This window comes from Pogoniulus pusillus, chromosome 8, assembly GCF_015220805.1.
Source record: "Pogoniulus pusillus isolate bPogPus1 chromosome 8, bPogPus1.pri, whole genome shotgun sequence".
NCBI classification, from domain to species: Eukaryota; Metazoa; Chordata; class Aves; order Piciformes; family Lybiidae; genus Pogoniulus; species Pogoniulus pusillus.
This window is the reverse complement of record NC_087271.1, coordinates 40,798,624-40,920,519: the sequence shown is the minus strand read 5'-3', so window position 1 is coordinate 40,920,519 and position 121,896 is coordinate 40,798,624. Positions and strand designations below refer to the sequence as shown.

At 51.2% G+C, this 121,896-nt stretch overlaps 6 protein-coding genes across 21 annotated transcripts; 4 read left to right on the top strand and 2 right to left on the bottom strand.

The window, feature by feature from the left end:
- Positions 1–1,541: 1,541 nt before the first annotated feature.
- On the top strand, positions 1,542–20,560 carry UCK2 (uridine-cytidine kinase 2). Of its 2 annotated transcripts, none has more exons than XM_064148226.1 (7): positions 1,542–1,866; positions 11,596–11,731; positions 12,679–12,775; positions 13,623–13,765; positions 17,444–17,541; positions 19,266–19,314; positions 20,136–20,560. In XM_064148226.1, the coding sequence occupies exons 1-7, from the start codon at positions 1,768–1,770 to the stop codon at positions 20,273–20,275; spliced, it is 762 nt and encodes a 253-aa protein (XP_064004296.1). In that variant the 5' UTR covers positions 1,542–1,767; the 3' UTR covers positions 20,276–20,560. The 2 variants fall into 2 exon arrangements, with proteins under 2 accessions (XP_064004296.1, XP_064004295.1); XM_064148225.1 differs by having other exon boundaries at positions 1,544–1,866; positions 11,596–11,755.
- Positions 20,561–24,722: 4,162 nt separating this feature from the next.
- On the bottom strand, positions 24,723–27,581 carry LOC135177764 (uncharacterized). Its single transcript, XM_064148223.1, has 3 exons — positions 26,078–27,581; positions 25,533–25,713; positions 24,723–24,888 (listed from the first exon to the last, which is right to left on the bottom strand). Exons 1-3 carry the CDS (start codon positions 26,894–26,896, stop codon positions 24,866–24,868), a joined length of 1,023 nt encoding a protein of 340 aa, XP_064004293.1. The 5' UTR covers positions 26,897–27,581; the 3' UTR covers positions 24,723–24,865.
- Positions 27,379–55,379, top strand: KLHL20 (kelch like family member 20). 6 transcript variants are annotated; one of them, XM_064148212.1, is made up of 13 exons: positions 27,379–27,547; positions 29,884–29,944; positions 38,788–39,361; positions 43,457–43,615; positions 44,896–44,990; positions 46,217–46,332; positions 46,658–46,841; positions 47,992–48,135; positions 48,590–48,723; positions 49,311–49,519; positions 51,372–51,478; positions 53,461–53,541; positions 53,624–55,379. In XM_064148212.1, exons 1-13 carry the CDS (start codon positions 27,409–27,411, stop codon positions 53,652–53,654), a joined length of 2,034 nt encoding a protein of 677 aa, XP_064004282.1. In that variant the 5' UTR covers positions 27,379–27,408; the 3' UTR covers positions 53,655–55,379. The 6 variants fall into 6 exon arrangements, with proteins under 6 accessions (XP_064004282.1, XP_064004284.1, XP_064004285.1 ...); XM_064148214.1 differs by having other exon boundaries at positions 27,380–27,547; positions 54,276–55,379; XM_064148217.1 differs by lacking the exon at positions 27,379–27,547 and adding an exon at positions 27,660–27,759.
- A 1,006-nt stretch (positions 55,380–56,385) lies between these two features.
- On the bottom strand, positions 56,386–61,124 carry CENPL (centromere protein L). The gene is made up of 4 exons (XM_064148224.1): positions 60,949–61,124; positions 60,410–60,661; positions 58,638–59,180; positions 56,386–57,335 (listed from the first exon to the last, which is right to left on the bottom strand). Exons 1-4 carry the CDS (start codon positions 61,078–61,080, stop codon positions 57,264–57,266), a joined length of 999 nt encoding a protein of 332 aa, XP_064004294.1. The 5' UTR covers positions 61,081–61,124; the 3' UTR covers positions 56,386–57,263.
- Positions 61,125–61,658: 534 nt separating this feature from the next.
- On the top strand, positions 61,659–77,262 carry DARS2 (aspartyl-tRNA synthetase 2, mitochondrial). Of its 4 annotated transcripts, none has more exons than XM_064148220.1 (17): positions 61,659–62,024; positions 63,007–63,106; positions 64,444–64,510; positions 65,450–65,551; positions 66,758–66,853; positions 68,022–68,145; positions 68,792–68,838; positions 69,527–69,633; positions 70,441–70,510; positions 71,017–71,196; positions 71,629–71,736; positions 72,896–72,958; positions 73,131–73,283; positions 74,268–74,486; positions 74,942–75,052; positions 75,255–75,330; positions 76,373–77,262. In XM_064148220.1, exons 1-17 carry the CDS (start codon positions 61,739–61,741, stop codon positions 76,558–76,560), a joined length of 2,097 nt encoding a protein of 698 aa, XP_064004290.1. In that variant the 5' UTR covers positions 61,659–61,738; the 3' UTR covers positions 76,561–77,262. The 4 variants fall into 4 exon arrangements, with proteins under 4 accessions (XP_064004290.1, XP_064004289.1, XP_064004291.1 ...); XM_064148219.1 differs by having other exon boundaries at positions 71,017–71,202; XM_064148221.1 differs by lacking the exon at positions 71,017–71,196.
- A 15,699-nt stretch (positions 77,263–92,961) lies between these two features.
- LOC135177761 (regulator of G-protein signaling 8) lies at positions 92,962–120,375 on the top strand. Of its 7 annotated transcripts, none has more exons than XM_064148208.1 (7): positions 101,260–101,289; positions 101,544–101,602; positions 103,113–103,285; positions 105,518–105,619; positions 106,511–106,575; positions 117,395–117,561; positions 119,185–120,375. In XM_064148208.1, exons 3-7 carry the CDS (start codon positions 103,248–103,250, stop codon positions 119,365–119,367), a joined length of 555 nt encoding a protein of 184 aa, XP_064004278.1. In that variant the 5' UTR covers positions 101,260–101,289; positions 101,544–101,602; positions 103,113–103,247; the 3' UTR covers positions 119,368–120,375. The 7 variants fall into 7 exon arrangements, with proteins under 7 accessions (XP_064004281.1, XP_064004276.1, XP_064004277.1 ...); XM_064148209.1 differs by having other exon boundaries at positions 103,113–103,629; XM_064148211.1 differs by lacking the exons at positions 101,260–101,289; positions 103,113–103,285 and adding an exon at positions 92,962–94,120.
- The last annotated feature ends 1,521 nt before the right edge of the window (positions 120,376–121,896 follow it).

The window sequence follows — 121,896 nt, the reverse complement described above, 5'->3', positions numbered from 1 at the left end:
AGGCCTCATCCAGCCTGGCCTTGAACACCTCCAACACCTCCTGGACAGCCTGTTCCAGTTGTCTCACCACTCTCACTGTAAAGAATTTCTTCCTAATATCCAGTCTGAATCTGCTCTCCTCAAGCTTCAGTCCATTCTCTCTCAACCCACTGCTACGAGCTCTTGTCAGAAGTCCCTCCCCAGCTTTCTTGTAGGCCCCCTTCAGGTACTGGAAGGCAGCAAGAAGGTCCCTCTGGAGCCTTCTCCGGGCTGACAGCCCCAACTCAGCCTGTCCCCATCATTTGTAGCCCTCCTCCATTCCTGCCCCAACAGCTGGATGTCCTTGTGCTGTGAGCACCAGGACTGGACGCAGGACTCCTGGTGGGATCTCAGGAGAGCAGAGTAGAGGGGGAGAACACTTCACTTGTCCTGCTGGTTTGCAACAGCTGTTTGTGTATTTGGAAATGGCCCTCATGTGTCCCATCTTTTCCCCAGGCTAATCCCACAGGATTCTGGAACCCCTCTACACAGCCAGATCCCAGGCTGTTCTCCAGACCTGAGTCTCTTTATCGGGCCTCACTTTCCTTGCAACAAGGTACCTGGTGGGGCTGGTACCCAGCGGGTGCTTGCCTACCACATCCTGCCTACATTTGGGAATCCCAGTGGGGTGTTTGTTTTTTTCAGGGCAGCAGAGCCTCAGTTCTCTGATTCACTCTGCTGCTGGATCTTTAGCTGTACCAGGGCTGGCTGGCCAGCAGGTTCCCAACTTGTATTTTCACGGGCAATTACCCCAACCAAGTATGGTAACTGGCACCTACCCCCATGGACTTTCACCCTGCATTTTGCCAAGTCTTTTTCCATTTTGAGTCCTGGCCTCCAGAGTGCTCATGGGTCCCATTTGCCACAGATGTAAGCATCGTTTTTATTTCTGGTTTTGTCTCACTAGTGATGGTCACAAGAACCATCAGAGGGCTGGAACACCTCTCCTGCAAAGAAAGGCTAAGAGTTGGGGCAGTTCAGCCTGGAGGAGGCTCTAGGGAGACCTTATTGTGGCCTTGCAGTACTGAGGATAGAGTTTCTAGTAGAGCCTGTTATGACAGAAAAAGGGATGATGAGTTTAAGCTAAAAGAGGGAGATTCAGATTGAATAGGAGGGTGGTGAGACACTGGCCCAGGTTGTCCAGAGAGGTGGTACACGCCCCATCCCTGTAAACGTTCCAGATCAGGTTGGACAGGGCTCTGAGTAACCTGGTGTAGTTGGAGATGTCCCTGCATCGTGCCTACATGACCTCTAAAGGTCCTTTCCAACGCAAACCAGTCTGTGATTCCTAAGTGCTCACAGGACCAGGGCTCGGGTGGGGGACGTGTAGTGGGGGTCCTTTTGGGGAGATCACCTTCGTGTAGTGCCAGCGCTTACTGAAGGTTCTTGGCGAGCGGTCGGCGGGATTGATGCGGGCCAGCCAAGCCGGAGGGAGGAGGGCGCGAGTGCCGCTGCAGCAAGCGGCCGCATCGCCTTTGTCCCCAGAAGCTGGGAGGCGGGGGAAGGGCAGGCGGCGAGGTGCGGGCGCATGTGGCCGCCGTGCCGTGCAGTGCCGTGCCAGGTTGGGCCGGAGCATGTGCAGCTGCAGCAGGCACCTGGCAGAGAGCCGCAGCGCCGGGGATGTGAACTAGGAGGGGAGAAAGGCCCTTGACTCATCAGATAAATCCAGCCCCGCACGGCGAGCGAAGGCGGAGGAGGCGGCGGCGCTGCTGCTGCTGCGGCTGCTGCGAGCAGGGGAGGAGGAGTAGGATGGCGGGGGATAGCGAGCAGCGCCTGGAGGAGCACGGGCAGCCCAGCGGCGGCGAGCCCTTCCTCATCGGGGTCAGCGGCGGCACGGCGAGCGGCAAGGTGCGGGGGGCCCGGTAGCAGGGAGAGCCCCGTTGGGGTTGGGTGAGGACGGAGCGGGGGGTGGCGGCCACATGGCAGCCGGCGGGGCCGAGCGGCCGCCACGCCACGTGCACTGCCCCGCCGGGCCGGGCCGAGCCGAGCCGTGCAGAGCCGGGCCGAGCCGGGCCGAGCCGTGCCTTACCGAACTGAACCGAAGCGAGCCGGGGGATGCAGCGGCGGGGCTAGGCGGGATCGCTTCCTCGCTGCCCCGGCCGGTGCACTCTGCGGCCCGGGGAAGGACGAGTCGATGGAGAGAGAGTGGCCGCCGGGGCCTCTGCCCGGAGACTCGGGGGCACGTGGAGGGCTGTGTGGGATGGGTGCAGCTTTTACCCCTCCTTCCTTTACCGGGACCCTGCACCCCTCCGCTTCGCCGAGCTGGAGAGGTGCCGGAGGACAGCGACCGGGGCTGTGCTCTTTGCGGGGCGTGGGAGCCGATCATCCACGCTACCTTTTTTGCCTCCACAAATTCCTCCCTCCCGTGGCTTTATCGAGCGGTGTGTCCCCCGCCACTCTCTCGCAATGTCCCCTTTGGGCGCGATGCGGTTATTTAATGGCTTTTTAAACGGCGGCGAGCGTGCAGTTAGGGTGGAGGTGAGGGGTGCCCTTTTCTGGCCAACTTTGGGGTGCCAGGAGCGGAGAACCCGCAGTAAATGCTGACTCACAGCGGCACAACGACCTCTGTGCTGCGCCCGGCGGGGGATGGCCCTTGGCAGCGGCGGGGCTGGGGGCAGCAGCCCCGGCCCCGGGGTTAATGCGGGTTTTCTTCGGAGGGTTGCTACACCCAAACTGCAGCGCAGGGCAGCTCCAGCGGCGGCACGGCGTTCCTCTTCAGCTGTTCATGCAGCGGGGTTTGCTTTATTTACTTAACCGGTGCTAGGTTCTTTCCTATCCTCATACGACAAAAAAAACCAACTTTTTTTTCCCCCCGTATCTTATTTAAGAGCAGTAAATCAAATCCACAGCTCAGCAGCCCTCCTTTGCAAGGCAGCACAGACATTCTACCTGCATTTTGAAGAGGGCATGAATAGATCTGGAAGTAGGAATGGCATTTAAATATTTCTTGCAAAGGGAACTGGATGTGGACTGTGACAGGAAGAAGATACAGCCTTGTATCTGGGTTGGTTCTTTTTTGGAGAGGGGCCCTTTTCGCTCTTGAAGGATGGCATAACCCAACTGCTGTGCCTCAGACCAGAACTGTTCCAAGTATGTCTCCAAATGCCCTATTGATTCTTGGACTGCTGTTGCTACTGCAAGGGGGAAAAATCCAGATACAACAGGGGAGGGATGGTGAGAGAGAATACAGTCTCCTCCACTGGGAACCGAAGCTGGATTGTTCCTGCAGTAGAGCTGCTGGTGACTCAAACACACTGGGTTTTTCTGCTCCCTGGTGCGTGGGCCTGCCTCTCTCTAGCTGTCCCAGTAACATCGCGTCTGGCGCTGCTGAACTGTTACGTCTCTGGACGCGGTGTCGCTGGCCCACAAGGTAAAAGCGATTACAGTGCACTGCGCCACAGTTGGTCTCGACTTCAAAGGGAGAATGCTCAAGGAACAGCAGGCTGCCTTGGGAAAAAAAAATAAGGAAATGGTTCTTTCTAGCGAGGGAGATGTACGAGCTGACTTTTCCTGTCTCTCAGCTTTGATTTCCCCCCCCCTAGTGATTGCTGGCTGCTAAAAGCCTTTGTGCACTGCTGCCTGGTGAAGGGAATCCTGCAGATCAGTACAAAGTTTGTGGGAAAAGTCTGCAAGGAACATGCTGGCAAAAAAAATAAAAGGAAAGGAAAAACTCAAGAAGTTAGAGGATGAAAGGTCCTAAGACTTGTGCACACAGACCCTCAAATTCCCAGTTGATGCAGCTGCAAGGCAGGGGCTGTTCTCCATCTGATCAGTGAAGATCATCTGTGCCCCGTGCCAGGTGATGCTGAAGTCCAGCCCAGAGGCTGCTGTGCTGGCGCTGGGTGAAAACACAATGTTTCTAGAGGGAAGGTGAGGCAGGCACCTTTCCCACTGGGAAAGTGGCAAATCCATCCAATTGGCCTTCACACCAACTGAGGGTTATTGTCGTAACACGCCCCTTTGGCAGGACACAGCTTGGAGATAACGGAGGGCATTTGCTTTCCAAGGCCCCCCAGCTCCTCCCACTGCTGCTTTTGAGTCTAAGATGGGAAAAGAGGCTCCATAGTTGCCTGCCCACCCTCCCCACCCCATTCTTCTTGATGTACCCAGCACAGTCAGGCTATGGAAGGAAGGGATTCTGTCTGTAGCTTGCCACAACTTGTTGTGTTGTGTGGTGCCTTGGGAAAGCTGCCATCCAAAGCAGCCAGCCTTCCCGAAGAGCACTGGGGAGTGTTTGGCTGGTGTTCCTTACAGGGAGAGTGGTCAGAAGTCAAATTCAAGGGCTAAGTGTTGTTCCCTAGTTTGCTCCCTAGAGCAAAAGAGGCTGGAGCAACTTTCAGTGCTCAAAGAGGAGGTAGAAACCCAAGCGCTTTTCTGGTTTGGCTCTTCAAAGTCTGGACTGTGCTGGGAGTACAGCTAGGGAGCTGCAGAGGTCCTTGGCAGGCAATGATGCTGCAGCTGCTGTTGAGGGCAGTGCCAGCTGCATGGTGGCTGTTTCTTACCAGCCCAGCTGGGACAGGGTCATCACAAAAGCTTGCTAGGAGGCAGCATGTCTCCTACTGTCCCCTGAAATCCAAGCACTGTGCATCCTGGGCAAAGCCTGCTGCAGCCTCCCACTGTGCCGATGACATGGCATTAAGACCCCATCGTGTACCAAAGCTGGGAGAGGACTGCAACTGCCTCACTCCCTCAGAGGGATTCCCAAAACTGCTTGTACCATTTTCTTTCATCCTTTATGCTTTCAAGTGCTTTGCTGAAATTCTTGTGTTCTTATACCCATGATCTTTGTGCTAACAGCTTCTTCCCTTCCTCCCACAAGAAGACTACCAAGGACTGCAGCATGCAAGGCAGGCAGCCAGGCTGCAGGAATATTCAGCAAACCAACTACTGAGATGAGCTGGAAAGTGTTGGAATACCTTCTTAGGCTCTTCACATGCCCTTGCTTCAACTTAGCTCCTGGGACCTTGCAGCTCTGCTGGCAGCACTCAGTGGCTCACTCCCAAGAGCAGTGGAAGCATCTGGTGCTGGAGTGGCTGCAGGGGTGGGAAGAGCTCTTCCAACTTGGACTGATTGCCACCTTCCATCAGGAGCTTGTAACACAAGACAGATTTACAAAGGGCTGAACATTTTAGTTGGCTGTCTGGCCCTCAAACTAGTGAGGTCTGAACCTGGGTGCCAACGTGGCCCCGCGGCTGCATCATTTGGATCTTGAGGTGGCACATAAAGTAGGAAATCCCTGTTTGAACAAGCAGCTTGGGAGCTTCCAGAGTGTAGAGCGCTGAAATTGCAGTGTGTGTCTAGCTAGGTGCAGTCTTCAATGTTAATCCATTTGGTGCATTTGCTTTAAACACAAAAAACACCATCTGAGGCCGAGCTGGTTGCCTAGGAAAGTTCTCTAGGAGGCTGGAGAAGACTGGTGTCAACCCAGTTAGAGTGGGACAGCCAGCATGTTGGTCCCCAAGGAAGCAGTGGCCCCAGCTACAACATGTCTCCACATAAAGCAGTTCCCTCTCCATGGGGCTCAGCCTACATGGAGCTCGGTCTCCTACACTAGCAAAGGCTAAGACCCACCCCTGCAGGTCACAACCACCATGTCACTACCTGGATATCAGGCAGAGAAGCCCATGGAAGACCCTGCAGTGACCCAGGAGGGAACCACAGGAGAGGAGTAGCAAAGATTGTGGCAGTCTGGTGTTGGTTCCGCACCATTTCCTGGTGCCACTCGCTCTGTGGCTGGCAGAAGCCCTGAATCACAAGGTCTGACTTGCTAAACACTGGTGGCAACGTGTGCTAGAGACTCATCAAACTTTCTAGTAGAGCACTGTTGTGTGCCAGCCCCGATCAGTGATGTGCAGGACATTTTGATGGGTCAGCCCTTTCCTGTTCTGATTGACTCTGTGCAAGTGCGTTATGGAGCCTGCTTACCATAATACTGTGGGCTCAGCCAGCTCCAGGCTATGGAGTCTGCAGCAGGGGCACAAGAGAAATGCCCTGGGTCTAAACCCAGTGGATTGAGAGGGATTGTGTTAGGGTGCTTGTTTTCCTCCCCACACGTAATCTGTGCTCAGCTTCTGGCTGTTTGTGTGTGCCTGTTTGTGCTGCAGCTCAGGACTGCTGATGACAGGCTCCACGTTCCGGGGTGAGTGAACAGAAACTTGGCTATCCCAGTGCTGGACTGGTTGGCCAGGGAAAGGCAGGAATGGTGAACCTGCCTAGGAGAGCTCTGGGCAGAGGCCTGGGCTTTTGGTATGAGAACAGCAAGTTTACAGTCCCAGTGCTGCCACATGAATGTGCTCTGTTAGGACTGGAAAGGATTGCATGGGTCATGAATGAGCTCTCAGCAGTCACAGGCAGATACTTAATAGATGTTTTGGGGCCCTTCCCAATTTGATGTCTGTTCTGTGTCACCCTAGTCCACCCTTGTCCACCTTCCTGATACTCCATAATTAACCTTACAAGAAGAGACCAAAATCCATAACCAGTGTGCTGGAGGAGATAAGCTGGAGAGAAGAGCAGCATTGCCAAAGCTCCTGATTTCAGGAACCCAGCAGAGTAGAAGTACTCTGTGATGCCTGAAAAGGGAACCACGTTATAGGGGACATCAGAGGAGTGCAGCAAGCAATCCCAGTGGGCCCTGATGGTGTAAGTTTAGAGAAAATCCAGCCAGATCCCAAAAGAGATTGCTTCATCCACAAGCATGTGACAGGGACACCCCAATGAGGTTCCCGCACATGCAGAGCCATAGACAACCCCTGCCAAGCCTACTCCCATCCAGATCCTACAGAAAGGGTTAGTGTTAGTGGTGCTCCTAGACATAACCTCTGGACTTCTCTCTGGTGCGAGCAGGGGCAGGGCTGTTTGAGTCTGTCCTTGCTGCTGCCTGTAGCATTTGTTGTGGGCCAAGGGCATCGATCTGCTGAGGACTTTCCTCATGGTGAGCACTTGGCTCAGGACGAGCAGCCTGCAATGATAGGAGGAGTCGGTGCCTCTTCCTTCCACACTGGAGTCCAACAGGTGCCTCCTGCTAAGTCTTGCTCTTGGCACAGCCCTAGTTCCTTTATCTGCTTCTGAGGTGACTGGCAGCTTCAGTGTCTCTTTAGAGCTGGAGTATGCCACTCCTGCTTGGTATCTAGTCTAGACCTTGGAAAGATGGGAGGTCCTCCCTGCTGTTCTGTAGGGAGCCAAGCAAGCAGTTCAGTGGAGACATCCCTCTGCAGTGCCATGCTCCACTGGGATGTCTCACTGAACTGAAGGGATGGCCTGCTCTTGAGTCAGTGGCTTTTAGCATATCCAACAAGGTTTATATATTGCTCTTAGCCCAAGACAGGACTTAATTGGCCGAGGCAGAAGTGCTCATAACTGCCCCTCTCTGCTGCAGCAAACATGAGGCTGAAAACATCAGGTGTGTCCTGCCTGATACCTTCAGACTGTTCTTCAGCTTTCTCTCTAATACTCATCTGAAGTTCTGACTCACAGACTGTAGCACTGTTCTTCAGCTTTCTCTCTAATACTCATCTGAAGTTCTAACTCACAGACTGTAGCACTGTTCTTCAGCTTTCTCTCTAATACTCATCTGAAGTTCTAACTCACAGCCTGATCAGAGCTGCCCAAGAAGGACTGTGTGATAAACTGCATAATAATATTGGGGAATTACTAAATTCCTGAAGAATATCTGAGCAGCTGTCTCTAGGCCATGAGTGAATGTGAATTAAATATGTAATGTAATTAACACTTTTAAATCCAAGGCTCCAAACACCAGTCTGTTGAGTTTCTTCCCCTTTGCACCACCTCTCTCCACGCAGGAAAATAGGCAGGAGTTCTTGCCAGGTGCCCTCTGCAGCATCTTCTTCCAGCAGAATAAAGCTGTGTTTTTTTCTCCTTAAAAAGTGGTTACTTGTGTGCTTGGTTCAGAGGAGGAGTCCTACAAGGGAAGCTGCAGCTGCTTCTGTTTAGGAATAGCATCTCTGAGCTTGCTTCTTGCTCAGTGATGTGCAGATAGCTTCCTCAACGGTCTGCATGTGGTTGTGGGTTGGTTTGCAGAGCTTTCCCAGGGAGCAGCTGCAGTGTAAAGTCTGGGGGAGTGCAATTCAATAGGCTGCAACCACTTTGCTCAAGCCTGGAGCTGAGTTCCTCTTGCTGCCTCGTGTAGAAAGTCATGAACGATGTCAGAGGGGCAAGGGCTTGGAAAGTCCTGCATTGGTTTCAGGTGGTTAACGTGGGAAAGGTCTGCTTGGTAACCATGGAGGCTCAGGTTGCTGTGTCCTGTCTATATTTAGTTTTAACCAGTCTCTGGAGGAGAGAAAGGCTTTTGCTTGAGAAAAGATCCTGCTGCTGGAGTGTGCTGTGGCTGAATTGCCATCAGTGTTCACTTTGGGTCAAGGTGAGGTGTGCATGGACAGTGTAAATCTGGGGAAGGGCTGAGCGGAGGCAAGGAGCCTCTTCGTGCAGCTGGGATGTGTCACCTAGGGATGGGGCTCAGATCTCAGGGTTTATGCACTGAGATTCATCATGCCACCTTCCCTGCCACCCTCTTTGCCTCTTCAAGTCCTTCTCAAAGGACTTGGAGGGGCTCCTAGGAATTGGCAAAGAAAGGAATCTGAGCCCAGGCTGTTCCTTCAAGTGGGTGCTGAGTGCATGTGTCAGCACCACATGTCCCCTGGGTTACTGTCCATCCAGGCTGGTTGCGCCTCAGTTTCATACTTAAAAGTCATACTTTGGTCTTGGTCTTTCTGGGCACCTGCAGGGCTCCCCAGAACCTGACTGCTGACATCTCCAGTTAGCAGTGGCTTTGTCACACTTCTGATGAACATCGGTCACACGTATGAATGCAGTGCTGGTCTGGGAGAGGGGGGCTGAAGTGGGGGACAGGCATCATTCATGCGAAGGGACACTTCCTGAGGCTGGAACTTGCAGTTCCCACTGCGTAGGGGAATTTATAACCTCTGTGTTTCTGATTTTTCTTCCTCCTTGATGTAGGGAATGTTTACCAACCAAGGGGAAAAACTGCTTCTCCAGCTGTGGGAGGCATTCATGCTGGCATCAGGGGATGCCCCTCAGGAGCCATTCTTGGTTCCATTACAAAGGGTGCAGCTAGCATGTTGCTTTCACTGATGGAAAGGAGCCCTGCTGCCTCCCGTGGGCTGGGAGGAGCAGTTTCTGGTGCAGATCCGTGTGGAGGCTGCTGATCTACAGGCTGGGGGTGTGGGTGACAGTACTGGAAGGTGCTTTATTCCTAGTTGCAAAGGTCCTGGGAAGTTTGATGTCCTTGGCAGCTGTGGCCAAGCCTGAGCCCTGCTGCGCTGTGCCTCCTCGCTGCCTGGGCAGCAGGGCACGGTGGCAGCGTCCAGGAGAGAGAGTGGGGAGGGAAAGTGGAGGAGAGGCACTGTGCACACCCTGGTTTTGTGAAACCTATGGGAGAGAGCTGGAAAAGCAGTAGGGCTGAGAAGCTTGTGGGGAGTGGGAAAGCAGAGGAAACAGAGAACAGGCTCCGGCTTTGTGTCTGCTCCAGCTGAAGGGCGAGTGATCGGCACTGACTGGCGGTGCTTTGTTCTAGGTGATAGCAGCTTGCTGGAGGGCAGGGGCTGCCCCAACAACACGCCAGCTGTGAGAGGCGGGAGGAGGAGGGATGCTCAGAGAGAACCCATCTCTGACCCCCACCCTGAACTTGTGCCCAGGGCCACAAGGAGTGCTGTCGGGCAGCCCGAGCCAGTTCACTCTGCGGCAGGGCTGTGTGCAGAGGCTCCCCAACCGGGCTGGGGCTGACTCACAGCGCAGCGGTCACAGCCAAGTCAGGTCAGCCTGGCCTGGAGGGAGAGAGACAGTCTCTGGGAGTGGGAATGCCGTCAAATCTTCCAGCTTCTCAGGCAAACAGACTTGCCCTCTGCCTGCTGGCGTGATCGCCTCTGCCAGGCATGCATTCCTCCTCCCTGTTCCCTCTCACCACTGCTTCCTTCAGCTCCACATCTGGAGGTTGCCAGCCAGGTATGGAGCAGATGGTGGAGCCAGCCAGGAGATGGGATCATGGAAAGAGCCACGGGCAGGCTGAGGGAGACAGGCTGGGGCAAGCAAACCTCCCTTTGCAAAGCAAGAGCACTCAGTGGGGAGAGTACTCGTGGTAACCAAGCCCAGGAGTGGCTTATCTTGGCATCTGCTGCAAGTGTAGTTGTAGCAGGTCAGCTTGGCACCAGGAGCACCTGCTTCTCCCGGAGCCATGGGGCTGATGGGCAGGGCAGCAGAGCACTGCTCCACCAGCCTGACCTTGGCTCTTGCTGGCTGGGGCAGGCATGTGGGCTGCCAGTTAGTGATGCAGTTAGCACTGCTGAGCTGCACAGTGGCCAAGGACTTGTATGACTAAGGGGAAAAGAAGCAGGCTTTGGGATTTGTCCCCCAAGCTGTGCTCTGATGAAGGGAGGCTGTAGCCAGGTGGGATTGGTCTCTTCTCCCAGACAACCAGCAACAGAACAAGGGGACACAGTCTGAAGTTGTGTCGGGGGAAGTCTAGGCTGGATGTTAGGAGGAAGTTGTTGGCAGAGAGAGTGATTGGCATTGGAATGGGCTGCCCAGGGAGGTGGTGGAGTTGCTGTCCCTGGAGGTGTTGAAGCCAAGCCTGGCTGGGGCACTTAGTGCCATGGTCTGGTTGATTGGCCAGGGCTGGGTGCTAGGTTGGGCTGTCTGAGCTTGGAGCTCTCTTCCAGCCTGGTTGATTCTATGATTCTATGTCGCAGTGGTGAGGTCTGGTGTGACCCTCGGCCATCCAGGCAGTGCCTGCTGCAGTGCCTGCTGCAGTGCCAGCAGAGAGTGGATGCCAGCCTCTGGCACCCAGCCTGCTCTATGTGGTGTGCACGGTGTGGGTCCCTGTGCCAGCAGTGCTCATGGGGATCTCGCACCAGCAGTCAGTGCCACGTGGCTCTTCAGACACTGGCTCCACGGTGCCCTTAGCCTCCCTGTGCCAAGAGGCGCCAGGATATGCTCACAGCTGTGAGCAGAGGTCTCTGATACAGTCCCAGAGGCCTCTTCCTGGTATCTTTTCATCCTGGGCTTTGTTGAGGGTGTGAAAACAATCTGTCTGTCCTTCTCTGAGGATTTTCTCTCCCAGCCTGTGCTGTGGTGGGATTTCTGTGCTAGACCAGGGCTGGGGGAACCAAGGCACTGAAGCTGCCTCCCACGGAGGAGGCTCAGCCATAGTGTCACATGCAGCTCTCTTCCCTGGGGAACTGCTGGGCAAGCTGGATCTGGCTGCAGGTAACCCAGAGGTGCAGCTGAACCTAGGCAGCAAACAACTAATTTCCTGCTGCCATTTGTGCCTGGAACAGGAATTGGGGGCAGAACATAGAGAGAGAGGAGAGTGATACAAGAAGCAACTTTGGTGCTGCTTTCACACTGAAGGGCCCCGTGGTGATGCCTCTGGAACACTTTTCCCTTAGTGGCTCTGGGTTGTGCTTTTGAGGAGACGACAAACTCGTGGCTGGAGGTCCAGCAAGCAGTGCTCCAGGAATGGCTGTTACCTGGGGACCATCTCCTTGCATAGCTCAAATGCTCTTAGCCAGTGACTTTCTTCTTTTGCTTTTCCTTTCCCAGTCTTCAGTATGCTCCAAGATCGTCCAGCTGCTGGGCCAGAATGAGGTGGACTACCGCCAGAAGCAGGTGGTGATTGTGAGCCAAGACAGCTTCTACCGGGTCCTCACCTCAGAGCAGAAGTCCAAAGCACTCAAAGGCCAGTTCAATTTTGACCACCCAGGTGAATGGAGAACAGCACTGGGATTCTGCCATGTGGTGGGGGGCAAGAGCAGGACCCCTCACTCCAGCAGCAAAGAGCCTTGCATGGACACTGGGACTCAGGACCTACATGGGGCAGGAGCGGGTGGCTTAGTTAAGCTCCTGTGGTCACACCTCTGACAAGGTGGCTGGTGGCCACTTGTGTGCCCCACAGTACAACCTCTGTCTATCCTGGGAAAGAAACTGCCTCTAGGATGGAAGATTTGGGATGAAAAAGGGCAGGCTGTGAACCTTCAAACTCCTTAAGACATTCCTTTTTTTCCAATAAGCCCATCCTCCAGTTTGAAAACCTATCACTGGGTTGGGACCAGGTAGATCTGACCTGACAGTGCCCTGGAGCCAGCAACTCTGTGTCCCTCCTCCAAGGAGGTAACCGTCTTATGCAGCTGCTCTGCAAATGCCTCCACTGAGGAGGCCTTGCCCTGTTACTACAGCAGGGACTCTTTGAACTATCTCCAGGCTGGGTGGGGAAATTCCAGAACCACTGTCACTTTGTCCTCATGAGGGCAGTGGCTAGAGGCAGCAGGCACTGAGCAAACAGAGCCCTGTCTGTTCAGCAACTTGAGGCCGAAGCACTGCTCCAGTCTCCCTGAGGGATAGAGCCCTGGTGGAGAGGCCTTCCCAAGTTTGGGCTGTCAGTGCTACCATGGCTGCATTGATCTCTGGGGGCCAGATCCCAGACTGCTGCGAAGCAGCAGAGCCCTGGGAGCCCTGGGGGATCTGGTCCTTGCTACAGCCGTGGCGATGCGCAGGGGTCTGCTCGCAGCTCTGCGCAGCAGCCTGTTGCCAGTGCAGGCTGCCAGCACCCCGGCTGGGCTCGGCGCCGTGCCTGGTGGGCAGGAGGGGCTGCGGGGCTGCCGCAGGTGACATTTGCTCTCTCCTCAGATGCCTTTGACAACGAGCTGATCGTCAAAACGCTCAGAGAGATCACGGAAGGGAAGACGGTCCAGATTCCTGTCTATGACTTTGTCTCCCACTCCAGGTCTAACAGCCACTCCTGCTGTGCCCCCTACTGCCCTGCGCTGCTGTCCTGCCAGCCCAGACCGCCTGCCCCTCCGCCTGTGCCCGCTCTTGGGCACATAACTTGCCAACTGACAGTTTCCATCCTGACTGCTCCAGACCCCTTGCCTTAGAGGATCCAGGGCAGATAGAGGCAGGCTGAGGCTCTGGAAAGCTGCACAGCCAAGCAGTGGCGTCCAGCAGCATAGAGGCGTCAAGAGTGGAGAGGGAGTTGTGGTCCCCATTTCTTCCCTCACCCACGCTTCCCCTTCCCATAAACTCTGTGTCTGCAGCTTTAACAAGCGTAAACACCCTGGAACTGCTAGGAAAGGAGGAGGACAACAGTCCCTGCTGCTCTAACTCTTAGATTGCATGTGTTCAGCCTGGTTTTGCATGCCTGTGTTGGTCGTGGGTGGAGTGACCCTGCTCCACTTCCTGCAAACGCACCGCGGTGCCAGAGGGGTGCCACCTGGCTCCTAGGCAAGCAGGGCTGGCCCTTGCAGGCTCACAGGGGTCAAGCCCCATGCGTAGGCTTTCTGGGCTTTACAGCTTGGCACATAGGACACTTGCAAGCAGCAGCTGGTTGAGGCGTGGGGAGGAGGGCTGCTCTGCTGCCTGCTCTGCCATTTGTCCTTCCAGGAAGTGTACATATGCCATGGATTCCCTTCACCAGAGCGGGGTAGGTCTGCCCTCTTCTTGGTCACCTTTCTGGTGCCCCAGGGATGTCCCAGGGTGGGAGCAGTGCCTAGGAGCAGTGCTGTTCCCCAACACCTCCTCTCTTGGCTTGTTTCCCACCAGTAGCATGTTTTGACTCTGCTTTCCTCTGCTAGGAAAGAGGAGACGGTGACTGTGTACCCTGCTGACGTGGTGCTCTTTGAAGGCATCCTGGCCTTCTACAGCCAGGAGGTGCGGGACCTCTTCCGCATGAAGCTCTTCGTGGACACGGATGCAGACACGCGGCTGTCCCGCAGAGGTGAGTGACAGAAATGTCACTCAGTTAATCTGGGCTGGTCACAGGGGCAGGTGACAGTGACCAGAGCAGAGCTGGGGCTGGCACAAAGCTGTGCTGCTGCTAGCAGAGACAGGGAACGTTTCCTCCCCAGTGCAGAATGTCACACAGGGCAGCTCATGGCAGTGGAGAGCACCTTGCTCTGTGTCTCTTAGGATTCCAGGGGGATTTTGCTGCCTTGTCTGGGATTCCTCCTTTGATGCACGCAGCAGTGTGACTACTGAGCTTGCTGTGTCCTCACGTGGCTCTGAGGCAGCAGCCCTGTGCCGTCAGCTGAATGGCAGCTACTGCTGGTCAGCTGGTACCAGCAGAGAAGGGTGCAACGAGCAGGGCAAAACCATCTTGAGAGTTAACCGGAAGGTGCTGTCTGATGGCTCTGCTCAGGGCTGAGGATAGCACTTGGGTGTGAGGGCATCCATCAGTGCTGATGCAGATAGGCAGTCTGGTTGTACATCTAGGTCTGTGCAAACACAACCAGCACAGCATGCAGCCTCTTTGACGCTGAAGGGATGGCTTTGGGGCATAGCCCTAGAAAGCAGAGTACCCCTGCCTAGTAATCCTGGTGTCCAGCTGCCTTGGCTGTGGGTTGCCAGCCATCCCTTGGCTGTGGGTTGTAAGAGAGACTCCAACTCTGTAGGGTCTCCAAGGCTTGAGAGGCTGTTCGTTTCAGAACAGCCTTTAGAAGTGGGATCAGTGATACAGCACTGGTCTCTTGGATGACTAGGAAAGCATCTCAGGACTCTGGGAGCAGAATGTAGTTCTCTCTGAATTATCCTCCCCCTGCTTAGCTCCAACAGCCTCGACAGGGTATATAGGGATCCAGAAGATGACTTAGAGGAGCAGTCCTGTCCGGATCTCTGTGCTGTGATGTCAGGAGCGCGTCTCAGTGCGTCAGCCTGGGACTGCTTGTGTGCACAGAACTGTTCCACCCTGCAGTGGAACTGGTCTTGCCTGTCTTCCTGCTGCCAGACGGCTACACAGCCTCCTCTGCTGCTGGGATGTCATCAGTGCTGATTAAAAGCTCTTCTTTACACATCCTTCTTGACCCTGCCCACTGTTCTTGCACGACTCATCCAGGGAGGTGACAGCACAGTCACCGAAGGGAGAGGCTTTAGCAGGTCACAGATAGACACTTGTGAGATCCTGCAGTGTGAGCCTCATCCCTTAAGCACTCTGCTGTGCAGCAGCTTGTGTTCGCACCCAGCCATGGGGTAGCACAAGTTTGGCGGTGCCCTGGATAAAGTCTCTGAAGGTCAGGTGCTGCCCCATGCACTTTCAGGGTCACATGATTGTGTCTGCACCTCCTTCATACTCTGGAGTGTGTGCTTTGGTCACTTGAGACTTGGTACAGAACTGGGAGCTCAGGGCTTGAAAAGTATTCGAGAACTAAAACCACAAAACAGAGCTAAACCTTTGTTGGGCTGCAGCTTTTTAATAGGGTCCTGAGCTACCTGGGCCCAGGCCCAGGGGCTATTTCTGGCCACCATCAGTCACCAAAAGCCTTGGGAAGGGGCAGCTGGGCTGGTTGAGGTGCTGGTCTCTGCTAGCTAGGGTGACTCACTGGCCTCCAGACAGAGAATTGACCATTTGGCAGTCTCCTTCCTGGTTTGCCATCAGCAGTTGGCAGGACCTCTGCAGCAGCCGATCTGTTTACTGTATGTTTCCCTGGCATTTCTGGAAAAGGAGAGTGTGTCTGGGAGGTGCTGGAGGGCTGTAGTCACAGCCCTGGAACGTAGCTGGAGGCAGCTTGTAGCAAAAGTCAAGCTCCTGCACTGCGACGTGGCCCTGAGCCATCTTGCTTTGCCAGAAGCCCTCAAGAGTTGCAGCAGTGAGCTTTCCAGCTGCACACCAGCAGGAGCTGCAGCTGGCAGCTCAGTTCATCCATAGTGCTGGGGTCCAGTAGGTGCAGCTCACTGTCCCCACCTCTGCACCTCTCACAAGAAAACACTGCTGGCAGAGCACAAGGGCCAACGTCTGTCAGGTGCCTCAAATGGCCTGAGCCATGCAAAGTGATTTTGGCTGAGGTACCTCACTGCCTTGGCGACAAAACAAAGACCAAGTCAGGTGTCACATGCATGTGTGAGGCCTGATTTGAGTGATCACTGCCTGCTGGCTCTAGACAGGTTCTGATTCATCCCTGGGACCTTGGCCTGCCTTGCAAATAGAGGGAAATACCTCCAGGTAGGTTGTGTGGTCTTAGCCTGGTTTGCTGGGACCTGCTGCTTTGGGACTAGGTACAAGGCAGTGGGTGCTTGACTGGTGTTTGTGTAAGGGGTGATTGCCCTGCTGTGGTCTGCCTGGAAGTGGGCAGGAGGGCTTTGCCCTGTCAGGACCAACCCCTGCAGCCTGGACACTTGCCCTGTGCAGCTCATGGGCCTCCTGCCCACTGCCCCAGGCTGGCTGTGCTGTAAATGCACCCTCTCTCTGCTCCTTCCCTGCCCCAAGGCTGCCAGCAAACAGGGTGTGGGGCCTGGGAAACAAAAGTCTCTCTGTTTTACTTCCCTTGCCTTTTTCAAATGTGTTGTTTGAGCTGGGGCTTGCTCCTGCTCTCTGGAGAAGGCAAGGAGCAGCCCGAGCAGGGCTGGGCCATTCCCTGAGCAGGCAGGGAGCTGGTACGTGTCCTGCTGCCAGCCCTTTCTTCCCTTCATCACCTCCCCTGTGTGGGACTGTGAAAGGGCATGCTGTGTAGTTGCTGGCTGAGGGCAAACAGAGCCACTGGGAGGATGCCAAAACAGCACTGGGAAAACAGTGCTGTGCTAGCCCTTAAAGCACACGGGCAGTGGCTGCTGAGCTGGTCACGCAGGCTGGCAGTGCCATGGCTTGGCTGTGCTTGGCACGTGGAGAAGGCTCACTCTGAACCCAGTGCCAGGTGCTAGCACGCTGGGAAGAAGCCAGCCAGCCCCCTGGGGAGAGCCAAGAGCTGTCTGCTCAGCCACTGGGCTGGTTTGGCTCCTGCTTGAGGATTGGATAGCTGATGAACTGGGGCACTTGCCCACACTGAAGTGGCTTCAGACTAGGGATGGCAATGGCCCAAAAAGGGTGTAAAGCTCAAAGAGCAGAGCAAGCAGGAGGCCAGCTTGCTCTCCTGCCTCCTGGCTTCCTGGTGAGCTTGATCTCCTCAGCCCCTCGGGATCTTCCCATCCTACTCAGCTGGGGACAGCACAAGGAGCTTGGCAGAGCTGGCTGCCTCCCTGGGTAGGAGGATGGGTTTTATTTCCTGAGTAGAACTGCACCTTGGTGCATTTCTGCTGAGCCCCACTGCTTCGCTGGTCTTTGGGAGCCTCTGCAGGGGGATAATGGAGAGGATGCTGCATCCTTAGGCCAAGGGCAGGGAAATTGACAGGACGGATGCATCAGCTGAGGCTGGGAGCACTCAAGACCGGGGTGACACTGGTTACAGCTGTAACAGGCTTGCAGGGACAGGAAGGGAAGGAGGCCAGCCTTTGGCTCCCAGGGAGGCTTGGAGTTGGGTTAAATGTGTGTAGCTGGGCTAGGGTATGCTTGGACATGTGGGCAGCAGCTTCCAGGAATAGAGACCTCAGACAAACCACTTGGGTGGCTGGCCAAGGGCTGTGCTGAAGGGAAGGGGGATGGAGCAATTCCTGTGTCACCTCCCAGCTGTGCCCTACATCTTCCCCGCAGTGCTACGAGACATCAGCGAGCGAGGCAGGGACCTGGAGCAGATCTTGTCTCAGTACATCACCTTTGTCAAGCCTGCCTTTGAGGAGTTCTGTTTGCCAGTAAGTAAGGGGAGCAACACCCATGGGAGACTAGCAAAAGTGCTTCATACACCACCCAGCTCCTCAGGCAAGTATTTTGTGCCCCACAGCTCAGTCAGCCTGCCCTACCTTGCTCCCTGCCAGAAGGCACTGGCAAAAACGGGAAGGTGGGGTTGTCAGTGCTGCCAGGACAAGGTTAGATGGGGACTATTAATACAGCCCCTGCCACTCTGGTGGGATCACCATCCCCTTCTGGAAGGTTGATATGGCAAAGAGAAACCCTTCCCTGTGCAGGGTCTGACAAACCAACATCAGGCAGCTCAGCAGATGCCAGTCTGGGAGGATAGATCTTCAGCTGCATCTAGCTGGGGAAGGGGAGATTCTTCCCCACAGACAGTGTCCACTGTGTCTGCCTCCTGTTTTGGGCTGTCCTGCAGTGCTGCTGGCTGCAGAACTTGCAGGTGGAATAGATGTTTGCAGGAGTAGCCATTGCATGCCTCTCCTGGCTGTGCCTTGGTTCTCAAGGCTTTTCAAATAGATGTGGTAGTTCCACGAGGAGCTTCTTACTCTGGAGGAACTGATTGCAGTTCTGCAGCCTGGGAACTGCTGGCCAGCACCACAGCCAGGCGCTGAACCTGCTCCTGCAGGCTCAGGAGCATCTCTGTGCCGGTCTATGTGGCCAGCTCTGCCAGAGGGGCTGATTCTTTGCTACAGGATCCTTCCTTGGCTCCTCAGCAGCAGCCTTTTCTTTGTCTTAGTTGTGGCTCTGGGCACCAGAGCCCAATGTCAGAAAAGCTCTTCCTGTCAGTCAGGTCCAGCTTGGTGCCTTCCCTCCTTGCGAGGCCCCAGCAAGGTAAATCCACAGGTTTGCAAAGCAGTGTATGCTGCATCAGCCTCTTTCTGCTGAGGAGTCTGTAGGAGCGAAATGTGAAACAAACAGAGTAGAAAATAACTTCTTTATCCCTACCCACCAGCTTTGCTGTGGTCTGGTCCCACTTCCAACCTGGTGGTGGGCTCAGCTGCAGAACAATTGCATGGAGAAGGTTCAGCACCTATGGCTGCTGTTACTCGACTCCTAATCCAATTCTGGGCCGGGTGGTCCAGCACTGAAATGGTCCAGCACGTCCTGGTGATTTTTGACATGGCTGGAAGCACCTCGAGGTGTTAGATGACATCCTTCACTCAGCTGCCAGGCTTGTTTGCTGGAGGTAGAGCCTAGCTGTCAGGAAGCTGATTGTCTGCAAAAGCTGGTGCAAACAGAGCAGGAAACTGAGAGTGGCACCTGCAGGTGAAAATTGGTCAGGACTGGTGTCCCAGATCCAACCTTTTGGGCAAGCAGTGCTGGTAGAAAATTATCTTCCCATCCCAGGCAGATCATATGGCTGTGCCTTGCATGTCCACAGAGCCCAGGCATGCCAACTCTTCCTCTTGTGGCAAGTCTGACCGGATTCAGGGGGAGATTCTTCCCAGAAGCATCAGCTGCTGGAGTCTTGTGATTGTTTGGTAGGGTACCTCTTACTGGAATCTGCATGAGCTCATGGCAGAGGAGTTAAGGCATAAAGCATGACCCTCAAAACACACAGCAGAAGGCAAATAAGAGCAAAACATTATCAGCAACAGCATACCTCCCATTGGGTTGGAGGCTGGCAAGGGGAGGGAAGGGACATGCTCCAGGAAGCAGGGACAGTGCCCCAGGCTGGTGGCTCTGCGCTTTCGCCGTAACGCAGTGCTCTCTCTCCTCCCAGACCAAGAAGTACGCTGATGTGATCATTCCCAGGGGAGCAGATAATGAAGGTGAGCGGACCCAGACCCTGCCATTACATCCTCACAGCCATCTCTGGGCTGTTGCTATTACAGCAGAGTTAAGTAGGAGGTAGCAGGACCTGCTGCCGAGATGACTTGGGCCACTGCCACCCAAGATGGTGCTGTTACTGCACAGGTGCTCAGACATCACAGGACAAGGGGTAATGTCTTCAAACTGGAAGAAACTCGATTTAGATGAGACACTGGGGATAAATTCTTCCCCATTAGGGTGGTGAAGCACGGGAACAGGCTGTCCAGAGAAGCTGTGGAGGCTCCAAACCTGGAGTATTCCAGGCCAGGTTGGATGGGACATGGCAACAACCTGGTCTAGTGTGAGGTGTCCCTGCCCGTGGCAGGAGGTTTGGAACTAGATGCTCTTTTAAGGTCCCTTCAACCCAAACCATTCTATGCTTCTGTGAGCCTCTCCCTTTTGCTGTTTTCTGGAGTGACTGGGAGTTTGTGCTGCTGTGATCAGGCCTGGGGAGCCTTCTATGTGCAGTGCCTCCCAGCAGACTCCTGGCTCATCCCACACGAAAGGAAATGTGCTTCTGCAAGGCCAGAGAGGCAGATGTGCTTCTGTGAGGTCAGGTGTGCAGCTGGAACAGCCAGGTCTGGAGTCAGCCTGACCATACTTGAGTGCTGGGCTCAGCTGAGCGCTGGGGGTGAAGTCCCAGCGGTGCAGCTTCTTCTCCCTGTGAGGTTGCAGTTCCCTACACATGACAGACGGGGCTGGGAGCCAGGGAGCCAGCGCCTCTGTCTGCAGCGATGCTAATGCGACCTCTTCCCCGTCTCTTTCCCCGCTTTCCTCACAGTGGCCATAAACCTGATAGTGCAGCACATCCAGGACATTCTCAACGGAGGGCTCAGCAAACGCCAGAGCAACGGCTACCTGAACGGCTACACCCCTCCGCGCCAGCGGCAGCCCTCAGAGTCCAGCAGCCGGCCCCACTGACCCGGGCGGCGCCAGGCGGGCGGCGGCGCTGCCGCTGCCCCTCTGTACATACTGTCCGTTCATTCCCCTTCTCTATTTAAGAAACCCAGACGGAGACGAATGCCTTTACTTTTGTATGTTGGAAATGCCGAAGGAAGCAGCCGGCTGCTCGGGAGCCCGGACCGCCCGCGGCGCCCGGCCTCGCTCCGTACCCGCTCCAGCACGGAACCGGCCATAAACCTCTCTAAATACAGAGCTGCTCTATTTTTGTGTACATGCAGAATAACGTAAAGTTCATTGCCACAAGGTGTTGGCCAGGCTTGGTGTTGCTGGGAGGCAGCCGGGAAGAGGGTCCTGGGAACTGCTAGTGGCAGGAGCCTCACCTCGCACCCTCGCCTCTGCTAAGGAGAGAAGAGCATCCAGCAGCTGCTTTCCTATCAGTGCTCTCTATCCTGGGGAATGGGTGGCTTGGTGGTGGAGGTGGCACCTTGAGCATGACATGCATTTTGTGTCTCTGATGAGGTTGCCTCCTCCTACTGTTGCTGTTTAGGTGTGAGCAGCCTGGTTTTGGTTGGCATATGCCACTGGGAGATGGGAGAATGCTCTGTAATACCTCCCCTGTCTCTGCATCTCCAGATGGGATCCATCCTAGGATGCTGAGAGAGCTGGCAGCTGAGCTGGCCAAGCCACTCTCCATCATTTATAAACAGTCCTGGCTCACTGGAGAGGTCCCCAAAGACTTGAAGCTGCCAATGTGATGCCATCCATAAGAAGAGCCAGAGGGAGGAACTAGAAAACTACAGCCTGACCTCAGTGCCAGGCAAGGGCAGGGAACAGGTCATCTTGAGTGCCATCACACAGCACCTGCAGGATGGCCAAGGGCTCAGGCCCAGCCAGCATGGGTTTAGGAAGGGCAGGTCCTGCCTGACTAACCTGAGCTTTTGTGATCAGGTTCCTGCCTGGTGCATGTGGGGCAGGCTGTGCATGGAGTCTGCCTAGACTACAGCAAGGCCTTTGGCACCATCTGCCACAAGCAGCTCCTGGCTTGGACAGATTCACTCTGGTATGGGTCAAGAAGTGGCTGGAAGGCTGGGCCCAGAGAGTGGTGGTGAATGGTGCCACATCCAGCTGGCAGCTGGCACTAGTCGTGTGCCCCAGGGATCAGTGCTGGGCACAGTCCTGATCAGTATCTCTAATGATGATCTGGACCAGGGGATTGAGTCCAGCATCAGTGAGTTTGCAGATGACACCAAGCTAGAAGCAGGTGTGGAGCTGTTGGAGGGCAGGAGAGCCCTGCAGAGGGACCTGGCCAGGCTGCATGGGTGGGCAGAGGCCAAGGGAATGAGATTGAACAAGGCCAAGTGCAGGGTTCTACACTTTGGCCACAACAACCCCAAGCAGCACTACAGGCTGGGGCCAGAGTGGCTGAGAGCAGCCTGGCAGAGAGGGAGCTGGGGGTGCTGGGAGAGAGGAGCTGAAGATGAGGCAGCAGTGCCCAGGTGGGCAGCAGAGCCAATGGCATCCTGGGCTGGCTCAGGAGCAGTGTGGGCAGCAGGACAAGGGAGGTTCTTGTGCCCCTGTGCTCATCACTGCTCAGGCCACTCTTTGAGTGCTGTGTCCAGTTCTGGGCTCCTCCATTCAAGAGAGATGCTGAGGTGCTGGAAGGTGCCCAGAGAAGGGCAGCAAGGCTGGGGAGGGGCCTGGAGCACAGCCCTGTGAGGAGAGGCTGAGGGAGCTGGGGGTGTGCAGCCTGCAGCAGAGGAGGCTCAGGGCAGAGCTCATTGCTGTCTGCAGCTCCCTGAAGGGCTCTGCTGCCAGGCAGCCAGCAACAGAAGAAGGGGACACAGTCTGAAGCTATGTCAGGAGAGGTCTAGGCTGGATGTTAGGAGGAAGTTGTTGGCAAAGAGAGTGATTGGCATTGGAATGGGCTACCCAGGCAGGTGGTGGAGTCACTGTGCCTGGAGGTGTTGAAGCCAAGCCTGGCTGGGGCACTTAGTGCCATGGTCTGGTTGGTTGGCCAGGGCTGGGTGCTGAATTGGGCTGGATGAGCTTGGGGATCTCTTCCAATCTGGCTGATTCTGTGATTCTATGATCTCAGTCTTACAGCAGCATCCCCTTCTGTGTCTGATGCCCCTTTCCACCACAGGTGTGGGTCTGCTGTCGCACCTCCAGCAAAGTCCCTGGTAGGTGGTGCTGGGTATGTCTTGCTTCCTGGCCTAAGCTGGGACAGTATGTGGATCCTTTCAGCCTCTCTGGAGCTTTATGGCCATCTGCGTGGTAGGACTCCTAGCCATGCCCTTGTGTCAACCCTCAGGCTAGATGCTGGCTTATGGAAGGCAGGGTTGTGTCTGTCATTCCTCACTTGGAACGAGTTTGCTCTTGGAAGATTTTGGGTCTCTAAGATACAAGTAGGGAGAAGCAGCTTCTTCTGAAAGAAAGGAGCAATAGATGATGAAAGGCAGCTGCTGAGCAGCCTGTCTGAAGAGGGGCAGCAGGGTGTAGGCATCCTTAGGCTGCTCAGCATGTCCCATACCCCTGTGTGGGACATGCACAGGTCCTAGGTGGGTAACTTGAAACTGGGTAATCAAGAGTTCTCCCATTGCCTTTTCAGAGCATGCACTAGAGTGGCCTGTGTCCCTTTCATTGCACCCTGGTGGAGAGCAGTGTCCCTGCAGCATTTCATCCCCAGGGCTGTCCAGGGAGTGTTCTCCCATGCCCAGCGTGAGAATCAGTTTCCTTTAATATAGTAGTTCTGCAGCAGCCGTGTCACAGGAGAGTCTTGTAGGGTTGTACTGCAAGAGTGGAGGTATCTGGAGAGCAAGGTGTGGTAGGTGTGCTGGAGCAGGGGCTTGGTGTGTGCCAGGAAGCAGAGGTGGTGGGATGGCAGCCAGGAAAGGTCCTTTGGCCCATGCTGCTGGGACCGACTTGCCCCAGTGAAAACAGTTTGATAGGATTGCAGGAATTCTGGAGCAGGGGTGCTTTGTGGCACCCTTCTGTGCGCTCAGGACTGCAGTAGACAAGTTCATCCCCTCCTGTCAGTCTCCTGGGCAGATGAGAGTAAGGTGAATTTTACCAGAAGAGCTGGCAGGCAGCAGGCTCATGCAGACCCTGCCCCATGGCTGGGGCTGCCAAAGGCCGTAGCACACTGCCCATTCTGAGAAGTGCTCCTCGGGCTGGCGCCAGGTCAGCTCTGCCTGCCGCCTTCACGGGGCCAGCAATCGGCCGCGGCAGCACCGAGGGGCGGGTGGGAAGGGGGACCCTCCCCAGAAGTTTGCCAAATGCCCGCTGGTTGTAGTGCCAGGTGGGGTGGAGTCAGGCGACCCCTTATGGCATGGGCACCCTTTGGCTGTGGCCCCCCTGCAGGCACGCCGCCCGCTGAGTTATCCTGGCCTCCAGCCACCAGGGGAGATGGTGCTCAGTGAAGGTGGTCTCAAGCCCAGGAGCCTTCGGTGGGCTGAGGCCTGGCCTGGCCCAGCAGCCGGCTGTGACCCTGAAGAAAATTCTCTGCTGGCTGGATCAAAGTGCTGCAGTTGGAACTGTTACCCACTCACTTTCACCCACACCTGCCCCTTCTCCTGCTGCACTGCTTGCCCTCCCACCAGCTTTGGAGGTCCCAAGGCCCCAGGAACCCACTGGATTGTGGACAGGCACTGGCCACTGCCACCTGGCAGGGATGTGGGGAGCAATCCCTGCAAACCTCAGTGGGACATGGCAGGCACCAAGCAGCTCAGCAGGACGTCAGCACTCACCGGGCACCTCACAGGGATGTGGTCACCCTGGCAGGACGTGGGCCCCTTCTCTCGGGCTGTGGGCACCCAAGGGGCATCTCATTGCCATGGATGCCTTTTCTGTACCGCCCCGAGGTTAGCACCCTCCCTGCGCAGCAGCAGTCGCTTGTACCACTCTGATACCAATCCGCCAGGTACACATTCTAGCTGGAGTTGTAAGGGCAGCAAGAGAAGGCTCTCCTCGCCCTTCCTTGCTTTTGCTCCTTCTTGCAGTACTGGTGCCAGAGCTCTGTCAGGCAGAGGCAGGAGACGTGACTGTGGCACCTGGCCGTGCTGGCCTCCACACAGCACAGCAACTTGTCATGACTGCCTCTGCCCTTGTGCTTTCTCCTCACGGCAGAGGATTGCGTTTGTCTCCTTCTCTGGAAAGAACAGAACCAGGGGCACAGTGAAGGGGGCAGGGGCTCGAGGGGACAAGCTGCATCCTGCTGGGCTTGGCTTCCTCTGGGGGAACTCCAGCCTTTCAGGCCTGTTCTGCGCAACACCTTGGGACAAGGAAACCTGTGTCTGGCCCCACGTTGTGCTGGGGGTTCCCAGAGGGTTCAGCCATGTGGCCTGATGTGTCCCTGGAGAACAGAAAGAGGGCCTGACCTCTGCAAGGCCACACACAGCAGCCTGTCTCCCGGCACTGCCTTTCATGTTGCCAGTTGCAGGTTCCCCTCATAGCGAAATGCCACGAGTCAGAGGAGTGATGAACTTTATTGATGGGAACAATGCTGGAAGATGGAAGAGTTTAGCTGAGGTTTCCAGGCATCTCTGCATCTGTCTTACTCTGGCTGTCCTCTTCAGTGAAAGGGAGTCTTCAGGAGGCTGAGGTCAACCTCTACTCAGCAGCTGGCTGTGACCCTGAATAGATTTCATGGTTAGGTGGACCAAAGTGCTGCATTTGCAGTTGTTATCAACCCACTTCTACCCACACCACCCGCCCCTCCTCCTGGTGCAGTGCCTTCTCTCGCAGCAGCCCTGGAGGTCCAAGGGCCTCAGGAACCTCTGGCAGCAGCTGGACATTGCCAGCTTAGGGGATGTGGGGAGCACCTGCCACAAAGCTCACTGGGACATGGTGAGGCACAGAACCTCAGCGGGATGTGGGCTCCTTGCTGGACCCTCACGGGGATGTGGGCACCCTGACGGGATGTGGGCCTCTCCTCCTGGGACCTGGGCACCCGTGGGGCCCATCACGGCCGCGGGGGGCTGTTCTCTCTTGCCCCAGCTTGTGCCCCGCCTGGAGAGCAACCAGGCCTGTTGGCACCCCACGGGGCACACTCTCTGTGTGGAGTTGCACGGTGTCCTGGAGTCCGGTATACCCCAAAGCCCCTCTCCCCCCGTGGTCTGAATGGGAGAGGAGAGGCGCTGAAAGCCTGTTTGCCCCCTGCCCTGCGGGCGTGAGGCGGGGCGCGAAGGGCCCTTCCTGCAGGTGCCCGCGCTGGGATCGGGCTGGGGATCGGCTGTGCTCTTCGCAGGGCAGCTGGCGAAAGCTCTGCTCTCCTCACCTGGTTCCTGCGCTGCCTTCCCGTAGTGGCGGTGCCGGAGCTCTCGCAGGCAGAGGCGACGGACAAGGCTGTCCCAAGCGGCCATGCGGTGCTCCACCCGGCGCAGCTGCTCGTAACGACTCTGGCTGTCCTTTTTCCTGCACTCTGCCCTCACGGCAGACGATTCTGTCGCACTGCTTCCCTGGAAATGACAGGGCCGGGGTCACAGTGCAGCAGCTGGGGGCCTGGGGGGCCAAGCGGTGTTCTGCTAGGCTTGGCTTCCTCTGGAGGAACTCCAGCCTTGCAGGGCGGCTCTGTGCACTGCCTTGGGCCGAGGAAACCTCCAGCAGGTCGCTGTGGTGCTGGGGGCTTGCAAAGGGATTCAGCCCTGCGGCTTGGCATGCCCCTGGGGTAGAGGAGTTAGAGGAGCTCTCGGGTCCCGATGGGGCTTTCTTGCCCCGTCAGGGTTTTGTTTGCTCACTGCCAGCCACCTTGGCCAGCTCTGTTGGGTTTCCCTGCTCCATACAACCCAGCCCCGTGCTGTGGGACCGATCTCAGTGACTTACTGGGGTGCAGGGTCTCTCTGCATTTGTCCAAAGGCCAAGTGCAATCCAGACCATGCACAACAGCCACGAGGTTTGACAGGCCCAGTAAAGCGGGCAGGTCACGTCTGCCTGGGCACTGTGTTCCCAAAGCTGGCCCAGAAGGAAGGGCAGGTCAGAGGCCCAGAGCTGGAGTCTCCGAAGGCCAGAGCTTCCAGGCCACTTTGAGAACACGCTCTCCTGGCCAGCATCTGGATTCTTCTGGCTTTCAGGACAGACACCAGTGGTCCTGAACCTGACCCAATTCTCAGGTCTCTGGAAGCCAAAGCTTCCTGGCCATTCCGAGAATGGGCTCTCAGCATCAGCACTTGGTTGTTTCTCACTCTCAGGCAGAACGCCTGCCCTGAAGCAGACCCACTTTTGGAGTCTGCAAAGGGCAAAGCTTCCTGGCCAGTCTGAGAACGTGTTCTTGGGGTCCTTGTCCGCTCGGTTCTCATCCTCAAGCAGCGAGCTCATCCAGACCCTGCCCCATTGCTGGAGCTGCCGAAGGTTATAGCATCCCGGCCATTCCGAGGAGGTGCTCCTCGGGCTGGCGTCAGGCTGCTTTGCCTTTTCAGGAAGAACGCCCCTCCAGCACCTGTGGGGCTTGCAAAAGCCATAGCCGCGCTGGCATCTGGAAGCCATGCTCTCAGCATCACCAGGCTGCGTCTTCGGTTCTCCAGGAAGCTCTTGGGTCCTGGATTCAAGAAGCCAGCTGGAGATGCCAAGCGTAGGGCCATGGGGCACCAGACACAGCAGGCAGAGAGCCACTGTGAGGGAGAGAACCAGGCTGAGCCATGTCATGCTGTCTGCCAGGAGGAGCTCTCAGCGTGCGAGCTGACTCGGGCTGTCACCCTGAGCAGAGTTCACGCAGTGAGGACCACCCCCGGCAAGCCTGCCCCTCTGTGCCTGCAAGTTCTGCTTAGAAAGCCAGTCAGGGCCTGATGTCACACAGGGTATTGGGACGTCACATTGCCTGTTGCTGCCCACTGGCAGGGAGTGCAGCCGGAGATGGAGGTGCGGAGGGCGTGTCCAGGTGGATTTTGAAGCCTGCTGCTCCCACAGCTGCGTCCCGAGCAGAGCCCAAGCCCAGCAAGGGAGCGAGACTGTGTCCCGTGGAATGTGGGCCGTGCCCAGAGCACCTTCCGAGCTGCACCCAGTGCTGTGTCCCAGCGGTGCAGCCCCGCCATGGCTCCACTGCAAATCCTCCTGCGGGCAAAGCGGCAGCCCACGTTAGGAGGGCGGACATAAAGTCTCTTCCGGAGCACAAGCCGTGCAAGCCCACATCTACCATCCTGACTGCTCTGGACGGTGTCATGCGCATCCTGCGGTCCCTTCCGCCTGACGGGAACGCGTGCACCCGGTCACCCCGGAGCGCCAGGCTGCCTTGGACGCGCCGCGGCGATCTCTTCGGGCAGGCCAGGAGCACGCCAGGCGCTGCCTGCCGCCGGGCCGGTGCGATCCGGGAGCCGCCGGCCGCTGCCGCCGGCACGGGGCAGGGCGGGCGGGGGCGGAAGGGGCGGGCGCGCTGCAGCCCGCGGCGGCGGCGGTTGGTAGGAGCGCTGAGCGGGCCGGATCGCTTCCTGCCGCTGAGGAGGGGCCCGGCGGGGTGGGCTCGGTTCGGCTGGGTCTGCCGCGGGACGGTGGCATTGGATCCCGCGCCTAGCGTGAGTGCATAAGTGACCGAGCGATGAAGCGCGGCGGCAGGGAAGGGGGCGGCTTCCCGGTTCTGGGTCAGCCCTCTGCCTCCTCGTTGCTTCGCGGAGTCCCCGCTTTGCCGTCCGTCTCCTGCGTTCTCCGCTGGCGCTCGCTGCCTTGGCCGGGCGTCTCCGTGCTGGCGGTTTGGGGCAGTAGTGGCTCGTGTCTCGCCGTCCCTGGAGGCCTCTGGGGCGCGGCGCGGCGCCCACCGCGGCCTTCGTACATCCCGTCCCTGGGCCGGTGCTTAAGCCGCCGTAGCACGGGGGAGCGTGTCCCCGTCTATGGTTCGTGTCTCTCTGGTTCTGCGGGCCGTGCCCCTGCCTCCCTTGTCCTGTGCTCCGCGGGCTGCTGGCATTGGATATTTGAGGCGGAACGTTCCTGGGTGAGCAGCCGGACGCCTCGGAGAACCTGCTCGTACCTGCCGGTGCTCCGCAGCTAGGGCCGTGTTTTGCCGAGGAAACTCTTATTTTTACCTCGCTGCTGCCCCGCGAAGAACGCTAAGTCGGGGATTCTGGACCAGAGTGTTTTGTTGCTTTTTCCTTTTTGTTTTTTTCTTCATCACTTTAATGCGGATTTAAGGGGATAAAATCTGGTGCAATCAGGGTCCAAGAATAGCATCGTCCACGTTTCCTCGCTTGTGCCGAGTGCTCAGAACGGCTTTCGCATGTGCTCCTGTACACGGGCGGGTCTGGAGATGCCACTTTTCAGGGTGGGCAGCAGGTGTTCCCCGCGGCGGCGGGTGTCGAGGCTCTTCCCGTAACCGCTTCGAAGCCGGAGACAGGAGATAGGCGAGTCTGACTGGGCACAGGCTGGGCAGTGGTAGCTCCGATTTAGATTGGTAGGCACTGAGTGCCCTAACCGGGAGGAGCTGGATTTCTTAAGTTGCAGGAAAGTGAGAACCTGAGTGGTTTGCAGTTGTGGAAGACAGCAAGTCTGAGCTCCCTTTGTGTTTGCCTGGTAATGTACCTAGAGAATGTTGCATGTAAAGTCAAGTGCTTCTTCATGCAGCTAAGTAAAGCTGTGACCAGTTAGTAGTTTAATTTGAATTGTGCCAGAAATATTTTGTTAATGTTAGATGCAAGGCTTCAGCCTGATAATCTCACTTTTCTGAAATTCTTCTTAAATTCAAGTTCTTCTATTTTAAATGCTACTTCTGTTTATTTTAAGAGTCATTCAGTCTCCTTCTGTCAGTGCTTTTCCTGTAGCTTCACTGGTTTCTCGCTTCACACTGTTTCTGGATGGGAAGAAGTCTGTGAGTGTCAGTGTGGGAATAACATCCTTCTGTTCCTTTAAAACGTGACCAAAAGTTAGGCTTACGGGTTTAAACAGTTGCATTAAATTTATCCTTGCTGAGTGGTCATTAGCAAACTGGAATTGAGTGATGCCCTTGCCAAAAGGGTTAATCTGCATGAGAGTTAGAAGTCCTTGGTTGAATACTGAAGGCCTGTGCAGTTTTCAACTGTTGCTCCTCTCAGAAAATGAGTATTTGGAGTGGAATTGTAGTGAGCATCAGGCAGCATCGTTAATCTCTACAGCTGTAGTGCCATTGCTAGCATCCTTCTTACCTCTGGGGCACGCGGCTATCTTCAATTTCCAGGCACAAGTTTTATCTTCTATCCAATCCTGGCTCTGCAGTGTGGCTGCTGAGCAGTGCTGTGCTGCTTATTAGCTGCCAGCCTGCTTTAGATCCCTGGTGAATGTATGAGGGAGAGATGCCTCCTGGCTCAGAGCAAGGAGCCGGAATTACTTGAGGTATTTTTTCCTTCGGTAGAACAGCGTTAAGGATTCAGGGAGACAGGCAGTTTATTGACTTTATGATGTGTGTGCTCCATTTACCTAAAGGACCATTATGCAACTGTGGGGAAATTACTTTTAATGATGTTTTTTTCCTTCTGCTTTATTCTCTGCAGTCCAGATGTCGTTTATCTAGGCTGTGAATTTTATAGCCAGCTTAGAGCCTGAAGGCGTATTAGTGTGTGGATGTGGTCAGTTCTGTTGTCCCGGAGCTGGCCTGAAGAGAGGAAGAAAGGTTCTCTTTCTTCAGAATATCACTGGATGCTTTCTTTTTTTTCTGTTTTTTTCTTCGTGATCAGGTCTTGAATCCCAGGGTGAAGGTTTCTCTCCACGGTGCATGGACGGAAAGCCAATGCGCAGGTAAGATATGGAAAAGAATTGTCCTTCTCTTACACAAATATGCTATGGTTTCATAAGTGCCTAGACCATAAAGTGTTGGGTTTGCTTTTCTTTAAAGGCCTGGCTAGGAGAATTAGAATATGAAGCGTTCATCTTTTGCCCTTAAATGTGTTTAGTTTTCAGTATTTACAAGACAGATGTCTTTACGTGAGCATGCTGCTAGGAAGACTACAGAAGACAAGTTAGAATTCTCCGTCCACTCTTCCTGCTTCCCTCATTTACTATCATATTTAAAATCCAATATTTAATTAGCTAAGGATTCAAATTACGTAAAATAAACTGCCAGGAAATAAATTTGAACTTAATCTCTAAGGAGCATTATTTTTCCCTTAACTGAAGGAGTTTAGTCTCTTTGATGCAATGAGGTCTTGGGTGAAAAGGAGATTTCTTTTTCTAGTTTTGGATGTCATCTGCCTCAGCTCTAGTGAGGTAACGATGCAGCTGAAGTTTAATTCAGGGAAGTTCTTGCTGTGGTTCTGTCAGAAACATCTATTATATAGAGGGAAAAGCTTGTCACAGTAAATCAGCACGTTGACAGGTTGGCAAACAGAATTGTCTGCAAATTCTAGTTGCTTTTCGCAGTCTGATGGTAATCCCATGGCAAAACTTAGCAGCAAATATATTTCTCTAGGTGGTACAGGCTGTGTGGCAGCAAAGTTTCCTGAAGCCCTGTGCCTCTAAATGAAGTGTAGAGAACTCCTGTGAGCTCGGGCTTAGTCTCTCTGCTTTCTTTAGGATGTTGAAAGTAGGAAGACTTTATTATGGATAATTCTGCAAACACTCATGTAAGAAAAGGCAAGGAATTTCAACTGCACAGTAGTTTGTAGAGTTTTTCTAGCTACAGTATTTGCAGCAGCCATTAGCCTGGGTTCTGGTTTGTGGAAGGAGGTAAGAAGTAAATAGTTATTTAACCCCCTGAGGAGTGACACTATGTTATTTAATTAAACGAGCTCCTCAAGCACACACAAAAGACTGTGCTGTTGCTTCAGTGCTTCAGCTCAGCTAGGGAGTAAACCTTGGGACATGATATGGGCATCACTGGCACTATGTATTGTTCAAAAATGTGGTTTAGACAATGAGGAGCTGAATGTGACTTTTACTGTGGGTTGCTTTTTCTCCAAGATGGATTAAGTAGCAGAGAAGCTCTCCTCCATTTTAGTCTTCTGCAACAGAGACTGTTTAAATCTGAAGTGATGCAAACCCGCAGCTTTGCAGGTTCTTGTCTTGCACCCCATTTACCAGACTGCTTTTACAGAATGACATGGATTTGGTGATTAGCTTGGCATCCCTTCTTGTTTTCTGTTTTTTGTATTCCTAATGGAAAAATTGAGGCTGTAAATTTGTCTGCTGCTCTCTGTACCTTGCATTGAGGCAGAGAATGAGAGTGCTGAAGTTCATTTGCCTTTTGTGGGTTTTGGGCCTTGGCATTGCTGTCGCTGAAGTTATGTCTGCCACTCAGACTGGTGAGCTGAAGAAGCAGAGATTTTCTCTGTGGTGCTGATCCTGGCACTTGAGGCTTTTTTTTTCCTTTGGTATTTTTATTTGGATGATGGATGCAGATCAGACCTTTCATCTGGGATAGAGCATGGATGAAACATATCTGACATATTTTCATGGCTTTCGTTCTGGACTAACCATTGAACTGATGTCCATGCCTGGATGCATTGTGTTGCTGCAGTCTAGCCTGATAAGCATGGCTCTGTTGTGAGCTGCGGACTTGAGGTTTTGGCTGTGCTTGTGTGTTTTAAGGGCTTCTGTGTTGATTTTAAACATTATTCCTACTGCATGTCTTAGCAGAGAATGATAAGAAGTTCATGATTGGATTTCAGATCAGATTGGATTCACAGATCTTCTTATGAAGCCCAGCTAAGCAGATGGCAGAGCACTTCCTTTTATCCTTTTCCTCAGAGCTCTGCAGCCATTTAGCATCATACATGAGAGTCCTGTTAGCTATTGCGGGAAGAGGGGACAGAGACTTGGTCTGTACTGAATTAGTAAATGTGATGAGTTGGTATCAAATGTGTGCAGTACAATTTGAACACAAAAAGCAGTGCAGCTATTCTGTGAAGGTTGTAGTAGAGAAAAGGTATTGATGTTCACGCAGGGTTTAACTCGTGTTAGAGATGAAGCACTAGTTGGGGGCAGCCTGTTCTTTCTCACTGCCAGGGAGCAGCAAGAGAACATTCTTTTGCTGAAGGTAAAAGCAAGGCAGAGAGGGCCTCTCTAAGGAAGTGCATAGTCCCACATTACCTGAGCAAGGAGAGCAGAGTATATCTGATGATCAGGGTCAGTCAGGAGTCTGGTACTCATCAGGCAAGTGTGTAATGATGAGGAGGGGCTGAGGTCAAGCCAGGAAGCCAACTTAGAAGGTTAGCATCAGCGGGATACAACGTCAAGTGCAGAAGCGCCTTTAACATATAGCTCAGGCCAGGCATGCAGGCTTGAGCAGTTCCCAAGCCAAGTGGGGAGGCCCTCCCAACTCTTTCTCGCCCACCTGTTTTTCCTGACAGCCTGATCCCAGGTTACAGCAGTGTGGTATCAGAGCTGGCTCAATCACAGGTGGCTTGGACCCCACTGAGGAGCAGATGCTGTGGATTCTGAAGGGGATGTGCTTGGGGCACTTGCCTGCATACAGGAAGTTAACCAATTGCTTGAACAAGTTCTTGCCCAAAACAAACTACAGAAGACTTAGGAAGGTTTGGAAGACTCCAGTAATGACCTCATCTTGTAGAGCAGGGATATCTTCATTCTTGATGAAACAGTTTTCTGGACTTGCTTGGTCAGTGAGAGTCAAACTGAAAAATGTGAGTAGTGACACAGACACCAGATCCTTCTTCTTTTGAGTTGTGTAAAACAATATAATAGTCAGATGTACCTGCTTGTCTGCATAACTTGGCCACAATGAGAACACACAACTAAGCCTTACTGGCTAGATAAGGAAAGGAATCAGTGGCATTTCTACTAATATTCAGACTTTAAGCTGACTAATTCTTAGGGCATTGGTTGCCGCAATGACGCATTTCTGTTCACTTAGTTGGCAGTGTTACAGTGGTCACTTGTGTTGCTGAAGGTGCCAAGATATTTGTTCCAACAGTTTAGTAATGAGTATTGGAAATATTTATTTTTGTTCAATTCAAGGAAAGGCATTGACAGAAATCTGTCTCTTTGATATTTTCATTTGCTGCTGAAATCCATGAATTCCACGTATGACTTTGGGTTTCAGTCAGGGTTTTAATCTCAGTCTTGTTCTCTTTTATGGTCCTTAGGTCAGCCTGTTGTTTTCTGTTGAATGCTGTTAAAGCTTGAGTGTAATCTCATGCTGAAACGTATATTATCTTTAAAAAAGGCAAGCCACTCTGACATGAAAGCTATGGAGCCTCTGTGGCAGTATCACAGAGATTGTGAGCTTTGGAAGAAGCTGCTGCAAGCTCTAAAGATGGGTGTCTCATAGATGCCTGTGTTAGCGAATGAAGTTTTGGGAACTGGCACAGACAAATAAAATGGAGGCAGCACAGCCTATTTTTTTAGCTGACTGTTGATGTTGCAGACTGCCTGCCTGTGTTCCTGTTTGTACTTTTCAGCAGTGTGCTACAAAAGCTGATCCTTTGTCAGCCCTTTCTTAATCCTGTTGTATTTGCTGATTTCCCCAGCCCTGCGTTTGGATGGAAGCTAATCCCAGCATATCTGCATAGCTGAGTGTGAATCTTTTATCCTTGTGTACACATTTCCTCTCTGATCCTCAGCCCTTCTTAATCACCCTGAGTATTCAGGAGCGGCTCTTAGCTTTGTGAGTGGAGGTGGGGGGGGAGGCAGTTAGCCTGCCATGGGAGAATCAAGTGCTGCCTTCTGTCTTTCACACCTCGAAGCTACTGACTCATCATTTTGTTCTCTGTGCATATATATGCATAATGCACACACAATGCAGTTAAACTATCCTCTTCGTGGAGACACATGCCATCAGACAGTATTCTTCTATTTCACTCTTCTGTGCCAGAGTGTAGCAGCAGCCCACAGTGTATCAAGCATCTGGTTTGATGCACTGTGGAAATTCGTGAGCCCAGTGATCACTGCCTTCTGCCTTACCTAGAGGTGAATCAAGAGTGCTAGTTTGATTATCGCTCTTGTTCCTATCCATTCAGTTCTCCTTAATCATTAACCAGCACTTTCTCTCCAGGAGGAAGGAGACAGTGCAGTGCAGGCACTCAGATGTGTGCTGATGGGAACAATGCAGGAATGTCTGCAGCTTGTACTGAACAGGCTTCACAGGATGTTAGAGGTTGGAAGGGACCTCCACAGATCAAGTCCAACTGTGCGGGCTGATAAAGACATGTTCAGCAGAGTCTCGTTTGGATAGAAAGATCCTGTTCTGTTCTGGCTGGGAAGGACTGGAACTACTGCCTAAATCTGGCCTACATCATGTGGCATAGGATGGTTCATCCCATCACTCTGTGTCAGCAGACTCTGGATTTGTGGGATTGACAAGGTACTCTGTCTTCCTTAACCTAGTACTTTTGTACTTGGAATCTGTGCCAGTCTAAAAAGCAATTTGAGCTCTGCTTTAGGCCTGGTTTTAGTGTGGGTTGTCTTTGAGGAAAGCCTACAGGTGTAACAGAGAGGTTCTACTTGGGATGACGTTCAATAGCTTGAAGTGCAGGGTGCTGCACTTTGGCCACAACAACCCCATGCAGAGATACAGGCTGGGGTCGGAGTGGCTGGAGAGCAGCCAGACAGAGAGGGATCTGGGGGTGCTGATTGATACCCACCTGAACATGAGCCAGCAGTGTGCCCAGGTGGCCAAGAGAGCCAATGGCATCCTGGCCTGCATCAGGAATGGTGTGGTCAGCAGGAGCAGGGAGGTCATTCTCCCCCTGTACTCTGCACTGGTTAGACCACACCTTGAGTACTGTGTTCAGTTCTGGGCCCCCCAGTTTAGAAGGGACATTGAGATGCTTGAGTGTGTCCAGAGAAGGGCAACGAGGCTGGGGAGAGGCCTTGAGCACAGCCCTACGAGGAGAGGCTGAGGGAGCTGGGATTGTTTAGCCTGGAGAAGAGGAGGCTCAGGGGACACCTTATTGCTGTCTGCAACTACCTGAGGGGAGGTTGTGGCCAGGGGGAGGTTGCTCTCTTCTCTCAGGTGGCCAGCACCAGAACGAGAGGACACAGCCTCAGGCTGCGCCAGGGGAAATTTAGGCTGGAGGTGAGGAGAAAGTTCTTCACTGAGAGAGTCATTGGACACTGGAATGGGCTGCCCGGGGAGGTGGTGGAGTCGCCGTCCCTGGAGCTGTTCAAGGCAGGATTGGACGTGGCACTTGGTGCCATGGTCTGGCCTTGAGCTCTGTGGTAAAGGGTTGGACTTGATGATCTATGAGGTCTCTTCCAACCCTGATGATGATACTGTGATACTTTCCAAGGGGAGGCCCTGTCCTGGCCATAGGCTGTCTCTTCTGAGCTGTAGTTATGTAAAATGAATTTTTTATTTCAAGAGTATTTGCTCTGTTCTTAAAGGCTTTGACTGACAGCCCAGTCAAGACAAACTGTCCAAAATTATTACGGAGGTATGTGTCTTAATAGGGCTTTTTTCCCCCTTTTTTTCTCCTGAGGTAGGTTTGACATGGCTTGAAATCCCTAATGCACAATAAAATCCATTTGGCTTGCTTAGAAAGAGCCAGACTCTACAGGGGGATTTTTGTCACCACCTTTCTCCATCTCTTGGTAGAGGGATTAAATTGCCTACCCTCTGGTCTTAGCTGCTAGGGACTATGGAAGTAAGCCAATTAGGTAAATTAATCCTCAGCCAAGGCTTCTGGGTTTTTTTCTGGGGGTACCATTAAACCTGGCTTGTGTATGCTGCTGTGAGGAGAGCTTAGCTGCATTGTACAGGAGGAACTTGGCAGAGCTTTGAAAATGGTTGTCAAACCCCGCAGGGTGAATTTGGGTTGTGAGGGACAAGAGTGGGTGGAGGAGAGTGAGAAGCAGTGTAACAGCAGAAGGATTTGTCAGAGGTGTCAGAAAAGGAGATTGGTGATGGATGTAAGAAAGATGGAATAGGCATTATAAAAGAAAAAAGGCAGCACTGAAGGTGCAGAGGCTGGACAGGAGCAAGTGGCAAAACCCAGAGGGGAGACCCAGCTGGATGTGTGTAACTAAGATAAGAAGAGGTAATGGTCTGAAACGTCTGAATATGATGATCAGGGAGAGGCTGTGGAAGGAATGGGAAAACAGGCTGAGACGCAAGCGAATGGTCCCGACTGCTCCAAGGAGACAGGTTTCCCTGTGGTTAGAAAGTGCATTGCACATAATAATGAGAGGCAAAGATGGAGTTAGGTTGGGCTTGTGTTTAATTCTTTCCTTCAAATGTGCTTCAAAATACATTGATCAGCAGCAAGGCAGAGTCAGATTTATTTTTAAATCCTCATATGAACAACGTGAGGTAGTGACAGGTCACAAATATCAGTGGCCAGAGAAGCTGAGCTGGTTGTGGATCTTTATCAGTGTTGTGGATGAGAGGATTGAGTGTACCCTCAGTAAGTTTGCAGATGACACAAAGCTAGGAGGGATTGTTGATCTTCTTGAGGGTAGGGAGGCTTTACAGAGAGACCTGAGTAGATCGAATCAATGTGCTGAGGCCCATTGTATGTGATTCAACAAGGCCATGTGCCAGGTCTTGCACCTGGGTCACAACAACCCCATGAACACTCCTGGGTTGGGGAAGAGTGGCTGGAAAGCTGCCCATCAGAGAAAGACCTGATTGTGTTGATCAACAGCTGGCTGAGGATGAGCCAGCAATGTGCCAGGGTGGCTAAGAAAGCAAACAGCATCCTGGCCTGTATCAGCAGCAGTGTGACTAGCAGAACCAGGGCAGTGATTGTGCCCCTGCACTCAGCACTGGTGAGGCCACAGGTTGAGTATTGGGTTTATTTTTGGGCCCCTCACTACAAGAAAGACATTGAGGTGCTGGAATGGGTCCAGAGAAAAGCAATGAAGCTTGTGAAGGGTCTAGGGGACAGGTTTTGTGAAGAGTGGCTGAGGGAATTGGGGTTGCTTAGTCTGGAGAAAAGGAGGCTGAGAGGAGACCCTGAAAGGAGCTCATAGCGAGGTGGGAGTTGGTCTCTTCTCCCAGGTAACAGTTGACACGATAAGAAGTGGCCTTAGGTTGTCAGGGGTGGTTTAGGTTGGGTATCAGAAGATCTTTTTCACTGCAAGGGTTCTCAAACACTGGATTAGGCCTCCCAGGAGGTGTTTAAAAGCCATGCAGATGTGGTGCTGATGGATATGGCTTAGCACCAGACTTGGCAGATGCAGGGAATGGTTGGACTCAATGATCTTATAGTTCTTTTCCAGCCAAAATGATTCTGTATGTTGAGTCTTTCAGTTCACCTCCAGCAGCCAGTGCACTCATGGGTGATTTGTAACCATCAGTATACTTGCTCAGTAGACTTTCATTGCTCCAACTGATGGTTTTCCTTTGGGCTGGGAAGAGGAAGTATTTTCCTGTATTCTCTTTGTTTTCATGGTAGTTGCTATGTCACTGCTGATGTCTTCTCTAATAATTGTGCACATGAGATGTGGCAGAAATTCACATATGCTGGTGGCATGCAGAGTGTTGTCTCAGTTTTGCATGCTTCATCTGCTTATTTAGGCTGCTTGTTGTAAAAGGAGTTGGAATTAATTCTTGTGTAGCACTGAGTCCAGTCATAACATGATAGTGAAGCTTGGAGTGTAAGCAGATGTCTCTGAAGTGAGATAGGAGATCTTGGTTCATCCCTGCAGAAGGGCTTGTTGCAATGCTGTGTTGCTGTTCTCTCAGTTAGTAGCATACATGGGGGTGAAGTGGTGTTCAGCTGCTGTGCAGAGGCATGATGCACTTCAGCTGTGACAGAGCTGACATCTGCTCAGAGATGGGAGGGATCAGGGAGAAGTATCTGAGGTTTGTAAAGAATGACAGCAGATGGCTAGAGCATTGCCCGTGGAGCTGGGTAATTAGTATGGTTTTCCTACTCTGGCAGAAACTTGGTTTATATTCTCAAGTTATTCCTCATCTTTAATCTTATTTTCTTCCTTTTTTAGCCGTCTGATAGTCATGGACTTGTTCCTGATTGCTCTGATAACCCCACCTGTCCCCTGCAGTGCTTAGTCTGCCCTTCTTGGAAGAGAGTAACCTTCTCTGAGTAGGAAGCCTGTCGTTAAAATAACAGAGGAGGTGCTGCTGAGAAGTACATTTTGTGAACCTGAAAGATACCCATGGTGTGCTGCAGGCCATTTGAGGTTACTGGGCTCTGTGTGACAGTTCAGTGTGTTCAGATGTCACAGTGATGAGCGACCCTATCGCAAGTGTACGTAAAATAACAGAGAGGCTTGGTCAAATCATGCAGCTCGGAACTCTGTGCGGGGCAGATCCACCTCTGGCTCCATCAGAGAAAACTCAGGTGACAACGGGCAAGGCAGCTCAGCTCTCTGCTTTTGAGTCACTCTCTGTGAGATGGGGATAATGCTTCTGGAGCACACAGGGCAGTTAATAGAGGTGTATGTGCAGCTGGCTATTAGAGTGGTGTGTCACAGAAAGCATATAAACCCGGGTATAAATACAAGCCTCCTGCAGGTTAGCATTCGTTTACTTCTGGGTAGGCTTTGGTGTGAGGCCAATTCTTCCTGCACGTGAGCCTGTGCTGGTTTCCACCTTCCAGCACGGAGCTGTGGGCACTGCTGGCTTTGCACTCCTAACGGTGTGAGCCCCAGAGCCCTGCCTGGCAGCTGCTGGTAGATAACTTGATGATGGTCCTGTCTTATGGCTTCCTGCGCTGCAGGTGTACCAGTACTCGACCAGGAGAGACCGGAATGGACGTGACCAGCCGCTGCACACTGGGAGATCCTAACAAGCTGCCAGAGGGGGTGCCGCAGCCCGCTCGCATGCCCTACATCTCTGACAAGCACCCTCGACAAACTTTGGAGGTCATCAACCTCCTGCGGAAGCACCGTGAGCTCTGCGATGTGGTGCTGGTAGTGGGTGCGAAGAAGATCTACGCCCACAGGGTGATTCTGTCTGCCTGCAGCCCTTACTTCCGAGCCATGTTCACGGGGGAGCTGGCAGAGTCTCGGCAGACAGAAGTAGTGATCAGAGACATTGATGAAAGGGCCATGGAACTGCTGATTGACTTTGCGTACACCTCTCAGATCACTGTGGAAGAGGGAAACGTCCAGACCTTGCTGCCAGCTGCTTGCCTCCTCCAGCTGGCTGAGATCCAGGAGGCCTGCTGTGAGTTCCTTAAAAGACAGTTGGACCCTTCCAATTGCCTGGGAATCCGAGCTTTTGCTGACACTCACTCATGCCGTGAGCTGCTGAGGATTGCTGACAAGTTCACACAGCATAACTTCCAGGAGGTAAGATGCTAACGTGCCAGAGTCACGGTGTGAAATGTGCTTTGGGCAGCACTCAGTTGGAGCTTCTTTCCAAATCCTGCCTTTACACCCAAAGTGTGCCTAATAGTGATGGGTGCCAGCAGTAAGGTGGGGAGGGAAGAGGTGCTTATGGGACAGTGTTGGTTTGTGCTGTGTTCCACAGCATAGCCGTGTAGTGAGTGGTACCTGGAAGCAAGGTCGCAGGTGTGGTCGGAGTCTGGCATTGAATCTGACCTGGCTACGCAGTGGTGTGACAGCCCAGTTCCCTTTCAGAAACGTGGTAGATTCTACGTGATTGGAGGGGAGGCAGGTGTTAAAATAAGGACAGTGCATCAGTAGAAACAAAAACATTGGTGGGGAGTTTAAGGATGGGAAGAATGAGTGTCTGAATAAGCATAAAGGCTTCAGTGGAATCTTCAACTGCCTTGCTGTGGCAGTACTAGGATTTGCTTCTATTATTCATCAACAGTTGTTTGAAAATAATTAAAATGTATAATTTTGTAGCTGACCTTTTCTATTAATTCTGCCCAAGTGATCTTTTTTTGGGGAAAAAAAGTGTCAGCACTGGTTCAGGGAATGATCAGCATAGTCGTTAAGGATTCTGCTAGCAGTAGTCTGAGTAGGTCTTAACTGTTAATGCCCAGGTGCAAGGAGGAGGCCAGCACTTCAGTGGGGTCTTTTCCTGAGCTCTTGTGGGAAGGGCAAGAATTTGTGCGTTGGAAAGCAGCTGGTTTTTAGGAGTGCACTTGGTGTGGAAGTCTGTGCCCCTCCTAGAGAAATGGGTCTCTTGCTCTCCCAGAAACACACTCTTCCCTCCCTCGGAACAAGGTAGCCTTTTTGTGGAGCAATCTTCTCCCTCCACACCCTTCCCAGGTAGATCCTTTCCAAAGGGAGTAGCTCCAGAATTGGCTCCTGATGCTAATTTAGTTTCCCCAGAGGGGCAGCAGTATTTAAGTGCTGTGATTGATTGCAGCTTGCTGACTCTTTTTTTACCCTGCAGCAAACAGATAGGAATTGTGTTAATTTCAGTCAGGCAGTACTCAAGAAAAGTAAGAGCAGAAGCAAGCACAATTCACCTTGAATGTTGGACACGTTAAAGACAGTATTTGGCATCTTAACTGTAGACACCTGCACCAGCTGACTCTGGAAGTTGCAATACAATACATATTTTCTAGCCATAAAGACTAGAAAGTAGAATATGCTGTTTGAGATGAGCGTTTGTGTTTTGCTGTCTTCTCAGAAGCCTTACGTTTTAGCTGGCCCTTTCATGGGCTCTTTGTTTGCTCTGCATTTCTTGTGCGTGTTTTTAGGGAGGAGCAGTATGGTAACCAGATGGTCGTTTATTTTCAATGCTTAGTCATTGTAATGGTTAGATCTGTGCTCTTTTGTTCTGCTATTACATGAGTAGGACATGCTTGCAAACCTCTAAATAACTTTTTAACAGCATAACAATTTTGGTTTTAAATGGTTTGGCATTAATACGTGCAGCTGTCTGTTAACTGCTGCTCGCTCCCTCCTGATCTCTTGTCTTTTGCAGTCTCTTCAAGACAGCTTCCCGTTTCCCTCGTGGCTGTTAGAGCGCACAAAGGCAAAAATTTTGTACTCAAAGCCTTCTCTTTAAAGATGGTGCAAATTATAATTGAACGGTGGCCTCTGGAAAGCAATTGCTTAGACGAGAGCATTGTTTCTTTGGCTTGGTCGGGTTTTGTTGTCTCTTTCAGTGCCCCAGGAGTTTTGCAGCTCTCGATCCTTAATGATCACTGCTTTTGCTTCCACTCTTTCTCTGCAGACGATTTAGTGATGCTGCTTGTCAGGATTGTATTCTCTCCTGTCATTGTTTTCCATCTGATGGAAGGCAGTGCCTTGGCCACTTAATCGTGCTCTGGTGTGGAGACTGAGGTGATAGAAACGTGCACTCCTCTGCATTGTCCTTCCAAGATGGCAAAATGAAATGCAATGTAGAATATGAAGCATTAAGTGTCAGGCCAACCCATGCAGTCACTTTGAATGCAGTTTGAGTGGTTTCGAGACCTCTGCTGTGCTGACTTCTGGTTCTATTAATTTTGATGTGCATTGCTGCATTACATCATTAACTTGGTAAAATGTTTTTCCAAGTTGTCCATTCCCCTCAATTTAATTTGTTGCGTAAACCCCTGGTGAATCTTGTGTGTGTAATGTGAAATGGTTCTCCTAACAGCTCTGCTGCAGGAGGGACAGCCTTCCTGTTTCTTTCTTTGTGTTCTGACAACTGTGTGAAGGAAAAAAAAATATATTTAAGGATGAACAACTTACACTTTGTTTGGACAAAAGTTGTGCTCCACGTTGTATACTCTGACCCTCTTTTGTAAAAGCAGGAGTGCACATGAATGCTGTGGAGGAATGAAGCCCATCCAATTCTGGCCTAGTAAGTCAGTCAAATAGATCGTTAATATTAGTCACATAATTATTAGTGTCCTGACAATGAAGTCAAAATAAGCCAAAGCGTTTTAACTAAGTATTTGTTTTGCTATGTAAGCTGACAAGTTGCATAGTAGTAGTGACTTGTTTTGCAGAGGTGCTTCCAGTACTTTGAGTTTTCTGGGCCCATGGATGCAGCCGGGTTTTCCCAGGGTAGAAGGGAAGGTCTGGATGGCCACCATCGTCAAGGTATACATTTCCAGAGTCTAAGGCTGCATTTACAAACTGTCAGGTAAAGTGTAGCCATAAGCTAGTCTGTGTAGAAGGGAGAAAGACTATGGAAAAATGCTGATAAAGATCTTTAGTGACCAACCCAGACCTTGCTCAAAGGCTGAAGAAGTGTGCGAGCTAACCTTCTTGTGCTTCTTCCTGCCTCCAAAGCCCACAGGATTGAAGAGCAAAGTCTGGTAACTGATCTCATTCTGTTGTGTTCTTTTCAAACAGTATTTTCTGTTATCAGTAACTTAGAAAATGATGCATATTCATTTAATACTCTTAAGTGATTGCTTTAGGTAATTAAAAGGACTGCCCAGCTGACTGCTGCAGAGATGATCCTGTCAGAGTGCATTTTTCTTTATGCTGCAGATCATAAACAGTTGTGGACTTTTCACGTGGACACAAATGATAAGGACAAGCCAATATTCAGTTAGTTCTGTCACTGAACTCTCAGAAATTTCAGGCAGCAGACTGCTTGTAGGGAAGCCAAGTTGGCAGTTATCAATCAGACCATTTCTGCAGTTCTTTTTGGTTCCTGGCATCTTTCCCATCTACCTGGTGTCTGTGCAGAAGGCATGGTCGTGTGTGAGCTCTGTCACCTCTGAAGGCAGTCACAGGCTGGCTCACCTGTATTCCTGTGACAGCTACAACCTCCTGAGGAACTCAGTCCCAGTCTTGGGTACTAAAGGAATTAATGTGTTTGCAGATTGTTAGTGGCTTGAATTTCACAAGAGACCCACCCTTAAGGGCCTTAGGAGACTTCTGATTCCCTCTCAAGTGCATCTGCACTGGTGTGCACTTTACGTTTATATTTAGAGTGAGTGAAAGAGGCAGAATCAAATGAGGCCATCTCCCTCTCCTGAAGTATTTTCTGCTCTGCCACAAGTTGGCATTAGGAAGACTTGCCATGTTCTTTGCAGTGCCTCTGGTGCCTTGTTTCTGAGACTTCTTTTTGTGCTCTGCTTTGGATTTCTTGTGCATAGAGTGCCTCTATTCTGATATTTCAGTCAGGTATTTATCACCTGTGCAACATTTTCATCTCTGTTCTAGATAAAAGGCATGACAAGCAAAGAGTGATTTTTAAAGAAGGGCTTTGTTTTTCCCAGGTTGTAAGACCCCATGAGGGTGTTCCCTGGTTTAAGCCTTTAAAAATGTCCTACAAAAAAAGTTGTTTAAATTTCCCTTTTACTTGCACCTTCATCTGAAAGTGTTTTGATTGTGTTGCTGGAGCTGCATTCTGTTCTGTGGCGATGTCAAAACTGAAGGGTATTTGACACTTAACTGGATCAGACTGTAGTTCAAGTGGACTGTATCCACTTTAGAGTCGTGCTGGGCTGCTGACTGGCTCTGGTGCTTTGGCTGCTGTCCTTACTTTGTGTGGTTTTTTCCTTTCCCTTTAACCAGGTAATGGAGAGCGAGGAGTTCATGCTGCTCCCTGCCAATCAGCTCATCGATATTATATCCAGTGACGAGTTAAATGTTCGCAGTGAAGAGCAGGTGTTCAATGCAGTAATGGCCTGGGTGAAATACAGCATCCAGGAGAGAAGACCTCAGTTACCACAGGTAATCCTGAGCCACAGTAACATTTGAGACAGCTTTATCCAGGGGGAAAGTAATGAGGGCTGATAGGGTGGTGCTGCAGTAGTGACACAGTTCTGAATGCATGCAAAGCCACAGTAATTCTCTCTGACTTCTGCCTGTGTTAGGTGGCTTGCACTTTCCCCTGCACCTAGGCTGGAAGGTGCCCTGTTTAGAGCCTTCAGTAAGTACTTTGTTGAAGTGTTTCCAGGTAGGACTTGCCAAACTAGATCACTCCAACAGTCTGTCCAGACGAACCTGCCTGCATTGCTTTGAGTGCTGTGTAAAAACCATGGGGCATAGGAAAAGCGTGTCTTCATTTGCAGTGTATCTTTAAGCTCTGCTGTTTGATTTGTGCCTCAGCCCTCACAATCTTAGACTGGAGCTTGTCAGAATGGTTTTGTTGAGATGTGATGCTTCATCTAAGCCAAGCCATTTCACAGAGAAGTACCCGTTCTGACAGAGCTGTCAGCCGGAAAGCCTCTGAAGTCTCTGGCTTTCTGATCAAAAGAAGTGAGAGTCTGCCTGCCTCTGCGTTTCTGCTTTGGAAACAGACATTAAGAGCAACTTTATTTAGCAGAAGGCTTTTGAAAGTTGTTTTAAATAAACTAAACCAGAAAAACCTGATGTTGTCAAGGCAGCTCATGATACTGTAAGGTCCCCCTGTCCATACTTGCTTGTGCCTCTCAATTCTAAACCATTGTGAAAGGCATGTTATTTCTCTTACTGTTCATTTACTGCTAAATGTAACTCACTCCTAGAGGAGCTAAATGGTTGATAAAACTTCAGCTAAACTAGGACTTCAGGCAGGGTTATGGTCAGTTTTGTAAAGATTTTCAGTCGTGACTCTGTGTTCAGCTGTTAAGACATTCAGCAGATTGTCCCCTTCCAAAAGCTGATGTTCTGCTGGATCTCTAAATTGCCGTATTGAAAAAGCAGCAGTGGTGTAAGCTGAGCTGCGTTGAACTGAAATGCCAGGTTTGGGGGTGGGCTTTCTTTACAGAGAGGGTGGTGGGCACTGCAGCAGGGAAGTCACAGAAGTGCCCTCCCTGGAGGCGTTCAAGGTCACACTGGATGAGGTGATCTTTAAGGTCTCCTCCAAGCCAAACCATTCTATGAATCTGTGGCACGACCATGCGTGTTTGCCAGAGGAGTTACTAACTCAGTGTCAAAGTCTGTTAGCTGCTGTTGTTTTTGCTGTTTAGCTTTTTGCTTCTTGATTGGGTATCTGTGCTTTACCCTCTACGTTCTGTTCTGTGTTTCAGGTCTTGCAGCACGTCCGTCTGCCGTTGCTGAGTCCCAAGTTTCTTGTGGGAACAGTGGGCTCTGATCCACTTATCAAGAGCGATGAGGAGTGCCGGTAAATCCCCTCCCTGATTTACAGAATTGGATTCTGGGGTATTTGCATCTGTTCTCTGAAACTGCTGGTCTGTTGGTGCCAAACTGGTGGGACCTTGATTTCTTCTTCTGCAGCTGGGAGGAGAACAGATGCAAGGAAGTGGTTTTGGTTTTTTTATGTGCGTAATACTCGGTGCTCTGCCCTAGGAGGGGCTTTGTTCTTTCAAGTTCTTGGTGAGACAGCAAACCTTGAGTGCATAGTTGGACTGTGGTAAAATCCCCTTCAGTGTATTATTTCCCGTGCTTTTGCTTCCCTAGCCATGGCCTTTTGTTACACTTAGCACTTGCATGGCTTTCCTGATCTCACTGGCACTTAAGTAGTTTTTGTGTGGAGAAAAGCTGCATGTAGATAACTCAGTTGGACTCTCGGATTGGAGGCTGCAGTTTCACAGGTTCATAGGCTGCACTGGGTGGAAAGGGACCCTCAAAGATCATCTTGTCCAAACCACCTGCAGTAAGCAGGGACAACACCAACTAGATCAAGCTGCCTGTGGCCACCTAAGTCCCACAATACTAGTGGAGGAATGCTGTCATTTCCTCTTAGGGTATGAGTCTCACCTTTCTGATTCTCTGAGTTCTGTATCATCTCTAAAGCCCTAATTTTTTCTTATGCTTTTTGTAAAAGACACTGAGTGGCTGGGCTAGACTCTTCTCTGCCTGAGTCAGTCACACAGTTGTAGAGGACAGGAGGACTTTTTTCTTCTTTTTGTTTTATTTAGGAGTTTGGAATGTTAGGATTAGTCCAGGTGGCAAGTCAGGAATGGATGGCCAGTGTGATCTGGCCAGAGTTGGTGGAGAAAATACTCATCAGAAGGGTACTATCTCCATCTATTGGTTGTGTGCATTATGTATTTGTGTGCTTTTCAACTGCCCTTCAGGTCCAAAGTTGTTCAAGTTTAGCTTGAGGCAGGCTGGGTTTTTCCCCTCTGCGTGGTAAGCCTGCCCAAACTCTTGTCCTGGTTTTTATCAGTCTTTAGAGCAAGAAATATCTGTTAGTAACTCTGGGCAAACATCGATCCTGGTCTACTGCTGTCACTGTGTAAGTGACTTGTAAATAACTGGTGAGTGTTTAGAAGGAAGCTATTCATGCACTTAATGATTTGTGCTCTTGCTGTCGCTTTGGATTTTCCCCTCCTGAGACTGGTTTCGGGTGAGCCTAGGGAATTCATGTTTTCCTGTCTTGCCCAGGGATTTAGTGGATGAAGCTAAAAACTATCTGCTGTTGCCCCAAGAGCGGCCACTGATGCAGGGACCGAGAACCAGACCACGCAAACCCATCCGCTGTGGAGAAGTGCTCTTTGCAGGTATGTAGAGCTCTGCTGGCTCAGATCAGGAGGCTGCAGTCTAGGTTTTCTGGGGATGGTGTTCCTGAAAGGCCAGCAGTCGCCGCCTGGTAATATTTAGAAGTTTGGATTAACTTACACTTTCTTACTTGAGTGATGTCTTCATCTTCCAAACTGAGATTAATCCTCTTGCAAATCACATCCTGACACTTCTAATTAAAACCCTTAGAGATGGGGCTACTGGGTTAAGGCTGACCAAGTCTGGAGGGATTATCTGTGCCAGGCTCACGTGGAAGTGAGCTGAGCGTGTTGCTGTGATGTTATGTCTTGTGCTTGGTTCCTGCAGTGGGGGGCTGGTGTAGTGGAGATGCCATTTCCAGCGTCGAGCGCTACGACCCTCAAACCAATGAGTGGCGAATGGTGGCTTCCATGAGCAAAAGGCGCTGTGGCGTTGGAGTCAGCGTTCTGGATGATCTCCTCTATGCTGTGGGAGGCCACGATGGTTCCTCTTATCTTAACAGTGTAGAAAGGTAGGTTTCCATAAGGCCAGTGTGCAGAATGTTAACTCTGAATGTTTAAACCTGGCTGAAAGCTCTTAAAAACGAGTTCATTTGTCCAGCTGTGTTCTGGTGCTGGCAAAAACCTGACTTGGTGTTAGGCACTACCTCCATTTTCCCTCTCCCTTGCTATACCCCCCGCAGCTTTGTGTTGGCTTACTGCTGACCTGGCAGTTCATATGCAGAAGCTTTCGTTATGTTATCCCCGGCTTAATGGGACAAGATGCAGGCTTTGATAAGAGGGAAGGGTCTGGGTCTAAGCGATATGAGGGCTGATGATCCTGGTTAACCTTCTTTGCAATTGCTGCTTTGTTTTTGATGTTGTGGAGGAAGGTGAGGTTACAGTAAGCATTTCTTACGTGTTCAGGGAGAGATGCTGGAATTCTGTTGTGGAGTGGTAACTGGAAAATTCAGAAACCTTGGCACTTAGAAGGAGGAAAATAGGTCAGTTATAGGCCTGTAAAAGACTTCAATCAAACAAGCTTTACCAAGTTTCCTGTTTCTGGGAGCTGCACATGGCAATCCTCATGCCTAAAAGCCACATGACTCAAGCAGTCCAAGCACTAAATGTAGGCCCTGTGACAAATCCAGTGAGCTATATAACTATCTCCTCCTTCAAGCTTCCCCTCCCACATATCTCCTTGCATGCTTCCATCATCCCAAAGCATGACCCTGGCCTGTCGTGTTCTGTGTCCTGCACTTTTCTGCTGTGCACCATACTTCCTTGTCTCTGGATTCCCCAGTCCATCTGGTTCCTTCATCTTTTGCCTTGAACTGCAGGTCCCAGTGCTAGCTGAGTTCACACACAGCAGAGTAACTCTGGCTGCTGCTCTTTGCATAGATGCAGGTTGGCACATACCAGCCAGTCCCTGGTAACCTGCTCTTATGAACCTGAACTTTTGATCACCAGTTTGAATCGTCTCAAGCTGCAGTTTGATCATCCCTGGAATAACATGTGTTGGATGTGTTCTATTGCTTGAGGGGTTTCATCCAACTCACAAATAGCTGTGTTGAAGTTTAAGTTCAAGATGAGCAAGTTTTGCTGCCTTAGTAGTTCCCAAGCACAGGAGAGCCTGAAGCCTACCTAGACAAGCAATTGGTCCTCTTTGCTATCTTTTCCTAGGTATGATCCAAAGACCAATCAGTGGAGCAGTGATGTGGCCCCCACCAGTACCTGCAGGACCAGTGTTGGAGTAGCAGTTCTTGGAGGCTACCTCTATGCTGTGGGTGGTCAGGATGGTGTCTCTTGTCTCAACATTGTGGAAAGGTATTTTTAAATGAAAAATAAATACATTTAAAAAATCTGGGGCAGAGGGAGGAAAGGGTCTCTTAGAAGGTACAGTTGATGCAGATGAGCTGGAGAGGTAAGAGGGCATGGTCTGAAGCTGTGCCAGGGAAGGTTTAGATTGGATATTAGGAAGCACTTCCTCACAGAAAGGGTGATTAGGCACTGGAATGGACTGCCCAGGAAGGTGGTGGAGTCACCATCCCTGGGGGGTCTTAAAGAGAAGATTGATGTGGCACTTGGTGGCATGGTTTAGCTGATGCTGTGGTGTTAGGTTATAGGCTGGACTTGGTGATCTCAGAGGTCTTTTCCAGCCTCGATGATTCTATCAGTGTTGTACAAACCTCAAGGGGATTTTTGTTTAGAGAGAATAAGGTTGGCCTTCCTGCCTGTGTATTGACACTTCAGTAAGCTTTGACCTTTATTTTTTTGCCAGGTATGATCCCAAAGAAAACAAATGGACTCGAGTGGCTTCCATGAGCACCAGGCGGCTGGGAGTTGCAGTGGCTGTGCTAGGAGGCTTCCTCTATGCTGTGGGCGGCTCTGATGGGACATCTCCTCTCAATACTGGTATGCCTTTTGTTGCTGTCCCTTAACTGCAGTTAGCACTTGTCGTGGTCCTGTTTGTCCTTAGTGTCCTCAGAGAGCTGTTGAATGTCTTAGTGATCAGTTTTATCCTCGTTAAGTATGATTTCTGCCAAACAGTGACTCACTTTCCAGACTTGTGAGCTCCTCTTACCTGGTCACGTTGTTATTTTTCGTTCTGGATGCTGCCTTTGGCAGTGTCCTGAATCCAGTACTTGGATCGTTTGCATAACAGTTGCAAGCACATCTGCTTCCCTGCAGTAGCCCTTCTCTGCTGTAGAAAGAAAGGTGCCAAAGGTAGAACTACTGCAGGTTGGTAACACAGATCAGTTTGCAGCACTGCCAGCTCCCTCTTGAGTGCAGGTGTAGGGGTGGAGGCAGGGGAAATAACAGCAAGTGTGCTAGAGAGGAAAAGCTTCAGAGTGAGAGGTAACAAACTCAGTTCTCACAGTTTCTGTGTGGGAATTGTAGCACCTTGAAGGGTTGAGCAGTGCTTTGGCTAGGGCCTCGGAAGTGCTCACCGTCACTGCCTGCCAAACCCCTTGTCTACAGATGTGTCCTTTCCTCCGCAGTGGAGCGCTACAACCCCCAGGAGAACCGCTGGCACACGATTGCGCCCATGGGGACCAGGAGGAAGCACCTGGGCTGTGCTGTGTACCAAGACATGATCTATGCTGTGGGAGGCAGAGATGATACGACAGAGCTCAGCAGCGCTGAGAGATACAACCCTCGAACCAACCAGTGGTCTCCCGTCGTGGCCATGACATCCCGCCGGAGTGGAGTGAGTTTGGCTTGGTGTGCTCCTCCTCTGCACCATACGTAGCCATGTGGGGAGAGCAGAGGGTAGACTGCATCTCCTGAGGTCTTTCTCCTGCTTCCTCTGTACCTTTGCTGCTTCTGTGAGGGGAAAGGTTTGTGAAAAGTCAAAGCTGTTAGGCAAGGCTGGAGAATGTCTGTGGTCATGCCGTGCCACAGGCAGTACTTTGACACCTGAGAAGGGGGAGATGAGTCGTTTGAGGTCTTTTAATACTTTTGGTCCCTTTTATGGAGTCAGCTACTCAGGCTTGAAACAGAGGAGTTCTTTAGGTTTTCTTGTGATGTAGCTGTACTTGATAAGAGATGCAGCTAGAGAACACCATCAAAATGATACCTGAGTCTCTTTGAGTGAATTAGTAGGGGAACCCACCTGCTTTCCCAGAAGAGAGAGCAAACCAGGCAAGTATAAGCTTGTAGGTACAAACTTCCAGCAAAGGCTTTGCATTGCCTTGAGATGTGTGTGGAAACAGGACTTCTAGGCTTTCACTTGCTGTGTTGCCTCTCTCTCCCCAGTCCAGTGGGTATGGGCAGCAACAGCATGTTTAGGGGACACAGTCTGAAGTTGTGCTAGGGCAGGTCTAGGCTGGATGTTAGGAGGGAGTTCTTGACGGAGAGAGTGATTGGCATTGGAATAGGCTGCCCAGGGAGATGGTGGAGTCATCACCCCTGGAGGTGTTCAAGACAAGCCTGGATGAGGCACTTAGTGCTGTGGCCTGGTTGATTGGCCAGGGCTGGGTGCTAGGTTGGGCTGGATGAGCTTGGAGGTCTCTTCCAACCTGGTTGACTCCATGAGTCTCATTAACTGCTGATCTTCCTGTTTCCTGTAGACATGAACAAAAGATCTGACACTGTTTTAAGCAGTCGTTGTGCCTGGGCAAATGCCAATGCTGTGAATATTCATCACTGGGTTGTATAGTAAATGGAGGATTAATTGTGTCTGTGTGCTGGTATTTCAGTGGCTGGGGAGGCAGGTATGAATGACGATTTGAGCAATTGCTGGTTTTGGAGTCAGGGAATAGGTATTTATTTCTGTCTTCAAAGTATACAGTGTGAAGTCCAACACTGTCCTTTTGAGTTACTGAGCAGGCACTGACTTCTCATGAGCTGCTTCTAGATTTGTTTTGTGTAGAAACTGATAGAGAGTAGCTTCTGTTTCTGCAGCCCTCCTGAGTTTCCTGACTTCCTCAAAGTCAAAGCAAGGACAGTTTTACACTGTCTCCTTGTCATCTTTTCTCTGGTAATGAAGGCAGTTTTCCTACATCACAGAACTGTTAGAGATTTCAGTGATTTTTGAGCTTTGGCAGAAAGGCAAAATAGTCTGGAGGCCAGGGGTGCTTACAAGGCAGTCCAAGCACCAGCCTGAGGGGAGCAGGCTAGGGGCTTACATAAGGTTTAGTTGAAGCAAGTGTTCCAGGCCTGTAGGCTGGTAGATATTCTGGTGCATGCCTGTCACACTTGGTGCAGATCTCAACCCAGGATGTAGTAAGTTTTGGCTGATAAGGGCTTAGGTTCTTACATAGCTGTTATTTTTCAAGCAGGTCTGGCTTTTGTAGCTGGTAATAAGGGCAACTTTCTGCTTTTTGTTCAAGAGGTTCTCTATTTTGAGAAGTATTTAGGCTATTCTCTGTGTCCCTTTTCCCCTCAAAAACTGCTGCAGACTGCCTTTCACCAAACATGGTTATTAAATACTTTTCTTACTGTGTTCCTTTCAGTTAAAATACATTTTATTGAACATGTTTGATTAGTGTTTTAGTGCTAACCCTTCTTTTCAGCACATCCCATCTAAATAGCTCCTGTCTGTGCTGGTGGTTTTGCAGGTTGGCCTTGCTGTGGTGAACGGACAGCTGATGGCAGTGGGGGGTTTTGATGGCACAACGTACTTGAAAACCATTGAGGTGTTTGACCCAGATGCTAACACGTGGAGGTAACTGAAGTTTGTGAAGCAATGCAGTAGTGCTCTGCAGCTGCTGCCCCTTCGGGCAGCTGTCCCAGCCAAGTGTGACAGGTGATCTGCACTGCCGGTGTTGTGCCCAGCATAATGCTCACTGGTTGGCTTCTCGGCTTGCGGGAGAGCATCAGAAAGAGAACTGCATCTTGAAAAATGCCCAATGTGCCATTTTGCTGTGGCATCCCCGTGGCTGTGAGCGTGGCAGTGGCAGGCATTTGAGAAATGTCTGCTTGAATTCCAGCCGCTGACTCCCTTTTCAAGTGAAACAGGAGTGAGTTGTGCTTGGGTTTTTTTCTGTATGAGTATCCAACAGATTTGAGCAACGCTGCATAAAGTCTGAGAGCCTCTTGTGCAGGTAGACAGGTGGTGTCTAGGCAGGTTATTGAGACCCAGAGCAATTTAGCAGGCTTGTTGAGTATCAACATACCAAGACCTAGTTTGATTCTTTCAAGTACTGCTTTCTAACATAACAGAAGTGGAGCATAATGAGATCTTGAGATCTTCTCTTTGTTCTGGGTGAATCTCTTCTGCTTCCCAATAAAACTACTCTTGCCCTCAGCAGGAGGAGCACACAGTCATGATGTAGAATTTGGCCTACTCTTCTCTTTTCTTTTTCTTTTGCTTTCAAGTTGAGGCCCTGATTTCCAGATCCTTTTGGAGGAGCTGAAACAGACCTCCTTGACCATACAATGTTCTTCCCCTTTAAATCTGCAAGACAGCAATTAGAAGAATTTCCTCTGGTTTACAAGCTGAGAGAAATACTATGAAACTGCTAATCAAAACCATGTGCTGAGCAGAGGGGCTGCTTCTCTTGTTCTTTTCTAGTCATAACTACACATCAAAGCAATTGCCTCTCTATTTATTCCCAAATCTAATTAGTATTACATTTTAAGCTCCTATCTCTATTCTTGCTGCTTTAGTAATCTCACAGGAGTGGGGACTAGAAAGAATTTCATGTCCTTATTTCTTTTAGCCTAGAAACATTACCAGATTAACTCTTTCCTGATGAGAGAAGCTTTTATAAGAGGCAGTGGAAGAATTTTCTGTTGTTTTTGAGATGTGGACGTGTCTCAGCCTTTTGAACTGCTGAGAAACCAAACTGAGCAGAGAGTAACACCTACTTCATATTCCTTACCTGCTCCCAGTGACAGTCATAAGATGGCTGGAGTTAGGGGTCACTGCCTGGGTTCATGAGGTCGTTCAAGGTGGGATTTTTCTCCCGCTGCACTCGATACAGCTGACCAGCTTCTGTGGTCATCTTTCTTGTTTGCTGAATGTCTCGCTCTGTGAAGGATAATGTTTTTCTGTAGCCTGACCATGAAATGCTTCCAACACAATCTGAGTTTGAGAAATTGCATTGGTGGAAGCTGTTGGAAGAACTTGGTTCTCCTCTTTCCGCCAGCAGACTTCAGTGGCTCAGAGAGGAATATGCAGCTGAAGCGAGTAGGATGCTGGAGCCTCCAGGGATCAGATTTCCATATGAAATGCAGGCACCGTTTCAGTAACATGTTGTGGAGAGGAGCAGATGGTGCTTGGGATGTGTTGTGTCTTGGTTGGATCAGCTGAATTTAGGGTATCAGAAATATAAAAGAAATGAATTGGATTATAAGTAGCAAACCTATTCTTGCTCCAATGTTACCTTAAATGTAGCCCAGGGTCAGGTAGAGCCAACAGAATTCTTTCCTATCTTCACATTAGCAGACAGGGAGAAAATGAGTGATTCCTCAAGTCACAGAAGTCTGTGGTGTCAAAAGTAGAAGCAGTTTGAGAGAGAAGGGCATGAACAGGTACAGCTGCTTACCTTGGAAACGTGTTAAGATGCCTGCCACTCAACTTGTAGTCATGGTCTGCTCTAAGCTGAGGTTAGCAGTGTCGCTGTGCTGGCAAGAGCTGGTTCTTTGCTGTGATAGCTCCGGAGAAGCTGAAGCAGCACGACCACTGATGCTTTGTCTTTGCAGGTTGTATGGTGGGATGAACTATCGGCGGCTGGGAGGAGGAGTAGGTGTTATCAAAATGACACACTGTGAATCCCATATATGGTAAGCATCAAGGGGGAGAGGTCCCTTGGTTCTCCTTCCTAGAAAAGCTGAAGAGACTTGTTGACACTGGACCTCTTTGCAGCTCTGCTATGCACGGTCTAGAGCCAGTGTAACTCTTGGCCGGTGACTCTTTCTATAGAACAATATGAATGACTTCTGGGAGAGTGTGCCCAATGGGAGACCACGTTGTCAGACTCCAGGGGACTGCTGGACAGGAGTAGAAGGGTTGCTTATGTCCATGTTTTTTCTAAGTAGCCTACATTTTTGTATAAAGCAAACTGTCAAAGGTGCCGCAGCACAGACGGTGCTGCCCTAGAGCCCACACGCTACCCTGGGGGTCTGGCAGGGAGGGAGGGGCGTTCTGCCTCCCCTCTTGCTAGCGTGGCAGCTGGGTGATGGGCAACAGAGAAAAGTGATACAGCAGACACTGCTTTTTGCCTTATTTACAGAGAGCTTCAACAAAGTACTTGACCTGCAAGGTGCCACCTTAGCACAGAAGCTTTTCTGTGCACAGAGTCTATTTATTTTCTCATTTAACTTGTGCGTTGTGTTTTCCCCGTATGGCTCACAGTGATGATTCCAGCAGTATGTGTACATGTGTGCATATATATATGTGTTTTTGACATATATATGTATATGCATCTCTGTGCAACTCGAGTGTTGACCAGCTGGTGCTTAGGGCAGGGCTGTGTCCTGTCAGCTACTGTGGTTCCAACATTTGTGGTATGTTCTAGGGTCTCTTAGAGTACAGGAGAGCTGTGAGGATGGGTGGCCTGAATATCTTTTCAGTCTTGCTGGAAGCAAGAAGTAGAACTGGAACTCTCATCTATCAACTGAATCAGTGAAGTGCCCAAAAAGGGTGAGAGTGAAAAGGATTTCAAATGATGCCTTTTTACTGTACAGTGTATGGTAAAAAAGTTTGGCTTTTGTCTCTCCCCTCTGCTGTATTTGAACCTACAACCAACCAGTTGTTGCTTACTCTCTAAAACCTTTTTCTCATGTTGCCTGCTAGATACCAGGTCCTGCCTGAAGCTGGGATGCAGGTATCTGTTAATTCCAGCTAGCCTAGATCAACGTGCACTTCTCAGGTTCTTGCTAGAGCAGCAGCAGCAGCCCTGCAGAGAGCTCCTGCTGAAAAAAAGCTTAGACCAGCATCATCTTAGCTGCCCTCCACCTCTTGTCTGTGTCTTTAGAACTGTTGTACAGCAGTGCCTGTGATGAGGCCATGCCCTCCCTTTTAGTGATTTTTAGGCACTTTGCCTGTGTTTTACATCAGGGAAAGGTGTGAGGCTCATTAAAAAGTTTGGAGGGAAAGGACTGTTTGCTGGCACTGTGAGTAGCTGTCATGTTTCAGTGACTGCAGGGGCTCCCAGGGGTGGGAGTGGGGAGGAGGAATTCCAGCCTCAAAGGTTCCAATGTGTTTGTACTGTAATTTCTATCTGGTATGAAAGAGTGACCTTTTGCACCCAATACCACTTTCAGACCTTACTAAATCTGAACTTAAGAGAGTAGGAGGACTGTAAATCCTCCAGGTGAAAAAGGCAGCGCTGACACCTTAAATTCTTTAACTCCATAGTTTGATTTGTGTCACTCAGATTTCCATGTGCTTGAATATAGTGAAAAGGACAGGACAGTCAAGGATGGGTCATTCAGACTTTTTTAAAAGCCCCTTTTGCCCTAAAGGTTGCTGTTCTTGTGTTTACATATGAAGATCATTTGCACCTTTACAAGGATAACAAGTGTTCTGTAAACAAAAGTTTACATGTATCATTTATGCTTTTTTCTAGCATGAGTAACTTGTATAAATAGTGCTATCTTAATAAATTTCTTTTATGCTCTTCTTTGTTTGGTCCTTGGGGTTAAAGCAGTGGACTCTGGATATGGATCTGATGCTGGGGTTTTTTGGGTACCAGTCCAAGTAAAACTGGCTTAAACCCCTTGCTGATGAGTGTTAGAAGCACATCATGCAGAACCAGCTTGTGTTCTGAAAGGAAGCATCACTACTACCAGGGGTTAAATTGAGCTTTGTTCACATAACTGCACAGGTCAGTGTAGGCTATATCCCAGTTATCAGAGACATTTAAAGGAAGAGAACAGTTTTTGACTCCAGCAGTGTGTTACAGCTGGGCTGTAGAAGCTACTACAGGGACACAGCAAAGCATCACTCTTGAAAGCAGAGTATGGCTGCAGGTCTTCTGTGTGTTCCAGTGGAGGTTCACATGCTAATCTGTGTCCTTAAGGCAAGGCAGAGGTTAAAAGAGGCTTCATGGAATTCTCTCTTTTTTTTTCAGAGGTTCATGTGAATTTTCTGGAAGGAGCTGAGTGTGAGATTTAGAGGGAACCTATAGGTGTAACAGTCCTGTTTTCAAATGAAGTACAGGCACCAGTTATGTTAGACCTCCTACTCTTGCTTTACTCAATGGTCTTTAAAACTTTATTTCATAAAATGAAGCCAAAGCACCAGAAGGGGTAGTTTCAAAGTCTGCTGAGCTGTCAAGACTTTCAGAGGATTAGTTAGCTGCTTCTACCAGGGTAAAAGTTACCACTTTAGAAACTACAGCCTCTACATGCAGAGATAATCCATCTTCACCTAGTAAAACTGAGCACAAGTGCCTGTTTATCTGGCCAATGCTGGAAATAGATTATTGAAAGTGGATTAGAAACTGGGCATGCAATTATGTCATGTGAGGCAGTTAACACAGTTTTGTGACTGGTTCATCTCACCCTTGCCAGGAAGAATGCAGAATGCTTTTAGTCACAGCTGACCTAGTAAATCCTAGCACCCTGGGGCTGGGCAAAGTCATTGCACAGGTGTGGTGCTGTGAAGGAAACAAGTCCTTATGCTTTGCTGCTCACAGAATTATTTAATAGTTGGAAGTAAGTATCTTGTAAATACATAGTTAAGCATGGGTGGTGGTTACTTGGGTCTACTGGCAAAAGGTGGCAAACTATTTATTTAGTACTGTAATATAAAATCTTACTACAGCCAGGCACTGGCTTAGGGTTCTGCCTGCTGTAGAAGGAAAAGCTGTCATATAAAATCTCAGCACCTCTAGCTCCAGCCTTGAGAGCTCTGGCCTACAAGCCAACAACCATCAGGCAAAGAACAGTACATTTCTACACAGACCACACTTTCCTATGCATTAGCTTGTCTGGGAGGATCAAACAGGTTGGACACACTGGGCCATTGTCATGCAAACACCTTTGGGCCACCTGGGCTGTAGATGAAGACCTCATGGCCTTTGGAACCTAGAAAGGAAGTTAAAAGCCTGTCAGGCAAGTACCCCTCAAGGATGCTTGATAGTGCACTTAGACAGGCCCAGGGCTAGTCACACCTTTAGCTAAGGCTAATGTCTGTACAGCTTAGGTGTTCTGGTTAAAGAATCAGCCTCCTGCTTGAAACAACAGAAATACCTGAGTTGCAAAGTCTCCTAACCCCTGGCTGGTAACTACAGATAAAGGCACAGTGTCTATGACAAAACAAGAGGTGCTTGAGAAACCAGAGTTTGTACTGTAGCCCTGCTGTAGGGTGAAACGTCCGCTTGTCTTTGCATGATGTTGGGTTGCAACTAGTTAGAGAGCTGAGTGCAGGAGTTAGTCCAGCTTTGAACAGTCAGTGTGAAAGGCAAGAAGATGCTGCAGGAGTGAGTTTCCAGTCAGTTTCTCGGCAGACACCTTCTGCCAGGAAGCCCTTCCAGAGTGAAGATTTGCTGAAGTCACTCTCACTGTATCTGGGAGACTGCTAGCTCTGTCAGTAGCATCAACACCCCAGTTAGGTATTGGCTTTGGAGAAACTGCAAGAGAGGAAAAAAAACGCATGTCAGAACAAAAGCTGTAGTTGCCAGCTTTCTGCACCCTTAAATGGTTGGAAACCAACTACCCTTCTCTAACCTTCTGTGTGGTTAGTCAGCTTCCCTCTTGTTCTGTACAGGAGTCATATGCTGCTATTTTGACTGTGGAGAAAATGGGTGCTTGCAGCCTGCTCCTTTCAGAACCCTCTGAGCCCCCTCCTGTCCCATGTGAAGTAGGGTAGAAGGAAATGCCTTGCTCCACCTGACACTTTGGCTATCTCTCTCCTTCTCTAGAAAGGCCAGGAAGGAGACCATGCCAACTTCCTTGAATATCCCTCCTTTCCCACACTGACTATATGCCTGACTCAAACTCAGGATCCCCATAACTGACTTCATACAACATGCATGCCCTTCCTCTGAAAGCTTACTCAGTTGAGCACCACTTATGCTTACTTACCTGCAATATAAAGTCACTTTAGCCACTTCTAAACTGCTACAGGTAAAAGCAAGTGATGCAACACTAATACGTAGTGGTTTGCAAGTGTCTTGTTGAGGGCTAAAATCGAGAGATGCTCCCAGCAAAGCTTACTTTCATTTGGTAAGCTCATGCTCCAAGAAAGAAGTGTATGTGTGAGGTCCTAGTTGCAGCCTCTAATGTTACCCCTGAGTCCAAAACAGACTTAAGCAAGACAGTAGAATTAAGCAGTTACACATCCACAAACTGTGCTTTATCTAAGAAGATCATTTGGTAATGGTTGAAGAAACTTCAACCAGGATGGATTAATCTTGCCTGATCTGAGAGGATATTTTAGACACCTCCACAAGCAGCACCTTTATAAAAAGGGTTGCAAGTGATGTTGTCAAGCAGGCTGTTTCGACTCTTAAGATCATCTTTTGTGGTTCATACACACATCAGTTATTTTTGTACTGCAGGTTAATTAGGTTTGACTCCCTCCTGTATCATAACTGAAATACTAGAAAGAACTTTATGATTTTTAAGTTTGGGATTAAAGACTAAGTCTTGGACATCAGGCAAAAGAGACTTTCTTGTTCATACCACACCTAAAACACCTACTCCTGGCCCATGCCTGGGGTTAGTAGCTTCTGCTGTAACACAGTAGTAAAATACTGGGTCGATAGCTATCTCAACAGCAGAACCAACTATGAGTAATAGAAGCAGAGAGTTTAACAGCTTCTTGTAGGAAATTTGGCACAAGAAACAGAAACCCTTCATTTTCAGAAGTCAGTCACAGCTACTGGATTTGTCCAGCATTAGTTAGGACAACCCACTACTTTGAAGCTCACCTTTATAGTCCCATCACAGTGTGCTGAGGCAATTGACGTAGAAACTTTCACCAGTCTCGTGGCTGACAAGTGGATCTTGAAGTGTCTGTGGAAGTGGGAGTAAAGGCAGTCCATAAAGACATCCACCTCTTCTTGAGTGATCTCTCCTGGAGTTTTCTGGACTGTGTCCCACAGAGCTTTTGCATCCTCAGGATGAATGGCATAAGAAATGTCTAGAGGCTGGGGCAAGCAGGGGACAGAAAAAATGAGTTCAAGTGCAGACGGAGTTTTGTCCGCTTTGCATCCTGTCCACATAGCTGCCATCCAGCTGAGGCTCAGAGGGCTGATGGCTAAACGGCGGAAGCAGCAGTCAAAAGTCTTCTGAAACCAGCTTCCAACAATGGCTGTGTAACTCTCTGCCCCATTAGCAAGAAACAGCGGCAGCCAGGTGAAATCCTCAGGCACGTTCTCAGGAAGATCGTCTCCAGACACACAGCAGAACCAGCCTGACCATATCAATTTGTCCTCAGAGTTCTTGGAGACAGCTGGTGATCTTGACAAAAGCTGGGAGAAAGGAGAAGAGCATTTAAATGATACAGAGCAAATCTGAGTGTTGTTTTTTTTCCCTTCCCCCCCCAGCAGATGATTTCTTTTACACGATTTCAAGTGTTTGGTAGAAGCTTTTTCTCAGGGCCTCACATGCAATATTCAAGACTGTATGAGCTTTGCAGAAACATCTGTTGCATCCCTAAGGAATGTGTGCAATTCTGCTAGAAACAGTGGGAGAAGCACTGTTCACTTTGTTAACAGCAGTCCTAAGTCCTGAGTTAATGCTGCTTAATGTGTCACAGCCATTGTCATACTGAACTTCGTGTTTCAGCAGCACTTGAGGCAAAGCATTGCAGAACCACTGAGACCTGAGCTGTGGCCAGGAGACAGAATTATACCAGCTTTCTTCCAGAAGCTACATAATCTGTTCCAAAGTCTTACAGGAAATTGACAGCTGAACTAAAAAAATGAGGTAAAGATTGGTCTGTGTAGTCTGAACTCTTCTTAGAAGAGTTGAGCTCAAAATCCCAATCAAACATACCCATTATCATAGAATGGTTTGGGTTGGAAGGGACCTCCAAGGTCATGCAGTCTTGACCTCCTCACAATGGGCAAGAACACCTTCTGCTAGACCAGGTTGCTGAAGGCACTCGTTGCTTATGAGATGTTCTGTTCCAGTTAAGGATAGAAAGAATTTACTTGTATTGTACTTGAGAGGCTGAGGGAGCTGGGGGTGTGCAGCCTGCAGAAGAGGAGGCTCAGGGCAGAGCTCATTGCTGGCTGCAGCTGCCTGCAGGGAGGCTGTAGCCAGGTGGGGTTGGGCTCTTCTTCCAGGCAACCAGGGACAGAACAAGGGGACACAGCCTCAAGCTGTGCCAGGGCAGGTCTAGTCTGGATGTTGTTAGGAAGTTGTTGGCAGAGAGAGTGATTGGCACTGGAATGGGCTGCCCAGGGAGGTGGTGGAGTTGCTGTGCCTGGAGGTGTTGAAGCCAAGCCTGGCTGGGGCACTTAGTGCCATGGTCTGGTTGGATGGCCAAGGCTGGGTGCTAGGTTGGGCTGGCTGAGCTTGGAGCTCGCTTCCTACCTGCTTGATTCTATGATTCTGTGTTGCAGTGGCGAGGTTAATTTCAAGAGATAGTGTAGTAGTTAGTCCATACAGCCAGGGGTTTGTTTTGTTCTAAGACAGCAAAAACAACTTGCTAGATGAAAGTCGCAGTTACCAAAATTGCTGGGAGGTTCCTTACTTGCACGAGAATTGCAGCTTGGTCCTGATCACGACCTTTCAAGTCCGGAAGGCAAGAAACGGCCACTTTGATGTCCAGCTCGACTCCTACTTCCACAGCCAGGCCCTTCTGCTTCTCGGCAGCGATGAAGGCGCTCAGCAGCCTGGCGTAGTCCCTCAGGTGGGCGCCGCAGAACTTGTAGAGCGGAGTCACGGAGTACAGGGCCCAGCGCTTGCGCAGCAGGAAGGCTGTCTTCTGCGGATCCGCGCTCTCCTAGGAGAGGAACACGTTAGGGAACAGAAACGACCGCGGCTCGCTTCGCCCCTCAGGGCTTCCCCAGGGCCGCGCCGCCAGCGCCGCTGCCAGCAGGGTCCGCGCCCGAGCTCAGCCGGTTTTCTGCCGGCAGGAGCGATGGAGAGCGGGAGGCGGAGGTCGAGAATCCCGCAGACACGGGGCAGGGAAGGGGGACGGGCTCGGCCGAGAGACAAGAGCGGACGGGGTGACCCGGCGGAGGGGACAGGTAGGCCCCGGCCCCACCACCGCCACCTCCGTGATCGTACCCGTGAGCGCGGCGGAAGCGGCCGTCCGCTAGGGCTGAGCCCGAACCGCCCGTGCGCTCGCCCGAACGGCGGTCCCCGCGACAGGTGGCCGATGCTGGGCAGCGTCCGCACCGCCGCGTCCCCCGACTCCATCTCCGGCAGCGGCCCCGGCGCCGCTCCCGCCGAGCGCCGTTTGAACCTCGCTCCCGCCAGCCACCGCGGCGCGGCACTGCCTGCGCGTCACCGCCGCCGCCATGCTGGGGCCGGGCACTGCCTGCGCGTCACCGCCGCCGCCATGCTGGGGCCGGGCACTGCCTGCGCGTCACCGCCGCCGCCATGCTGGTGCCGGGCACTGCCTGCGCGTCACCGCCGCCGCCATGCTGGGGCCGGGCACGCGTCACCGCCGCCGCCATGCTGGTGCCGGGCACTGCCTGCGCGTCACCGCCGCCGCCATGCTGGGGCCGGGCACGCGTCACCGCCGCCGCCACGCTGGGGCCGGGCACTGCCTGCGCGTCACCGCCGCCGCCATGCTGGGGCCGGGCACTGCCTGCGCGTCACCGCCGCCGCCATGCTGGGGCCGGGCACGCGTCACCGCCGCCGCCATGCTGGGGCCGGGCACTGCCTGCGCGTCACCGCCGCCGCCATGCTGGGGCCGGGCACGCGTCACCGCCGCCGCCATGCTGGGGCCGGGCACTGCCTGCGCGTCACCGCCGCCGCCACGCTGGGGCCGGGCGCTGCCGGCGCAGCCCTCTTGGCTCGGTCGCCCTGCTGCGGCTCAGGGTGAGGAGGCCTTCCCCTGGTAAACCCGGGGATGCGGGACCCAGTGCCAGGTGGCTCGCCTGCTGCAGCTGGCACCTTCCCGCTCCTCGCCTACAGGGCCTCTGGGTTAGGGCTGCCCCCAAAGGAGCGGCTGCGGGGCTGCCGCTCGCCCTCCTCGCTCTCTCCCGAGCTGCGCGGGTCCGTGACCGTCCCCTCTCGCTTCTGGTTCAGGTGCGGGATGGCACTTCCCCGTCTGCTGCCCAGGGCTCTGCTGCCGCTGGCCCGGCCGGGCTGCGGGCGGGCTCTGCACCGGGCGGGCTCTGCCTCGGCCGCTCCAGGTGAGAGAAGCGTTTGTCGCACCCCTGCCCCCTCCGTGAGTTTCGGTCGTGTGTTCTTCCCCGGCACCCGGCTGAGGGTACTCTGCGGTGGTGATTAAGGGCACACTCATGAGAGGTGTTCTCTGGATCACTTTTAAATGTCTTCGCTAAACCATGGCTGTGTTTGGCTTTTAGCTCCTTGCAGTGCACTGCGATCAAAGTGTACTGAAACCACTTTGTCCCGGGTTCTTCTTTTGTCACTTCTCCCTCCCGATCTTTTACTTTGCTTTTGGCCTTCTTTCTTCTGAAATGTACAGTCCCTAAGCATCAGGTAGCTGAATGCCTAAGGCAATGGAGAGCAACCCTTAGTGCCCTCTGCTTCACTCGTTTGGTTCTAAAGGCTGTGATGAGGGCAGCAATACATATGCCTGGGTAGTGTCATCCTCTGAGTTCCTGCTTGCAGACCGAATCTCTAGCACGTTCTGTGAAGGGTCTCACTGGCCTTATAACCAGGCACACTTGGGACTGCAGGATTCTTCTGTAGTTGGGTTCGAGCCTTTCAGTAGTACTTACAGGCAGGAAACTGCTCGGTTTGCACCCATGAGGGTGGTTGGTCCTGGCTTGTCAAGTGCCCTTTCTGCTGTGGTTCCTAGATCTAAATGTGGACTTGTCAGTGTGCCTCACGACTGGAGCTTTCCCTTTTCTCCCCCATGAAACTGACAGAGCAGCAGCTTGCAGCAAGACTGTATTCAGCTTTCCTATAAGAGTTTGCCCAAGACATAGAAATAATTCCTCTTAAAAACACACACGGAGTAGTTTAATGCCGTATTTGTGTTCTGATGTCTTGAAGCAGTTCTATTTGGGATAACGTGGAGTAACTTCTTGGTGTCTGTCTAAGCTGTGTTGCCCCTGGGAGCTCTGTTTTCTCTTGCTTGCCTGCAAAAGCTACAAAATAGTTGTTCTTATCCAAAATAGTTATTCAAGAACATTGTTCTTATTCGAGACTTCAACAGCTTTGTGGCTCGGACCAACACCTGCGGAGAGCTGCGCTCTGCTCACGTGGGACAAGAGGTCACACTGTATGGGTGGATTCAGTACCAGAGGTAAATGCAAAACAAGGTGAAGATGAAGGTGCCTATTTGCCAGATCCTAGGCCTGGATTCAGGCACATTTTTTATGCTTCAGGTTATGTTTTCCTGTCCTGCAGCAGTCACTTCTGAACCAGAAAAAACAATTGAGAGCTGCGCCAGATGAGTATTTAAAGTTCTGGGTTTCGTACAAGTGTTAATTGAGCCTCATTACAACATTGTAAAGCAGTTAAGTATTATTCCCCTTGTTGCTTAGGAGAGAAAACAAGTCGTAGTATCTTTGTAGCAGTTCCAGCAGCTGCCAGCAAATAATTTCTTTTACGTGGGGCCCTTAAGTTTTAAGCAAATGATGCTGCAATGATGCAGTTTTAAAGTATGCAAGCTTTTCTTAACCAAGAAACAGCGAGGGAGGGCCGTAAGCAGAGGATGAAGTCTGAATTCCAACAGTTGGCTGTAGGTGGCATGATATAGTCGTTCCTAGACGAGTTGACCGTTTTGTTAATGTAGGGTGAAATGTGTGGCTGCAGGCAGTGTGGACATTGCTCCAGCATGGTCTGCTTCTGGCTGTGTGCTGGTAAAATAGAGATAAGTGCTGTGGCTTTGAAACTGTTTTGTATCAAAAACTGCCTGTCTGAATTTACAGCCTAGAGAGACTGCTTTTTACCCCTCATTATTCTGCAGTGATGGCCTGCATGGATTTTTTTCTGGTTTTCCCTCTTTTAGGAAGTCCTGAGGATCTCAAATTGCAATAGTCACGGGTGGATTGTCAGGGAACAGGTGGGATTATTGCAGGGCAGTTGTTGTGCTCTTGCTTCTAAAGACAGCCACAGCATTGTTCCATTTGGCAGCTTCTTCATGCCTTAAGTACAGTGGTAGCTGTCTCTGATGCAGCTGGGGAGGTCAACCTTCGTGCTGCTAGGCCTAGGAGTGTTGGTTGCTCCTGTGAAACTTCATGGGATCAGTGTTCTCCTTGCCCTGTGGTTGCATTTATTTATTTATTTATTTATTTATTTATTTATCCACCTGAACTTTAGTTTTATTGCTCTTCTAAATATCTGACTGCTGTTTCCCAGCAGGAAATTGCAGGTGTTCAGGTGGCCTGCTGTGTATGGATTAATGTCCATGTTAAAGTCCTGTCTCTCCTGCTTGTTGGCACATTGTGGCTGAACAAAATCTGAAGCCAACAGTTCAGATTAGGTTTGGATCTGGGAAAAGTATCAGCACACAGGTTAGGTGGCAGTGCTTTGGGAGTGGTCACAAGGTGCAGAAGCTGCCATGTGCTTTGACTTAAAAAGCAGAAGACTGCTGAGTTCTTGAGAAGAGTTTTCCCTTTGGTGTTTTTCATGGCTCAGACAAGGCCTGTTTCTGGTTTTGAGAGACTTCCAGGGACTGACCCAGATCATCATTCCACAGGATGAGGTAAGTGCTATGGAATTATGAGTGTCTGTTGTTTGCTTAGTTGCCTTTTTTTTGTTCCCTTTGGTAGCTTGGCCCAGCAGGCACGGGGAGGAGAAGTACTTTGTCAGATGTGAGTCAGCAGTGTGCCCAGGTGGCCAAGAAGGCCAGTGACATCCTGGCCTGTTTTAGAAAGGCTGTGGCCAGCAGGAACGGGATTCTGACTGTCCCCCTGTGCTCAGCACTGGTGAGGCCACACCTCGAGTACTGTGTTCAGTTCTGGGCCCCCCACTATAGGAAGGACATTGAGGGGCTGGAGCATGTCCAGAGAAGGGCAACAAGGCTCATGGAGGGCCTGGAGCACCTGGCCTGTGAGGAACATCTGAGGGAGCTTGGGGTGTTCAGCCTGGAGAAGGGGAGGCTGAGGGGAGACCTCATTGCTCTCTACAACTGCCTGAAAGAAGGTTGAGCCAGGAGAGGGCCAGCTTTTTCTCCGTGGTGGCAAGTGGCAGGGTTAAAGGAAATGGTTACAGGCTGCTCCAGGGGAGGTTCAGGCTGGATGTTAGGAAATCTTTCTTCACTGGAAGGGTTATCAAACATTGGAGTGATCTGCCCAGGGCAGTGATGGAGTCACCATCCCTGGAGGTGTTCAAGCAGTGCGTGGACGTGGTGCTTGGGGACATGATTTAGTGCTGACCCTTCAGTGCTGGTTGAACTGGAGGAACTTGGAAGTCACTCCACACCAGCTATATTGTGTGATACTGTGAGTGCTCTGACTTAGAAGTGGAAAGCAGTGTTGTGAGGAGCCCTGATCTAGCACTGCCACAGAAGCATGAATGCTGTTTCCTTTGGCTTTTAGGGGTGATCCTGAATTCAAATGGGCTGTTCAGAAAGGAGGCCCTTGAGTGTGGTGTGTTTCTCCTGTTCTTTGAATTTCTGAGGGACACTGTCTTCTTCCTGCAGGCACATTCTCACCTGAAGGAGCTCTTATCTAACGCCCCAGTGGAGTCTGTTGTTCGAGTCACTGGAGTTGTGTCCCCTCGACCCCCAGGGCAGGAGAATCCGGTGAGGATGTTTTATTCCTCGTGGAAAAGAGGCCTGGGTAGCAGGATTGTGCTGTGGTTTATGTTGTATCTTAGCCGTGGGGTCTGGATGTGTGGGAGCCTATCCTCAGATAATGTGAGGTGAATTAGCTGCAATGATGTGTAAATTCAGAGAGCCTCAAAGCACACCTGAACCTCAGATCACCCAGGGATTAAGTAGTGCCCTAGCCCTCTAAAAGGATAATGGCTAGCTTCAGCCTTTCAAAGTGGGGCTGAGAGGATTTCTTTTTCATGAAAATAAGTGTTGTCATCACCACTTCCACAGCATGTGATGACCTTTCTCAGAATAAATCTTGCTGTTCTCACTGGATAGGAAGCAGATTGACCGACTGGTTAATGTGATGTGTTCCTCAGCTCCCAGGGTAATCAGCTGTAGATTAATTTGTCAGGATTATGTAGATCCTGTCACTGGCAGCTCTGAAAAGACAACCTGCATTTGTGACTGTAACTTTTTCTTGCTCTGACAAGTTACAGATGCCCATAAATAATGCAGGCTTCGAGCCATGCTTGTATGTCTTTTAACCATGTGCCGTTTTGTTGGCAAGCTGTATATACTTTCCCCTGGTAAATAGGAGTCCTGTAGGATCAAATGACTTCTGATATGCTACAGTGCTCAGTGGGGAAAGCTGCCTCTTCTCCCTCAGATCCAAGGAAAAGAAGGCTCGTTCTGGGAACTGGTGTCCAGCACTAGAAATTCTGAGAAGCTGCTCAGCAGTTGCCTGTTGTTACTTGTGTTAAGGGCTGGTGGCGGTGCTGCTGCTAATGCACACAAAAAAATATCCTGCATGGCTTCCTTGAAGCTAATGGAAGCTACTAAAGGGCCTGTGTCCTAGAAGGGCCTGTGCCTGACTGCTCCTCTCTGCTCAGAATGTCCTTCAAGGAGCAGGCAAATGAAAAGTAATGACATTTCTTGCAGAGATCAGTGTGTTACTGGGAAAGAACATGCTGTCTTTGGTGAGGTGGCTCCTGGGTTTCTGCACAGAAGGGAGAGCTAGGGGAAACCTGTCCTTGAAGGAAGCTCTCTGAGTTAGGCTGTTAGAAGGCAAAGAGGATAATCACATGGGTTTCTTTTATCTGACTTTTTCCCCAACCATCTCTGAAATACCTTTGTCCTGTTCTTTCCCCTAAGATTTGATTCTTATATTTTTTCCTTACCTTTTTCCTCCAGAAAATGCCAACAGGAGATATTGAGGTGAAGGCAGAGACTGCAGAGATCTTAAATTCCTGCAAGAAGCTACCTTTTGAAATCAAGGATTTTATCAAGGTGTCTGTTTGCCTTTTTTAAAGCTAAATTTAAGGGTTTTCAGTAACTTGGGAATTCACCCAGGGTGATGGCTAAAGATCTGACATCTGCATCTGGTTCTCCCAGCTCTGCTCTGGGGAGAGGATGGTGTTTAAAATAGGGGTGCTGCTGTGAGGATGTATTTTTAGTTAGGAGCTAAAGCATGAAAGAAGGCTTAAATGATTCCAGTGCACAGGGTTTTCAGCTATCATTGCAAGAACAGATGGTGAAGGGAAGAGTGAAGAAAATCAGGCTATATGAGCTTTTTTGGGAGCGTGGAAACAGAACCTGCCGGTGCACTGCTGTGTTCTAGGGCAAGGGTATGTAGCCTTATCTGGACATGTAGCTCAGCAGCCTCAGGATTGTCTTTAAGAACAGGGTCTTCTAAAAGGTTAGTTTTGGTGCAAGCTCTGTGGTGTATGAGTGGCATCACTGTTAATGAAAGCTATTCTTTGTGCCACAGTGTGACTGATAGATGGATGTTGGCAGTGGGAGAACTGGGTCCTGTGCCTTCGGTGTGAAGAGTTCTGGACATTTATCATCTGCACTGCTGTATTTTTCTTCTCTGCCATAAGGATGTGTCCCCATTTAATTGGTCCTTTAAATCTGTGTTTGATACTGCTTTTCTGCTTACAAATCACAAGGAAGATTGCTGCAAGATGTTGTGGTGCTCTAAGAATAGGAAGGGCTGAAATCCTGAGCTTTATTATCACAGAACTGTTTTGGCTGGGGAGAAAACCTGTAAGGTAGAGTCCAGCCATCACCCCGACGCACCACGGCCATTCAGCCACGGCCTGAATTGCCACATCCCCGTGTTTTCTGAGCACCTCCAGGGACAGTGACTCCACCACCTCCCTGGGCAGCCTATTCCAATGCCTGACCACTCTTTCAGTAAAGATTTTTTTCCCTAATATCCAGTATTGAGGCAGCTTTTACTAGAGTGAAGTCTGTTTTGATGGGTTTAAGTAATGATGCGTGGAACCTCTCAAAGTGGCTGTTGCTTGTCTGTGCAGGCTGTAAGTAACGGCTGGCTTATGGCAATAGAGCAGCATACTTTTTTTAGCTTCCCACTTTGTTCCTGTGGTTTTAGGAGCAGCTTCACTGGGTATGCAATTTGAATTTTGTCTCTTTAATTCCCTCTTCTCTCCAGAAATCAGAGGCCTTACGGATGCAGTATCGCTACTTGGACTTGCGCAGCTTCCAGCTGCAGTATAACCTGCGGCTGAGGTCACGGGTAGTGATGAGGATGAGGGAGTACCTGTGTAACCTCCACGGTAAGGAAAGTGCAGTGTGTACACAGAGCAACATTTTAGCCCTCCTTACTTCTGTTTTCTGTTGGCTGGGAGAGATTAGCAACCCACTTGTTACTTAAACTGGTCCCTCTTAGGAGGGATGTGTCTGCTTGCGGTGGGAGCTTTAGAGGGGTATTGGCAAGCCTGAAGACCAGAATATATCGAAATCTCTTAGCATGCAACCAGCCCAGTGTTGCAAATGGGCTATAACCAGTGAGGTGATAAGGCCTTTTGCAAGCACTTTCCTTCTTTTGGTGACCCAGCTCGAGACACATCAAAGGGATGGATTCCTTTTAGGCCTTTTGTTTATCTCAAAGTCAAGGCAGCGCTTTTGGGCGAGCAAAGCCTCGTTCAGAATGGATAGAGAATTAACAGTGTTTCAGCCTGTGTGGAGTCCTCTGTCATCAAGAGCTCTGGCAGGACATCAGGGCTGCTCAAAGCCTGAAGGCTCTAAATGTGTCACTGCGCAGCCTACTCTTAGAAGCAGAGAAATCGAGACTGTGGCAAGGGTGCATGATGTGCTAGGTTACCTCCTTTGCTGACTAACCAGACCTGAGCTGCTCTGTGTCCTACTGCCTCTCCCCTGTCTCAGTGTACTCTGTGTCTTAAGCATGTGTTTGTTCCTCAGGCTTCGTGGATGTAGAAACTCCAACACTCTTTAAGAGAACCCCTGGGGTATGTATTTTTGCTAGTAGTGCATTTTAGCAGTTGCACAGGCAGTTATGGTTCAGTTACTGTCACCCTTTCTTCATTGCTGTTTCCTCACTAGTTTGCTCATATGCAAATTTCTGATAAGATCTAGGGATCCTTTTAAAAGCAGAGGGAATGAAAGGGGAGAGGTAGCACCTTGTATCTTCATTTTGAACCTTCAAATGAATGAAGCTGCTGTCGTGTAGGGCACATGTTCAGTGCAAATCCTGTCTTGGCACTCAAGCCTCAAAAACTTCCTGTAGCCACTGTTTCCTCAGCATTTATGTCACAACCAGTAGGTTACTGCTTTGGCTCTACTCAAGTCATTTTAATTTCTAAGCTTTATATATCAATCACAGACAGGAGGGCTGTAGCTCAGCAATTGTTGATGCAGCTTACACAGAGAGTTCTTGGGTTTAAACCCTTGTTTTGGACAGTGCGTTGTTATGCAGAGCAGGTGGTGGAGAATAATCTTCCTTTGAGCTATTTTGGACCAAGCTGGTTAATAGATAGTTTAAATGTAATGTACAAACAGCCATTTCCTCACAAGTGGGATTTCATAATGGGCAAAATGTGTCCTTTCCTTTTGAACCTGTATCCTGAGTCCCTGTCAGGAATTGAGGGCACTTATTTACTGAAGTATGTAAGGTTTTATCTCATTTTTTGATGCTAGGGAGCAAAGGAATTCCTTGTGCCATCAAGAGAAGCAGGCAAGTTCTACTGTCTGCCACAGAGCCCCCAGCAGTTCAAGCAGCTCCTCATGGTTGGAGGCCTGGATAGGTGAGAGTTGGACTTCTCTGCATGTGTTGCCTTGGTCTGTAAGGTTTTAGATCCTTCCCCCAAAACTTACTGTCCCCCAGGGGTTTTGTGTTTTGAAGAGGGATCTTTGACTATTTTTCAGCTAGGCCAGGCCCTTTGGCTCCTGGCAGCAGTACCTCCCATAAGTGGAAATTTGTATCCTGTTTGAAAGGTCTTCACTGTCGTTTTAAATGGAGACCTGCTCTGAAGCTGTCTGCCTGAAGGGCTGAGTATCTAATGTGTGGTAAATATCTGTCCAAGAGTAACCTACAGAACAAATTGACACGAGGCCAGGCAGCTGAGTAGGACTGAGGCAAAGAACAGATGTTCTCTGGAGTGCACAGCTCCCAGCTGGGCTTGTTTCTCCAAACCAAAGGAGAGGGAGACAGCTGTTCACAAAACTCTTCTAGCCGCTCGCTTGTCCTCGGCTGGGAGGGAGTGTAGCCAGGATAGTTGTAGATCAGGTCATAGCCATGAGTGAATTTTGCTTGCCCCTTAGTAGAGTCTAGCTTTGGAGTGAAAGATGGGAAAAGAGGTTGTGTGTGTCCCTGTTTGGGCACAACTCTCCTATATAGCATCCATGTGCCTCTGGAGGTGCAGTTGGAGAAGGATACAGCTGCTGATGCAGTTGTTCTCACTCAAAATTCCATGCTTTTGAGGGGATGGGGACACCCAGCGGTATGATCATCTGCTGCAAAGAGAACAAACATCTCTTTCTGTGGTCAGTTCTATAGGCACATCTTACTGAGATTCCTGTAAATTGTTGTCTAAGTAAAAGTGCTGCTGCAGGTACTTCCAGGTTGCTCGCTGCTACCGAGACGAAGGCTCGCGGCCCGACAGGCAGCCTGAATTCACCCAGGTAACCATCTCATGCTGCCTTTTACCTCCCAGCTGGTGTCTGCTTTCCCTTCTGAAGGCCTGGTTTCTCCTAGCTCTCACCTGCTAGCTTCACAGACAGCTCTTTGAGGCTGGTGTGGGATGTGCACAGTGATTACTGTCCTCGGCTAACTGCATGATCTCAGGTGCGGTACACGTGGGAGTTGTGTTGCAGCAGTGATGGTGCTCGGTGAAGCAATTTCCTCCTGTCCTGCCGGTCAGGCACCCCCTTCTTCAGCCTTGAGATCCCAGGCAGTTAGCCTGGTTCATTCAAGGTTTCTCCCTCTGTCATCATTACCTCATTCAGTTCTTTGAGGAGATGGTTGGCTGAGTCATCAGGTTGTAGAGAGATCCCAGGCAATCTCTCAGTGCAGTGCAGGAGTTCATGTAGTGGATTGGCTCTTGTTAAGCTGGCTCTGTGCTCGGGAGCTTCTGCAAGCAGCAGTGTAGCTAATGTGGAATCCCCCTGCCTTTCTTTTCTGTTTTAAGATAGACATAGAGATGTCCTTTGTAGATCAAGCTGGCATCCAGAGACTGATAGAAGGCCTCCTGCAGTATTCCTGGCCTGAGGAAAGAGGGTCCATTACAACTCCTTTTCCTTCCATGACTTACAAAGAGGCATTGGATGACTATGGGACAGATAAACCAGACACTCGCTTTGGGATGAAGGTGAAGGTTTGCCCATGGGAAACATAGAGCTTTTCCTTGCTGTGTTTGGATCATGTGTATGTGATTGGTTGGGTCTCTTTGGGCTGCCCAAAATGTCTGTCCCATCACTGCTGCTCTGGACAGGTAATAATCTCTTGGTGAAGAGAGGATTTGATCAGTTGGCTGTGGAAAGTGTGGGGTTTAAGAAAGCTTTGTTTTAAAGGTGATGTTAGTAAGCAGTGCATCCTGACTGCCTTAGGAACAGAAGCCCACATGGCATCCACAGATACTGTTAAGCTACTCCAGCTTGGCCCCATTTGTGCCCTTCTGTGAACCATTGCTCTTCTCTGACCGAAGAAATGATGTCTGGGGGAATGGTGCTCGGACAGATGCAGCAGTTCTGCTTCACGTTCTTAGCACCACTGCTTGTTCCTGTGCTCTCTGCTTCCTCAGATCGTGGATATCAGTGATTTTTTACGAAGATCAGACATCCAGTTTGTGCAGAACGCACTCAGCTCCCCACGTGGCACTGTCAGAGCCATTCGTATCCCTCAGGGAGCAGTAAGTGGTGCTTTTACACACTCCTTGTGGTTCCTGTGAAGTAAATGAAACATCCATTTGAATTCCTTTGTTAGTATGGAAATGTTCCTTGCTATTACTGGGGGAGAAGTGTCCTTCAGGGAACTTGGGATTGGGTGTATCTGGTATTAGGCTGGGCTGAGTGGTGTTAAAATGGAGGCTATCAGACAACAGTAAGAATATATTGTCAGGACAGGGAGGAACAGAGATGTAAGATCCCTTGAGGGTAGAGAAGCCATTTGGAGCTTGCTTTTGCATAGGGTGGCTTGTGATGTGCATCTCAGTAATGAATTGTAGCCTGTGGCAACAGAGCCAGGTGTGGCAGAGCTCTGGGCCAGTGAGCAAAAGGTCAGGTGATGATGTCCCCTTTCGATGTTTGCTTGTGCTGCATTTGAGGGCACAGCTCCTGCTCTGTAATGAGTGTGCCAAACCAAAGCCAAGGCTGACAGTAGCTGTAGAAGGCTATTTGGTACAGCCACATGTTTTGGCAGGGAAGTAGATTTAATGCTGGTTGTGGGCACCTTTGTAACTTGGGCAGTGTGGGGAGGTGTCCATTAAGTACTGAGTTTTAGCTGGGGAAAGGGACTTTCTGACAGTTTTGCTGGTGTAAGGTACCTGTTACCAGGAGAGGGCACTGAGGGCTCTGTTTGAGCAAGTCCAAAGTGCAATCTCCAGCCCCTCTCAAGACTAGGCAAGCTGGGGGTAAAAAACAAAAGGGAACCTTGCTGCATATCCTCACATCTGCTGCATTCCTTTGCCTGTGAGAGTCAGCCCACTGTTTTTTTCCCTCTGTTCCTCCAAATTGAGCTCTGCCTTTCCCATCAGCAGTCTGGTGATTTAAACTTGTTCCTGCCCGCTGGAGGCAGTTGGCTTGATCTGACTCTACTGACCTTACTTGTGAGCAGAGAGGAAAATGTACAGCCAGACTTACAATGTAGAGGAGCCTCTTCCTGGAGAAGATGCTTAACTGCAGCCTAAGGCTTGGAGCCCTGTCCTGTTCCTCAGTCTTGGTGACAACTTGCACTAGAAACAAAAGAGCTGGAGTTCAGGCAATAGGTTGATTAGTAGATTTGAATCCTGGTCAGACTTTCTGTAGGTTTTACTGATGTGTTAAATACTTGTTCTCTTGCTCTTTCCCCAGAGATACCTTAAAAAGAAAGACTTGGAGTCATTAAAGGAGTCTGCAAAATCCCAGTTCGACCAGGTGAGACTGAAATGTTGCTGAGGCACTGGAAATGGTGAAGGACACAGTGTGTATGAAGGCACTTGCAGGCAGAGGAAGGCAGAAGAGCATAGCGGAGTCAGTGCCTGAGCATGTGATGCTTCAAGACAAGAGAGGGCAGCACTGGACTGAACGGACTCTTATCTTGCTGTAGGAAATCATGGACGTTATCTGCAGGCCTGATGGAAGCTTGAAATCTCTGCTTACGAAGTTTCTTGGTGAGAAGCAGCAGTCAGAGCTTATCCAGGGGCTGAACATAGAGGTGGATGATGTGGTTTTGCTGACAGCTGGGGAACACGAGCAAGTGGTAGGAGTCATTTTTTTCTTGTGGGGGTGGCTGTGTGGGTTGGATGTTGCTGTTGATGGCTTAGATGTTATCTGACCTTCGTCTAATTCTTCTTATTACTGAAATAGGTCATCAGCTGATTCTGTGCTTCTCTGGAACTGAGGCTGTAGTAACAGCAAATAATGCCTGAAATGTACCTACTGCTTTTATTTCCCCAGTCACATTCTGGGAAGAGCTTGTAACTGAAATGGAGGTGGAATATAAAACAGGAACAAATTGCTGCCTCCTTTTCTCCCACCTTAACTTAATTTTGAAGGCATCAAACAGAGATTGGAAAAACAAGGTCAACTGGGTAATTTTGTGCACTCTAAGCAGATGATGAGAGCTGAAGCACAGATGATTATTCGCAGCATTGATGGGAGATTCTGGCCCTCCTCTCCTGTATTCTTGCCAGTAGACATTACTATTCAAAGGCCAGGTTGGATGAGGCTTTGGGCTACCTGATCTAGTGGGAGGTGCTCCTGCTCATGGCAGGAGGATATGAACTAGATGATCTTTAAGGTCCCCTCCAACCTAAACCAGTCCATGACTCTTAAGTGCTGGTTTGTGACCAGGTGTCATGCTTTACTTGATGGCCAGAATTTTGTCATCATCTCTTTCTGTGCCTTCAATTCTCTGTCTGCAAAGTGCAGATCTTACCTGTGCTCCCCCAGTTAATCCACCTTTGTGTAGATCTTGAGATTAATCTAGGGAGCTTCTGTGAGGGTGGAACATTTGGAGGAAAATGGACTTTGCAGCTCCTCACTTGGCCTTGGTCAAACCCTGCCTCGGCAACTGAGTAGTTTGTCTTTCAAGATCATCAAGACAAAAGTGGTTAAGGCAAAAAAACACTACTGCTGATGTCTGTGGTACTGCCTTTATGAAACACTCCTCCTTTGGTCAGTGTTTGAGCAACTTCCGAGCAGTAAAACTGTCCTGCCTTCTGCTCTGCCTTCTCTTTTGCAGTGCTCTGCCTTAGGAAGCCTGCGGCTGAAGAGCGCTGACCTCCTCGAGGCGGCTGGGCTGGCGCTCCGTGATCCTGCAGCATTGCACTTTCTCTGGGTGGTGGATTTCCCCCTCTTCCTCCCAAAGGAAGACAACCCCATGGAACTGGAATCTGCTCATCACCCCTTTACTGCCCCTCATCCTTCAGATGCCAGCCTCCTCTATTCTGATCCCACGAAGGTAACTAACTTTGTGCCTGCCCTGCTGGCTCTCTGGCAGCTCTGGTGTGGAAAGCCAGGGAAGCAGCAGCTGGTTTTAGTGTGAAAAGAGCTGTTTCATGGAGCTCACTGCACATGATGCATGCCTGTTTGGAAGAGATGGCTTCCAGATTACTGAGTGACAAATATCCCTGGGTGCCACTGAGTAAAGGAGCTTATAGGAAACAGTTGTTTAAGGTGAGGAGTCATCCTGACCCGTCCCATGTTTTGGTAACTTTGCAGTAGGGTTTGTACTGTTCCCTCCTCTATCAGCAGCAGTGACTGCCTGCGCCAGGGCTGCTACTTGAGCTGCAAGGTACCTCTGAGAGAGCAGTGTTGTAGGATGCCATGGCTCATTCCCAATGTCTTTATCTCATGCAGACTGTTGTTGGATGCAGCTGTGGCACAGCCTTGCTAAGTTGCTTGCTCTTTCTGCAGGTCCGTAGCCAGCATTATGACCTTGTGCTGAATGGCAGTGAAGTTGGAGGTGGCTCCATCAGAATTCACAGTGCAGAGCAGCAGCGTTTTGTACTGGAGAAAGTGCTGAAGGTAACACCTACAGATGTCTCCAAGATTCTCTAGGAGGTTTAAAGGACTGATTAATTTAAATATCCATTTGAAATTCTGAGAGAAACACTCATGCTTCTCAGATGAACTAGCCCTGAGTGATGGATGACTTCACCATACCTTCATCTTATATTGTTGGTAGGAAGAGCATTGCTTCTGCAGTGACACTTCTGTCATTTTGCAGGAGGATTCTGAGGTGCTTTCCCATCTACTTCAGGCTCTGGAGTCTGGAGCTCCACCTCATGGAGGAATTGCATTAGGTAAGTGCTCTGTAGCTTTGCAGATGCAGGTGGCTTACAGCCTTTTTTTTGGGTATATGAGATCCCAGGAACAAGCCTCATGCTTGTTAGCAAAAGCCTTGTCTCCTTGAGACAGGGATGGCTGCCTTGGTGTGGCCAACACTGAGGCCTTACCTAGTGCTTCCATCCAGGCAGCTGCTTTGCAGGAAGAAATTCAGACCTTGTCACCAAGTGCAGAATGTGGTGATGTTCTCCCCAGCACCACAGTGTGATTTAGTTCTTAGGCTAGGAGTATGTCACACAGTGGTGGCTCTAAGGATGGTCCCTATCTGCTGTTCTGCAGTGTCTTCAGCAAGATAAGGTCGTCTTTGTTCTCATGCCTGTGCACCCAGAGCTGGATCCCTGTACCGCGTGCTTAGAGGCTTGGACAGCACCGTGCTTTGTGTTTCAGGCCCTGGGTCACTGCCACAACCTTGCCCTCTGCTTCAGTGTCCCTCCTCTTGTTCCTTATCTGTGTTGCTCACTGATTCAGATAACGTGGGATTTATTTTTCTAGAGCCCTGCAGGTTTGTAGTTTTAATAAACCACCAACCCCCTCCCAAAACCAGCAAACCACAGGGAGAAAGAAAAAACCACCGACCAAAACACCCTCAGGTCTTGCAAAGCCATTTCCTTTTGTCCACTCACCCAGAGGCTCTTGCTGGCTTTTAATCCCTGCTTGTTGTTTTTGTTCTTCAGAATCTGGTTGATCAAGAGCTTTAGGCAGTGAGACAGAGCCCTGACAGTGCTCCTGCCCTGGTTTTGTCTCGCTCTTGCAGACCTTGGTGTGTTGCAGAAGTTTGTGATATTGACAAGCTTTGTTTTGCTGGACATTTCTGCTCTTTGGGCAAGTCTCTTTCCCTGCTGCTGGTTGAGGTTGACTCTTTTTCCTTTCCCCTTACTTGCTTTGCTTTTATTCTTTGAGCTCAGTAATACCTGCTCCCTCTTTCTGCTTTTTCTGAATCAGAGGAGGTGGCACAGGGCTGTAATTGCAGTGGTTCACCAGTTTGTTTTCTGCTTCTAGGACTCGACAGGCTGATCTCTGTCATCGTTGATGCTCCAAGTATCAGAGATGTCATTGCTTTTCCTAAGTCCTTCAGGGGACGAGACCTGATGGGCAATGCTCCAGACTACGTCACTCCAGAGGAACTAGAGCCCTATCACATCCAGGTTTCCTGGCCTCTTGTGGAAAAAGAGGCAGAGAAAAGCTGACTTAAAGCCAGTGATGTAAGCTGATCTCTTTAACCAGAGGCGCTTACAGCTTTTGAGTGCTAGAATTCAGTTTAGAAAACGTCAGCTATTATGGGAGGGTGGAGAGCAGAACCACTCTGCTGCACTCTGTTAGTTCCAGGACTGAATGGGCTCCTTGATAAGAATTCACTTTTGGATTGATAATGGAAAAAAGTAGGAGAGCAAAAGAAAAAAAACATGGTTTTGGCATGGGATATTGAGACTGTTTGCTTTGGGGTGTCACACTTGAGGGAAGATGGAGTCTGTTGGTTTTTTCCACTCCCCACTCTTTATATGTCCCCTGTAAAGTATTTTTCCTCCTGTGTGGAGGAGCTTGTGTCACCTTCACTGTCAGGATGGTTTGTATTCCTGATGATCACTGATGTTAGCTGAAGACTTAGAACTGAACAGCGCTGTACTGGGCCAAGAGCTTTGGACATCTCACAGCAGAACTTCAGTGCAGCCAGCAGTTTGTCTCCACATCATTCCCAACTTGCCACGGGAGGGTCACATCCAGCTGTGCTTTCTCTTCAAGGGAGAGAGAAGTGTCCATAACATCTGCAATGCTGTCCTCGTGACGCTCAGGGAGGAGGAGATGATCTCTGTTTTGGGCCTGTGGTCCTGGTGCTTTTCAGCATACTAACTCTCGAGTGTGTGTGTTTGTAAATAAAGCTTCTCTGGCAATGTGGGCTTGGCTGACTTTGGTTTGGGGCTTCACCTACAAGAGCAAGCTGCCAGTTTTTCTTTGTGACCCCTCATCCTTCCAGGAGATGACAAGAAAGTGATGACAGCATAGCAAGGTTGCCAGTCTCTGAATTCTGCCTGGTTTTGCAAACCTGCTGCTACAAAGGTGAGTGAGGCATCACAGTGATGCACAGGGGGAATGTTCATCCCTTTCCTGTACCGGAGCAGCCACAGTGCAAGATGGCTTGTCGGAGCTGACACTGAGCTCCACCTGTCTGCAGGACATCCTGCATCTGAGAAGGAATAATAAACTGCACCAGTACAGGCTGGGAGGTGATCTGCTGGGAAGCAGCTCTCTGGAGACAGACCTGGGAGTCCTGGTGGACAAGAAGCTGCTATCCATGGGGCAGCAATGTGCCTTTGTGGTTAAGAAGGACAATGGGATCCTGAGGTGCGTTAAGAAGAGTGTGGCCAGCAGTTCAAAAGAGGTTCTCCTCCCCTCTGCTCTGCCCTGGTGAGACCTCACCTGCAATGTTGCACTCAGCTGTGGGCTGCCCAGTTCAGGAGGGACAGTGATCTACTTGAAAGAGCCCAAGGGAAGGCTATGAGGATGATCAAGGGGCTGGAGCACTGCCCTGTGAGGAGGGGCTGAGGGACCTGGGGCTTTTTGATCTGGTGAAAAGAAGGGGATCTAATCAATGTTTACAAATGTCTGAGGGCTGGGGTCAGGAGGGAGGGGACAGGCTCTGCTCAGTTGTGCCCTGGGTTAGGACAAGGGACAACAGATATAAACTACAGCATCTGAAATTGCACCTTAACGTGAGGAGGAACTTTTTCCTGTAAGGGGCCCAGAGCCCTGGCACAGGCTGCCCAGAGAGGCTGTGGAGTCTCCTTCTCTGGAGCCTTTCAAGCCCTGTCTGGATGTGTTCCTGTGTGACCTGAGCTAGATTGTGTGGTCCTGCTCTGGCAGGGGGTTGGACTCAATGGTCTATGGAGGTCCCTTCCAACCCCTGGCATCCTGAGATGCTGTCCTGCAGATTCTGTCAGACTCTGGGCAGCTCTAAGGTTTAGCAACTACTTCAGTCTCCAGGCTAGGAGACAACATTCAGTGGTGGTGCACAGTTTTAAATAGTGAACTATGCTATTGCTGGAAGGTAGGGGAGGATCCTCTTCTCCTTAAGGGTGAGGGGCTTTTAGAGTCCTTCCTATGGGCTGAAAGTACCTTCCACACAGCGACTGACAGTGGAGCTGCCTTGCTGCTGCTTCGTGGAGTGTGTGAGGGAGTTGTGTGTAAGAACGTCAATCTTCTCTTAGGTTGTGATTGTTACAGTCAGACTTGGAGCACAGTTAAATACTAGTTTGAAAAAGAAAACCAGCACCCCTCTGGATTTGTATTCACATTAGTTCTAGCCAAACACTCACTTCCTTGGGTTTTTCCCCTTGTAGGAGCTGTTCACTGTTATCTTGAAACAACTTCTATTTGATTACTTTTTTTTACTGCTATTTTTTTTCCCCTAGTAGAAGCTGTTGGTGATGGAGTGGGCATCAGAGAGAATCACAGAATGTTAAGGGTTCGAAAGGACCTCCAGAAATCATTGAGTCCTGCCCTGCCAAAGTGATCTCACATCCAGGCAGATTTTGAAAGTCTCCAGTGAAGAAGACTCTGCAGCCTGCTCCTGCTCCAGGGCTGTCACCCTCACTGTAAAGAACCATGGAATCAGTCAGGGCTGGAAGGGACCACAAGGATCAGCCAGTGCCAACCCCCCTGCCATGGGCAGGGGCATCCTACCCTAGAGCAGGCTGCCCACAGCCTCAGCCAGCCTGGCCTTAAACACCTCCAGCCATGGGGCCTCAACCACCTCCCTGGGCAACCCATTCCAGCCTCTCACCACTCTCATGCTCAACAGCTTCCTCCCCACCTCTAGCCTGACTCTGCCCACCTCCAGCTTTGCTGCATTGCTCCCAGTCCTGGCACTCCCTGAGAGCCTCAAAAGTCCTTCCCCAGCCTTTTTGTAGGCCCCCTTCAGATACTGGAGTCCTGCACTTCTCTACCAAGAGTAGTCTGGTAGAGTGTGATAGCTAAGTGTGATAGCTAAGAAGAGGTTGCTGGGTCTGTTTTGCTGTGTGGTTTGGGTTGATTGATGTTTTCCCCCCCCTTTCCTCATGCAGCACAAATCCCCAGATCCAATCCAGACTAGCAGTGTAAATCTGTTCTTCAACTCAAGGAGAGCCCAAAGTCCTCAAGGATGACTTTATGCTCTTTGTCCAAGGAGCAATCAGCAATCCAACTGGTTTACAATCTGTGAGTAAGTGTGTGAGAGAAGGACAAGGGAATTGCCCAGCCTCTGGCTACTCTACCTGCAGTAGCTGGCTTTGTTTGGCACCTGCTGGACACAGGTGCTGCATGAGGTTTGGTTTGAGTCCTTGCTGGCTTGGATGAGCTCCTTCCATAGATGAATGTGCTCCTTCACATGGTTTTAGAGAATTAATTACTACTACACATGGAATGTGAACATCTGTGTGGTGATAGGGTTGTAGAAACGACCTTGCATGTAAGGGCTCTGTGTTCCTTTAGCCCCAGCAGATTGTTGGGTTTCTCTTGCTAGAGCTGGCCACAACACCGGTGTGAAGGAGACAGCTTAGTCCTCACCTGCAGGGGAACTGGCTCTGTGCTTGTGTCAGTAGGTGTCACTGGATCAGTCCTCTAGTAAGTTTGTACTGTCCTTCAGTGGCACCAGAGAGTGTTTCTGGTGGGTTTCAGTGGGGCTTTCCCTTCCAGAACAGAACTGTGGCGTGCTGGTGGGATGCTCAGCAGCCAAGGTGTGGGCTCTGCTGTCGGCTTGGGCTTCTTTCCTCTCTGGGGTTTGGGTTTTGTTTCTTTGGGGGCTGTGTTTGTGGGGGTTGTGTGTGCTGTTTGTTTAGATGACTTCTTTTGTTCATTTGCTTGGTTGGTTTCTGGGGAGTTTCCAAGCCTATCCAGACTACTTCTGTGAGAGGAGAGATTGCAGTGTTTGGTTCCAGCCCTCCAGGATGGCTCAGGTGAGTTTGGCTGCAAGGCTTTTGCCTCTCATGCTCAACAACTTCCTCCTCACCTCCAGCCTGACTCTGCCCACCTCCAGCTTTGCTGCATTCCCCCCAGTCCTGTCACTCCCTGATATCCTGAAAAGTCCTTCCCCAGCTTTTTTGTATCCCACTTCAGATCCTGGAAGGCCACAAGAAGGTGACCTGGGAGCCTCCTCTGCTCCAGCCTGCACAGCCCCAACTCTTTCAGTCTGTGCTCACAGCAGAGCTGCTGCAGCCTCTGAGCACCCTCCTGGCCCTGCTCTGGACATGCTCCAGCATCTCCACAGCCCTCTTTTAATGGGGGCACCAGAGCTGGATGCCACTATTGCAGAGCAGAGCAGAGGGGGAGAATCACCTCCCTGGCCCTGCTGGCCACACTTCTGCTGCTGCAGCCCAGGCTCTGGTTTAAACATGTTTAAATAGAGTTATTTACAGCTAAATATATTCATGTGTCTGTAGCCATGAGTTCTGTTAAGTGGAGTCATTCTGAAAAGTACTTCCTCTTGCTTACTTTAAATCTCTCCTCTGCTCCTTTCAGCAAGTGCCTTCCCGTGTAGGTTATGGGAAGGAATGAAGACTCAGATGTCTGCTTTCCTTTCTGCTTACCACCTCATGAATGAGTATCACACGTTGTAATCACATCAGTTTTGAGCTGCACAGCTTCTGGCCATGCCACCTGCTGCCCCGTGGAAATCACTGCACACCTCCTGTGGTACCAGCAGGAACTTTCTGTCCACCCATCAGCACCTGAAGGAGCCAAAAGCCGTGCTGCTGGGGGCTGCTTGAAGTCTGTTTGTTCCCCAGGGGTGTGTTACCGTTTGTGTTTGTCAGCCCCCACTTTCTGCTCTGTGCTCTGGAAAGGTATTTAGCTTGTTGGTTGGTTGGCTGGGAGGAGGGGGGTGGTGCAAACCCTTGTGTTAAACATCTACTTCTGTTACTAGTTCTAAAAGACGTGAATGACCAGAAAGGAATGCCAGGGACTCCTTCCCTGCCAGCCCCTGCCCCAGCCCCTGCCCCAGCCCCTGCCCCAGCCCCTGCCCCAACTCCTGCCCCGCTCTGTGCCCTAGGGTGGGTCTGAGCCCTCCTGGGGCTGTGCGGAGCTCCCGAAGCACCAACCTGCCCTGCCCTGGCAGCTTCGGCAAAGCAGAGCCTGCTTAGTTCTCAGTTCTAGTGCAGCAGAGGGCTTGCTCTGAGCAGAGGAGTGGTGAAGCTGCTCCTACCTGCCGGGGAGCGCCCGTCGAAGTGAAGCAGCAGCACATCAGCTGTCCTGGAATCAGCACCACGGAGGGCAGCGCCGTGAGCCAATCATGCAGGACAAGCACTTTTTCCCAGTGTCGGGGGCGTCATTTCCAGCATGCCGAAGAAGAACACACTGGGAAAAGGCAGCCAGGCACTGCAGGTGAAACTGTGCAAAATCAGGCTCCATCCAGGCTTTCGTTCACTATCCTCTTAGCTCCCAACAGCCTTACAGCAGCCTACTGGCTCCTTAAGCAAGCCCAGATGCTCTCAGCACACCGAATGGCCTCTTAGTACTTTTTAGTATCCTGAGTAAGTAGCAAGAACTGCAACACCATTGTTTGCCTACTCAGACAAGCAGTGCCCCCGACACTCCTCTGCAGAGCAGGGCAGCAAGGCTGGGGAGGGGCCTGGAGCAGAGCCCTGTGAGGAGAGGCTGAGGGAGCTGGGGGTGTGCAGCCTGCAGCAGAGGAGGCTCAGGGCAGAGCTCACTGCTGTCTGCAGCTCCCTGAAGGGAGGCTGTAGCCAGGTGGAGTTTGGCTCTGCTGCCAGGCAAGCAGCAACAGAACAAGGGGACAGAGCCTCAAGTTGTGCCAGGGCAGGTCTAGGCTGGATGTTAGGAGGAAGTTGTTGGCAGAGAGAGTGATTGGCATTGGAATGGGCTGCCCAGGGAGGTGATGGAGAGGCCATGGGTGGAGGTGTTTAAGAGGAGGCTGCATGAGGCACTTGGTGCCATGGGTTAGTTAATTGGAAGGTGTTAGGTTGGACTCAAAGACCTTGGAGGTCTTTTCCAAAATGGTTAATTCTGTGATCCTATGTACCCCTGCAGATAGAATGCCCCAGGTCTTGCCATGCAGATGTGTGAGGAAGGCTCAGCAGATCTTCCACCAGATGCAGTGTTACTGACAAGGTACCTGAGAAGAAAAGCAGCAAGCTTTGGCAGCACTGCCCTTTCCCAAGGAGCAAAGGGAGAGCTACAAAAACACTTCTGAGAACAGTGAGTACAAGGGGCACACACAGAGGCAGTTTTCTCTGGAACAACAATCATGATGTACTATTGTGGGTTTGGTTTTTTTTAATGCATTATCCTCTAGTTGGAGAGAGTTAAAAACATTCCCAGTCCCGAGAACTGCATAGCAATTTGGAGAGAATGGTATTGGAAGGCTCCAGCTCTTTCCATGGTGCCCCTTGAAATGCAGGCTCCTCATTTGTCATCCCTTCAATTTCTCTTGTCATTAAATCTTTATCTGTGTATAAAGTAAAAGACACCCAGGATGGAGCTGTAAAATAAAAGCCTGAAATGTTGTTTTCTTGTAGCATGAGCAGACCTAATTTGACAGCAATTACAGTGCCAGAGCTCTGAGTAGGGTGGTGCTGAGCTGCTCCAGTCCTTCCTAACAGCATCGCTTCACTTTGGCACAACAGCAGCATCCAGAGCAGAATGGATCTGATCTCTCTCCTGGGTCATGCAACCCTTGGTAACTGTAATGCTCTTTTTAAGGGTGGCTCTGTGCAAACAGAGCAGAGAACAAATAGGAGGTGAGTGGACAATGAGCTGACTAGCTCAAGGTCACACAGAGTGCTACTGTCCCAGAGGAGGAGCGTCCCAGGGATACCCTGAGCAGATCAGAGAGAAAGCCAGCTCATCTCTAACCTCCCAGGCTCCTGTACAAGCTACCAACTGCTGGAGCTGCAGGACAAAGCATTTTGTCATAGCCATAGTAGAAGTGTTGGGAAAAAAGCCATTATGGAAGGCAGGAGCTTGGGTTGGGTCTTTAGGATGTCTTGCAAAGATCCCCAGAATGCTTTAAATAGAACCTGAAGCGAGAGCCACGAATCCTCATCTCCTGTTATTCACTGGCAGTGTTGTGTAACCAAAGACAGACCCAGGGAAAAGAATAATGGAAAGAGCACAATTTTAGCACAGCTGCCACAGAAACAGGACCCAGCTCTGCCTGCAGTTGCCTTTGGAGATAGCTTGCTGCTTTTAATGCTTTTGCAGGAGCCACATGAAGAAAATATCTGGCATGCTGCTGCTAATTTCATTTGTGGAAGATGAGATAAATATTAATGAATATAAACAACCATTAAATGTAGACTCACAAGTTAAATTGCTGGGCTGAGTGCATTAATATACAAAGAGGTGCTTTGTAGTCAGGATGACATTCAGCTGGAATTAGACTTTCTGGAAGGCAATTTCTGCAAGTTTGTGATTTTGTTAAGGCTGCCTGGAAAACCTTCTGTTTAAGCTGGGAGCCTGCAGGCCTTTTTTTCTTCATGTCAAGGTCATTCCTGTCTGTATTTTCTGACTATTGGCAGCACTGATCAAAGGATCTGAGTGATGTCTGCTGAGCAGCCCTTCATTATTTCCACTAGGACCAGATTTTGGATCCAGCACACTGCATGGCCTCATCAAAGCAGCTGCTGCTCAGGTGAGGAATAGCAGTAAGAGGGAGGTGGTTGAGGCTCCATCCCTGGAGGTGTTTAAGGCCAGGCTGGATGAGGCTCTGGCAAGCATGATCTAGGGTAGAGTGTCCCTGCCCATGCCAGGGGGATTGGAACTGGATGATCATAGAATCAACCATCTTGGAAGAGACCTCCAAGCTCAGCCAGCCCAACCTAGCACCCAGCCCTGGCCAACCAACCAGACCATGGCACTAAGTGCCCCAGCCAGGCTTGGCTTCAACACCTCCACCCACGGCCACTCCACCACCTCCCTGGGCAGCCCATTCCAATGCCAATCACTCTCTCTGCCAACAACTTCCTAACAACATCCAGCCTGAATCTGCCCTGGCACAGCTTGAGGCTGTGTCCCCTTGTTCTGTTGCTGCTTGCCTGGCAGCAGAGCCCAACCCCACCTGGCTACAGCCTCCCTTCAGGTAGTTGTAGCCATCAATGAGCTCTGCCCTGAGCCTCCTCTTCTGCAGGCTGCACACCCCCAGCTCCCTCAGCCTCTCCTCACAGGGCTGTGCTCCAGGCCCCTCACCAGCTTCGTCCATGTGATCCCTTCCAACCCTGACTGATTCTCTGATTCTAAACAGAGGAATGAGCTGGCTCTGAAGTGAAATAATGGTGGCTAATTCATGCTGCCACCCTGGGGCTCCTGCTTAAAAAGGATTCTGAAATACTGAGGGGTGTCAAAATAATCAGAACCTATCACACACGGGCAGGAAATGCTAAAGATGTTCTCTAAACAGCCAGGGGAGGACACAAGGGTTTGTGTTTCCCTAGGCATTAGTGTTCCCTTCAAAATCATTGAGTGGCCACTTTATTCCCTAGTCTGGAGGTGCACAATGTGGGTTCTTAGGTATCTCCTGTGATGCTGTGCCCCTTGTTGTGGAGAGCAGGCCTCATGTCATGTGCAGTTACAAAGACTGCCATGCAGTTTAAGAAACTCATGAGCAGAAAATGCCCTTCTGCATGGAAGTTGCTTCATAGCGTTCACTATTAAGTCAAATCAAGGAAGAGCAGTGTCACCAAAGCCTGCTGAAGGCTGTGTCCACCCCAGTGGCATTAAAAAAGAGATTCTGTGGGTGCTCAGGAGGGTGAGTTGCTTAACTTGCCTTGCTTTCAACAGTAAGGACTTGAACTTGAAGCCACTGAGCAGTAGGATGTTTCTAACTCGGTACTTGGATGACCTCTTTGGCAGCTCTTGTGCTTCACTTGGCCTTGTCTTTGAACTGCTGTGGGTTTGGTTTGGGGGTTATTTTTCCTTCCCCCCCCCATGGAGGTAGGATTGCTCATGCTAACTCCTTAGATGTCTTTCCTGTCTGTCTATTACTCTGTGCAGCTCTTAGGCACTGTGGTCCCTGCTGCAGGCACAGGCAGAGACTTTGGGAGGTGATGCCTCCTAGCAGCTCCCTGGGCTCACCCAAATCGTCTATCAGGGCACTCTGACCCTATGCAAATGGTTGCCATCTAACTGTTGCCATTTGCCATTTATAATGCTTTGTGCAACGTTTGTTGCACTGCAGTGCACCACTTCCATGGCCAAATGAGACTTCATTTCCCCCCTGTGCTAGTTTGAGCCTAGGTGGGATATTTTGGTGAGAGAAATCAGATGCTAGGCTGTGAAAAGGAAGCAATGCTGATGTCTGCTGCACTCACAGGCTTGCTGAGATGGATAAGAACAAGAACACAAACACAGATAACAGAGTTGCTCTCTGGCTTTTGGTCTGCACTTCTCTCTCTAACCTGCCTGACTAATCCTTCTGCTTCCTAACCCCCCTGGCCAACCCTCCAAACTCACCTTGAACGTAAGGCAAAGTCTGGGATAAGGTAAAGGGGTGGAAGGGAGGTGTTAGGGTGGTTGGGAGCCCCTCCTGGGCACTCTGGTTGCTGGGAGGGCTGCTGTGTTTCTGCATTACCTTTCTCACTTATCCATTTCTGTCTATAGCTGTGGAGGTTGCAAATACCTGCTTGGATCTTGTGCTGAGCTGCGAATACAAAGCTCCATTCAAATTTCCAGTGGCTGAGTCTAGTCTGGGTGATTCTCTTAGGTGTGGGGGGGCAGGTAACACCCAAACCATCACACCCCAGCTCCAGGCTTCTATCTCGGTATTCCAGCTCAGTTTATCCAGGTTGCCTGACTCAGGGCTTGCCTCTTGAGCAGAGGGAGGGAGGTTTTGGTGACAGCAACCTAAAGTGTCACTGCTAAAAGCACAACTGCAGTTCTGCCGTTGTGACTCTGGGGTGTGTTTCTGCCTCTAAGCCCGCAGAACAAATGCTTTTTGTTTCATCACAATCCCATCGTGTAACAAGCACTTAATGCCCGTGGCAACCCTTCTCTGCTGCAGCCTCACTAAGCGCCGACAAATGAACAGGTCAGCACTTCCCTTGGTCCTTCCCATGCTATTAATCTGCCTGTGGGATAATTGTGGGGATAGAAAGCCCTATTGAAAAGCTGTCCAAAGGCCAACCTGGGTTATGCTTTTATTTTTTTCCCATACTTGTTGATGTTCCAGAGAGAGAAGTGCTGGCTGGCACTGCTTGTGATAACGACAAACAGTGAGAGCTCTGCTCAGGGCAGGGGAGGGAAAGCCGTTCAAGAGGGCTCCCGGGAAATCAGGTGGGCTCAGGCTGAGAGAATCAGCAGCTCCAACGAAAAATTAGCTGCAGTGGTTCCAGAACAGTTTGCGGTGAGTTTGGACAAATTAGGGGCACAGGTGATGGATTAGCTGCTGCAGTACCTAGCCACAGAAGGAGGGAGAAGAGGACCTGGGCAGTCACAGATCAGCTTAATTTTCCTTTACAGAGGAAAGAAAATCTAAACCCAAATCAGTCTGGAAGATGCTGGACAAGTAAACCGTGTGGGCTTTGGAAGGAAGGTAATCCTGGCCCCAGGTAATGTTGTTCTCTAACAAGGTTAAAAGGTCTTTTTGTTAGGGGAGAGGCAGCCCACGACCAACACCAAATCATCTTACCACTCTGTGATTCTTTTCTGGCACAGTCATCCCTAATGGAATTCTGGAGGGAAATGGGCACAAAATGTTTGGGTGATGCTGCACGGATGGGGTAAGAATGAATTTGTGCATGTTCAGGTGCCGGCCCCAGGAACACTTCTCTCAGGCTCGGGTGGAGAGTAGGAAATGTACTTTTTTTGTTTATTAACAAACTAGCACCGAGCTGGAGAGTCTGCAGGCTGCTGGGAGAGGGCTGTAGCTGAGCTTCAAAGCCCGCGGCAGCAGCAGGGTGCCACGCAGGGCAGACAAGGGCAGGCTGCTGCGGTTAGGAGAAGCCCAGCCCTGCAGACAGCCTCCGGCCGTTGTGCCGGCGCAAGCTGCTCTCTCGTACTGGGTCACAAGCGGAGCAGGAACCGGCGAGCTCGTCCCGTCGGGAAAAGGCAAGCCCCGCGCTGGGTGCGAGCAGCCGTGCGGGCAGCTAAGCGCTGTGTTGCTGCCTCCGCGTCCCCTCCCAGAGCCTGCTCTGGGGGCTGGATGAGAGCCTGCTTGCTGCTGTCCTTCTCAGTCTGTGCTTCTGGCCTGGCCGGGCGCGGAGCTGTTCGCCTGCTGCCTCGTGACTTGGCTGCGGAATGATTCGGTTTGATTCTGTTTGAGGCAGAAAACTCTTCCCTCCTGCCTGTGAGCAGGGAAGGCAGAGTCTGAGGTGAGAGAACTGATGCTGCCTTTGGTGCCGGGAGCGGCGCTCGGCCAGTGCGGAGCTGCCCTGCTGTGCCGATGTGCTCGGACGGTTTGTTTTGTGTCTGGCCACACTGGTGCCTTCCAAGAGCGATAGCCACTGATATTCAGAGAGCTGTGAGAGCTCCTTTCCCCTCTCCCCTCTGTTTTACTGCATCTCTCAGATTTAACCTTGCAGATGCAGTGAATGATCACGTTCCCAGTGGTGGATTTCTTGGAGAGCAGAGGGCTGTTTACACTGCACCTTTTCTTGCAAAGTCTGCATTCTGCCTGAAGTCCACAGGGCTCCTGGAATTTGCATCTCCACTGTCTCTTGCAGGCAGCCTGAGATCAGGCTCTTAGGGTCATTGGTCTCTTGAATAACCGAGTCTAACTGAGAGGTTTGGACAGGCATCCCTCTCCATGTCACAGGGGAGTTGGAGTAGATGATCTCTAAGGCCACTTCCAACCTAAGCTGTTTCGTGGTAATAGAACCATAGAATCATTAAGGTTGGGAAAGACCTTTAAGGTCATCAAGTCCAACCATGGCTCGTCGTGGCCTGGAGCTGCTTGATTTGCCTGTGCAGATGAGGACTTGTGAACATCTCGTCTGGCTGCTGCCAAGTGAACAGTGTCCTTGTGAAGGCAGAGGATGGGAAATCCTCAAACATTAACAGTGATTTCCCTTAGTTTGGGCAACTTTAGTGATGCGTGAGGAGACTGCAAAGGGACGTGCACAGCTTGGGTAGTAAATACAGCTTTGTGGCTTTAACACGTGGTGAGAACAGGTAGTTTTATCAAGCTGCTAGACCAAGCATTTGTACAAGCTGCTAGAGCAGGCATTAGTATCTTTCTACCCTTCTCTCTCTGAGACATCTCAAGAGTCTTTACTGGCCCTGTAGGTGTTGCCAGCAGCAGAAGTGTTGGTCTCTGATGCTCCCTTCAGCGGGACCTTAATGATGCTCAGTTGCTGTCTTCTGCCTCCCTGAGTACTTCCAAAAGAATTTTCAATATTGATGACTTTAGAATCACAGAATTGTCAGGGCTGGAAGGGACCTCAAGGATCATTTAGCTTCATCCCCCCTGCCACGGGCAGGGACACTTCACATTAGATCAGGTGGCTCAGAGCCACATCCAGGCTGGCCTTAAAAACCCCCAGGGATGGGAGGTTTTCGCTTTCACTCCCTGCCTTTCCTTGCTGCATCCATCCTGTGGCTTATCTTATCTGGCAGTACTCTGCTTTGCATCTTTGTTTCTTCCTTTTTGGTGTCAATTTCTTCTGCCTGTTTTAGGGGGCTAGGTGGCACTGAATTTAGATGTTGGGCTCTTGGACACTGCTGAACTGCATGGAGAAGAGGCGGAAGAGAGGATTACACTACCCCAGTCTTGCAAGCAGTGCTGGTGAAGGCTAAGCAGGTAGCAGTGTTGGTATCAGACAAGTGATGGCTTAGGCTGGCAGGGGGGAATCATAGAATCAGCCAGGTTGGAAGAGACCTCCAAGCTCATCCAGCCCAACCTAGCACCCAGCCCTGGCCAATCAACCAGACCACTAAGTGCCCAATCCAGGCTTTGCTTCAACACCTCCAGGGACAGCGACTCCACCACCTCCCTGGGCAGCCCATTCCAATGCCAATCACTCTCTCTGGCAACAACTTCTTCCTAAAAAGAGGCAACCTGAAGCACCAGAGCCAGACCCATCTCTACACCAACATAATTTCTGGGGGCTGCACTGGCTGCCTTCTTAGGGAACAGAACTTCCCAGCTCATGGCTACTTGCAAGAGGCTTTCTGCTGCCGCACAGTGCAGCTCTAGGTTTTGTTGAGCTGCAGTGATAGAAACACAAGAGAGAAACTAAACTGCAGGTACTTGCTCAGAGCTGGCATGTGATTTTCCAGGCTCTGAAGCCAGTTCTCAGGGGCAAAAGGGTCAGAGTGCATTTCTACACCTTGGCCAGTGTCACAGGAACATCTAAATGCAATGGCCTGGCCACTGGAGAGGAATGACTCTGTTCCTGAGCCTCTTGCTCTTTGCCAAATGGTACTCGGGTCCCACTCTCTTCCACAGAGGGCAAAGACACACTCAGAGCTCCTCTCCAGTGCTTCAGTCTTTAAATAGAGGCTCAGCAGCTTTCCCAGATGTTAGTTTAGCAATGCAAGGGCTAAACAAACAGCAGCAGATGGGAAGTCCCCTGTTGTTGTGCACCACAAAGCCAGAACATGACTCCAAAACACATTTTGCAGAGCCACTGCTCACAGCAGGTTGGTTCGAGCGAGCAATGAGCTGCAGCAGAAGGAAATGAGAGAGCAGCAGGAACGCTGTTATGCCCTTCTCAGCTGTGATTAGGAAAGGAGCACTGGAAGATGATGGCTCATCTCTGAGCTCTGTGTGTAGCTGCTGCAGCAAGGGCAAATGCAGAACTAACAGCAGGCTTTTTAAAGGCTTCCCCCCCCCTCCTTCTCTAATCTTAGAAACCCTTTGCCAAAGGGTGTTGCTTCCAGGGACATTTACTTTAGGAGAGAGGTTACCTCAGGAGTCCTTTCCCAGGAGTTCTCTGTTATGTGATGTTTTAGCAAGAAAGACCTTCTCCAGGGATGATGCTTTCCTTCAGGAGATTAAGCTGCTTTGCAGAGCTTTTATTTATATGTTTCAAAAAGCTCCCTTCTACCTCCCTTCCTTTGAGAACACCTCTTCAGCTCAGTTGTAGCCCCTGGCCAGTTGTTCCCCTGTGATGAGGTGGCCTCCCATACCTCCCAGGCTGGACTTCAGTCACACAGAAGCTACAATGAACCCATCTGCAGTCAATGCCTTTGTGCAGTACTGCCCCTGGCTTGGGCTCTGCTGACAGACACTCAAAGCCCTGTGTCACCATCCTGTACAGAAATCACCTCCTGCTCTCTTCACTTAGGTGTCTGAGAACGTGGCTGCAGGAAACAGGAGGACTAGGAGGACCAGAGGGTGCACAAGCATCCCAAACTCAGAGATTTTCCTCTTGATTTCCTTTTGGGAGCACATTTTTGGGACCCTTTCCCACCATTTCCAGGACAAAAGTGGCCAGTGCAAGGCTTTGCCAGTGTCCCAGGGTCTCAGATTCAAACTAGACAAGCGGAAGTGCTGTGCTGCTTCTCGCCGGCACTGCCACGTCGTGGGAGCTGGAACTGGAGGAGCTCTTAGGGCGGGGAGCGTTTGAAAGACGCCTGAGCGACAGACAGACCGGGGCTGTGTGTCCAAGGCTGAGTCCTGCCGGGCTGGTGACCTCGTCGGAGCAGGGCAGAACGTGTGCGTGTGAGAAGGGGAGGGAAGCCGGCCCGGGCAGGCTGTCGGGGAAGCCGTCTGTCCCTGCTGGGCCCGGGGCTCCCGAGGTGGACCTGAGCCATCAGCCCTCGCAGCCAGGGCGAGCTGCTGGTTTCGGTAATGGCACTGCCTGCTTTGGGAGATGCTTGGGGTTTGTTTATGCACAAGGGAGTTGTGTTCTGCGCGCACCCCGGGCACGGCGGGGGATGTCTCTGTGAGCAGAGGGCCAGCACTAATGCCATCCTGCACGGCTGTGAATGAATTCGCCCTTTATTCAGCACTGCCCACCCCTGCTGAGCCGAGGGCCCTGCGCTGCTCGCAGGCCAGCAGAGATGCGGCCGTTTGCGGCGCTGCTCCAGCCAGGCTTCCACACCCCGGTGCCTCTAACCCCGGCAAAACCCGGGCTGTGGAGCAGCAAACACAACGAGACCTCTATTCTTAGCCCGCGGAGCCTCAAAGCTGGTTCTCCGCGGTGCTGGGCAGTGAATACGCAGCCCCTGGAGCTCCTGACAAAGCCTGCTGAATAGCAGCGTTTGTCGGTAGCCCCGAGCAGAGACTCCCCTCCCGGTGCATCTGTAGCCTCTGCTGCAGCCTTGCAGTTACATAAATACGGCCTATTTTCCCTCACGAATCAGCATCTTGCTGGCTAAGTTTAGGCTTTTGCACGCTTGCAGAGGCCCTCTGATGACTGTTCTCACGCAGCTCACCTGCCTGCGTTGGAAACCCTCAGAAAGTGGTGATGGGCCCCTGGGGGCGGCATGGCCCTGCAAAGTCCTGGACCACCACGTTGTGAACCATAGGAGGTCTCTTGCCCCTTATCCCCCCAGGGGTGTTGGGCCCCAGCTGTGTGACTGAGAGGATGCTGGAGGGCCTGCCTCGCTGGCAGCTGCCATGGCATCCTGGAAACTGGGAGGTTAGCTGGGTGCTCTGGGGCACAGAGCAGATGGCTCCTTACTCCCCACGAAACACTGGTGTGGGTATTATTGTCCCCAGAGGTGGCTGGTGCCCACCCTCTGAAGGTACTGGGAGATTGCACTGCAGTATAGCTACATCAGAACTAGCCCTGTAGAGAGTGGGTGTCACTTGGAACTCTTCTGGCCCTAAGGGTGTGAGGAAGCTGACTGGCACCCACTGAGACTTGGGATAGCTTTACCAGTGATCTTAAAGGCTCCTTCCAACCCAACCCAGTCTATGATAAAGACTATTAGCTGCACAGGGCTGTAAAACAGATGCCTGTACTCCTCCCTTGCAGTGATACTGCTTCAGCAGCTGAAAAGGATCCAGCTCCCCAGTGCTGCTGGAGTGTCTCTGTGGTGGGCGAATAGCCAGGACCTTGACATCCAATCTCAGCTTCTTACTCCTTCTGGGTTGGGAATGGGGGTACCTGGTTGTAGGTCTTGAAATGTTCATCCTCTGAGCTCACGTATCTGCTGCTGCAGAGAAGCTATGGATCTGCAATGAGACCTTCTCTGTTCCAGGGCTGGTGGCATGCTGTGACTTGAAATCCATTCTGACAGCTCCTGGCAGAGTGACCCGTGAGGCAGATGCTTCCTGGAGCTGGACACCATCATCCTGAGGCCAGCTGGACAGACAGGCAGCTGGGTTGCTGTGGCTCAGCAGGACTGGGTCATATCCTGCCTTGCTGTAGATGTATGAGAGAACTCAGGTGAGTCTTGAAGGTGTATTCTGAGATAGGTGCTTAGAAATGAAGATGGACCTGGCAACGTGGTGTGCCGTCAGGTTAACTGCTGATGAGGGTATTGACTCAGAGACTTTCTACTCCTGTAGCTGACCCACTACTTTTAGGAGATGCACTGAAGTGCATTGCACCCACAGCAGCCCTGAGCTAGAGATCTCTGTGTCTCTGAAATCACTGGTGGGAAACCTTAGGGTAGGGAGCTGCAGCCAACAGGTGAGAGGGATTTTTTCAGGGGAAGGTATAATACCTTCAGCAGCTGATTTTGCTTGCTTTCTAATCCTTCTGGCCAAACTGAGCACCCCAGGTGAGACCCAGCCCCCCTGAGCAGCAACCCACCAGGGCAGGAGAGAAGAGGAGGTGTGGGTGTGGGCTCTCTCAAGAAGCTGGCAAAGGCAGTAGGCACAAGGCTCTCACTTCCTTCCCAGGGGGCACATGCTTCTAAGCACCCCGTGCTTCAGAAAAGCACATGGCAAGGACCTGTGGAGTCCTTCAGGAAGGACTGCAGCTGGATTGCTGGATCCCTGGCACTCGTGGTCTGTCTCTGGAGACAGCAGATGAACAGTGTCAGACTGCGGGCAGCTCTGTGCACAGCTTTCTCTGCCACACTGGAGTGTGGCTGCCTGCCTTTCCACACCCTCCAACAGCTCTGCCAGGCCTTTGGACCTCTATCGACATGACCCAGATAGTGGGAGTGAGAGGAGGAGGCTGAGCTTTGACTGATGCTGGTGCTTTGGGTGTGTGCAGCCTGCTTTCTGTCTGTCCTGATGCAATGTCATCTTAAAAAGCTCTGGGTCAGGCTAGCCCTATGCCATCCCCCAGAGCAGCTGAGGAGGCCTGGGCTTGGGGATTCTTTTTTTAACATTCAAAAGAGGAAAGCAGTCCTCAAGGAAAAGCTGAGCTCTCTTTGATGATGATTCTTTCCTGCCCTCTGAACAGCCCTTCCCTTCCCAGGTAAAAGCAAACAAAGGCAAGCCCAGTGCTTAGGCAGTACCTTGCCTTGCTCCGGTGGTCCATGAGGTCCTAATCACTTCCCTGTGCCTCCCCCCCGCCGTGCCCCCGTTCAGCAGCGGATGCTGGCGAGTGCTCCGTGGGCAGCGGCCAGCCCGCGGCAATAATGAGAGCAAGTCAGGCAGTGCCATCCTATGCAAGCCTCTGTCTGCTCTCTGTGTGCATCTGCGAGAGCGCTCCCGCTCTCCCTTCTCCCCCTTCCCTCTCTTGCCTACCCCCCTCCTTCCACCAGCTCTTGTTCTTTTCATGAGATGCAGGGCTAGAGAGCCAAGCAAAGTGGCACACTACTGCTGCTTCTCCAGAGACAACTGTGGCCAAGCCGAGTCCTTCACTCTCCCTCATGCACCGGGAGTCTGCAGACACTGTTCCTCAAGGTCCCAACCAGCCATGCCCATCAGGCACCCAAAGCCATGTAGCCACCGCCCTGCTGCCAGCTGCAAGACAGGTAAGAGCCAGGAGGGCCTCGATGGGTGATGAAGGGCCCTGTAGTCCTTTGCTTGGTTATGATCGCCAGGGGCAGAGGTCTTCCCTTGCTCCTGCCCCAGATGTCGGGGGGAAGGGTGGCTCTGCAGGCAAAGCGGGTGGGGAAGGTGCTGCTGGGATCTCATGGCAGCACTTTCCCCAGCACATTCATCTTCCCGTGGTGTCTTATGAACGGCCAGAGGGATACAGGCACCGCTTCTGATTAGCAGGCAGGGAAGGAGAGCAGCTATTTCTTGTGTTAAGCCCAACCCAGCCCTGGCAGAGCTGATAGCGGAGCTGGACTGGTTCTGGGGTGATCTCCGTTTCAATGGGATTAGCAGTGGGCCTTTGATGCTTGGAGAAAACAGCATTCAGTGCTGGTGCCTGCAGCTCCCCGATCCTTACTCTCTTTTCCCCACCCCTTTCCTCTCGTTGTTATTTTAAAATGGTGGCTTGCAATTCCTTGGAATATTTGGGTGTCTGTGGCACTGTCACAACTGCCCAGGCTGAACGCTGGGGCTGAGCTAGTTAAGAATAAGACTAATTGGAGCGAAAGGAGGAAGGGCTGGAGGCGGCAGGACTGCGCCGGGCAGGGACTGCGTTGCAAACTTGCAGGTGGCAGGAGCACGCTTACCTCTCCGGGGAAGAACAGGACCCAGCCCAGGGCGCTCGCTGCCTGCAGCCCTGACTGCGGGACTGCTGCCACCTGTGGGGACGCTTGCAGGGACAAGGGCCTCTCTTTGCTGTTCAATGGGCGGTGGTGGGGAATAAACCGGTAACTTTGCACAGCTGAGAAACGCCAGGGACCTGTTGTGAGAGCATCTCTCTCTCTGGCTATGTCTGGACCCAGTCCCAGAGGAATGCAGTTGCATTCCTCCATCCGTGGAGCGTACCCATTGCAAGGCAGTGCTCTCTGTGCTCTGTTGTGCTGCCTTGCTCTGAGGCTCACTTGTTCCTGCAGCCCTAGGCTCCCCTGAAGGAGTACTGTCTATGCTGGCAGGACAAGCCTGGCCTCTTGCCCTGCAGTCCTTCCACACAGCTCAGGAGATCACTGGATCACAGAATCAAGCAGGTTGGAACAGACCTCCAAGCTCATCCAGGCCTTGAACACCTCCAGGGACAGAGACTCCAGCACCTCCCTGGGCAGCCCATTCCAATGCCAATCACTCTCTCTGTCAAGAATTTCCTTCTAACACCCAGCCTAGACCTCCCCTGGCACAGCTTGAGACTCTGTCCTCTTCTTCTGTTGCTGTTTGCCTGGCAGAAGAGCCCAACTCCACCTGGCTACATGCCCGGTCCTTCAGGTTTGCCTAGAGCAGACATTGGCAGAGCTTGGGGCATATCTCTACCCAGGCTGGCAGGACAGAGGTGATGATGGCAGGCCAGTCTCTCAAGGAGGCATTGGTGCTGGATGCAGCAGGCGTCTGGCGGAGGTAGAAGCTGAGCCCATCTCACTCCATTTACATTTTAATTGAGTGGAGCAGCATTCCCCAGAGAAGAAAGAGAAATCCAAGCTCACCCATGCAGCTAACTCTGCTTCACCTTGCAAATGCTGCCACAACCGCTCCCGGGCTTGAAGCTGAGCCTGTGCTCGGCGCTTTGCGGCGGCGGAGCTGCCTCCTCTGCCACGTTGCGTATCTGTGTAGAGGTTAACGGCCCCGGTAAATCCCTGCGTGCCCTGCGAGCCCAAGCCTTTGAAAGAGCAGCGATAAGAGCAGAGAGGCATAGACCTTGGCCGTCATAAATGGGTTTCTTGCTCGACTCTGAGCTCTCAGGCCTGCTTTGTAGCATTCAGTACATGGCTAGCTGCAGCGTTCAGCTTGCAAACGCAGGCTGCCTGCGAGCACCTTGACTGATCTCTCAGCAGAAAACCGAACTGCATTGGTCAGCAAACCTCACTCCCTGGCCTGGGTGGAGCCTCAGATCTCGATCAAAATGTACGAGGGACGAAGCGTCTGTGGTAGGGGATCCTGGTGGAGCTTTGCCCGCTGGGGGGATCTGCCTCAGCTCCCTAGCTGCACACACCGACTGCCTCACAGACGCTGCCATATTGACAGCAGCAGCGATGCTGAAAGCTGGGAGGACTCCAAGGCTGCACAGAGCAGCTCTGTGTCAAGTCCAATCCCTTCTGCCTGCCTGCTCCAGGCTAGCAGCATCCTCTCCTAGGCAGCGGCGCTGACGTGCTGCTTTGCGTGGAGCTGCTCCCCGGCCCGGCAGTGCTTCCTCGGAGAACAATTATGACATTGTCACAGCGTGTTTTAAAGGGGAAATTCTTCCCTTTGATGCCTGCCCCTCAGCTCGGAGCCTCCCACACTGCTTAGCTGTCGGGCTTGTGTCCTACCTGCCTGCAGGAGCTGGGGAGGGAGTTGGGAGCGTGCAGGCTGGGGCAGGGAGTCACTTGGCAGTGGAGGCATCTGTTCTGCTGCAGCAGTCGCAGTGCCCCAGAGCCACGAACATGGCCAGGAGATGCTTGTATCATCGGCACAGGAGAGTTTAAATAGCTGCCATGCTTTCCAGCTGAGATGGAGACAGAACTGTGGATCACACTTTATGTAACTGGGTTTTATTTTTAAACAGAGTCTTTTATTTTCGAGGGGAGTTCAGCTCAGTGGGCGTCTCCTATCTCCTGCCCTGCCTCGTTTGTACATGCGAGGCGGCTTCTTTTATCATCTCCCCCCCCCCCCCCCCCCCCCCCCGAGATATCAGCATCTTGGTTTTCTCACCTGCCTCTGAAACTTAAGCTCTCCTTGCTTCACCTTTCAGGATTTCCTGCCTGCCTGGCCTGATGTGGAGAATATTTGAGCTTTAAGATGAATAAAACAAGTTAACCCCTTAAAAACATTCTGAGCTGCAGCTGTGGCTATTTCCTCATGTGGCTGAGGCTCCTCTGTAGAAAGAGAAGCTGCAGCTGTGGTTTTCTTCACACCTAAGACAAGCCTGACTTATTTTAAAGTTTAGAAAGCTGTCCACGTTAGTCACCACTGCTTCTTGCCAGGATAGCCACCTCCTGCTGGGCCAAGTGTGGCTCTCCCCTGGACTACCAAACAAGAAGGCAGGCAGAGTGGCACAGCGAGCAAAGCATTGCATGTCTGATGTCAGTTGCTAACAAATTTTCTTCCAGCTGTAACTGCAAATGGTGGTGGAGAATAGGAACTTTTGGGATAAATGAATTACTAAATTGAATTACTTTAAGGTTGGGCTCCTGTAGGCACCAGTCTGGGTTCTGGCTAAGTTTTGAATGACCATGTGTTGGAGGAAATCCAGTGAGACTTTGTATCATGAGAGATTTGCTGGGATTGTCATTCCATATCAAGTGTGGTTGTTCCTTCTGAGTTCTGCAGCAAAACCCCAAAGGCCCCTGGGGTCACAGCAGAAGTGGACCATGGCTACAGGTCTGTGGTTGAGACATGCAGCATGAAGGTCACCTGAACTCCCACAGCGGTGACTGCTGTGGCCTCGTCTAATTGGCAGTTTGCATCGCTGAACATCTTCCAGAGGCACCACAGAGCAGCAGAATCTCATGAAAACTCACCAAAGGATGACTTCACCTGCGGAGATGTAGTTGCCAAACATCACAGCAGTCTGAAGAAGCACTTCATAGGTGCTAGGGAAAAGCTTTTGGGAATATCAAGTTGTGAAGCACGCCCTTGAACAAGCTCCTTGCAGCACAGTACTAGAAGAGAGAAGTGCTGGCACAGACCCAGAAGAAGTTGTGAAGTAAGAGTGAGCACAACCCCAGAGAGGTTCAAAGCCTTTGTGGCAGGGATCATGGTAAATATGACAAGACCACCAAGTCAGAAATGAGAAGTGGAAGCGACAGCAGCAGGCTCAGGCTGACGGCTCGTTAGGCATGAAATAACAGAATCCCAGAGCAGCAGCAGACCCCCGAGGAAAAAAGAGCAAGAGTGAGAAGATAGGGAGAAGTCTGCTTAAATATGAAGGTGAAGGAGTTTATTTAAGGCAAATCCATGATTGGAGATGCCAGCCAAGCAAATGAACTAGGCAGTGTAGGCACCCTCTGATCATCAGGCACCACACTGAGAAGGGTGGTCAGCTGCCAGCCCCTGAAGGAGCAGCCCCGTGACTGGAGAGGCAAAAATCACACAGCTCCCAGCCAGAGCTGTCTTCCTGGTCCAGATGGGTGTGTGGGGGCAGCCATACTGCAAGGCACAGCTGTTCTCAGGCCACAAAACCTTTCCCTAGCCACTGGATTGGTTGGTCTCTTCCTACATGCAGCAAGTGACAGGACAAGAGGGAGTGGCCTCAAGTTGTGCCAGGTGAGGTTCAGGCTGGGTATAAGGAAAAACTTATTCACAGAAAGGGTTAGCAAGCATCTGACCAGGATGCCCAGGGCAGTGGTGGAGCCACCACCCCTGGAGCTGTTTGAAAGCTGTGTAGCTGTGGTGCTTAGCGACATGGTCAGCGACAGCAGCCTAGCAGTAGTGATGGGACTTCAAGCTCTAGGTGAGCAGTTGGAACTGATGATCTCCAAGGTCTCTTCCAACCACAACAGTCCTATGCTTCTGTGATTGCAGAAACTGAGACCCAGAGAAACTTGGTCCAGGAGAAGGCTTTGGCTGAAAAACCTCTTTGAATGATGATCAATGTACAAAACACACAGAATAGAGAGGGAGGCAGTTAAGGTGAGAAGGAGGGTAAAGAACATCATAGAATCATAGAATCAGTCAGGGTTGGAAGGGACCACAAGGATCAGCCAGTGCCAACCCCTCTACCATGCCTACCCTAGAGCAGACTGCCCACAGCCTCAGCCAGCCTGGCCTCAAACACCTCCAGCCATGGGGCCTCAGCCACCTCCCTGGGAGCCCATTCCAGCCTCTCACCTTATGCTCAACATTTTCCTCCTCACCTCCAGGCTGACTCTCCCCACCTCCAGCTTTGTTCCATTCCCCCCAGTCCTGTCACTCCCTGACAGCCTCAAAAGTCCCTCCTCAGCTTTTTTGTAGCCCGCTTCAGATCCTGGAAGGCCACAAGAAGGTCACCTGGGAGCCTCCTCTGCTCCAGCCTGAGCAGCCCCAACTCTTTCAGACTGTGCTCATAGGAGAGGTGCCCCTATGAGGTGTGTCCTGGAGATGGAGAAGTGATGGTTACCACCCTGGGAACAGGCTGGAAAGTTCCCTTGCACCCCATTCAGGTACAGCCACCGCTCGCAATGCTGCACGTGTTCACTGCTTGTGTTTGCTGCAGCAGGTCATGAGGAAAGGGCTTTAAAGTATTTCTTGAAGAGATTTAATTTTTTTGGATGGGATTCAAGCCTCATATCAAAATGAGTTATTTTATTAAAAGCTTTTAAATAGAAGCTACAGAGGGCTATTTTAGAAGGAATTTGCTCTAAACCTACTGCACAGAAGCTTTCTAAAATATTACCTTGCAGAAACATAATTCCCTTTATCTGCAATTTAATTACATCTCCTAGAGTGCCTGTGTCAACACAGTTCACTTGGTTTTGTTCTCCACTGACTCACACCTGGCCTAGGAAACTAGAGGTAAAAACCTACTGATCTTCAGAGTTGTTTGTGGGTTGCTTAGGGAGGTCCTGAAAGTGCATAGTGATGCACTGGAGAAAAAGGGACTGGGGTCTCTGTCTATGAGATAGCATAAAAGGAGGAGAGGAGGAGAGTGCTTGTGTGGTCCTCTGATCTATCCCACCCAGCCTTAGCAGACCAGAGTTGTGGATCTTGTTGAGGCTGCAGTTAGCTGAATGGTGGACCAGAACTATCCAGAGTGGTGTAGGTTGAACATTTTATTGAGCTCTCTGTAATGTCTGTGGGTGTACATGAGGTCTGAGAGATGTCCTGGAAGGATTGTGAACACAGTGTCACTCGTGGCATCCTGTGCTTGCCCAGAGAGAACCTGGATGTGTGGAAATGCATTAAAGCAAAACTGACATGGTCGAAATTAAACTCTTGGTGATGTTGAGTTAAATTTGGCTTGGGTTTGGGGCAAGGGCTGAAGCTGACTCTTATTCAATGTGATCAAACCATTCTGTTGTACCAGAGGCATGAGATGAACCTCAACCTTTGACCTTGGCTGAGAGGAGATTGTATCAACTGTGGCAATTTTTTTCCAATGCTTGTCTGTTGATAACTGGAGACACAATTAATGCAGGTTTGCATGACCTGGGCTTTGCAGTGGGAGGATGAGAACAAGGCAAATATTTCCTTGCCACACAGAGCTGTGAAGGAGGGCTGGGGTCGCTGCTGCAGTGCTGCTAATCCTGGTGGCTCTGCAGGATGGACTCTGTCCCTCCTCAGGGATGTTACCTGGTGGTAATGTGCTATCTCAAGACATATTTCCTGCTGGTAGCACCTGGATGTCAGGCCCAGCAGTCTTTTAGCAGAAGAGGGGCAGGGGACTACAAATTTGCAGGGAAAGGACAAAGACTTTTTTATTGTTATGATACTGTATTTTAAATTTCAGTCCATCAGCTTTATGGGGATGAAAAGAGCAGTGGAGAGCCTATGACTTGAGCCCTCCTCAGTCTGTCAGTGACCCACAGCAGTGCCTGTGTGACCTCCAGGTGTTACTGATGGCTGGGGTGAGCTGCAGCCTCACCACATCAGTGCCATGGGCTAGGTTGATTTTTAGAGTCACTGGGTGCACTGGACCCCCCATGTACAATCTGTGAAGGATGGAAGTGTGGGTACAGGAGAGAAAAGGGAATGAGAGCCTGTACCCTGGAGTGAGTGCGCCAAGGACTGCATGCCTCAGGTGAGGGAAAGAGAGATGGGTGCAAAGGGTTGGTCACATCACTGACTCGCCAGGCACATTTCCTTTCCTTCTGCCACCCCATGCCCTGCAATAAGGTGCTCCTTTGCCTGTTAATGACGCTACTTGGTCCTGAGGAACATTCGCACTCTTTAATTAGAACTCTCTCATGCCCTCCTGTCTGTGGCAACTCCTGATCGTCAGTGCTCTGAGGGGATCAACCTTCCCTAAGCCCTCAGAGGAGCCGACTAAAGCGATGCGGGCGGCTGCTTTATTCTAACATACCGAGGGTGACAACAGTGAGCGCTTTCGCAGGCATCCCCCCTTCCCCGCCCCCAGATGCTCCCTGCCAGCCTTTGGCATCCACCGCCCGTGCGGAACTGTCTCCCATCTCCAAGGAGGGACAAGCTGAGCTCCTGCTGCCAGGTGGGTGAAGAGGAACGTGCTGCTCTGCCGAGCTCCTTGGCAGTGCCACTGATGAGCGGTGGTGGGAGACGGCTGCGTAGCCGAGCCCCAGCCTGCTGGGTTGAGCTTGCTCTGGGGTTTTGGTGGATGTGAGAGAGCTGCTGCAGGCTCCTCTGCTGCTGCCCGGAGAGAGGTGGGGAGGGGAGAGGTACCCAAGTGTGACTTTCACCCCGTGCCGGGGCTTGTCACTGCAGACCGCTTTGCTCTCTCCCCAGAGCCTCTCTGACCACGCTGTCGGCTCGGACGCACCGGCAGAGAGGACAGGTCAAAGGCAGTGAGTATCTTTTTCTCTGTGTCTGTCTGCAGTGCTTCTGTATTCAGTTTTTTAATGGCTTTGTCTGCATGTGAATGGATGATGTTAATCTCTCGCAGCCCTAGAGCTCTCGTGGTTTGTGTTGTTCCGTGGCTTGGTGGGCTTTGGGGTTTTTTTAACCTTTGTGCTGCCAATTTGTTTTTTCCCTGCTGGGATGGCCTCTTGATGTTTGCTCAGGTGATCTCCTGGGGTGGTTTGATATGCTGAATGCCACGACCACCATCCCTTCCTTTCTGTACCCCAAGGAGAACCCCCCCAAAACACATCCATGTTGAGACTGGCAATTCTCCTTGACTCTGGGTCCTTTCATAGGAGGGGGAGGTAGGATGAATGATGTAGTGGGAGGCAAAAATCCTCACCATGGAACCCCACTGGGATGCCGTTACCAGACACCACAGATTGTATTCCTAAAGTCACACCTGGTTGGGTTTACTTGCAATCAGAGGAACTATCCGTGGGGATGTCAGCCGAGCAGTGGAGCTGCCTTCATGGGAAATGTAGGTCTTGGCATCCACGTAGTCAGACAGACTTTGGGAGCAGAGGCAAGTTGGGTGCTGCTCAGCTGTGCAGGTTGCCACCGTGGGGGCTGGCCAGCGGGTGGGAGCTGGGGCAAGCAGAAGGCTGTTTCATAACAGTACCCCCAAAAAACAGGCTGCTAGGGGAGGCTGAGAGAGAAGAGGGCACCCGGGTCCACTTCCAGCTGTCACTTTGGAGCAGCGGCAGGGAAGAGCAGTAGGGACTGCTGGACCCTAGGAAGTCATGTGGAGTGGCCCCACATGGGGGTGAGGCTGTTAATGAGGAAATTTAAAGGGGCTTAAGGAATTATGAGGATTGATTTCAGTTAAAGCAGATGAAGCAGCCGGTCAGGGTAGGGATTAAGGCAATGCACTCACTGGCATGGAGCACAATCCCAGTCCCATTAATTTAGCTGGGAAGAGGCTTTGTGCATTTTTAATGTAATCAGGTTTTAAAAGGGATGTTGTGCTGGGCAGCCTGAGCTCTGGGATCTCCCCGGGCCCCAGCAGAGCAGGGTCCTGGCTCCTTTGCCCACACTCTGTGCTCTCGTCAGCTCCTTTATCTCCTCCTCAGTTGTTCCCTCTGGACAAGAGAATGCAGAGGTGACCTGGGGCTTGGCCCTGTCCTGGCAAATAAGGAACCGTTGCCCTTTGCTCGTTGCGCAGTCCTGCTGCCTGCCCCCTCGGTTCCTGGCTGGTGGACCTGGCCCTCACACCGATGTGAGACTTGTTCAGCCAGCTGCCTGTGTGCCACGTTCCTGGGGACCTTGCCATCCCTTCTCTGTTTTCCCTCCCTTTTCCCCTCCCCTTTTCAAGCCGAGCATCTCCTCGGTGGTTTCCCGCAGGCTCCCACCACCCCTTCCTTGGAGTTATTTTTGTGTGAATGCTTGAGCCTGTAACGCTGATAGGACCAACGTCTGCAGACGCGTGAAGTCCTCCTGTTATTCTGTTTGCAGTGCCAGCCTTTCCATGATGCCTGGCCAGTAACATCAGCCATGACCTGGAGGGACAGGGACAAGAGGTAGTTTGGTCATCTTAGCGAGGTCAGCCCGGAGCTCTGCCTGTTGAGGAGAGACCTTCAGAGGTGTTGAATGATGAGTGGGATAATGCCAACTCCTGCCGCTCCCTGGTGAGCTGTGACGCCAAACTCAAAACACTTTAGACCTGAAGCTGAACTTAACCTGCGGTCCTGGTCTTAGAAGGAAATGCTGTCTCTCTTCTGTGGCCATCCCTCAGCTCTGAACGTCTTCCTTTGAGAAATTGACCTTCTGCACTAAGGGTCAAAGGATCAAATGGGTTGAGAACAACGGGCCCTTCTTTTCCGTGCAGAGGATTCTTTGGCATATTTTTAAATGCCAGGACGTGAAACAGTAAATCCCTCCTGCAAGCAGCCCCGCCTGCTGTCCGAGCCAGCCAGTTAAAGGGTTAACTGTAACTGGATGCCTGAATGGCTGCCTTACTGATCCCGTGGAGGTAACTGAAAAGACGTGGTGCATCTCTTACCCCTGCCCATCCTGTTGCTGTCTACCTCGTCCAGCAAGCCTTTCAGCTTGCTGCAGTGACCCCTCTTCCCTCCCGCCCTTCCCTTGCCTCTCTACATCCTGCAGACCCAGTTTCTTTCCCTCTCTTTCTTCCGTGTCCTGTCTTAGAAGTCCTTACCTAGAGATCGGTGTTCCATGAGAGACAAGCTCTTTGCTCGCGGTACAGCATCCCTGTCCCCTGTATGCTCTGGTTTTCTGCTGCAGTCCCTTGATCTCGGGCATCAGAGGGATCCAAGCAGCACTGCGGTAGTGCATGTCACACCTCTTGCTGAGAAATTCGTGAGCTTGCTAGAACAAACAGTTCAGGGAAGATAGAGGTTGATGGTAGGAGGCATCAGAATGCTCCTGCAATGGACTCGGCGTCCGTTTGAGCACAGCAGGTCCGGCATGCTCAGCCAGGAGCATGACTCTTTGCATGAAGCATTCCTGTGCTGACACTGGAGGGTTTATGTACCACTGCATCCCAAGACCACCAGGCATGGGGCCATAGTTTGAGGCTCTGCAACTGTTCTTGTGATTGAAGATCTCTGGGGTTGCTGTTCTGGTTAGCTGCTGCGAGCTGCCTGTGCAGCGCCGGGGAGACGCTCGTTGCATTTAATTAACATTTAATTTGCTTTAAGATCACATTAAAATGTGCAATAATAGAAATTCTCTGAAGGGCAGGAGGAGAGGAGATGGGTGTGCTACAGGCTGGCTCGCTTGCTGGTGCTGAAGTGTTTTGCAAGATTGCATATGGAAGGGGGAAAAAACACTGTACTTCCCTCTGCAGTCACAGAAAGTATTTGACATCTGTTCGACAGCAGGGCTTGGGGAATGGCTGTCTCTAGCTTGGAGGTGGGTCTGACAGTTGACAAGTGGAGACTTGGCTGCTAAAACCTCCTTCCGTGGTCTGGAAGAGAGAATGACCTCGTATGGTGCCCATGGAATCCAGTAGAAGAGATGCCCTTGGGCTGGAGAGGCAAATCACAGGCTCTGCCCTTCCAGAGGGGATGTAAAACCGTTCCCCAGCGCCCGTGCGTTCTCGGGAGGAGAGGGCACCAGTCCTGAACGGTGCTCGTGTGTGTCGTGAGCCCCTCTGCCTTTGCGTCCCTCCCCATCCCGGGCTTATGTAACAGAGGATGCTGCAGATGCGCTGCCTTTCCCGGGAAGGGGCTGGCAAGGACGTGAGGGGCTGGCAGAGGAGCAAAGGCTCTGAGGCTGGTTTGAAATTTAGAGGAAAAAAAGCAATAAAGCCATTTTCTGCCTGGGTAAGCTTGTCAGGAGAGAGGCAGTTTTAGCCTGCTTATGTAACCCTGATCCAAAGAAGCTGTGTGAGATCGATCCTGGACAGAGTCCTATGGTTCTGCAGCACAGGCTCAACTTGCAAGTTCCTTACTCCCTCTCCTCTCCCTCCTCCCAGTCCTGCCCTCGAGACCAGGTATTTCTACTGTTTCTGGTGCTGGTGAATCATGGTGACTGATTGGTGGTATTGCTGCCCTTTGCTCTCCTCCCACACCTGATGAGAGCAGGTCTTTCCAAGAAACCATCCCAGAGCACAACCTTTAACAGTCTTTTTGCCGGTCAGAGCAGCTGCTGTGGGTGAGCCTTCAGCTGCTCCGTCCTTAGATGTCTGCTTGACATCTTCCTGGAGCTGTCTCAGGGTCCCTTCTGCAAATGAAGGAGCCAAGGACACAGGTCTGACAAGGCACAGAGCCACTGAGGTGGTTTTGGTTTCGGTTGTGGTGTGGTGTTTGTTTTTTGCCACTCTGGCTAAACTTATAATCAGCATCTTCTTTGGTTTTCCCTCGCTCACACCCCTGCTCCCTTCACACCGACCACAGGAACAGAGGGATGAGGACTCGCCTGGGCTGCCTGTCTCACAAATCAGACTCATATAATGATTTCACAGCTATTCTTCCGGACAAGCCCAACCGGGCTTTGAAGTGAGTATAGCTGCAGCATCCCACCCCACCTCTGTCCTGCCCTGCCTCACCACCCATTCTAGTATTGTCTTCCTTTCATTGTTCTTTGCATAAACCTTGACCAGTTCTTCCAGCCAGAGCGAAGGAGGAAACCAAACCAGCACTGGTCCAACAGGAGCAGCCTCAGAAGATGGCCGGATGGTTGCTACGAGCTCTCCTGTGAGCCAGAGCATGTGTGCGGTCCCCACCGCTGCGTGTGGGACATGTCAGCACGTGTCTCAGGGCATCATTCACCTCGCTGTCCTTGTAAATCAAAGTGCAAGAGGTGACCAGCAGTTTCAGGTCACAGTCCTCTTCAGATAAGCCTTGCTATTAGACACAGCCAAATAGTCCTGGGTTTGTTTGCACAGTGCTTAAGGTAGATGCTTCAGGGTCCTGATTTGAGAAAAGCAGGATGGGATTCGTCTGATCACAAATCACACTGCTTACATCTCAGCTAAGACTTTAACCTTCCCCTGAAAGCCAGGAAAGAGAAATAAACACTTCTGCAGAGGTGGCTTTCATTTTGCTTGACTTTTGGCTTTTGCAGTGTAAATGTCTGCATTTGAACTTGTTCCCTGGGCTCCTGCTTAGAGGCAATGAGGAAAAATTGGTCCCTTTTCAAATGTGATTCATCTGGCCCATTCTACCTGCCTACCTGAGTATTGGAGATGAGGAGAGCCAACTCCTGCAAGTTCCTTGGTCCCTTCCCTCACTGATTCTAAAGGGAGCCCAGAATGACTTACTCAGATGGAGACCTCTACATTGCAGACCTCCAAAGTTAAGCAAGAGGAATTCCAGCCTTGTCAAACAGCCTCAGGGGGGGTCAGCAGCCATGGGTTGCCTGTAACTTGCCTCTTCCTTTCATTCCAGAAGACTGTCAACAGAGGAAGCCATGAGATGGGCAGATTCTTTTGATGTCCTTTTGTCCCATAAATGTGAGTAGAGATAAAAATCTACCTTTTTTCCCCTCCCCTTTGGTCCCTTTATATTGGTTGTAACTAAGGCAAAGTCTGCACTGGAGCGATCCCCTGAACACAGGGCTTGTCCCTTGGGCAGCTGCTTGCTATGCATTAGGCAACAGTCACACTTATGGGCAAGACTTGTCCTGTAGTTATCCTGTGGTAGTAAGGCAAGAGGGTGAGTTTCTGTGCATTCCCTTCCTGGCTTTGCTCCCACCAAAATCATCACCTCAGTACCTCCCATTCTCCAGCTCCTGGTCTTGCCACGGAGCCAGGAGCCCCAAACCTTAACAATGTGTACTGTCCTTCAGCATGTGCCCCTGGCTCCATTCTTCCTGCACAAGCAAATGGCAGGGTCTCAGCTCGTCCAAGTTCCCCGAGATCCACAGCATTGACTCTCCTCCCTCCAGCTGTTCTTCTGTGCAGCTACGCTGTGCCAAAGCATAGCTTTTGCTGGGAATGCTAGAGCACAACAGTGTGCATGGTTCAGCAACCTTGAACAACTTGCTCTGTAGCAGAGACATCATGCGTGGTGGCCCCTAGCAGAATCTAATTTGCAGTTACCAAAGCAGACCTGGAAATTCCACGTCCAGCCACCTTCTGCAAGCATCTAATTGTCGCACCTCGCTCCCTTCGGTGGATCAATCGTATCAGGCCTGCTCAGAAGGCATCCTTCTGCCTCCCCAGCATTTTCACGCTGAGAAATTACAAACAAGGCAGCCAAGTTCACAGCATAGGACCATTACTGCGTTTCTCTTGGAGAATGAACCAAGGGCGAGTCAGGGCTGTGGAAAAGTCAATGTGGGCGGTGAACTGTTTCGTTGCAACAAGGCACTGTATGGCTTTCTTAGAGCATCAGGCTTCCCAGCACCTCCAGCCTTAAAACACAAGTCTAGAATTAAATTATTGCATTAAATAAAGTGCAATTTTGCTGGATTTCTGCTGAGATAACAACAGTTTTGGCAGGGAATTAAGTGACAACTTTAAACAAGCTGGCTGCCCAAAGCAGGAAAAGCAGTACATAATTTTAGCAACAGTATCTTGTTGAGATCATTGCTCCTGCAGCCTATGGTGTGGCTGGGTATGGCTAAGAGAGAAGATTTCTTTCAACCAAATTCAAAGCAAGGAGGGGAAAATGCACCAGAGAGGTGATGAAATGCCTGGGGTGGAGAGGAAAGAGGACAGGATATGCACATCAGTGTTGCAGCTCTGTACTCGAGCCCTCCTCCTTCCTTCATCAGTTTGTAAGCTGAAATTTCCCTTGTTAGAAGCAGACTGCAGCAGAAGTACTCTGGTTCCAAAAGGCTCTGCACTGACATTACACAGGCTGTCCCCTCTTCAGCTGACTGCTGCCAATGCTTAATCAAACCTTAGTTTAATTATTTCACCCAACAGCCCCCACAAGAGTGCCTGTTTTAATTAGTAAACTGCCCCTACAGAGTGAGAAGTAAGTTATCAGGGTTCTTGCATAGAATCAGCCAGGTTGGAAGAGAGCTCCAAGCTCAGCCAGCCCAACCTAGCACCCAGCCCTGGCCAACCAACCAGACCATGGCACTAAGTGCCCCAACCAGGCTTGGCTTCAACACCTCCAGCCACAGCAACTCCACCACCTCCCTCCAATGCCAATCCAATGCCCATTCCAATGCCAATCACTCTCTCTGCCAACAACTTCCTAACAACATCCAGCTTAGACCTCCCCTGGCACAGCTTGAGACTGTGTCCCCTTGTTGTGTCCCTGGTTGCCTGGCGGAAGAGCCCAACCCCACCTGGCTACAGCCTCCCTTCAGGTACTTATAGCCAGCAATGAGCTCTGCCCTGAGCCTCCTCTTCTGCAGGCTGCACACCCCCAGCTCCCTCAGCCTTTCCTCACAGGGCTGTGCTCCAGGCCCCTCCCCAGCCTTGCTGCCCTCCTCTAGACACCTCCCAGCACCTCAACATCTCTCTGCAATGGAGGAGCCCAGAACTGGACACAGCACTCAAGGAGTGGCCTGAGCAGTGCTGAGCACAGGGGCAGAAGAACCTCCCTTGTCCTGCTGCCCACACTGCTCCTGAGCCAGCCCAGGATGCCATTGGCTCTGCTGCCCACCTGGGCACACTGCTGCCTCAGCTTCAGCCTGTAGTTTCTTCACCCTCCCCCCCCCCCTCCCTGTCTCTAGGACAGAAAGTAATTCTGATAACTGCCTGGCACCTGATGAAAAATATTCAGTTCCTATTAGCAACAGAAGGTGATCTTTCAAATTTGAATTAGTTTTTTTATCAGCAGTCACAGTGCCATTGCCTGGTGATGGGTGACACACGAGAAAAGAGAAGCAGTAAATTTGTTGTTTAATAAATTGCTTTCTAAAGGAATCTTTTACAACTGCTCTGCACCCAAAGTCTCTGGGACTGGCAGCCAAGCATCAGGATGCTGCAAATGCCCAAAAGCTCTGCTGAAACAAAAGTGTTATTTTAGTTCCATTGGTTTGAAGGAAAGAGGGGGGTGCAGCTGTAAAAGGAATTATGCTGTGGCTTTGCTGATGTATGCCTGTGTCCAGGGCACAGGAGGGCTGCCACATGTCGGTTGTGAAAGCGGAATGAAAGAGTTACACTTCTGCTGTTAGAGATGTGCTGATGACAGGCAGGGAAAGGAGTCTTGTGCCTTATCTGGCCAAAACTGGAGAGAAATAAAAGCAGTGCCTGGCCCTGCATCTGTCTGCAGAGAAGCTGCCAGCTAATAGGCTGCTTATAGTGCCAAGAGGGCAGAACACTCTCAGCCTAATTTCCCTGTGTGACTGCTCAGGTGAACAGCATTAGCTAGGGAAAATAAGAATTCATGCTTGGGGGCATGGGCTAAGCACCAGCTGGGCCCGGGGAGAATTTCCCCTGGGGCTTACAGCATCAGCAGGTAGAGCACTTCTGCTTGACACATCTGTCACGAACTCTTTCTTGCCTAGGTGGACAGTTCAGCTGCTTTGGGAGGAGACTGTGATGCCAATTGCAGAGGCTTGAGTGGTGCTTTCTGCTGTATTCAGACGTTGTGGTGGTTTTGGGTAGCTTCCAGACAATGTATTCTTTGGGGAATAAACCTCTGGAGTGCTCAGGTAGGACTCAGGAGCTGGCTGCAGCCGCTGAAAATAGGTCAGCCGTTGGGGGTAGTAGTGCAAGGGGTTAGACAGGTGCAAAGCCAGGCACTGGTTTTGCCTGGGCAATGGAATGAGCTGCCCAGGGAGGTGGTTGAGTCACCAACCCTGGATGTCTTTAAGAGTCGTTTGGATGTGGTGTTTAGGGCACACCTTGCAGAGTAGGGATGTTGGTTGGACTCGGTGATCCTGAGGGGCTTTTCCAGCCAGAATGTTTCTGTGATTCTGTGAAAGCAGCTCGAAGGAGCAAGGAAGTGGATCAGAGCTCCTGCAAAGCCTCACTGCAGTGCCTAGGTGATCAGGCTGCCCTGGCACACGCAGAGCTGCAGCACTCCTTGGGGAAAGGCAAACAGCCTGGACCGTGCTCTTCCCCTTGCTGTTTCCCGAGCCTCTGCAGGGCAGTGACCTGCGCAGGCATCAAGCACTCAGCAGGCTCTATGGGGAGTGTCCCTGTGCTCGTTTCTGTCCAGTACCCTTCGGAGTGTGCTGGCCCTGCGGAGCCTGCCCTCGCCGCTCCCCTGATGGCTTTAACGAGGGACCTCTGTAGGCAGTGTTTGATCCTGAGGTGCCCACTGTCCGGCAGCATCTTGAGTGGAGGACTGAAAACCTCTGGGTTTGGAAGCAGTTGCATGTTTCCAGAGATTCCCAGGCTGGGCCACGCTCCTGTATAGAGTGGCCTCGTTTGGGTTAATTCCCCGGTCATTGAAAGAACAGTTTGTGTAGCTATTAGCAAGAGCCTGTGAGCAGGAAAGCAGAAATGTGCTTTCTGCCACACCTCCACCTGCCTTTTGCTCTGGCATTAGGTGTTCAGCATCCCTCAGCCTAGTCCTTGTAGAGAAACTGGTGCTGACTGGTAGGATGCAGCTCAGCTCTTTCCTTGGCAGCCCCAGGTGAATAGGTCAAGGCAGTACCCTGCTTGTTTTTGCTAATGGGTGAAGCAAGTCAGCTGGAAACCACAGGGTCAGCCAGTCAGTCCCCTTTTCCAGCAGCAGCCTTGTCTGAGCCCACTGCCAGAGATGCAACCACAGAGTGGCAGTGCTCCCTGGGGCTGCAGCTTCTGAGAGGGACAAGCAACAGGAGAGAGGAGTTTGATCCTGCTTTCAGCAGGGAGCTGAGAGCGTAAGAGATGGATCATGTGCAAGAATCTCCCTCGGGTGCCTGGGGTGCAAACCCCAGTGGTTTTAGCACACTAGACTTCAGCATCTTTTCCCATTTTGTGCCAGGGTGGACTAGCAATGACTCAGGGAAGTGGAGCTCAGTGTGGTCCACAGAGCCTGTGCACACATGAGAGTAACTGAGGGGCAGTCCCTGCTCTGTACTCATGCCCAGGAGGCACAAACTGGTCATCCAGATGGAGATTCCTTCTGACAGGCTGCTGAGGGGGGATAGAAGTAATAGCATGTCTCGTTCTGCATGCCTTGCAGGGCTGGACACATGGCCTGCCGTTTGTCCAGAATCCAGCAGGACAGGCTGTCCTCAGCCCTTAGTCACTTTTCAGTGAGGCATCCAATGCAACAAACCTTTGTGCCGAGTTTCCAGTTTTCTACCAAGCTTTGTTTTGCTTTTGCTTGTCTGTGTTGTTTCCCCTCCTCCACCCATGTTTTGTGATCTCTGTGCTCTTCTGCCCAAACTTTCTTGTTGTCCTCCTCCTACTGTTGTCTGCACATTGCTCCCCTTCCTACACAGCACAGGAATATCCCAGCCTACTCCGAGTTCTTCCTAAGCCAGAGCCGCATTAGCATTACCATTGTGCTGGTGGCAGGCAGCTGAGGCTCTTGCAGCAGCGCCAAGCAGCGCTAAGCAGCAGTGAGACCGTGTACAAATGCTGTACGGAGCATCACGGCCTTGTCTCTTCCATTCTGGACCCAACATGCTCCACAGAGCTCATCCATCCATCCACCGGCCATAAGGACTACCTTTATTGCCTACACGAAGTGCTGATTGCCCCGGTGGTGTGAAATGCATGCACTGAAGAGGTGATTGTTGATTGCTCTTTGGCCGGGACAGTGGCTAATGCCTGCTCATTGTGCTGCCTGCCTGAATGATTTAAGGCACTAATCCCCACTCTTCCCCATGCTGCTGGAGCTTGCCTATCGAGGCCTGTTGTGTTTTGTGATAACTGCTTTAGTCCCTTCCTCCACAGCCCTTCTTGCTGGAAAGGACCCCCTCATAGAAGCATAGAATGGTGGGAGTTGGCAGGGGCCTCCAGAGATCATTGGGTCCAACCCCCCTGCCAAAGCAAGATGACTGAGGCAGGAGCACATCCAGACAGGTCTTGAAAGTTGCTAGAGAAGGAGACTCCACAAACTCTTTGGGCAGCCTGCTCCAGAGATCCTGCACTCCTAGGCTGGAGAGGCTTTTCCTCATGCAGAGGTGGAATTTCCTGAGTTCCAGGTTGTGCCCACTCTCCGTGGCCTGAAGAACAGCATTTGGTTAGCACATCAGGAGCATCTGGCTCCCTGTCCTTACCCAGCCATCCCCCTGCCTGCCTCAGCTGACCTGCAGGGTCTTAGCTGTAGGGTACACTGCAAGGCCTTGCGATGGGGCAATGCACCAATACTTGTACAGTCCCTCCTGGCAATCCTCTTGGGCACTCCCCTGGTCTGTTTGAATGGAGAGCAGGACATTTTGAAGCTGACATTTATAATGCAAAAGTAAAGAGCAAATGCCTTCTGCTCCTCTTTCTTGACAGAAGAAGAGCTTCATTTCTTTGCCTTCTCCCTGTCTTCTCCATCAGTACAGACTGGAGCAGTGCTTTGGCTTCAAGCAAGTCTCACTGCTCTTGGGTCAGATTCCTGAATAAGTGTCCACTAGTTGTCCTGAAGTGCCACACATCTATACCAGTACCTCTCTGTCTTCTTGGATAGCCATGTCTCTAGATCTGCTGCTGCTGCATCTGAAGGCTTCTATTCCTGTTTTCCCTTTCTGTGGGGTTTTCTTTGGAACTGAACTTCTCAGGTGCTCCTACCATCCTCCAGAATATTTCTGGATGCTCACTCAATAGCTGATGCTCTCCTGCTCATATCACACTGCAAGCCAGTGCTGGTTGCCCCCGCATAAAAGCTGTCCAGTTGGCTGGGATGAACTTGGAAGTGCTGATCCTTCACGAGCAATGCTTCCTTGATAGCCATCAAGGAGATGTGCAGGAGGATATTAAAGCCAACAGCCAGGTCACATTCCAGGCCAGTCTCCATACCTTAACTGCCCTCCTGCCCTTTCAGTCAGATGTGTCATTATCCCACTGCAAACCTGTGGGCAGTGATTTACTACTGTGCTGTCCTCTGGGCTCCCATCCCTAAACTCCGTCTGCCAGGCACAGCTGTAAATCCTGGCAGGCAGTCAAAGGCTAGAGAGGAAATCTGTGGAGAGCCAAGCAGCCTCAAGTCAAGGATGACCTCTTCTGTGTGCAAGGCCTTCTCTGCAAGGTCCTTGCAGGTCCAGCTTCATTTCCAGCTCCCCAAAGCCTATGAGGAGGGCACAACAGCAATGCACAGAAGTGGAGAACAGCCAGGCATTGTTATTTATCTCTCTTGCTGTCTCGACTTATTTCGAGGTAAGAAGGAGCTGACTGACGTAGGAGCAGGAGGCAGAGCACGTGGAAACCTCCTGGTCTCAAGGGGGACCTGCTGCAGCTGCTCTCCAGGGCAGGGCTGAAGCAAATGCCTTTCTCACCTCATCAATCATGACCTCCTCTTCTGCTGGCAGATATTAGAGTCTGCAGATACTCTGCTTGCTGCGGAAAGCTGCTGCTTCTGCAAGCAGTTCTCAACCAGCGCTGGGGCTCTGGGGCTGCTGTAGAGGGAAAATGAGGTGGAGAAATTACCAGGGTAGAGAAAGGGGAGCAGGACCTCTGTGGAGGCACACAGCAGAGGCTGTGCTTGAGTGCTGGAATCTTTCCCGACAGACACGGAGGTAATAGAATGACATCTCAGGGAGCAGCTGCTTTCTTCCCTTTTGTGCTTCCCTCTCTCCCAGACCTGTCAGCCTGCTGTTGTGCTCTTTCCTTTTCCTCCTGCAAAGCCTCCCTGCTGTTTCCTCAAGTCCTCCACTTGCTCCCACACAGGCCCTGTGAATTTCATAAGCATTAAGTGGGGGGGGGGGAGAAGGCAGGTTTTGAAACTTTTCCCTGTCTCCTAGATTTCAGAGAGAGAACCAGCCCTAAAATAGCTCTTTCATTCACCACACTTACCTTCTTCAGAGAGGCTCAAAGCAGACATGGGCAGCATGATCTTGATGCCTGCTCCTGGAGGTGCCCTTGGCACTCTCTGCTGTGCAGGCTTCACCAGGGCTAAAGTCACATCATTGCCTCAGCTCTGAACCCACAATTTGCACTAATTGCTCTGCAGTGCTCATGGGCAAGAGCCCTCACTTTGCCCACAATGGTAGTCTGAACCTTGCTCATCTCCGAGAAGGGTGTTAATTAAGAAGGGGCAGGACACGTTGATAGGATACAGCTATTTCTCAGCCTCCTGGGGCTGACAGATGCAGACTGCAGTGCTCTTTGCAAGGCAGAGTGCTGGTGGAGCACACAGTGCAGAGCCCAGTGACGAAGGAGCATTGAGAAGCACAGGGTGGAGAGGCTCAGCCTGTAGTTCGATCTGTCTGCTTTTAATATCTCTTCTGACTTTCCCTGGGAGAATCTGGAAGGTCAGACATCTCTGCTGGCTTACACACAGCCTGAAGACACAGCCTGCAGAAGAGGAGGCTCAGGGCAGAGCTCATTGCTGTCTACAACTACCTGAAGGGAGGCTGTAGCCAGGTGGGGTTGGGCTCTGCTGCCAGGCAAGCAGCAACAGAACAAGGGGACACAGTCTCAAGCTGTGCCAGGGGAGGTCTAGACTGGATGTTAGGAGGAAGTTGTTGGCAGAGAGAGTGATTGGCATTGGAATGGGCTGCCCAGGGAGGTGGTGGAGTTGCCATACCTGGAGGTGTTGAAGCAAAGCCTGGATGGGGCACTTGTTGCCATGGTCTGGTTGCTTGGCCAGGGCTGGGTGCTAGGTTGGGCTGAGTGAGCTTGGAGCTCTCTTCTAAGCTGGTTGACTCTATGATTCCATGAAATGGGGTTGTTAGTTGCTGCTCATGTGGGGGTCTATTCCTTAGGACTTGATGCTCAGAACCTAGGACTAAAAAAAAATCTCCATGTCTCAAGTTATGACCAGAAGCAGGAGAAGCAGGCATAAGATTAGGATGTGCAAGGGAGAAGAGGACAGTGTTACATCACTGATTCTCCTCACATATCAGGTGCAGGACAAAAGGGAGTTTGTGATGGCTCTCATGACGTGGCCAGCCCCTGTCCCTTGTGAGCCTGGGCTTGCTGTGGGCTATGAGAATGATCCACACCAAGCATCAGGCATCACCTCCAGAGCTGTGTCCGAGCTCCCACACTCCCTGCCATGGACAGACAGCATTGCCAAGGCAAGATCTCACACAGCAAAAAAGGGAGCAGGTGGAGCCCCAGACATTGCAGGAGTGTTACAAACCTTCCTCAGCCTCTGTCCATCCCTGCCAAGTATGCATGCACTTGCTCCTCTTTCCTTTCAGCCAGTCTCACCTTGCTGAGTACATTCCCAAGTCCACAAATGTTTTTAAACACTTGCTTGGAAGTAGCCAGTGGTGGCTCAGGAGGTTTCCAGCCACCAGCTACAAATACCCAGGCCCTGCAGAGAGACCAGGAAAAGTTAGAGACCTGTTACTGGAACGGAAAACAAAATCAAACAGAATTAGGAACCAGATTTATCTCAAGGCTAAGGGAAGGAGAAAGAGCATGTGTGAAAACTTTGACTGCTTCAGCTGTGCTGGCACTATTCAGGGAGAGGAAACAAAAAGCAGGGCTTGAAGAGGACCCAGATTGCCTAACAAATCTTTCCGTACTTCTGATGTGCCTTGGATGACTCGGCTTACGTTACCCAAATGTCACAACTGCTGAGCATTTACAGGTGATAAGAACGCTTTTGCCACCGACTAGACAAGCAGCAATTAGGCCACGTCCCTTCCTTCACCCCTCTGGCAGCTCCAACAGGCCACTCTCCGAGACCCCTCCTCGCTGCAAAGGGGAACTGCAGAGGCGGCGCAGCAGCGAAGCGCAGTGCAGGAAGCACAGGGCTCGAGTCCGCGGGTCCCCTGCCTGCTTAGAGGCTTCCCCAGCGGCGGGCAGGAGGCGAACGGGAGGTGCAGCCCGGCACAGCAACGTGCTCCTGTGCCCGCCAGGGCCGGTGCCGTTCTGGGCTGTATTACGACGGCTGTGGTTAGTAGGTCGAGGGAGGGACTCCTCCGCCTCTACTCTGCCCTGCTGAGGTTGCACCTGGAATATCGTGTCCAGTTCTGGGCTCATCAGGTCAAGAAGATGTCATAAATAACAGGCATAAACTTGCGTTCATGCAAGCTAAGGCTTTAACAGAGTTGCAGGAGTCAAGCACTGCACAGGGCTGGGTGCGCAGGGAGACTCTGCTCTGCCCTAACGCACACCTTTTGTTTGCAGTGTTCTCTTTTTACAGCCTATTCTGTTACAGATTCATTACTAATTCCAAGAACAGGTTGGGTTGTCCTTATCAGTTCTAAGAATGGGAGGTGTCTCTTCCACGCATGTCTCTTTTTATCCAGTGGTCCCTCTGGTGGTCTTCAGGGATGAAGTAAGGGGTCTTCCTCAAGTGTCCTTTCCGTGAGCTCCAAACTAGTCCTCTGTTTGCTCATGTGCAAAGGCTGTCTCTTCCACCTGCCTCCCTCCTCCACCAGTCTTTCTAGTTTCTAATTATTTATTGCTGTTATTTTAAGCCAAGTATATGCTTTTGTGATGGCTGTGCAAGGAGGAGTGCAGCTCCACTCACAACTCCCCTTCCTCCCTGTCTGTGGCCTCTTGCCACGAGTTGATCGGATCAAATATATATCTCTCACAAAGAGAACTGCTTGAAAGAGTCCTGTGCGGGGCTACAAAGAAGGCTGAGGGAGTGAAACATCTTTATGAGGAGCGGCTGAGGGAGCTGGGGCTCTCGGGCTTGGAGAGGTGGCCTCATCAATGGTTATAAATGTGTAAAGGGTCAGTGGCAAGAGGCTGGAGCCAGGCTCTGCCTGCTGATGCCCAGTGACAGGCCAAGGGACACGGGGTGGGAGCTGAGGCATAGGAAGTTCCATGGAAACATCAGGAAGAATTTTTCCACTGTGAGGGTGACAGAGCACTGGAACAGGCTGCCCAGGGGGGTTGTGGAGTCTCCCTCTCTGGAGACAGTCAAGATCCACCTGTCTGTGTTCCTGTGTGATCTGCTCTAGGTGATCCTGCTCTGGCAGGGGGGTTGGACTGGATGAACTTCGGAGGTCCCTTCCAGCCCCTGCCATTCTGTGCTTCTGTTACAACGTGTTGCATTAACAAGAGCCTGTGGCTGAGAGACTCTGCTGTGGAAGCCAGGTGCTTTCCAGAAGAGCTTCTCAAGGATTAGGTGTGCTGATCTCAAAGAAACCCTTTGTTAACTGGTGAAACACTTTTCCAGAGGAACAGCAAATGATGTTTGGCTTTGTGGCAGCTCATAGTGGTCCAGCTGATGCAGAGGTGTGAGCTGTGGATGTGTCCTGGGATCACAGACCTCGGCAGAAAAATCAGATGCTCTTTGTAGGTGGGGTGGATGGACCAGTGTCTCCTTGCCCTCTTCCTCCTCCTGCTGTGACTCCCCACACCTCTCTTGCAGATGGGCTGGCTGCTTTCCGTGCTTTCCTGAAGACAGAGTTCAGTGAGGAGAACCTGGAGTTCTGGCTGGCCTGCGAGGACTTCAAGAAGACTCGCTCGGCAGCCAAGCTGGCGGCCAAGGCACAGCGCATCTTTGAGGAGTTCATCGACGTGCAGGCTCCTCGAGAGGTGAGGCTGCCGGCACCCGGGGCAGGCAGGGCATCCCGGCGGCACAGGCTGCGACCTGCTGGCTGCCAGGAGGTCCAGGCACCCCCTCTCCCAGAAGTGACTGTGAGCAGCGGGTAAGGAGGGTGGGAATGCCATCCTGCCTGCTGCAGCTGCCGCTGCTCACGGTGACTCATCAACCCCTGCTGCGGGCAACTACTCTGACGATGCTAAATTAGTCACAGACAGTGAGTTTACTGGCAACCACAACCTACATTTCCTAACCTCTCAGAGCTCCCTCGGAGTAGTTCACCTTGCTCCTCTCGTTTACTCTCACCCTCCAGCAGGGTGTGGGGCTGAGTTCTCGCAGGGCATTTTGCATAGAAGCATCTCACGAATGACTAACTTGTTGACTCTCCGGGGAGGAGTGTTTATCTGCTGACTAACTCCCAACTCAATTAGACCTCATAAAGGATGCAAGCAGCTGAACAAAAAGTGCAGTCACAACCTAAAGCCTGGAATTGTCCTCTTTCAAGCAGTGACAGGCTGATGTGACTGTCGTGATGCTGGGTTGTGTTACTGCATTCGTAAGGCAACCAGGAGGGCGCTTACTGTGCTTGCCCTCCCACAGCCATCCTCCTGCGAGCTTGCACAGCTGCTTGTCATGATAGAGCCCCTTTAAAAGGGTCTCCCTACTGCACCTTTCATCTGGGCCACTGAGGAGCACTCAGCTTCCCTCTAAGGGGGGAGGTTGTGTTTGGAGGCAGGCTTCAATCCCCAGCGTCTCGGTGAGTACCTTCATGAAGATGTGCAGCCAGGGCTGCAGGGCTGAATCCACGTTAGAAGTGTGAGCACAGCTCGGGTGGGCTTTCTCCTAAAACTTGGCCCTGCTGTTGTAATCTCGGTGTGCTGTTGTAAGGTCGGTGTGCTGGGATGTGAAATGGCCCTTTAAGTGACACAGAGAGCTGATCTGTGTCGCTGTCGTCTGAGTTAAGGCAGACAGTTTTGCTTTCTAGGCTCCTTTAAGTTTGGGTGTTGGGTTAGTAACAACAAAGCATCCTTTTCAGCCGGGTTTGAAACAGCAAACCCTAACAAAGTGCTGACTGCTTAGCCAGGGAAAGAAAACAGGACAGCTCCGTTGCTGGCTTTGCAAACAAACAGCAACCATAACACGAGGAGGGTTTATTTTGTCAAGCCTCTGCTTGACACGAAGCTGTTGTGGGAAAAGTCAAACAATTTATTTTGCAAGAGAGGAGTTTGAAAACCATTTAATAAGAGCGTGCTAATAGTTTAAACCCAGCTAGAAGTTCATTCACCCTTGCATTGGGTTTGTGGGGAGGAATAAAAGGAACAGAGAGATCTTGGGGCACAAGAGAGATGTGCAGCATAAAGCCATGCCTAAGAGCCTGAATGAAAGCCATTTGACTTCAGAAGTGCTCATATCGCTGCAAACTCAGTGCAGCGGTCCCAGATCTGGGGCAAGGTTTGTAATACTAAAGCTCATGGTGTTCTGGGGGCTATTCAGGCATGCATGAGGGCAGGACCTTGGTTCTGCTGTTGCCTTTACAGCCATGGCTGAGAGGAAATGTGCCATCTGAAGCCAGCAAACTGCTTACTCAGTGCCAAACTCTCTTCTACTTTTCCCAGGTGAACATAGACTTCCAGACGCGGGAGCTGACGAGAAGAAACATGCAGGAGCCTTCTCTCTCTTGCTTTGACCAAGCTCAGGGGAAGGTGCACAGCCTGATGGAGAAAGACTCTTATCCCAGGTTCCTGAGATCCAAAATTTACACAGACCTGCTATCTCAAACCCAGAGGAGGCTCAGCTAGAGCAGTGATGTGGCCCCCAGAAGCCATGTGCTTCCCACAGCAGCCAAAACCCATGCCTAAATGTGAAACCTCCTTGGTGTTGGAGGCGGTGGGAATGAGAAAAGAGGGAGAAAGGGAAGAGGAGGCTTCCAGAGCATGCTCCAGATGTGATATTAGGACTCTCTGAGTTTCTGTGCTTCTTTTTTTTCAGTTATCAGTAGCATCTTGCAGTCGTTGCCTCTCTCTAGCAGAAGCCTATAATCCTCTCTAGTTGTGGGCTCATCTCTTGCAGGGGCAGGTTTCCTTTAAGATTGACTGCGTTGGTTTGCGTGTAAATAACACCACTGCACCTTTCCACCCTTCCAGGCATCTCTCCCTGGTGTTTGGAGGGGCGCTAAGGGCAGTTCTGAAGCCAAGGCTAGTCTCCCCTCCCCTGTGCTCTGGATCCAGAGACGGGAGCGAAGGGAGAAGGCAAAAGCACACAATTCATGCTGCTTCCTGCAGCAGAAAGCAACCAATGAACTCAGCTCACCTTTCCACTTGGGCTGCACACCTTGTGACACCAGCTGCTGCCCTGTCACAGCCCCTTATCTTCCAGGGGTGGAGACGAGGAGTTATTTTCTGTGTGGCCATCAGGGAGCTGCTTTTGTCCCGAGGGAGGCGGTGACAGAAGCCCTTGCTGGAGCTCGCCAGGCGAGTCTTCTAGCGCCCACGGCTGCTTCCCGCTGCGATTGTTTATTGGGCTGGTGGCTCAGCCTCGGGATCCCAGTCGTCGTTCAGGCTTCGTTGTGTTAGGCACCGTACCAAAACCTAGCACAAAGAGGCTCCTGGCTGCCAGCAGAAGCTTGGTGGCTTCTCAGGAAGCCTGCTAGCTGATGGGAAAGAGTTGAGAGGAGGAATGTCCCATCTGCCCCAGGCTAAGACATCAGAAGAGCACAAGAGCTGCCTGCTAGGACAGACGGCACTTCTCATGCAGTAGCTGCCCAGCACACGGCCCGGAGAGGTAACCTGGGAAAAGTCACTCGCCCCTTTGTCACTTAGTGATTCGTGGCTCTTGCTGTTACCTACCGACTGTGCGCGGTGGGTTCACTACCGCGTACAGAACCACTAAAGGCAAGAGCCCTGCTGCGCGCTGCTGGCTTGAGAGCACCGCGCAGGGAAGAGTGCAGCAAGCACCTGGCTGCGAAGTGTGCTGCGGTCCTGTGCCCACCGCAGATAGCCAGCTGCAGGAGAGCTCTCCACAGGGCTCCTCCGTGCCTGGCAATCACGCGTGCCAGCTGAAGGACCTGTTTCTATGTGACTGCCCTTCGGCTCAAGGAGCACATAGAAACTGCTTGAAAGAGCCCAGTGCAGAGCCAGTGCGGGCGTGGAACATCTTCCTTACGATGAGAGCCTGAGGGAGCTGGGACACTTTAGCTTGGAGAGGAGGAGCCTGAGAGCTGATCTCTTCAATGTTTGCAGATATGTGCAGGGTGAGTGCCAGGAGGCTGGAGCCAGGCTCTGCTGGGTGATGCCAAACAACAAGACAAAGGGCAATGGGTGGGAGCTGAGGCATAGGAAGTTCCATGGAAACATCAGGAAGAATTTTTCCACTGTGAGGGTGACAGAGCACTGGAACAGGCTGCCCAGGGGGGTTGTGGAGTCTCCCTCTCTGGAGACAGTCAAGATCCACCTGTCTGTGTTCCTGTGTGATCTGCTCTAGGTGATCCTGCTCTGGCAGGGGGGTTGGACTGGATGAACTTCGGAGGTCCCTTCCAGCCCCTGTCGTTCTGTGCTTCTGTGATTGCTGTTGCAGCTATTGGGTTTCAGATTCCTGCAATACTTTCTAGTGGAGAAGCAGACAGCCTGTCTGTGGGTTTGAGGCTACAGAGCAGAGGTCTGTTTTCTTAGTTTTATGAAGGTCTGGAAAGTGACCCCATGGATCTTGGGGAGGTTGGAACTAAATGATCTTTGAGATCCCTTCCGGCACAAACCAATCTATGATTCTGTGGTGATTTTGCATTCTTTTCCTTCTCTCCAACACCCACAGATCAAAGGCTGCAAACCTCTGCTCTAGCTGAGGGCTGTGGATAGGTTTGATACATTGGAAGCCTGGTGAAGAAGTGTTGGGAACTAGGCAGATTGGATTCTAAATTAGCTAAGCATAACGTGTTTGGAATGAGATGCATAAAGCCTGCATGGATGGTCTAAGTTACTGTCCATGCATTAGGCAGGAAGGCTTTGAGGCTTCCTGTGAGGATGCTAAGTGGAATGTCAGGACAAAGAGGTTTAGAATGAGGACAGGGATGGTAAGCATGTTTGTTTCATTTGGGACGTGTCTCTAGGACATCAAAGTCTAAATATGGTGCAAGTGCACAGTTTATGTCCAGTGGGGAGACCTGGTTTTCAGTGCCTGGTTGGTCAGCTCTAGTACTCTCCAGCTGTTTTCTAGGAGAAGATCAGTGAGAGCTGGGCACTGCAAAGTGCCCCAGATTCACCCAAGGGGTCTGCATTGTTCAGTGGCTCAACCAGCCATGAGTTTAGCTGCTCATGAGCCCACAGCTTTATGTC

Bases quoted from the DNA above. Each gene is read 5' to 3' on its own strand.
- UCK2 (XM_064148225.1), top strand. From the start codon at position 1,768: ATGGCGGGGGATAGCGAGCAGCGCCTGGAGGAGCACGGGCAGCCCAGC. The intron at 1,867-11,595 runs GTGCGGGGGGCC...TTCCTTTCCCAG, and splicing joins GCGGCACGGCGAGCGGCAAG to TCTTCAGTATGCTCCAAGAT. The intron at 12,776-13,622 runs GTCTAACAGCCA...TTCCTCTGCTAG, and splicing joins GACTTTGTCTCCCACTCCAG to GAAAGAGGAGACGGTGACTG.
- LOC135177764 (XM_064148223.1), bottom strand. From the start codon at position 26,896: ATGACATGGCTCAGCCTGGTTCTCTCCCTCACAGTGGCTCTCTGCCTG. The intron at 25,714-26,077 runs GTAAGTCACTGA...TGTCATTTCCAG, and splicing joins CAGAGAGACCCTGCACCCCA to GGAAGCAGTGCGACAGAATC. The intron at 24,889-25,532 runs GTGAGGAGAGCA...AAATCTATTCAG, and splicing joins GAAGGCAGCGCAGGAACCAG to GGTCACAGCCAGCTGCTGAG.
- KLHL20 (XM_064148216.1), top strand. From the start codon at position 27,783: ATGAAGCGCGGCGGCAGGGAAGGGGGCGGCTTCCCGGTTCTGGGTCAG. The intron at 39,362-43,456 runs GTAAGATGCTAA...CCCTTTAACCAG, and splicing joins CACAGCATAACTTCCAGGAG to GTAATGGAGAGCGAGGAGTT. The intron at 43,616-44,895 runs GTAATCCTGAGC...TCTGTGTTTCAG, and splicing joins GAAGACCTCAGTTACCACAG to GTCTTGCAGCACGTCCGTCT.
- CENPL (XM_064148224.1), bottom strand. From the start codon at position 61,080: ATGGAGTCGGGGGACGCGGCGGTGCGGACGCTGCCCAGCATCGGCCAC. The intron at 60,662-60,948 runs GTACGATCACGG...TTCCTCTCCTAG, and splicing joins CGCTTCCGCCGCGCTCACGG to GAGAGCGCGGATCCGCAGAA. The intron at 57,336-58,637 runs GTGAGCTTCAAA...CCTCTCTTGCAG, and splicing joins ACTGTGATGGGACTATAAAG to TTTCTCCAAAGCCAATACCT.
- DARS2 (XM_064148219.1), top strand. From the start codon at position 61,739: ATGCGGGACCCAGTGCCAGGTGGCTCGCCTGCTGCAGCTGGCACCTTC. The intron at 64,511-65,449 runs GTAAGTGCTATG...TTCTTCCTGCAG, and splicing joins TCATCATTCCACAGGATGAG to GCACATTCTCACCTGAAGGA. The intron at 73,284-74,267 runs GTAGGAGTCATT...TCTCTTTTGCAG, and splicing joins CTGGGGAACACGAGCAAGTG to TGCTCTGCCTTAGGAAGCCT.
- LOC135177761 (XM_064148211.1), top strand. From the start codon at position 94,016: ATGCACCGGGAGTCTGCAGACACTGTTCCTCAAGGTCCCAACCAGCCA. The intron at 106,576-117,394 runs GTGAGTAGAGAT...CCTCTCTTGCAG, and splicing joins TGTCCTTTTGTCCCATAAAT to ATGGGCTGGCTGCTTTCCGT. The intron at 117,562-119,184 runs GTGAGGCTGCCG...TACTTTTCCCAG, and splicing joins ACGTGCAGGCTCCTCGAGAG to GTGAACATAGACTTCCAGAC.